This window comes from Scyliorhinus canicula, chromosome 2 (assembly GCF_902713615.1).
Source record: "Scyliorhinus canicula chromosome 2, sScyCan1.1, whole genome shotgun sequence".
Lineage (NCBI taxonomy): Eukaryota > Metazoa > Chordata > Chondrichthyes > Carcharhiniformes > Scyliorhinidae > Scyliorhinus > Scyliorhinus canicula.
This window is the reverse complement of record NC_052147.1, coordinates 280,443,106-280,587,284: the sequence shown is the minus strand read 5'-3', so window position 1 is coordinate 280,587,284 and position 144,179 is coordinate 280,443,106. Positions and strand designations below refer to the sequence as shown.

The window sequence follows — 144,179 nt, the reverse complement described above, 5'->3', positions numbered from 1 at the left end:
GTTTACTACCTTTTAAAAACTATTCTGCTTTTTTATTTTTAAGACCAAAGTGAATACCTTCAGACTTTCCCACATTATATTCCATCGGCCACTTTGCTACCCTCTTACTTTTCGTGCCTATATCTCTTTTCAGCCTTATATTACCACCAATCTTTGTATTGTCAGCAAGCAAAGAGGTCTATTTGCCTAAGTTATCAGCAAGATTATAAATTACTGAGGCACCGGGCCCGACCGAACGGCCACAGTACACCCGAAAAAATATCTCGCCAGCGTGACCGATAGACGCCGGGAGATCCCGCTCCTGGGATCCACCCGGCTCACAGTGCCTCCCGAGATCCAATGCAATCTCTCAAGACTTTGCGATATGAATCCCGCCCATTGTGGGCGGATCACTTTTTAGCAAATCTGCAGATTAAAGTGAGACAGCTACTCCCCAAAACCCTCGACTCCCCGGTCTATCAAATATCTGTCTAACTTTGCCTTGAACATATTCAATGAGCCAGCCCCCAGTGTTCTCTGGGGGTGAGAACAACCCTGAGAGAAACAAATTCTCCTCATCTCCAACTTAAACGGAAGACCCCTTATTGTTAAATGGTATCCTCTGGTTCCAGAGACATTTTGATGACCGTTGCCCACAGAAAGGGTTGCCACATTCCACTGGTTTCGATCTGAAAAGCTTTTTTTCCTGCCGGTATGACTGAAGTGATGACGAGAGGAGGCGGTGGTGTAGTGGGTATTGTCACTAGCCAAGTAATTCAAAGACCCAGGCTACTGCTCCTCGGTTCGAATCCCACCACTGCAGATGGTGAAATTTAAATTCAATAAAAATCTGGAGTTAAAAGTACAATGATGACCATGAAGCCATTGTCGATTGTCGTAAAAACCCATCTGGTTCACTAATGTCCTTTAGGGAAGGAAATCTGCCGTCCTTACCCGGTCTGGCCTACATGTGACTGCAGACCCGCACAGCGGTATGGTTGACTCTTAACTGGACTCTCACTCTTATGGAGTGAGGCACTGCAAAGGGTAAACAGGACCTCCTCTTGTGCAAGGATGAGCCTGATACAGTTTAAGGTGGTGCACAGGGTGCATATGACTCGGGCGAGAATGAGTGGGTTCTTTCAGGGGGTAGCAGATGAGCGTGAGAAGTGTGGGCGGGGGCCAGTGAATCACGCGCACATGTTTTGTGGTTTTGAAAAATTGGGAAGATTCTGGGCGGGAGTGTACGCGATTTTAGCCAGGATAGTGGAGGAGGAGGTGGACCCTTTGGTGGCGATATTTAGGGTTTCAGAGAAGCCGGAGCTCATGGAGAGGAGGAAGGCCGATGTCGTGGCCTTCGCCTCTCTGATTACATGGCGGCGAATTTTGCTGGAGTGGCGATCGGCACCGGGAGTAGCGGCTTGGTTGGGTGATCTGTACAACTTCCTGCGATTAGAGAAGATAAAGTATGAGTTAAGAGATTCAGCAGGGGAGTTTGAGAAAAGGTGGGGGATGTTTGAGGAGCTATTCGTCTCGGGGAGGGGTTGGTGGAAAATGGGGAAAATCTGTACAGACTGTATAGTTGATTGTTGGGAAGTATGTTTCCCGGGGTGTTTACTGGCTGCAACATTACATGTTCGTAATAAAATAATTTTTTTGTTCATTAAAAAAATTACACAGCACCTTTCCTGACCTCAGGGTGTCACGGAACCCTGGGCTAGTGTGTGGCTGATTCCAACTCCACTTGACCTTGAGTCGCAACACAGAAAAATGAGATTTTATCTAAAATATCATAGGTCCTTGGTTGAGCCCAATAAACTAGTCACCAGGTTTGTAACTTTAACACAAGTAACCATTTATTATGTAAAGTATTACAATTAATACAATTAAATTGACAGAAAATGTAACTATCTAATACCCCTTTCCCAACCCCCACTCCTAACTCACCCTACTCATATATGTATACACACACACACATATATACAGACAAACAACACAAGAGGGGAAAGGCTGGTGGAAAGGGCAGCACGGTAGCATTGTGGATAGCACAATCGTTTCACAGCTTCAGGGTCCCAGGTTCGATTCCAGCTTGGGTTACTGTCTGTGCGGAGTCTGCACATCCTCCCCGGGTGCTCCGGTTTCCTCCCACAGTCCAAAGATGTGCAGGTTAGGTGGATTGGCCATGATAAATTGCCCTTAGTGTCCAAAATTGCCCTTAGTGTTGGGTGGGGTTACTGGGTTATGGGGATAGGGTGGAGTTGTTGACCTTGGGTAAGGTGCTCTTTCCAAGAGCCGGTGCACACTCGATGGGCTGAATGGCCTCCTTCTGCACTGTAAATTCTATAAATATTAATAAAAATAAGAAGATAAAGGAACTTTGATGCACTGGGAAGGCTTCCAGTTAATATCTTTCTGAAGTTCAGACTTTCATTTTGGTGTGTCTTAATAATAATCAGTGGTTAGCACTGTTGCTTCACAGCTCCAGGGTCCCAGGTTCGATTCCCGGCTCGGGTCACTGTCTGTACAGAGTCTGCACGTTCTCCCCGTGTCTGCGTGGGTTTCCTCCGGGTGCTCCGGTTTCCTCCCACAGTCCAAAGATGTGCAGGTTAGGTGGATTGGCCATGCTAAATTGCCTTTCGTGTCCAAAGAAAGGTTAGGTGAGGTTACTGGGTTACGGGGAGAGGTTGGAAGCAAGGGCTTAAATGGGATGCTCTTTCCAAGGGCTGGTGCAGACTCGATGGGCCAAATGGCCTCCTTCTGCACTGTAAATTCTATAATTCTATGAACTCACTGGTTGGCAATTAACCAATAAACCAGAGTCGCTCCAAAGCTGGTTTCTGAGATCCAGTCGGCACTGAAGAGTCCGGTTTCTCCTCTCCAAACCTAGGAACACACTGTCCTGGCAATCAAGCTGTTTAAACTTGGGATCTTCTGCACCAAGGCACATCCTGATGATGCATCACACCGACCAAAAATAGTAAAATAAAAGAAATAGGAACAAAGGAAATAGACAGGGAGGACTCTTTCATGTCCAAAGCGTTTCACAATGAAGAACCTTTCACATGGAGTCACCAGGGGCTGGTTTAGCACACTGGACTAAATCGCTGGATTTTAAAGCAGACCAAGGCAGATCAGCAGCACAGTTCAATTCCCGTACCAGCCTCCCCGAACAGGCGCCGAAATGTGGCGACTAGGGGCTTTTCACAGCAACTTCATTGAATGCGACTTGTGACAATAAGCGATTTTCACTTTCACTTTCTCACTTGTTGTAACGTATGAAACATGGCTGTTAATAGGTACACAGCCAGCACCCACCAACAAATGGCCAGCTGATCTGATTCTCGATGATATGGTCAAGAGGTAAATATTGGCCAGGACACTGGGCCCATGTTCTCCTTTTTGAATAATGCCGTAGGATTTTCTTTCATATCTGCCCGAGAGGATAGGGGGGCTCGGTTTACCCACTTGGTTTAGCACACTGGGCTAAATAGCTGGCTTTTCAAGCAGACCAAGGCAGGCCAGCAGCATGGTTCAATTCCCGTACCAGCCTCCCCGAACAGGCGACTAGGGGCTTTTCACAGTAACTTCATTTGAAGCCTACTTGTGCCAATAAGCAATTTTAATGAATTTAATTTACAGCGCCTCCAACAGTGCGACATTGGAATGTCAGCCTAGAATGTGGGCTCAAGACTCTGAAGTGAGCCCTTCTAACTCAAGAGTGAGACGCGATGCTACTCTAGCCATTGCCGATACCTCTCTTTCAAAAGACAATCCCACAATTATTCTCTTCAGAAATTTGATTTTCTTAAAAGAATTCCTGATTCAAATTTTGGCAATTAAACTCACACCTTTGTGTTTACAAGCACGGCGATGATGCCCTTCCTAACACCACCAGCACTGCCCATTACCATCGGTTGTCGGGAACATGGCTATTTTTAAACGCTGCGCATCATGAGCAGCATGAATTGGGCAGCACAGTGGTTAGCACGGTGGCTTCACAGCGCCAGGGTCCCAGGTTCAATTCCCGGCTGGGTCACTGTCCGTGCGGAGTCTGCACGTTTTCCCCGTGTCTGCATGGGTTTCCTCCGGGTGCTCCGGTTTCCTCCCACAGTCCAAATATGTGCTGGTTAGGTGGATTGGCCATGCTAAATTCTCCTTAGTGTCCAAAAAAAAGGGTTAGGAGGGGTTATTGGGTTGCGGGGATAGGGCTTAAGTGGGTCGGTGCAGACTCGATGGGCCGAATGGCCTCCTTGGGCACTGTTTGTTCTCTGAGGACCTGAAGTGCACTGCCCAAAAGATTGGTGGAAGCAGATTGAAGGCAAAAAACAGGTTAAAGGGATATGGGGAAGAGGTGGGGAGGTGAATTTGAGACCAGGAAGAGATCAGCCATGATCTGATTGAATGGCGGAGCAGGCTCGAGGGGCTGAATTCCCGACCTCAGCTCCTAATTCCTATGTTCCCATAGCATAGCGATTGCATTAGGGTCAAGGTTACAATTGGGGCCAATACTGTGGGCAAATTAATTCAAATCCCATCACAGGGATTTACAGTGGGCAATGCAAATTTAACTCAATGAATTTTGGAATGGAATGAACGATCTTTTAAGATTGTCAGAAAACTCCACTGTCCTTTAGGAAGGGAAATCTGCCAGCCCTATCTGGTCCGGCCGACCACCTGCAACTCCAGACCCACAGCAACGTGGTTGACCCTCAGCTGCCTTCTGACATGGTCTAGCAAGCCCATTCGGTTCAAGGGGAATTTGGGATGGCCAACCAGTGCTGGCCTGGTCAGCGACCGCTCACATCCCATAAGACAAAATAAAGAGGGCGGCACGCGGCACAGTGGTTAGCACTGGGACTACGCTACTGAGGACCCGGGTTCGAATCCCGGCCCTGGGTCACTGTCTGTGCGGAGTTTGCACATTCTCCCCGCACCTGCGTGGGTTTTACTCCCTCAACCCAAAGATGTGCAGGGTAGGTTGATTGGCCACGCTAATTTGGCCCTAATTGGAAAAAAATAATAATTGGGTATTCTAAATTTATTTTATTAAAAAGGAGAAAAAAAATTATTTACCCAGACTCACCTACATGTGACTCCAGATCCACCCCCCTCCCCCCCCCCCCCCCCCCCCCCCCACCCCCCACTTTTTCCCCGCAGTAATGTGATTGACTGTTAACATCCTGGTGAAGTGGTTTGTAGAAAGCTCAGTTGTGTTCAAGGAGGCAGTTCAAGGACAATTAGTGACCGGCAATAAATGCTGGCCTGGTCAGCGATGCTCACAACCCATGAACGAATAAATATTAGCTTTCAAATACTGATTTATGAAAGAAGACTTGCACACGGTGGGATATGGAGATGCTGCGAGGGAGATACGGGAAGGGTGCGGAAAAAGATAGGAAAATGAGGTTGAGGTAGAAGCAAATCAGCCACGATTGAGTCAAGTATTGGAGCAGATCAGGCTCGAGGGGCTGAATGGTCTACTCCTACTGTTATGGGACGGAAAACTCCGAAGTACATCATGGAGTTCACCGGACCTACAATTGTTTATTGATTTTGGTTACAGCGAGCACAAGAACCTGCCTTTCAGGGGTTATTCAACAGATTTCTGAGGCGCCTTTAATCAAAAAACAAGCTTAATTCTACGAATTTAGTTACATTTGCATAAACACCCACAGTAAGAATTTTTTTTTTTAATAAACATTTTATTGAGGTTTTTTTGGTATTATAACAACAACACAATAAACAATGTTCATGAGACTATAAACATAGTGTAAAAGCCGCCTCCCTCCCTTACAGGTCCCATCTTTATTAACCCCTTACTCTCAGCTAAACTAACCTCCCCCCCCCCCCCCCCCCCCTCTGCTGACGATTAATTTTCCGCGAAGAAGTTGACGAACGGTTGCCACCTCCGGGTGATCCCTAACAGTGACCCTCTCAGGGCGAACTTGATTTTCTCCAAACAGAGAAAGCTAGCCATGCCCGATAGCCAGGTCTCCGACTTCAGGGGCTTTGAGTCCCTCCAAGCTAATAGTATCCGTCTCCGGGCTACCAGGGAAGCAAAGGCCAGAACGTCTGCCTCTTTCTCCTCCTGGATTCCCGGGTCTTCCGACACCCCAAAAATCAGCACCTCTGGACTCAATGCCACCCTTGTTTTTAACACCGTGGACATGACATCTGCAAACCCCTGCCAAAATCCCCCAAGGATCGGACATGTCCAGAACATGTGGACATGGTTCCCTGGTCCTCCCGCACATTTTGCACACCCGTCTTCCACCCCAAAGAATCTGCTCATCCGGGCCACTGTCATGTGAGCCCGGTGAACGACCTTAAATTGTATCAGGCTGAGACTGGCACATGTTGCGGACGCGTTGACTCTACTCAACGCATCTGCCCAAAGGCCCTCCTCTATCTCTCCTCCCAGCTCCTCCTCCCACTTGCGCTTCAGCTCCTCGGTCTGCGTCTCCTCCAACCCCATAAGTTCCTTATAAATGTCCGAGACGCTCCCTTCTCCTACTCATCCTCTGGAAACTACCCTGTCCTGAATCCCCCTTAGCGGTCGGAGCGGGAAGGTTTACGTATGAAGTCCCGCACCTGCAGATACCTGAATTTTTTTCCCCTCGCCGACCCAAACTTCTCCTCCAGCGCCCTCATACTCGGAAAGCTCCCCTCTGTGAACACATCCCCCATCCTCTCAATCCCTGCTCTGCCATATGCGGAATCCCCCATCCATACTTCCCGGGGCAAACCGGTGATTATTACAGATTGGGGACCAGACCGGTGTTCCCTCTGCTCCCACATGTCTCCTCCATTTCCCCAGACTCTCAGGGCTGCCACCACCACGGTCCTGGTGGAGTACCGTGCCGGCGGGAACGGCAGAGGTGCAGTTACCAACGCCCCCAAACTGGTGCCCTTGCATGAAGCCGCCTCCATATGCTCCCGTGCCGACCCCTCAAACACCACCCCACTTCCTCATCATGGCTATATTCGCCGCCCAGTAATACTTACTAAAATGTGGCAGCGCCAGCCCACCCTCTCCCCGACTCACCTCAAGCATTACCTTCCTTACCCGCGGGATCTTGCCCGCCCAAACAAAGCCCGAGATCACTTTGTTGACCCATTTAAAAAGGACCGCAGAGTAAGGATGGGGAGACACTGAAATACAAACAGGAATCTCGGGAGGACCGTCAACTTCACTGTCTGCTAATGACAACGGGAGTGCGTCCCATCTCTGAAAATCGTCCTTCATTTGGTCTACAAGCCGGGCCAGATTTAATTTATGCAGCCGGTCCCATTCTCGCGCCACTTGAATGCCTAGGTACCTAAAGCTTCCCCCTACTAATCTTAAAGGGAGATCCCCCAATCGCCTCTCCCGTCCCTCGCCTGGACCGCAAACATCTCACTTTTCCCCATATTTAGCTTATATCCCGAAAACAAAGACCCCATACAGCTACAGTAATCTATGTATAACCCTTAATGAATTCCCCCTTAACTGTTCCAGTTCAATAACAAGATCCCTTAAACCAAAACAACCCTTTTTACCAAAACAGCAGGTAAGTATAATCATTACGTTTCTTCTTTGGAATAACTCTTTAAAATTGAAAATAGAGAGACAGGCCAAAATACTTCCCTGTCTGAGTCTTCAGCAGCCAAATGGGAAAATGAAAGTAAAAACTCACAGAGCCACAAACCAGCTCCAAAACTCAAAACAAAAGTAAAAGCTCACACAGCCACAGCCCAGCACAATGACATCACTGAAGCCATGTGATAAGACAAAAACATTTCTTAAAGGGCCACTCCCATGAGACTATGTTCCTGTACTATGTTTCCACCACTACCTGGCATTGGTTAGGATTATATTCATTGGAGTTTAGAAGAGTGAGAGGGGATCTCATAGAAACCTATAAAATTCTGACAGCATAGATTCAGAATATTCCCGATGGTGGGGAGGTCCAGAACTAGGGGTCATAGTTTGAGGTTACGGGATAAACCTTTTAGGACTGAGGTGAGGAGAAATTTCTTCACCCAGAGTGTGGTGAATCTGTGGAATTCGCTTGCACAGAAAGTAGTTGAGGCCAAAACATTGTGTAATTTCAAGAAGGGGTTAGATACAGCTCTTGGGGCTAAAGATATCAAGGGATATGGGGGGGGGGGGGAGGGGGGGGGGGAGTCAGGGTATCGAACTTGAAGATCAGCCATGATCATAATGGACGGCAGAGCAGACTCAAAGGGTCGAATGGCCTCCTCCTGCTTCTATTTTCTGTGTTTCTAAGTTTAATGAACCTTGCAACCAATTAAATACTTTTGAAGTGCAGACCCTGTTGAAATGTCGGAAACTCAGATATTGAGCACAGCACGATCCATCAAACAGCAATGTGACGATTCTGATTTTGACTGATGGCTAATCATTGACTGGGACACCAGTAAAAACACCCGTTGCTTGGAATCAGTGTTATGGGATATTTTGGAGATCGGTGGGGGGGGGGGGGGGGGGGGGGGGGTAAACTCTGATCCCCTCTCCAGAGATGCTGTCTGGCCTGTTTGACTCTTTTGAAGTTGAACAAATTAAACTAATCAACAAATTAAACTAAATGAAAAAAATTAAAAGGGACACTTAAAGAGGCACTGCTCTGAACAAAAACAAAGATCAACTGAAACTTAAGAACATCAAATTAAAAGGATTGATCAAGCACCCCAGACCCAGTGGCGAGCACGATGGTGGCGGTGGACACCACATGCTCCCGTACCAGCCTCCCCGAACAGGCGCCGGAATGTGGCGACTAGGGGCTTTTCACAGTAACTTCATCGAAGCCTACTCGCGACAATAAGCGATTTTCATTTTCATTTTATTTCTCTCAGGCCACCCAGCCGTAAATGAATCATACAATCCCTACAGTGCAGAAGGAGGCCATTTGGCCCATTGAATCCGCACCGACCCGGCTAGAGAGCACCCCATCGGAGTCCATTCCCCTGGCCTTTGGATAATGAAGCTGTGGAAGAGGGGCAGACAGCCGGGCTACACGACCCCCTTGCAGCCCGGACCCGTCAATGGCAAGTTTTAGCAGGTTCAAGAGGAGGTCCTCCTCTTCCACCACCACCACTTCCTCCTCCTCCACCTCCACCACCACCACCACTTCCTCCTCCTCCACCTCCTGCTATTCCACGTCGTCTTCTCTCTCTTCCTCACCCCTCCCAGGTGTGCCTGACCTGTCGAACATGCTCCAGAATTTTCTGATTTTCTTTCAATGCGAAGCATGTCTGGAGGGGGGGAGGGGCAGGGAATAACTGACAGCTGGTGTGGCCAATAAAGTGGTCGCTGAGCGGCCAGCCGCCCAATGAGCAGGCGGAGGAGGCGGGACCCGGCGGGCAGGACCGGGACGGGACCGAGCCGCAGAGTAACAAACCGCGGATACAGAGTAACAAACCGCGGATACAGAGTAACAACTGAGACACAGTGAATGGGGACAAGCGGCTACAAAGTGTCCAGGTGACAATGCCACTGTTACAATGTGTCACACAAATTATGCTGGGGGTCCCGTGTGGTAGATAAGTTAACAGGCTGGCAAACACAGACCAATTCACAATGACTTTACCTCAGAAAGTTATTGAAATCAGTTTAAATACATTTGAGGGTGCAGATAGTTGTGACAGACGAGTGTTTGGTGGGGCCCGGGGTTTATGTTTATTGGGAGTTGTGCTCCTACCTGTCTCTGAGCTGTTGACCCCCGGCGCTCTCTCTCTGTGTGTGTGTCTCTGGGCCGGCCCGGCCCGCCTGCCCTTCACTCTGAGTCACTGCGACGTCGACAATAAGCTGCAGAAACGTCCAGAAAACAAAAATCCGCTGGGTCGCAGGACGCGCGCGCGCTCCCGCTCACAGCCACCCTCCCAAACTGGAGTCAGTCAGGATGCACAGGAATCTGCAAGAGTTGTGGAGCGGGCTGTCCGGAGGCCGGACTCTACCAAGTACCAGGCAATGCTGCAGGGTGTCAAGCTGAGGCCAGACTCTGCCAAGTGCCAGGCAATGCTGCAGGCTGTCAAGCTGAGGCCAGACTCTGCCAAGTGCCAGGCAATGCTGCAGGCTGTCAAGCTACTCTGCCAAGTGGCAGGCAATGCTGCAGGGTGTCAAGCTGAGGCCGGACTCTGCCAAGTGCCAGGCAATGCTGCAGGGTGTCAAGCTGCTGATTAACTCACTGCAACCTCCCCCCCCCCCCCCCCCCACCCCCGTCCCATCAGCAGCGTGATAACAAACCCATTTGTAAAGATACTTTACACTCCAATTCAAGTTTGGCATTACATAAAGCACGCACAACACATTACGAAGCACTCATTACAATTCCCGTAACAGCCTCCCCAAACAGGTGCTGGAATGTGGCGACTAGGGGCTTTTCCCAGTAACTTCATTTGAAGCCTACTTGTGACAACAAGGGATTTTCATTTCATTCCAATTGGGTTCCAATATACATTTATATTTCATGTCACAATGTTCTCTGCTGCTTACAGCTACCCCAAGGTTAAGTGCATCTTTCAGAATGTAGTCCTGGACCTTGGAATGTGTCAGTCTGCAACACTCGGTCATTGGTAGATAAGGTGGTGAAGAAGGCATATATAATAATAATCTTTATTGTCACAAGCAGGCTTACATTAACATTGCAATAGAACATACAGTGCAGGAGGAGGCCATTTGGCCCATCGAGTCTGCACCGACCCACTTAAGCCCTCACTTCCACCCTATCCCCGTAACCCAATAACCCCACCTAACTTTTTTTTGGTCACTGAGAGCAATTTAGCGTGGCCAATCCACCTAACCTGCACATCTTTGGACTGTGGGAGGAAACCAGAGCACCCGGAGGAAACCCACACAGACACGGGGAGAACATGCAGACTCCACACAGGCAGTGACCTAACGGGGAATCGAACCTGGGACCCTGGAGCTGTGAAGCCACAGTGCTATCCACTTATGCTACTGTACTGCCCAATGAAGTTACTGTGAAAAGCCCCTAGCCGCCACATTCCTACCCCTGTTCGGGCACAGGGAGCGTGAATTCAGAATGACCAAATTACCTAACAGCACGTCTTTCAGGACTTGTCGGAGGAAACCGGAGCACCCGGAGGAAACCCACGCAGACACGTGGAGAACTTGCAGACTCCGCCCGGTGACCCAAGCTGGGAATCGAGCCTGGGACTCTGGAGCTGTGAAGCAACAGTGTTATCCACTGTGCTACCAGATACCTGCCTTTATTAGCCGAGGTATAGAACCTAAGAGCCGGGAGGTTATGATGGAGCTTTATAAAACGCTTGTTCGGCCCCAAAGAATACTGTGTGGTATTGTCTGTCATTCTCATCGCCACATTACCTTCTCTTCAGCAATCAGTCACTAACGAGTATGATTGTCCACCTAAGAAACTCTGTGTTACTGGTCATGGGATCTGTGGGTCCTTGCGTGGCTGATGAGCCGGAGCCTAGAGTCGCATCTTCGACCGCACACTTGGTAGATGTTTCCGGGAGGTGTGATCGGTCCTTGGACTCCGGATTGCTGGTATTCCTTTCCCAGACTCCTTTCCTGGGCCTCCTCTTGCTGTTGAGTGACCACAAAGAATTCTGACCCTTCAATCAGGAGGTTCCTTCGAGTAGGTCTCTTCTGAGAAAGGGTCTCCCTCGTGCCATGTTGCATTTCGTGAGATAAGCCTTCAGGGTGTCATTGAAATGTTTCCTTTCTCCTCCTCTAGTTCAGGAACCTTCCCTGAGCTGGGCAAAGAAGGTTTGCTTTGGCAGTCGGCACTTTGCCATCCTCAGCGCATGCCCGACCCAGTGGAGTTGGTTTCAGATGATCATGTCCTCGATGCTGGTGCTCTTGGCTCCTTCACGGACGCTGATGTTAGTACACCTGTCCTCCCAGCTGATGCAGAGAATCCCTCTCATATAGGTTTTTAAAAAAAATTTAGTGTACCCAATTCATTTTTTCCAATTGAGGGGCAATTTAGCGTGGCCAATCCACCTACCCTGCACATCTTTGGGTTGTGGGGGGGAAAACCCATGCAAACACAGGGAGAATGTGCAAACTCCACACGGACAGTGACCCAGAGCCGGGATCGAACCTGGGACCTCGGCGCCGTGAGGCAGCAATGCTAACCACTGCGCCACCGTGCTGCCCCCTCATCCAGGGTTAATGGTAACTCTCCAAATTTCTGAACCGTGTAGACGAGTTGGGAGGAAGACCGCCTTGTGCTCGAGGATCTTGGTGCCAGCGTGGATGTCGCGGTCGTGAAAAACCCTTGTCCTTGGGCATCCGAATGAGGCGCTCGCAGGTTGGATACGATGTTGGATCTCTGCATTGGTGTCAGCCTTAGATGAGAAGTGGATTCCTAGGTAGGGGAATTGTTCCACATTTGGTCGGGTTTCTCCATGGATCTTGATGGAGAGGGGGATCGGATCTTGCCCTGGGGCAGGTTGGTAAAGTACTTGAGTTTTCTTGAGGTTGAGGCTGAGACCAATTCTTTGGTATGCCTCCGGGAAGGTGTCAAGCATGGTTTGGAGATTCTCTTCTGAGAGTGTGGAGGTGGCAATGTTATCTGCATAATGAAGCTCCACAAGCGATGTCAGTGTCGTTTACTTCTTGGATTTCAACCAGTTCAGGTTGAAAAGCTGTCCGTCCATTCAGTAGACGATGTCCATTCCACAAAGAGGCTTGTTCTTGACAAGGTGAAGGATAGAGGTGATGAAGATGGAGATGATGACACATCCCCTGCTTGACTCAAGTCTTGACCACAAAAGTCCTATTTCCATCAGTGGGGACTGTCGCCGACATCTTGTTGTGGAGGAGTCAGAGGATGTTGATGAATTTCCCTGGACAGCCGGCCTTTGGCAGGGTCTTGCATAGCACTTCCTGATAGACTGAGTCTAAAGTCTTGGTCAGATCGGTGAAGGCCATGTAGAGTGGTTGATGTTGCTCCTTGCATTTCTGTTGAAGTTTTCGAGTAGTGAAAATCATGTCCGCTGTTCCACAGTTTGGTCGGGAGCCACACTGCCTTTCTGGAAAGATTTCTTCAGAGACTGGGAGAAGGCAGCTTGCAAGGATTCGGGCAATAATCTTCCTGATGATGGAGAGTAGGTATGTTCCACAGTCCACTTGGTCTCCTTTCTGAAAGATGGTGACAATGACGGCATCCCAGAGGTCGGCACAAATTTATTTTCTGTCCCAGATTTTCAGGAACAATTGGAGATTGTTCCACACTATAGGAATGATATGATTGCGCTAGAAAGGGTGCAGAGGAGATGAAAAGGAAATAAGTAGGCTTCAAATGAAGTTACTGTGAAAAGCCCCCAGCCACCACATTCTGGCGCCTGTTCGGGGAGGCTGGTACGGGATTCACCAGGACATTAACAGGGCCGGAGGGCTTTAGCTATGAAGAGAGGCTGGATAAGGCTGTGGTTGCTATCCTTAGAACAGAGAAGGCTGAGGGGGGAACTTGATTGAGGTGTACAAAATATGAAGGACATAAATAGGGTAGATAGGGTATGTTTCCCTTTAGTAGAGGGGTCAGTTACCAGGGAGCAAAGATTTAAGGTTAGAGACAGGAGATTTGGAGGGGATTTGGGGAAAAGCTTTTTCACCCAGAGGGTGGTGGGAATCTGGAACTCGCTGCCTGAAAGGGTGGGAGATGCGGGAACCCTCACAACATTTAAGAAGCATTTAGATGAGCATTTGAAACGCCACAGCGCACAAGGCTAAGGACCAAGTGCTGGAAAATGGGATTAGAGTAGACAGGTGCTTGATGGCCAGCACAGACATGGTGGGCTGAAGGGCCTCTTTCTGAGCTCCAAAACTCTATGACTGGTTGCACTGGAAAACCAAGAAGTTTTGGGAAGACAAAAGAGCTCTTAGAAGGACTAAACAACGGTACTTGAACCCTTGGGCTTCCCTGCGTGCTGTCATGAGATAGTCTAATGTTCACTTGACCCGTCCCTGAGATAAGGGGCTTATTTTATGAAGAAAGGTTGAAGAGGTTGGGCCTATACCCATTAGAGTTCAGAACAATGAGAAGTGATCTTATTGAATCATAGAAAATCCTGAGGGGATTTGACAGGGTGGATGCCCACTCATTGGGGAGACTGGAAGCAGGGGTACGATGGTGATGAAGAGAATTGTTTTCTCAGAGGGTCATCAGTCTGTGGAACTCTCTTCCCCAGAGAGCAGTGGAGTCTGTGTCATTGATTTTATTCAAGGCTGAGGTTGAGGTGTGACCTGATAGAGGTCTACAAGATTATAAGAGCCATGGATAGAGTGGATGGTCAAGCACTCATTCACAGGGTGGAGGGGTCAGTTACCCGGGGCCATTGGTTTAAGGTCCTTGGGACAAAGTTTAGAGGAGATATGCGAGGCAGGTTTTTTCCGCAGAGGGTGGTGAGGGCCTGGAACGTGTTGCCAGGGGAGGTTGTGGAAGCAGATACATTAACAGCATTCAAAAGGCATCTTGACAAATACATGGATAGGATGGGTATAGAGGGATATTGTACGAGGAAGTGCTGAGGGTTTAATAGATCATAGAATTTACAGTGCAGAAGGAGGCCATTCGGCCCATCGAGTCTGCACCGGCTCCTGGAAAGAGCACCCTACCCAAGGTTAACACCTTCACCCTATCCCCACAACCCAGTCACCCCACCCAACACTAAGGGCAATTTTGGACACTTAAGGGCAATTTATCATGGCCAATCCACCTAACCTGCACATCTTTGGACTGTGGGAGGAAACCGGAGCACCCGAAGGAAACCCACGCAGACACGGGGAGAACGTGCAGACTCCGCACAGACAATGGCCCAAGCTGGAATCGAACCTGGGACCCTGGAGCTGTGAAGCAATTGTGCTATCCACAATGCTACCGTGCTGCCCGGGCCAAGGTTGGTATCATGACCAGTACAGGCTTGGAGGGCTGAAGGACCTGTTCCTGTGCTGTATTGTTCTTTGAGGCAGATTATTGATCGACGAGGGAGTCAAAGAGGAGCACATGAGGAAGTGGAGCTGTGACCACAGCCAGATCAAGCCATGATCTTACTGAATGGAGCAGCATGCTCAAAGGGCTGAATGGTCTGCTTCTGTTCCTGAGTCCTACATTCCTACAGCTCCTCCAACAGTGCAGCACTCCCTCAGTACTGAAGTGTCAGTTCAGATGATGGGCTGAAGTCTCTGGAGCGGGGTTATTACATGGGGTTTCACAGACTCTACACCTCAGAATCAGGACATCTAACCCAAATGGTCCGTGCTGATGTTTTCTTCATTATGTTTCATGTAATGTTGGCGTCGCTGGCTAGGACAGCATTTACTGCCCAAATTATTATCACATGGAGTGAATCGAATTGGCCAAAGACTGGCATTTATGATGCTGGGGAGCACCAGAGGAGGCCAATGTGTAACATCCACATAGCACTTCTGGCTGAAGATGGTTGCAAATGTCTCAGCCTTGCCTTTTGTGCAATGCGCGAAGCCCCCTCGTTATTGAGGATGGGGATATTTGCGGAGTCTCCTCCTCCAATTAAGTGTTTAATTGTCCACCATTCACAACTGGTTGTGGCAGGACCGAAGAGCTTAGATCTGATCTATTAGCTGTGGGATCACTAAGCTCGATCTATCGCTTGCTGCTTCCACTATTTGGCACGTAAGAGGTCCTGTCTTGTAACGTCACCAGGTTGATACCTACACATGTCCCTAGCCAAGCTGTTCCAGTACAGCTACAACACTGACATCTACTCAGCAATGTGGGAAATTGCCCAGGTGTGTCCTGTACACAAAGAGCAGTACAAATCCAATCTGGCCAATTACTGCTCCATCAGCCTACTCTCAATCTTCAGCAAAGCGATGGAAGGAGTCATCGACAGTGCTATCAAGTGGCACTTACCCAGTAATAACTCACTGACGGGCGGCATGTGGCGCAGTGGTTAGCACTGGAATTGCGGCGCTGAGGACCCGGGTTCAAATCTCGGCCCTGCGTCACTGTCCGTATGGAGTTTGCACATTCTCCTCATGTCTGTGTGGGTTTCACCCCCACAACCCAAAGATGTGCAGGTTAGGTGGATTGGCCATGTTAAATTGCCCCCCTTAATTGGAAAAAAAATAATTGCGTACTCTAAATTTATATATAAAAAAATAACTCACTGTCGCTCAGTTTGGATTCCGCCAGGGTCACTCGGTTCCAGACTTCATTACAGCCTTGGTTCAAACATGGACAAAAGAGCTGAATGCCAGAGGTGAGGTGAGAGTCACTGCACTTGACATCAAGGTAGCATTTGATCGAGTGTGGCATCAAGAAGCCCTAGGTAAACTGGAATCAATGGGAATCAGGGGGAAAACACTCTGCTGGTTGGAGTCATACCTGGCACACAGGCAGATGGGGTTGTGACTGTTGGATGTCAATCATCTCAGCTCCAGGACATCACTGCAAGAGTTCCTCAGGGTAATGGTCTAGGCCCAACCATCTTTAGCTGCTTCATCAATGACCAACGTGTATATTCCCTGTACACACACGACTGCGTGGCAAAATGTGGTTCCAACTCCATCTACAAGTTTGCTGACGATATGACCATAGTGGGTCGGATCTCGAATAACAACGAGTCAGAATACAGGAGGGAGAATAATGGAGTGGTGCAGCGACAACAATCTCTCCCTCAATGCCAGCAAAACTAAAGAGCTGGTCATTGTCTTCAGCAAGCAAAGTATTGTCCACACCCCTGTCAGCATTAATGGGACTGAGGTGGAGATGGTTAGCAGTTTCAAATTCCTAGGGGTACACATTTCCAAAAATCTGTCCTGGTCCACCCACGTCGTCGCTACCACCAAGAAAGCACAACTGCGCCTATACCTCCTCAGGAAACTAAGGAAATTCGGCATGTCCACATTAAGTCTTACCAATTTTTACAGATGCACCAGAGAAAGCATCCTATCGGGCTGCATCACAGCCTGGGGGTATGGCAACTGCTCAGCCCAAGACCGCAAGAAACTTCAGCGAGGCGTGAACACAGCCCAGTGAATCACACAAACCTGCCTCCCATCCATTGACTCTATCTACATCTCCCCCTGCCTGGGGAAAGCAGGCAGCATAATCAAAGACCCCTCCCACCCGGCTTACTCACTCTTCCAACTTCTTCCATCGGGCAGGAGATACAGAAGTCTGAGAACACGCATGAACAGACTCAAAAACAGCTTCTGCCCCGATGCTTGATCAGGTGAAGCATACAGGGGTGTAGTATTAATGAGGTCAGTTCATAAGAAGGTCTTCCCCGCTGTTACCAGACTCCTAAACAACATTAACACAATACCCCTGTATGATTCACCCGATGCCGGTGTTTATGTAGTTACATTGTGTACCTTGTGTTGCCCTATTAGGTATTTTCTTTTATTTCCTTTTCTTTTCATGTACTTAATCATCTGTTGAGCTACTCGTAGGAAAATACTTTTCACTGTACCTTGACACACGTGACAATAAACAAAATCCAATCCAGTCCTTCTCTCAATGATAAGGTGAGCAGTGTGGATGTTTGCTGAATTTTGCACAATGTTCAGCACTATTCACAACATCTCAAATACTAAAACAGTCCATGCCCATATGCAGCAAGACCTGGACAACAATCAGGCTTGGGGCACACCGCCAACAACAGATCAACTCGATCCCATTGTGCTCAGAACTCCTTTGAACTTAACTTTTCCAAAATATAAAAATTGTTGATTTTTTTTCCTATGGTCCCACTTTCTGGATCAAATAACATTTAATAACCTTCCCTTGTTTACTTATGTAACCTTTGCATGCCATAAAAGCCTTTTACTTCCTTTTGAAGTTTAACGACTGAAAAAAGCTCCCGCTGTATCTCTTAATGCAAATTTCTGAACCTATCCTATTTACTTATAAATCAATTGACCGGGCAAGTCTTATTACAAATTCATGCATCTAGCACCTTTACTCGTTTTCCCTGAACTCTTCCCGTCAAAAGGTCTCTTTTAATCTTTACCCCAGGTTAATTAAATAATTTACACACACACACACACACAGCCTTCTTTACAGAACATAATATTCCCAAAAACATTTTTAAAAATCCATTCTCACATGACCAAATGTCTTTTGAAAGCCACTATCAAATCTGACGCCACTGCCTTTTCAAGTAGGTTCTTCCAGGTCTTAAAAGGCCTTAAGTTTCCGCACTGCTTCCAAATAGGTTTCGTAATATGGAGACCAGAGGCAGGCCCAATACCCTCAAGCAAGAAGTAGCCAGGATTCTGGGTAAGTTTAATATTCATTTCTTTGAAATGAAACTACCGTATATGAGGCTTTGCAAAACAGCAGTCTATAGATCTAGGATGGGTAGGACTTGGTTGGGGGCTGCGGTTACTCTGGACCCCCCAGTCTCTTCTGCGGCCTTGCCTGTGACCATCTGTTCCATGCAATGCTCACCAGAAATTTCCAGGTATTCTGCCTCTATAGGGCAATAAGAAGTCTTACAACACCAGGTTAAAGTCCAACAGGTTTGTTTCAAACACGAGCTTTCGGAGCGCAGCTCCGAAAGCTCGTGTTTGAAACAAACCTGTTGGACTTTATCCTGGTGTTGTAAGACTTCTTACTGTGCTCATCCCAGTCCAACGCCGGCATCTCCACATCTATAGGGCAATGCAGTGAATAGAGTGTCTAATTGACACTTACAACGATATTATAATATTAATAAAGCTTGAGGAACTATTTATTTATTTAGTGTGTCCATAGTCAGAGATCCTGCCTTGAGAAACTGCAATTCATTTTCAGTTAGACACTTTACCACCTTCCAGGCCTCAACATCGATTTCAATCGTTTCAGATCACAGCCTGTTTTTCCAGACAGCGGCATGTGATTCTGCTGTTGCAATTCACACCTCCTCCAGGCCTCATGCCTTTAACTATTCAATCTGTCTTGCCTCAAGCCGATCACAGATGTTCCCTTTTGTTCTTTGCTCCCCTCCCCCGGCTCCCCGGTTATGTTTGTAACCTTTTCCAGTTCTGAAGAAGGGTCGTGGATCTGAAACATGGGCCAAGATTTTACCAGCCCACTGAGGATGGGCTGGTTTTTATAGAATTTATAGAATTTACAGTGCGGAAGGAGGCCATTCGGCCTCGAGTCTGCACCGGCTCTTGGAAACAGCACCCCACCCAAGGTCAACACCTCCACCCTATCCCCATAACCCAGTAACCCCACCCAACACTAAGGACAATTTTGGACACTAAGGGCAATTTAGCATGGCCAATCCACCCAACCTGCATATCTTTGGACTGTGGGAGGAAACCGGAGCACCCGGAGGAAACCCACGCAGACACGGGGAGGATGTGCAGACTCCGCACAGACAGTGACCCAAGCCGGAATCGAACCTGGGACCCTGGAGTTATGAAGCAATTGCGCTATCCACAATGCTACCATACTGCAGGAGAGGGGAGGGGGGGGGGGGGGGGGGAGGGTGTAGAATGACAGCGGAAGGTATCAGTGTGTATGTGGGAGGGGGGGGAGTCATGGAATATTCTTAAGGCGAAATGGCAGTGGCTTGGCTGTTCATTATTGGAGGTGGGTGGTTAATAAAGGTAATTAACTGGCCTCTTACCTGCCATTTGACAAGTCCCCATTTTACAGACATCGGAACCCCCCCGCCATGTGGTCAGTCTGCTAATACACCGAGGAACTGTAGTTCCCAGAGAGGGGGTTGCCTTCCTCTCCTGAGGCTCCATGATCCATAGAGGGGCTGCTCCCATGGCTCCGATGCCAGCGCTGGAGTGTCTACCCTCTCCAATCATCAACATGTCCAAAACATTTACCGTTCTATTGAGGGTGCCGTAACATGAAGTCATCCTCTCCTTCTCCTTGCAGTCTCAGCATTGGCCACCTCTATCAGTGGTGCTATGGTGGCTACAGAGTTGATGGCCTTCTGATTGGCCAGCAGATTGGGGAGGAGTACCACCGGCCTTAATTGGGCAGTGGGCCCAAGGCAGCCCCTTAACTGGGGGGGCACAGGTAAAATTGCCACTGCGGGTCCCATCCTCCACCCATATTGACCCGGTACCCAAGGTGTCCTAGTAAAATCATGGCCAATAACTGTTTCTTTTCACAGATGCTTTTTCCATCATTTTCCCATTTTAATTTATAGAAATGCATGAAATATATTTGATGCTGTTGCGGTAATAAACATAGTTATTATGGTAGTAGTTTTCTCAAGTACTTGTCCCTTTATGATTCTGTCTGGCTACACAGGCACAACTTGGAATCACCCCAAACATTTGTCCAAAAAGAGACTTAACTGTGCAGGTACAAAATATTGTCTATCTCAGCAAACGCTAAGCTATGAAACTGGGACACTCCTGGTATCTTATGGAACTGAGTTCATCAATTCTGCAACTCCATCTGTTTGAGCAGGTTTGTAATCTGTCACTTATGAATGCAGCTATTATCAGATCAGTGGGGGTATAGCTGCCTTGGTAATTCTGCCTCTCATCACCCCCCCCCCTCCCCGCCCACATGAGTTCCGAAGATAACTCACCCAGCTCAGTGCCGTAAAAGGAGCTACTTAAGAGGGGTCAGCCGTGCCTCGCTTTTGAGTCAGGAGGCTGTGCGTCCTCATACCACTCCACAGACCAGAGGACAAAATGTAGATTGGCAGCCCTTGTGTGGTGCTGGGGGAGAGCTGCACCACCACAGATGACACGTTTAAATAAAGGCCCCCGTCTTTCTTTTTCTTTATTCGTTCTTGGGGTGTGGGCGTTGCAGGCAAGGCCAGGATTTGTTGCCCATCCCTAATTGCCCTTGAATCGAGTGTCATTTTAAGAGTCATAGATATCATGAGAATTTACAGACAGAAGGAGTCCATTCAGCCCATCGAGTCTACACCGGCCCCTGAAAGAACACCCTACCTAAGCCCACAATACCCTATCCCCGTAACCCAGCATCCCCAGCTAACCGTTGGACACTACAGGGCAATCTATCATGGTTAATCCACCTAACCCGTACATCTTTGGACTGTGGGAGGAAACCGGAGCACCCGGAGGAAACCCACGCAGACACGGGGAGAACGTGCAGACTCCACACAGTGACCCATGTCCGTAATCAAACCCGGGTCCCTGGCACTGTGAAGCAACAGTGCTAACCACTGTGCTACCGTGTCTCCCTTCCTTTGCTGTGGATCTGGAGTCACATGTAGGCCAGACCAGGTAAGGAATGCAGATTTCCCTCCCTAAAGCACATTTGCAAACCAGATGGGTTTGTACGGTAATCAGCAATGGGATTTTTTTTTTCCTTTATAAATTCAGTATACCCAATTAATTTTTCCAATTAAGGGGCAAATTAATGTGGCCAATCCACCTAAGCTGCACATCTTTTGGGCTGTGGGGGTGAAACCCATGCAAACACAGGGAGAATGTGCAAACTCCACGTTGATGGTGATCCAGAGCCGGGATCGAACCTAGGACCTCAGCGCCATGAGGCAGCAATGCTAACCACAGTGCCACCGTGCTGCCCTGTAATCGACAATGGTTTCATGGTCACCTTTCGACTTTTAATTCCAGATATTTTATTGAATTCAAATTTCACCATCTGCTGTGGTGAGTATCGAACACGGGTCTCCAAGGCATTATCCTCGGTGTCTGGATTACCAGTCCAATGACAATACCACTATGCCACCGCCTCCCAGTCTGCCCTGTGCTGCAAGTTTCTGATGTTATGTTCAGTTCCAGGAGTTGCAGACTGGTTGAAGGCACAGGGTGAGAGAGGCTCTTGACTGGGAATGGGGAGAGATGAATAATACGTAGAATTCGCAGCATAAAAACTTGCCACTTGGCCCAACAGGTTTAAAGATTTGGGCAGCACGGTAGCATGGTGGATAGCACAATTGCTTCACAGCTCCAGGGTCCCAGGTTCGATTCCCGGCTTGGGTCACTGTCTGTGCGGAGTCTGCACGTTCTCCCCGTGTGTGCGTGGGTTTCCCCCGGGTGCTCCGGTTTCCTCCCACAGTCCAAAGATGTGCAGGTTAGGTGGATTGGTCATGCTAAAAAAAAAAGATTGCTCTGAGTGTCCAAAATTGCCCTTAGTGTTGGGTCGGGTTACTGGGTTATGGGGATAGGGTGGAGGTGTGGGATTGGGTAAGGTGCTGTTTCAAAGAGCCGGTGCAGACTCGATGGGCCGAATGGCCTCCTTCTGCACTGTAAATTCTATGAATTATTCAGTTACGAACCAAATGACTAATTGTTAAAATCTAACTTGGTTGTATAATGGGAGAACTTAATGCGAGTGTAGAAAAGATATTAAGGGATGGGGATTCTGGGAGTTTATGTTAAGTTTTGCTGCTTACAGCAACATAAAGCAGAGACCTTGAAGGCTGCCTGTGAGAAACTGTGTGAGAATGGAATGTAAGATGATAAGAAAGTATGGTATGTAAAAGCATTGAGGTCACAAAATCACAGAATTGTTACAGTACAGAAGGAGGCCATTCGGCCCATCATGTCTGCACCAGCTCTTCGCAAGAGCGTTTCACCTGGTGCCATTTTCTCGCCTTCTCCCCATAACCCTGCGCATTCTTTCCTTTCAAAAATCTACCTAATTCCCTCTTGCATCCCTCGATTGAAGCTGAGTCATTCACCTGAGGAAGTTGATTCCCCAAGATAACAGCCAGCCCAGGAAGGAGCCGGCATCTCAGGATTGTCCCGGCTGGGACTTGGACTGTTACTTTGTTATTATATTTCCTAGGGTGAGTAGGAAATAAACTATTTTTGACTCTCCTTTTCAGGACTCCTCACCGACTACAATATTGGCGATGAGGATAAAACGGCGCTACAGAGGGCAGTGCTGGCCACTCAGACAACGGCTTCTCACTCAACGCAAAGGAGTAAGGTTTGCACTGTTTCAAAAATGCCGCCATTTGGTAGACTCGATGTGTTTTGTTGAGTGTGGAAGACCGGGCTCAATACTTGGAGGGTATGCGCTATTTCTTCAGGGCAAACACAATTATTGGGGAAGATTGCCAGAAGGTGTTTCTTTTGACCACCTGTGGGTCCCTACTTGCAGCATCACAAACAGCTTAACCTACCCTCCCGCCCCAGACTCCAAGACGTTCGAGGGATTAGTGGCGTTCGTGACAAATCACTATGACCCCAAGCCGTTGGTAACAATACTGATTTAACATGGTCAAGAGACCCCGGGGGAGTCTGGTACAGAATTTTTAGCATAGTTACGCAAACTGGCGGAACACTGCAACTACGGGCCATCCCTACCCAAGATGCTACGAGATCGCCTCGTATGTGGTGTAAACATTTTGCTGGTCGAGGGCGGTGCCCGTCCAGAGCGGGACCCTCCACATAGAGAAGCCCGACAAGGATGAGTGCATGCAATTGAATTGCGTTGCCGCGCTGCGAGTTGCCCCCATCAAGATCCCTGTCCAGGTGAATGGTTACCCACTAGAAATGGAGCTGGAATAGCACAGATTAGAGACAGAAGAGCAAACTAGTGGTGGAGCCGGAAAAGGTCAACAATGCATTTGAGGCCTTCTACCTGGAGCTGTACACCCCCAGGGAGACCCCGACAACTGGCATGTCCAGTGCATCGAGGAACTACTACATCCTTGTTGTCGGGGAAGATAGGAAGCGAGGGCTGGGAGCACAGTTGGAACTGGGAGAAGTCATGGACAGCACCCACCCCATCCAGACGGGGAAGACGCGGGGACCAGACTGATTCCCGGTGATCCCGAAGGTACTGGCCCCGCTCCTGCGGGAGAAGTTCACAGAGTTGCTGGCGAGGGGCAACCTGCTGCCTACGCTAGCACAAGCCTCAATCTCGCTGATACCCAAGAAGGACAAAGAACCAACAGAATGCGGGTTCCACAAACCCATTTTGCTGCTGAATCTAGACTCAAAAACTGGCCAGGATCCTAGCCAGACAACCAGAGAGCTGCATACCAGAGGTGATGGCAGAAGACCAGACAGGCTTTGTTGAGGGTGACAGCTAACGTCGAACATCAGGTGCCTACAAAATAATGATCCCATCCGGGGAGAGAACATCTCCTTGGACGCAGAAAAGGCTTTTGACAGAGTCGAATGGAAATACCTCATAGAGGTACTGGAGTGGTTCGGGCTTGGAGCAGGGTTCACCTCCTGGGTAAAACTCCTGTACAACGCTCCTAGGGCTGTACAGAGGCACAAGGCAGGGATGCCCACTGTCCCTGCTGCTGTTTGCCCTGGCAATCGAGACACGAGCGATCGTGCTCAGAGCGGCTAAGAATTGGAAGGGGATCCGGAGAGGAGACAGGGGCCACAGAGTCTCGTTCTGTGTGGCTGACCTGCTCCTCTACATCGCAGACCAACAAAGCGGCATGGAAGGAATCTTGGTGCTTTGGAAAGAGTTTGTCGCCTTCTCGGGCTACACACTCAACCTGAGCAAAAGTGAAATCTTCCCGGGTGAACCTACAAGGGGGAGGGGCAGAGCTGGAGGGGCTGCCATTTAAACAAGTACAAAAAAATTCCGCTACCTGGGGATCCAATTCGTCCATGACTGGATTCGGATCCACAAATGGAATCTGACCAGCCTGGTGGAGGAAGTTAAAAAGGACCTGCAGAGGTGGGACACACTCCCACTCTCCCTGGCAGGGAGAGTGCAGACGATCAAGATGAATGTACTGCCCATGTTCCTCTTCCTGTTCAGGCCCATACCGATCCACATCCCCAAGGCCTTTTGCAACTCAGTAGAAAAAATTATCATGGCGCTAGTGTTGAGGGGGGGTGGAGGGTGGATAAGAACCCAAGGATCCCCCTAACAGTCCTGCAAAGAACGAGAAGCATGAGGGATCTGGCCCTCCCAAACCTGCAGTATTACCATTGGGCAGCATCAGTGGAAAGAGTAAATCGATGGATGAAGGAACCAGAAGTTGAATGGGTAAAAATGGAGGAGGGTTCCCATCCCCGCCGGCAAAACACTCTGCAAGCCCAGTGGTAATAGTCACGCTCCGGATGTGGAACCAGCTAAGACAGCACTTTGGTCTGACCGAAATGTCCATCAAGGCCCCATCTGGAACAACCACAGGTTCGCCGCAGCCAAAATGGACACCACCTTCAAAAGGTGGGGGGGGGGGGGGGGGGGGGGGGGGGACACTGACAGTTAGGGTCTTCTACACAGACAACAGATTGACAGCACTTGACGAACTGAGAGAGAAGTTCCTACTGACCGGATGAATCAAGTTAAGATACATACAAATTGGGCGGCACGGCGGCGCAGTGGTTAGCACTGGTGCCTACAGCGCTGAGAACCCGGGTTCGATCACAGCCTTGGGTCACTGTCCGTGTGGAGTTTGCACATTCTCTCCGTGTCTGCATGGGTTTCACCCCCACAACCCAAAGATGTGCAGGCTAGGAGGATTGGCCAGGCTAAATTTCCCCTTAAGTGGAAAAAAATAATAATTGGGTACTCTAAAAAAAAATTTTTTTTAACTTGCAAATGAAAAACTCCGTACGCAGGGAAACGAAGACATACCCATGGGCGCCGAAACAGTCAGTATTAGAGGAACTAATGAACACGTGACAACTTGGGGGGTTGGTGGGAACTGTGGGGACCGCATGGGCAACTACTGAGTAAGGCACGCTCCCCACCAGACGAGACAATTGAAAAATAGGAGGATGAGCTAGGGTCTGAAAGAGGGTGGGGACTCTGCAACGAAGCACTGAACAGTGTCAGCTGCACCTCCACATGCGCAAGGCTAAGCCTAATGCAGCTGAAAGTGGGACATAAATCACGACTAACCAGAACCCAGGTTCTTCCCGGAGGTGGAGGACATATGTGAACAGCGCCAGGGAGGCCCAGACAACCATGCCCACATGTTCTGGGCATGCCCCAGACTTGCCGGGTTCTGGACAGCCTTCTTCGAGGCGATGTCCAAGATTGTGGGGGATGAGGATGGAGACATGCCCGAGAGCGGCAGTCTTTGGGGTATCAGAGCAGCCAGAACTCTTTATGGGGAGGATGACGGACCCCCTGGACTTTGCCTCCCTAATTGCCCACCAAAGAATCCTGCTTGGCTGGCGAGCGGCAGCATCGCCTAAAGCTGTCGGAATTTCTCCAAGGGGGAGAAAGTCAGATTCACCATCTAGATGTGGAGGCCATTTGCCAACCTGCTCCAAGACCTGTTTGTAGCCGGCAGCCAATGTGCCAGGGTGAGGGGGGGCCCACAGAGGGACCACAGACACAAACGGAAAGAAAGAGGGGTGGGGGGGTAGGGAGGGTGAGGGAGGGAACAAGGAGACACAGAACCCAACCACGCCCCACACGGGGTGGGGGCGCCACCCCCTCCTGACTGAATGCTTGTAAATAGAAACAGCCAAATAAGAACAACTTTGCACAAAGTAACAGATGTATCACTACGCTCCCCTAATAGGTTCAGAATTGATGAACCAACGAACAAAGAAAACACACCAGATGGCAAGAAGGGGAGGGGGACCTGGGGAAGCTGGGGGAGTTAGGGTCAGGAGGCCAAGTCAAAAACTGGACACTGGTAAAATGTAAATTGTAACTGATGTGTGTAGAATTTGTGTATGCTTACTTCCATCCGTGTTATGTATAAAAAGATAAAACCCTAATAAAATCATTTTTTTTTTAAATGCAAGGTAGGCAACCTATGCAGCGGAAGCCCTATCCATAGCAGGCAAAACAATGACCCCAGTTGCCTACAGACAGCAGTCCGTCAGGTTGCTCTTGATAATAATGCAAGGCCATGGCCCGGATTTGCTGGGCTTTAATTGGCTCCAGAGGCTCCGTTTGGACTGGCGATGGATTTTCAGGATGGGCACCGGGGGATTATACAAAGTCCTGGGAAAGTACCTGAAAGTTTTCCAGGAGGGCCTGGGGAAATTGCCATGGCCAAGAGACATGTAGACCCTGAGGGCCAACCAAAGTATTTTCGGGCCCTCCCTGTTCCTTACCCATTACTGACAAAGGTAGAGAATGACTTCAACCGCTTGGAAGGCCGAGGAATCACCTACCCGATACAATTTGTAGATTGGACAGCGCCTGTAGTCCCTGTACTGAAACCGGAAAAAATGGGCTGCTTGTGCGGGGATTATAAACTAACCATAAACAAAGGTCCCTCATTTGGACAATGTGTCACCATTAATACCCATAGAGTCCCCAAGGTTGCCATTCGGAGTGTCATCGGCTTGCGCTATTTTCCAGAGAGTCATGGAGAACATCCTACAAGAACTGCCAAGTGGCGGTCTACTTGGATGACGTCCTGATCACAGGTGCCACCGAATAGGAACATCTGAGCAAGCTGGAGGAAGTCCTCCGCTGTGTGGTGACCTACCAGGGCCTACCGCTTAGGCCTAATTGAAATTGGCCATTTTAAATTAAAGAATTGGGCACTTTAAAACAGACCAGAATCGCTCCTGCACAGCCTCATGGGAATTCGGACTGGCCAAGTTCAAATACACTAACGGTCAGACAGGTTGGCAAGACATGTCCGGACCTGCCCTGTCTTTCGGACATCAAGAGATAATCGATCCGTTTAATACGCACCGAGGAAGGAGGGAGGGAGGGAGGGAGGGAAGGAAGGAAGGTGGGACGGAGGGAAGGGAGAAGGGAGGGAAGGAAGGTGATGCACCATCAATTGGACACGAGACAAAGATGAGATCCAAACAATAGGCTTTAATGCACAGGATGTGTGCCCGGCAGCAGACGTACAGAAGAATGGCCGACTGCCGGGAAGCACAGGTTCTTATATCCCGCCTTGTAGGCAGAGCTACCTACCTCTCAGCCAATCGGCTGACAGGCACATGACATACCCGGGCCAATGGGCAGTGAGTCCTCTGCACCAATAGCAGCTCACTTCTAAGGTAAAGAACAAAAGAAAATCACAAGAGTCCATCCGCAGGCAGAAGTCCACCAGTAGGTCACATCGATTCAATCAGTCGAGTGGGCGCCTTCGATGTCCTGCTTGACCTGCGCAGCGGTGCCGGCGACGTCGGAGCGGTGGTCGTCCGTGACTCCGGGAGCAACGATCTTGTTTCTGTGTCCGTACCCCTGGTCGGAGCTAGCGGGGGCCAGGCCGGGGGAGGATTCGCGTGCAGTAGCTGGACTCTTTCGACCAACGGGCCCGACTTGTGCACCCGCACGTGTTTCCGGAGCAGAATGGGCCCGGGGGTAGACAGCCAGGTCGGGAGCGGGGTCCCTGAGGAAGACTTCCTGCGAAAAACAAGAAGATGTTCGTGAGGCGTTTGGTTAGTGGCGGTACAGAGAAGTGACCGGATTGAGTGGAGGGCGTCTGGGAGGCCCTCTTGCCAGTGGGAGACTGGGAGATTTCTGGACCGTAGGGCCAGCAGGACAGTCTTCCAGACCGTACCGTTCTCCCTCTCAACCTGTCCGTTACCCCGGGGGTTGTAACTGGTCGTCCTGCTAGAGGCGATGCCCCTGCTGAGCAGGAATTGACGCAGCTCGTCACTCATAAATGAGGACCCCCGATCGCTATGAATGTATGCGGGGTAACCGAACAGGGAGAAGATGGTATGCAGGGCTTTGATGATGGTGGTTGTGGTCATGTGGGGGCAGGGGATGGCGAAAGGGAAACAGGGGTACTCATCAATCACGTTGAGGAAGTACGTGTTGTGGTTGTTGGAGGGGAGGGGACCTTTGAAGTCCATGCTGAGACGTTCAAAGGGGCGGGAAGCCTTTATCAGATGCGCTCGTTCAGGGCGGTAGAAGTGCGGCTTGCACGCCGCGCAGATGTGGCAGTCCCTGGTCACTGTCCTGACCTCCTCGATGGAGTAGGGCAGCTTGCGGGTCTTTATGAAATGGAAAAAGCGGGTGACCCCCGGGTGGCAGAGGTCCGCGTGGAGGGTTTGGAGGCGGTCCACTTGTGCGTTGGCACAGGTGCCGCGGGACAGGGCATCGGGAGGCTTGTTTAGCTTCCCAGAACGATACAAGATATCGTAGTTGTACGTGGACAACTCGATCCTCCACCGCAAGATCTTATCGTTCTTTATCTTGCCCCTCTGTGCATTATCAAACATGAAAGCCACTGACCGTGCATTAAATTGATGCACCATCAATTGGACACGAGACGAAGTTGAGATCCAAACAATAGGCTTTAATGCACAAGATGTGTGCCCGGCAGCAGACGTACAGAAGAATGGCCGACTGCTGGGATGCACGGGTTCTTATATCCCGCCTTGTAGGCGGAGCTACCTACCTCTCAGCCAATCGGCTGAGAGGCACATGACTTACCTGGGCCAATAGGCAGCGAGTCCTCTGCACCAATAGCAGCTCACTTCTAAGGTACCGTAATACCCCTAGTCATACTACCACATTAGGGAGGAAGGAAGGGACGGAGGGAATGAAGGTAGGTAGGTAGGTCGTTGGGAAGGAAGGTAGATACGCTTTCTGTTCCCCCCCCCCCCCACCCCAGGAGAAGATCGGGCACAACCGCCGGGAGCGGGAGAAGACGGAAGGGGGACCACCGGACATGTGGCCCCCTCCGCAGCAGAGCAAGGAAAGGGCAGTCAGGGTGGAGGTCGGCATCGAGCGAGGAAGTGAGACCCCGCTGAGTTGCAGTTCCCCATGGCACATGTGCCACCCCCCACCCCCACTCCCACCCCCACACCCCTGCTCCACCACCACCGCTACACTCCTCCCTAACACCACCCCCCCCCCCCCCCCCCCAGCCTAAGATGCAAACATGGTGATGGGACGGGTCCATTTGGTGTCGCCCGCCCCGACCCCAGCCACAACTCCAGGTGTCAACCAGCAACAAGAAGGACACCGACATGGACAGCAGCCATTGACCCGCATCCCAGGACACCTCAGAGCTCAGGTCCAGGGATAACATTGACTTCCTGTCACAGCTGCCTCCAACACCCTCCACCATCCCAGAGCCACTCACCTCAGCTGGGGCACTATCTGGTGAGCGCCACACACATGCTCCGTTACAGCAGGTGGAGGTAGGAACCCCCGTGATGGCGGTCAGTCGGAGGGTGGGCTGGCCCCAGGGACTAGCTGCCGTCCACATGGGTTTTGGGCTTCTGGAACGGACAGTGCCATTGTTTGTGGAGATGCAGTCACAGAGCCAGGGACTACATGAGGGGTTGTCGGTGACCATCCAGCACCTGCAGACGCAGGTGAAGGAGTCCAAACGCATGCAGGAACAGGAGGTGGGGCTGGCCATGCGGGCCACACAGGCCAACACCACATCGGCGGCAACTGCGGCGGAGGCCTTGGGGGGCGAAGGTTGCGGCTATGGATCAGCATGTCCAAGGCCTGGGGCATTCTGTGCAAGCGGGGGTTGAGGCCCAGGACAGGGCCGCCCTCTCACAGGCAACCATGTGCCAGAGCCACCTGGACATTGCAGTGGTGTTCCTGAGCCTGGCCCAGTCACAGCAGGACATAGCTGAGAGCGTGGGCGGCATCCTTCTAGACATTGGCCAACGTGGCACAGACACAGAGCGAGGTGGCCCAGTCCCAGAGAGCTATAGCGCAGTCACTGGCTGATGTTGCACAGACCCACAGGGTGGTGGCACAGTCGCATTGTGATGTGGCGCAGTCCCAGGCAGAGGTGGTCCACTCCCTGTGCTCCATGGCCGCGAGCGTGCAGACCCAGGTCAAGATGGCAGTGGGCCTCCAGGACTGGCAGCGCCAGGTAGCGGGGGAGCCTCGGGGGTTAGTTATCTCACGCTCCCATCCCCTGGAGTAGCCGAGGGGCCACTGGGCACCCCGAGGGAGGAGGAGGAGGTGGGGTCTGGGCCAGTGACTCCCACAGGGGAGGTTCCGGAAAACTGCAGAACCTCAGACTCCCCCCCCCCCCCCCCCCCCCCCCCCACTCCTGTCCCTGGCACATCACATGGGCAGCGGGCAGAACAGGGCGACACCACCCGGGACACCCGAGCAGCAGCTGGGCCCATCCAGGCCCAGTTGCCCAAGAAGATGGCCACCAAAGGGGACCCAGGTCACAGGGCGGGAAATGCAGCAGGCCGCCTCCACTCCTGCTGTACCATCTGGGGAACCACCTAGGCGTGGCATTAGGGCCCGTAAGGCCAGAAAGTTAAACACCAGTTCGGTTGGCACAGGGGCAGGACACAATACAGCGATAGGGGCTCGGTCAGAACCTGTCTATATTTGTTCACATTAAATACCTGTGCACAATGCTACAACCTGCCTCAGTGCTCTGTCAGAAGAGTGTGAGGGGTGGGCTGGTCTGGACTGGGGGGCGCGGGGGCGGTGAGGGGAATGGGTGGACGTTGGGGTGGGCTTGGCCCAGGGATTGCGGTTCAGCCAGGGCTCACTGCTTTGATGTCCTACCCTCCCACAGACATGTCCCCACCACCCCCACCCCAGGGATTCGATGGGACCATGTGATAGAATGGTCAACTCGCATGCAGGGGTCACCTGGGTGGATGGTGGAAAGGAGTCATTCGTTGTCGGATGATACGGAGCACCCGAGCTCATCGCAGAGCGGGTTGTCATCATCCTCCATCCCGGAACTTCCGATGGCGACCATGGAGGGAGTGGTCACACACACAGGGCAGCTCCGGCTCAAAGGCATTGACTTGAGCTCTTTTTAAAGTGGGGGAATTTTGACAGGAAAGTCTCATCAGAGAGGAGTTCCGCTAGCAATGAAAGAAGATGCAGGAAGATCAAGCAAAGGCCATCGAAGGAGCGGTACCACCCTTGAAAGGCTGGATGGAGAGAATTGAGAAGTGCCTGGAGGCACAGGGGTCGCAGATCCGGGAGATAGAGAGGGGGATGTCCGACCACACTGATCGAGTGGTGGCATCGGAGGCGGAGGTGGGGCTCCTGGGGGACCTTTGCAGATCACTAAGGGCAAAGTCAGAGGAGCAGGATAACTGATCCTGTGTATCATCGGCCTGCCTGACGGTGTGGAAGGCACGAGTGCCACGAGATACGTCTCAGGATGCTGGCAGGGCTGGTGGCGGAGGGGGTGCTGGACAAGGCCCCAGATATGGACACAGCGTACAGGTCCCTAAGGCAGAAGCCGAGAGTGGGGAGCCGCCGCAGCGGTGATTGTGAGGCTCCATAAGTTTGTGCAGAAGATCCCGCGGTGGACCTGGGAGAATTAGAACTGCGAATGGGAAGGGAACAGGGTCCGAATCTACCAGGGCGTTGGAGCGGAGCTGGCGACAAGACGCACTGAGTCAACAAGGTCAAAGCGGATCTTTACCGAAGGAAGATCAAGTTTGCGGTGCTGTACCCGGTGAAACTGTGAATGACGTTTTAAGACCGGCCGGGAGTATTATTTTGAAACCCCAAAGCAGGCCAATGACTTTATTAGAGACTAGAAGCTGGGGGAGAACTGAACGTTGATGGGAGATGGAGGAGGTTTGGGGGGAGGGGAGGGAGGGGGGGATGCTACTTGGCAGTGTTGGAGTAGGAGCGGGGTCATAGACAGAGAAAGGAGCCATCTTGGATAGGCCCAGTTTAGGGTGAAATTGGAAGGGGAGGATGGTGGGCAGTAGAAGGGAATGGAGGTGCAAGCCTCCAGTAAGAGTCGTAACATGGAACGTACGGGGGGGAGGGTGAACGGGTCGGTGAAGAGTCCCGGGACTGCGCACACTTGAGGAGATTGAAGGCGGGGGTGGTCTTTCTATAGGAGACGCTCCTCCGGGTGAAGGATCAGGTTAGGTTGAGAGAGGGATGGGTGGGTCAGCTATTTAACCCGGGGTTCGATTCAAAGTTGCAGCGGGGGTGGGGGGGGGGTCATCCTGTTGAGCAAAAAGATGGGGTTTATGGGTGCCAAGGAAGTGCGGGATCCAGGGGGGAGATACATGATAGTGAGCGGGGTGTTGGAGGGGACGCTGGTGATCCTAGTGAATGTATTTGCACCAAATTGGAACAACGTGGGGTTTGTGAAGGGGCTGCTGGGTGTGATTCCAGACGTGGATAAGCATCAGTTGATCATTGGGGGGGGGGGGGGGGGGGGGGGGGGGGTTTAATTGCGCGCTGGAGCCGAAGGTGAGTAGGTCGAGCCCCAAGTCAATGGGAAGGTCGAGGAAAGCGAAGGAGCTGATAGGATTTATGGAGAGGATTGGAATGGTGAATCCGCGGACATTTAGGAATCCGGAGGAGAGGGAATACTCCTTCTTCTCGCACATGTACAACAAGGTATTCTCCAGAATTGATTTTTTTGTGATGAGCCGAGAGGTGTTGGTGGGGGTGGTGGGGGAGGAGTAGGCGGGAATCATGGGGCGAAATTCTCCGACCCCCACAACGGGTGGGAGAATAGCGGGAGGGCCTTCCCAACATTTTTGCCGCCCTCCCGCTATTCTCCACCCCCCCCCCCCCCCACCGAAGTCCCGACCCGAATCGCTGCCGCCGTTTTTTTTACGGCCAGCAGCGATTCTCAGCTGTTGGATGGGCCGAAGTCCCAGCCCTTTCCGCCGTTTTTACGAACGGCAAACACACCTGGTCTTGCCGTTCGTGAAAACGGCGTCACAAACTCGCTATTAATAACCATGGCACCGATTGGCACGGCAGTACCACGGCCGTGCCAAGGGTGCCATGGACCCGCGATCGGTGGGCACCGATCGCGGGCAGCGGGCCCGATGCCCGCGCACTACTTGTCCTTCCGCCGCCCCGCAGTATCCATTCGCGGGGCGGCTGAGGGGCAACCCGGCCCGCGCATGCGCGGGTTTCGCGCAAAAACGCGATGACGTCACCCGCGCATGCGCGGGTTGGAGTCTTCCAAACTGCGCATGCGCGGCTGACGTCATATGACGCGTCAGCCGGCGCTAACTCCAGCAAGCGGGCTTAACGATTTTCGTTAAGCCCGTCTTGCCGGAGCCTACGGCGTCGGGCTGCTAGCCCCGACGGGGGACCAGAATCGGTCCCCGGTCGGGAAGGGGCGCGCTGCCGTAAAACCCGCCCGGGTTTTACGGCAGCTTTACGATTTCTCCCGTTTTGGGAGAATCTCGCCCATGATTTCTGACCATGCACCACATTGGCTGGAGATTAAATTTAACTCGAGGCAGAAGCAGAGGCCGGGATGGAGGTTCGACCAGGGGATCTTGGCAGATAAGGGGTTCTGTGACAAGGTGCGGGCGGGTGATTAAGAACTATGTGGAGCTGAACCAGAATGGGGAGGTATCGGTGGCCACATTTTGGGAGGCATTGCAGGCGGTGGTTCGGGGGGAGATTATCTCATTAAAAGTGCACAGAGATAGGGGAAGGAGGGAGGAGTATGAACGGTTAATGGATGAGATAGTCGAGGTGGACAGGGGACATTCGAGGGCCCCACCAAGGAGGGATTGGCAAAGGGAAAGCAGTTACAGGGGCAGTTTGACAGGCTGGCAATGGGAAAGGCTGTTGGGCAGCTACGGAGGGTGAGGGGGTGCAGTATGAATATGGAGAGCAGGCGAGCCCGCATGCTAGCCCACCAGCTACGGAGGCAGGCCGCGCCTAGAGAAATCCTGAGAGTGCGGACAGGGAAAGGGAGGTAGTGTCGGAGCGAGGGACGATAAATGAAGCGTTAAGGAGTACTATGAGAAATTGTACAAGGGGTGAGGAAAAGGACATGGGGCGGTTTCTGGACGGGCTGGAAATCCCATGGCTGGATGAGGAGACAGGCACTTGTGTTCTGCTCCAGTTGCGTTAGTGTGGTGCCGTGTATTTTGCTATTTGCTGGGCATGGTTCGTTCCATGCTTCCTTATTCGCCCCACCACCCCATCGCCTTGTTGTACCGTGACTGCCCTCTCCCTTCCTTTGGCTTATTTACTGCTGGCTACAAGCAGGTCTTGGAACAACTGGGTGAATGGCTCCCATGTTTGTGGAAGCCCTCCTCCGACCCCTGGATGACAAATTTAATTTTCTCCATCTGGAGAAATTCCGATAGTTTGGACAGCCAGTCTGCAGCTTTGGGTGGTGCTGCTGACCACCAGCCGAGCAGGATTCTCCGGCGGGCGATCAGGGAGGCAAAGGCAAGGGCGTCGGCCTTCCTCCCCGTGAAGAGATCCGGCTGGTCTGAAACCCCAAAGACTGCCACTCTCGGGCATGGCTCCACCCTCACCCCCACCACTTTGGACATGGCCTCGAAGAAGGCTGTCCAGGACCCAGCAAGTCTGGGGCAGGACCAGGACATGTGGGCGTGGTTGGCTGGGCTCACTTGGAACTGTTCACATCTATCCTCCACCTCCGGGAAGAACCTGCTCATTCGGGTTCTGGTCAAGTGGTCTCCATGTACCACTTTCAGCTGCATTAAGCTTAGCCTTGCGCATGTGGAGATGGAGTTGACTCTGTGCAGTTCTTTGCTCCAGAGTCCCCACCCTAGTTCAAATCCCAAGTCCTTCTCCCAGTTTTCTCTTGTCTCGTTCAGTTTGGTGTTAGCCATCCTTAGTGGTCGCCCATACATGTCGCCACAGTTCCCTTTCCCTAAGATGTCCGCGTCCAGTAGGTCCTCTATCAGCGATTGTTGTGGTGGGCATGGGTATGTCCTCGTTTCCTGCGTAAGAGGTTTTGACCTGCATGTATCTTAGTTTGCACCCCCCCACCCGTCCGTCAGCTGGAAATTCTCTGTTCGCTCCTCGAGTGTTGTCTGTCTGTTAACTGTGTAAAAGTCCCGAACTGTCAGTGTCCCCCTGTCCTGTCTCCACCGTTTGAAGGTGGCGTCCATTGTCGCTGGCATGAACCTGTGGTTGCTGCAGATGGGGGCCTTAACGGACATTTCGGTTAGTCCAAAGTGCTGTCGCAGTTGGTTCCACGACCGGAGTGTTCCTACTACCACTGGGTTCGTTGAGTGTTTATTTGGTGGAGATAGAAGTGCCGCCATGGCCAGGGCCCGGAGGGAGGCCCCTCTGCAGGAGCCCTCTTCCATAAGCACCCACTCAGCTTCTGGCCCCTGTGTCCAGCCTTTTGCCCTCTCCGCAGTTGCCGCCCAGTGGTAATTTTCCAGGTTTGGGAGGGCCAGGTCCCCCATGGTTCTCGTTCTCTGCAGTACTACTAGGTCTACAAAATTATGAGGGGCATAGACAGAGTGGATAGTCAGAGACTTTTCCCCAGGGTAGAGGGGTCAATTACTAGGGGGCATAGGTTTAAGGTGCGAGGGGCAAGGTTTAGAGGAGATGTACGAGGCAAGTTCTTTACACAGAGGGTTGTGTGTGCCTGGAACTCACTGCCGGAGGAGATGATGGAAGCAGGGACGATAGTGACGTTTAAGGGGCATCTTGACAAATACATAAATAGGATGGGAATAGAGGGATACGGACCCCGGAAGTGTAGAAGATTTTAGTTTAGACGGGAAGCATGGTCGGCGTAGGCTTGGAGGGCCGAAGGGCCTGTTCCTGTGCTGTACTTTTCTTTGTTCTTTGTACTTTGTACTATTTTTGAGATGCTTGCATTCTTCCCCCCCACTCCACACACACACACACATACAAACGCCATGACAGTTTTTTCTAGTGAGTTGATAAAGGCCTTGGGAATATAGATCGGTATGGATCTGAACAGGAAGAGGAACCAGGGCAGTATGTTCATCTTGTTCGTCTGCACCCTCCCTGCCGGGAGAGTGGGAGTGTGTCCCACCTCTGCAAGTCCTTTTTAACTTCCTCCATCAGGCTGGTCAGATTCCATTTGTGGATCCGTGACTAGTCTTTGACGATTGGGATCCTAGGGAGCGGAATCTGTGTTGGGCCTGTTTAAATGGCAATTCTTCCAGCTCTGCCTCTCCCCCTTGCGGGTTCACTGGGCAGATCTCGCTTTTGCTCAGGTTGAGTTTGTAGCCCGAGAAGGTGCCAAACTCTTTCAAGAGCGCTATGATTCCTTCCATGCTACTTCGCGGGTCTGCCATGTAGAGGAGCAGGTCATCCCCTTCCAATTCTTTTGTCACCCTGAGTGCGATCGCTAGTGGTTCAATTGCCAGAGCAAACAGCAGCGGGGACAGTGGGCATCCCTTGCCTCGTGCCTCTGTGCAGCTGGAAGTACTTAGAGCTGGTGATATTTTTCCGTATGCTCGTTGGAGAGCGTTTGTACAGGAGTTTCACCCAGTCGATGACTCCGCTCCAAGCTGGAACCGCTCCAGCACCTCTATGAGGTACTTCCATTCGACTCTGTCAAAGGCCTTTTCTCTATCACCTCAGGGTTCTCTCTCTGGATGGACTCATTATCACATTCAGCAGGCATCTGGTGTTCGATGTTAGTTGTCTACCCTTCTGGTCTTCTGCTACGACCTCTTGTACGCAAGTCCTCCAGCGTCTTGGCTAGGATCTTGGCCAGTATTTTCGCATCTGCGTTTAGCAGTGGCAGTGTGCCCCTCGCCAGCCGAGTCTGTGACCATCTCTCGCAGGTGTGGGGTCGGTGCCGTCACAAACGTTTTGTACAAGTCCGCCGGGAAACCGCCTGGTCCTGGCGCCCTTCCCCACCTGTGTGGTGAATGTAATATATATATATATATATGATCATTCACATTGTCTTTGTAGCGCAGTAGCGCTATCCTACCACTAGGGGAGTAGCTCTGGGAGTACTCAGGAACTTGTACTGGCTCCACCCTTGGCTCAGCCCATGACTCCTCCCCCTAGTGCAAGCTGTATAAATAGCCTTGTCCAGAGTCAGTCTGAGTTCACTAAGAGTTCATCAACGGGTAACAGGCTGGCTCTGAAGTAAGTGGATTAAAGCCTAGATTCATATCGGAAACACGTGTCTGGTGAATTGATGGTTCCATCAACCTGCATATAGTTATTTTTTTTAAATTTAGAGTACCCAATTAATTTTTCCAATTAAGGGGCAATTTAGGTGGACAATCCACCTAACCTGCACGTCTTTGTGTTGTGGGGTGAGACCCATGCAGACACGGGGAGAATGTGCAAACCTCCACACGGACAGTGACCCAGGGCCGGGATCGAACCTAGGATCTCGGCGCCATGAGACAGCAGTGCTAGCCACTGTGCCACCGTGCTGCCCCTTCGTGTAGTTAATACTCTCCATGACTCCTCCCAGTTCTAGCGGTGTGTGTGTGTGTGGGGGGGGGGGGGCAGCCTCGCTCTGGCGAGGCCCGAGCTTCGCCGCCTCGTGCACAGCCGGCTCGGCTGTTTGTTTCCCCTGGCTTTACCCACTCCTAGTTTCCCACGGCCTCTGGAATGGCTGTTGTTTGGCATTTTCCCCTTGTAATGTTGCTGGTAAGGGAGAGAGGGGATGTTTTTCCTTGGTGTTAGCGGGCTATTCGGGTGCAAGAGTCTGTTTTTCAGGTTCGTGGGAGGAGAACCACCTCAGCACATCCCCATCATCAAAAATCGGAATTTTGCAGTTTGAACTGAGGCAGAGCAAACTTAAAAACGCAGGGCCTGCAGGATTGAAAGAGCTGTTAGCGAAGTATGGGCTGGAGCAGGGGGAAATGTTTAGATACATCCAGGTTCGAGATTTTGCCAGAAACGAGATACAGAGCTTCCCGGTGGAGCCGGCCTCCACATTGCTGGAGGAGGACGACAGGGGGACTGGAGAAGGGGGTATTGTCAGCGGTTTACGGAGCTATTTTGGAAGGGTAGAAGGCACCGCTGGAAGGGATCAAGGAAAAGTGGGAGGAAGAGTTGGGAGAGGATATGGAGGAGGGGTTCTGGTGTGAGGTGCTCCGGAGAGTGAATGCCTCCACCTCGTGCGCGAGACTGGGGCTGATACAGCTGAAGGTGGTGTACAGAGCGCACCTCACGAGGGCGAGGATGAGCCGATTCTTTGAAGGAGTAGAATATGTGTGTGAATGTTGGGGGGGGGGGGGGGGGGGGCGCAAGTCACGTACATACGTTCTGGGCCTGTCCAAAACTGGAGGATTACTGGAGGAGGTTTTTAGGATAATCTCTAAAGTGGTGCACGTGAAACTGGACCCGGGCCCCCGGGAGGCCATATTCGGGGTGTCGGACCAGCCAGGGTTGGAAACGGGTGCGGAGGCAGATGTAGCCTTTGCCTCGTCGATTACCGAAGGCGGATCCTGTTGGGATAGAGAGCAGCCTCTCCACCCTGTGCCCTGACGTGGCGGTGGGGATGGGACCTGTTGGAATTCTTGACTCTTGAGACGGTTAAGTCTGAACTGAGGGGAAGGACTGGAGGGTTATCTACAATTCATGGGCGTTATTCATTATGCACTTTCAAGAACTGTATAACATCGAACATTAGTTTGGGGGGGGGGGTGGTTGGGGGGCTGTGTGTATTCAATGTGTAGACTATGGGTGATTCTGATTCCTTTTTGTCATTTGTTATGTAACATGCGAGCTAATGTTTGGGGGTTTGGTGGGAGGATGGGATTGTTGTTATTGATATGGGGACAGACATATTCATAGAACAGTTACAGCACAGAACAGGCCCTTCGGCCCTCGATGTTGTGCCGAGCAATGATCACCCTACTCAAACCCACGTATCCCCCTATACCCGTAACCCAACAACCCCCCCTTAGCCTTACTTTAGGACACTACGGGCAATTTAGCATGGCCAATCCACCTAACCCGACATCTTTGGACTGTGGGAGGAAACCGGAGCACCCGGAGGAACCCCACGCACACCCGGGGAGGACGTGCAGACTCCGCACAGACAGTGACCCAGCCGGCAAACCGAACCTGGGACCCTGGAGCTGTGAAGCATTTCTGCTAACCACCATGCTACCGTGCTGCCCCGATTCGTTGCTGATCATTGTTTATTGGTGGTGGGTGCAAATTTGGGAGAAAATGTGAAAAAGGAGGAGAATAAAATATTTTTTTTTAAACTCAGGGCCATGTTCCAAGGTGAAGGTGAGAAACAAAGAAATCATCCTCGGTGTGAAGAGAGTAACATTTTCCTACAATCCAACACCAATCGAAACTCAGAACTGTTTCAGGAAGAGAGACCATTAAAACGCAAATTGCTGTATGTTGAACTCAGGCTGCCACAGACAAGACGCACCCAAACCGCTGGAAATACACAAAATGTGAAGTATTTCAAGGCAACGCTGCCCAGCTGCAAATGACACAGGCAGTGTCAAGAAAGTCTTCAGCAGAGGACACAGCCTGAAGGCTGCTTTCGATTTGATTTAGATTTAGATTTAATGTCATGTGTGCCCGAGGTACAGTGAAAAGTATTGTTCTGCGTACAGTCCAGACAGATCATTCCATACATGAAAAAACATAGGACATTCATAAATACACAATGTAAATACACAGCCACAGACATCGGCTGAAGCATACAGAGTGTAGTGCTACTCAGTAGAGAAGATGTGTGGAGATATCAGTTCAGTCCTTAAGAGGGTCATTCAGGAGTATGGTGACAGTGGGGAAGAAACTGTTTTTGAAACTGTTCGTGCGCGATCTCAGATCTCCTGCCCGATGGAAGAAGTTGGAAGAGTGAGTAAGCCGGGTGGGAGGGGTCTTTGATTATGCTGCCTGCTTTCCCGAGGCAGCGGGAGGTGTTGATGGAGTCAATAGATGGGAGGCAGGTTCGTGTGATGGACTGGGCTGTGTTCACGACTCTCTGTAGTTTCTTTTAGGGCAGCATGGTAGCACAGTGGTTAGCACTGTGGCTTCACAGCGCCAGGGCCCCAAGGTTCGATTCCCCGTTGGGTCACTGTCTGCAGAGTCTGTACGTTCTCCCCGTGTCTGCGTGGGTTTCCTCCCACAGTCCAAAGATGTGCAGCTTAGTTGGATTGGCTGTGCTAAATTGCCCTTAGTGTCCAAAAGGTCAGGTGGGGTTATTCGGTTATGGGGCTGGGTGGAAGTAAGGGCTTAAGTGGGTCGGTGCAGACTCGATGGGTCGAATGGTCTCCTTCTGCACTGTATGTTCTATGTTCTTACAGTCTTGAGCGAGCAGTTGCCACCAGGCCGTGATGCACCAGACGGATGCTTTCAATGGTGCGTCTGTAAAATTGGTAAGAGTCAATGTAGACATGCCGAATTTCCTTAGTTTCCGGAGGTAGTATAGGCGCTTTTGTGCTTTCTTCATGTCAGACTTGACTTGTCTAAAATTGATCAGTGCTGGCTGTATTTAATAGTTTGTGTTTTTTTCTAAATTGCCACATTGTTATTCCAAATCCACATTATGACTGCAGGAAGACGGCCCCAACAGGGCTGCCCAGGTCTATATTCTGCAGTTTATCTTGTTGCCTCTTCTTAATGAGGTACATACCGACATTCTTCCAGTCATCTGGTACAACTATACATCAAAAGGATTGCAGGCTAGAATCTTTACCCTGCCCTCCCTCATTCATGGTCCAGTGCTGTTGTGCTTTCTTGGTGGTAACGTTGACGTGGATGGACCAGGACAGATGATTGGTGATGTGCACCCCTAGGAATTTCTCCACCTCGGCCCCGTTGATGCTGACAGGGGTGTGTACAGTCCTTTGCTTCCTTAAGTAAATGACCAGCTCCTTAGTTTTACTGACGTTGAGGGAGAAATTGTTGTCGCTACACCACTCCACTAGATTCTCTATCTCCCTCCTATATTCTGACTCATCTTTGTTTGAGATCCGACCCACTACGGTTGTGTCATCTGCAAACTTTTGATGGAGTTGGAGCGAAATCTTGCCACAGTCGTGTGTGTACAGGGAGTACAGTAGGGGGTTAAGTATGCAGCCTTGCGGGACCCGGGTATTGAGGACTAGCATGGAAGAGGTGTTGTTTATTCTTACGATTGTGGTCTATGTGTCAGGAAGTCAAGGATCCAGCCAAGTCCTAGGTTTTGGAGTTTTACTATGTGCTCGGCTGGGATTATGGTGCTGAGTGTGGAGCTATAGTCAATGAAAGTCAGACGTAGAAGTCCTTATTGTGGAGATGCTCCAAGGATGAGCGTAGGGCCAAGGCGATGGCATCTGCTGTGGACCTTTTGTGGTGGTATGCGAATCCAGTAGATCAAGCCATTTTGGGAGTATGGAGTTGATGTGTCTCATTACCAACCTCTCAAAGCATAGATGTGAATGAAGGCCACCAGACGGTAGCTGTTGAGGCACGTTGCCTGGTTTTTCTTTGGCACCGGTATGATGGTGGCCTTCCTGAAGCAGGTGGGAACCTCGGAACGGAGCAGGGAGAGGTTGAAGATTTCCACAATCACACCCGCTAATTAGTCCGCACAGGATCTGAGCGCGCAGCAAGGGACTCCGTCAGGACCTGTTGCTTTCCGAGGATTCACTTTCAAGAAGGCCAATCTGACTTTTGAAGCTGTGATGGTAAATGTGGCTGTGTCCGAGGCTGCTGGGGCAGTTGACAACGGTTTGATGGTTTCCTGCTAGAAATGAGCATAGAATGCATTAAGTTCGTCGGGGAGGTGTGCGCTGTCGTCGGAGATCCTACTCGATTTTGAAGCCCGTTATATTGTTGAGGCCTTGCCACAATCAATGAGAATCCATGTCATCGATCATTTCGGACTTTGTATGGGCGGGGAAGGTGTTGAGGGTCAGGAGGACCCTGCTACAGAGGTAGAGGCAGAAGAAGGGGGACCTGAAGTTTGCGAACCTGCTTCATTATTATTGGGCGGCGAATGTGGGCAAGGTGCAGCGGTGGTGGGAAGGAGAAGGGGTAGAGTGGGTTAGGATGGAGGAGGAATCTTGTAAGGTGTCTAGTTTGAGGGCTATTGCGACGCCAGCATTGTCAATGGCTCCGAGTAGGTATTCAGGGAGCCCGGTGGTGCAGTCCACAGTGAAGATATGGAATCAGTTGAGGAGACATTTTAGGATGGAAGGGATGTCTGTGTTAATGCCATCATGTGAGAATCATGGGTTTGAGCCAGGCGGGATAGTGTATGCAGGAGGTGGGGGGAAGTGGAGCTGGTCAAGGTGAGGGATCTGTATTGGAGGAAGGGTTCGCCAGTCTGGAGGAGCTAAGGGAGAGGGTGGAGCTGCAGAGGGGGAGGAGTTCAGGTATCTGCAGGTTAGAGTTTTTGCGCAAAAGGTCTGAAGGGGGTTCCCTAGGTACACCCTGCTGGAGTGACTGCTGCTTCTGGATATGGGAAGGGAGGGAAGAATTGGGGATACATATAAGTGGCTGGGGGAACTGGCAGGCGAGTGTGGTGAAGATCAAGGAGAAATGGGAAGCGGATTTGGGAGGGGAAATCAATTGGAGGGTATGGAGTGAGGCACTGCGTAGGGTAAACAGGACCTCCTTTATGCAAGGATGAGCCTGATACAGTTAAGGTGGTGAACAGGGTGCATATGACTCGGGCGATAATGAGTGGGTTCTTTCAGGGGGTAGCAGATGAGTGTGGTCAGTGAATCACACGCACATGTTTGGGGTTGTGAAAAATTGGGAAGATTCTAGGCTGGAGTGTTCGCGGTCTTAGCCAGGATAGTGGAGGAGGGAGTGGACCGGACCCTTTGGTGGCGATATTTGGGGTTTCAGAGAAGCCGGAGCTCATGGAGAGAGGAAGGCCGATGTAGTGGCCTTCGCCTGATTGAACGGGTGACGAATTTTACTGGAGGGCGGTCGGCACCGGGGGGGTTAGCGGCATGGTTGGGTGACCTGTATGACTTCCTGCAGTTGGAGAAGATATAGTATGAATAAGGGCTCTGCAGGGGGTTTGATAAAGATGGGGGATGTTTGTGACGTGTTGAGGAGCTGTTCATCGTGGGGAAAAAATCCGCAGACTGTGTAGTTGATTGTTGGGAATTATGTATCCTGGGGTGTTTATTTGCTGTAACCTGTTTTGATACGTTTGTAATAAAATACATTTTACTAAAATGAGAATTCATGTCATTCGTCTGTGACCTCTAGCTTAGTCTGGTATTGTCTCTTGCCGTCCCTGGCTTTGCGGAGGTCGTACCTAGATTTCTTGCATAGGTCAGGGCCGCCTGTCTTGAACGCCTAAGACCTGACTTTCAGTAGGGAGTGAACCTCCCAGTTAAACCATGGTATCCGGTTGGGGAACGCATGTACTACCTTCTTTGGCACGCAATCTTCTACACACTTACTGATGATGCCTGTGATGGTAGTGGCATACTCATTTAGGTTTGCCACTGAGCTCTTGAATATGGACCAGTCCACTGACTCCGAGCAGTCGCGTAGGAGCTCTTCCGTTGCCTCGGACCAGCATTTGTACCTCGGTACACGTGACAATAAACAAAACCAAATCCAAATCCCTCTCTCTTTTGGGATAACGTGTCGTTTGATTCATTAAACCAACTCTACTAGAAACCTAACATCAAATCGAAATCCGTAACAATTGCAACATTCTCGACATCTGACCACATTCAAGAAACCAGCTGACCTAAATCAGCTGGTTTAAAATCTACTCGTCAAGGACAGTCAAAGGACACTGTGGTTAGCATTGTTGCTTCACGGCACCAGGGTCCCAGGTTTTGATTCCGGCTTGGGTCACTGTCTGTGCGGAGTCTGCACGTTTTCCCTGTGTCTGCGTGGGTTTCCTCCGGGTTGCTTCGGTTTCCTCCCACAAGTCCCGAAAGCCATGCCGTTAGGTGCATTAGACATTCTGAATTCTCCCTCTGTGTACCCGAACAGGTGCCGGAATGTGGTGACTAGGGGCTTTTCCCAGTAACTTCATTGCAGTGTTAATGTAAGCCTACTTGGGGACAATAAAGATTATTACTATTATTAATCGTGTATTCTTTTGCCTTTTTGTACTGGTCTCAATACCCCTAATTTCTAATAATTATTTCCTAAGATATATGTGTGTCCGAATGTTTGATATTGCCTTTTTATTAATTTTTCTTGGATAACGATTAATAAATTTGTCCTTTCTTTGACTTAATAATTCTTGTTTGATTGTCTCCTTATGCTCCCAGCGTAAAATATTCTGATTTGGAAAGGGCATACCTGCGTGAAAAATAAACTTAAACCTTTGTTGTGACCAACGAAGGCGGTTGAATAGAGGGGAACCAGTTTACCCCTTCTCACCTGGTCATACCAAAGGTGTTGTTACTGAGCCATCTGACACTGTTGAAAATAAGAACAGACAATGCTAGAAGCGAATCAGGTAGCAACTGTGGAGATGGGGAAACAGGTGTTAATGTTTCAGGAATAACCTTTTGCCCAAAGCCTCTTGTTAAAAAGAGTGAAAACATTTTTTGATGTGTTGCTTTAATGAATGGATGCATGCGTACTTTTCCATGAATGACTGACATATTACGAATAAATCAATTACTTTATGTAAAAATGATTTTATTACAATGATAAAAGACAGACATGATTATAACAATGCATAATAGAAGACTCTTGTCCCCAAGGGATCAGGAAATAATTATTGCTTGGCTTGATTTTAAGCTGAATGGTACAGAGGTACCTTTTTGCTTCATAGAAAACTTTAAGTCAATCTCGGGGAAGTTGATTTATTTCCCAGTGCTATTACTAAATAAAAACATTACCAATTGCAGTGATCCATGGTTTTTTCTTTCTGTGAACTTTCTTTTCTCCTTCTGATGCCCTCAATTGCAACTCGAGAGAGAGATGCTTGGTAAACAAAGGCTTTAATTAGCAGAGAACCAGACACCTACCGAGCAAGTGTGCTCACTGCACATGGCCCACTGAACGTTACCTTATATATGGCTCCCTGGGGGGGGGGGGGGGGGGGGGGGGGGGTGGAGCCAGAGGCGGAGTCCCCCAGGGTTCCAAACCCGGTCTTAAAGGGATCATTACATTAAAGGTGCAGTAATCATTCATCACACTCCTCCCAAAGGCACTGCCTGCTGATTGGGCCTGTAATTCCAGAGGCCCCAAATGTTTTACTCACATGGAAGCCTTTGCAGTGATTGTCAACTGGCAAGTCAATCGCAAGGTTCTTCAGAGCTGAGCTTTACCCTGCCCCGACCGATGGGCACATTTCTGATCGAGAATCAGAAAGGTCACCCTGATTTGGATCGGCGCAGGCTGGGAGGGCCGAAGGGCCTGTTCCTGTGCTGTAATTTTCTTTGTTCTTTGAATCATTCCACTCTAATTCTTTGTGGAGTGATTTGTTTAAACGAGTTAGGACTGCTTTTTAATTTGTTTTGTGCACGGTGGTTCGTGCCTGGTGCCTTAAAGGGGCATGAGGACTGTCGGATTGCACGTGATCGTCCAGTTTAGAGACAACATTGATACCTTGATCAATTTGGCCAATCTGGTGTCACTGAGGTTAGTTGCGGAACACCTACTGATGCAGCACAAAGTGAACCAGGTGACTTCTGGTCTTCTCCGCGCCCAGCTCTACTCACGGTTTTACCCAGCAGAGCCTTTGAATATAGTCCTAGACAGCACCATTTTAACAAGTATAGTATCACTATTACCTCTATTTTTAAATAAATAATACAAGAAAAATGCTCATGTGGAAACCACATGATGGAAAACATAAACACAAGGGAAACTAATCAGTTTATTAACCCGTGCTAATTTAATCTTTGGAACAAGGGTTTCAGGTATCTAATATTCCTCACGGTCAAGTTCGGCGCTGTCATGCCAACCTCTTCATAATCTTTCTCCAAGGCTGCCAAATCATCACGGGCCTCTGAGAACTCCCCTTCCTCCATCCCCTCACCTACGTACCAATGCACAAAGGCACGCTTGGCGTACATCAGATCAAACTGTGATTGAGACGAGCCCGGCTTGAGCGATGGCCGTGCTATTGCTCAGCATACACACAGCACGTAGCACCTTGGCCAAGTCCCCACCAGGCACCACAGTGGGAGGCTGGTAGTTGATGCCAACCTTGAAACCGGTTGGACACCAGTCAACAATCTAATGGAGCGTTGGTCTTAATGCTGGCAATGGCAGAATTGACATCTTTTGGCACCACATCACCACGATAAAGCATACTTACAGCCATGTACTTGCCGCTGCGAGGGTCACATTTGACCATTTGGTTGGCTGGCTCAAAGCAGGCACTGGTGAGCTGAGCCACTGAGAGCTGCTCATGATAAGCCTTCTCAGCTGAGATAATTGGTGCATAGGCAATCAAGGGAAAGTGGATGCGTGGATATGGAACTAAATTGGTCTGGAATTCTATCAGATCAACATTCAAAGCACCTTCAAATCGAAGGGAGCACGTAATGCAGGACACAACCTGGGCGAGAAAGCCGGTTCAGGTTGGTGTAGGTTGGACGCTCAATATCCAAGTTTCTGCGGCAGATATCATAAAGGGCTTCATTGTCTGCTATGAAGCAGCAGTCAGAATGCTCAAGGGTGGTGTGGGTAGTGAGGATGGCATTATAGGGTTCGACCACAGCAGTTGAGATTTGAGGAGCTGGATAGATGGTAAATTCAAACTTGGTTTTCTTGCCGTAGTCAACAGTGAGACACTGCATCAAAAGGGATGTAAAACCAGAACCGGTGCCTCCACCAAAGCTGTGGAATATGAGGAAACCCTGGAGTCCTGTGCAATCATCAGCCTGTGAAAATAGGATATATGCCAAATTAGCTAACTGTACTTTTACGTTCAGAATCAAAATGTTAGACAATTTTAAGTGTAAAGATAAGCATCTTGCTTAATTTCTTCTATTAGATAATGTTCTTAAAGAAGGAAGTAAATGTCAGGGGGAGAGGTCTATAGACAATATTCCCTCAATTTTGAAAGGAAGAATGTGTGTTGTTTCTCGTGTCTTAATAAAGCTCGTAGTGTCAAATGTGGAGAAGATGCTTTATTGTGAATTTGTTCTCTCTTCAGAGCTTAACTTACGGCTACCTCAAATGCTGCCTGCTCGTGTGTCTGTGTCCTGCTACGAGTTCTGCCTTCCGTGAAGTGTGTCCTCACTTCCTGTCCCGGTGTATTTATAGCTCCCCCATGCTCCCTCTAGTGCTTGCTCAGTGAGGTCAGCACGGTAGCATGGTGGTTAGCATAAATGCTTCACAGCTCCAGGGTCCTAGGTTCGATTCCCGGCTGGGTCACTGTCTGTGCGGAGTCTGCACGTCCTCCCCGTGTGTGCATGGGTTTCCTCCGGGTGCTCCGGTTTCCTCCCACAGTCCAAAGATGTGTGGGTTAGGTGGATTGGCCATGCTAAATTGCCCGTAGTGTCTTAATAAGTAAGGTTAAGGGGGGGTTGTTGGGTTACGGGTATAGGGTGGATACGTGGGTTTGAGTAGGGTAATAGTTACTCGGCACAACATCAAGGGCCGAAGGGCCTGTTCTGTGCTGTACTGTTCTATGTTCTAGTTGTATTGCATCTAGTCAGATCTACGATCACCACATCCCCCCTTTTCTCTTTACATATTTTCTGTACATCATTAAAGAAAATTGTACAAAACAGTTGCTTATGATATGTGTATCTGTACAAGTGATGGTGCTATTGCATAATTTACAAAGCCAATTTATATTTATGAGTTCAGTCAATAAAAACATTTATGAGTCCATACTTGATGAATTTGTTCAGAGTTTTTTTTCTTTTGTTGTTGTTGACGTGGTGATATTGATATTGCAACTCCGTTATGAATGTTGTTGGTGTTCCTTGTTATGTTAGGTAACCAATACGTGATCCCGAGGTGTTTGCATGGCCGAACCACTGATGTTGACTGACATGGACTTTTTTCTGTGCTTGTGGTATCGATTTATTATCTCATCCGCCTTGGATGCTGGTGTGCTTGCTTGTTCTGGAGCAGATGTGAGTTTGTGCGATTCGTTGTCATCCCATGGCATGTTTGTAGTCTGTCATTGTTTTGCAGTGTGCTGTGGCATTGTCCTTCATGTGCAGAGTTGTACCATTGTGTACAAGTCGTTGTTTCATTGCTGTTGTTTCTGTCGTTCCTGTCTTTGTTGTTTTCGTTGCCGTTCTTGTTGCTGTTTTGTCGTTTCTTTGTTGTTGTCGCTATCTTTGTTCCTGTCTTTGTTGTTTTCGTTGCCGTTCTTGTTGCTGTTTGTGTCGTTTCTGTCTTTGTTGTTGTCGCTATCTTTGTTCCTGTCTTTGTTGTTTTCGTTGCCGTTCTTGTTGCTGTTTTTGTCGTTTCTGTCTTTGTTGTTGTCGCTATCTTTGTTATGCTTCTTGTTGGTTTTGTTGTTCTTGTAGTTTTTGTCATTGTTGTTGTAGTTTTCGTTGGTGCTGTTGTTGTTCTTGTTTCTGCAGTGCTTCTTGCAATTTTTGTTCTTGTCGCGCTTCATGTTGCTTTTGTTCTTGCTGTTGTTGTTCTCGTTTCTGCAGTCCTTCTTGCTATTTGTTGTTGTCTTGTCGCGCTTTATGTTGCTTTTGTTCTTGCTGTTGTTGTTTCTCGTTTCTGCTGTGCTTCTTTTGGCTTTTGCTTTTCTTGTTATGCTCAATGAGTGTCCCGTGTGGATAATTTGAGTCATTGAACGTTTCGTCTCGAGAATGGTGAGAATGATCTGATGTTGCATCGATGCTGGTGACATCAGTCATTTGTGGAGGATTTGATTCCTCACCTTTGCTTTCTTGGTGCTCCTCTTCTGGAGTCAAATCTTCTCGATTTCATTTGATGCGGTCTCTCTGGATTCTTGGCGCTCCTCTTCCGGAGTCAAAATGTTCATGATTACAATTGACGTGGTGTCTCTGGACTCTTGGCGCTCCTCTTCCGGAGTCAAAACCTTCACGATTACAATTGACGTGGTGTCTCTGGACTCTTGGCGCTCCTCTTCTGGAGTCAAAATCTGCATGATTTCACTTGACGTGGTCTCTCTGGACTCTTGGCGCTCCTCTTCTGGAGTCAAATCTTCATGGTTTCCGTTGATGTTGTCTCACTGGACTCTTGGTGCTCCTCTTCTGGAGTCAAAATCTGCATGGTTTCTTTTGGCGTGGTCTCACTGGACTCTTGGTGCTCCTCTTCTGGAGTAAAAAGCTGCATGGTTTCTTTTGGCGTTGTCTCTCTGGACTGTTGGGTGGCCCGACTCTGTGCTTCTGTACAGACAAGCTGAGAACTGTCAGTCTCGCTGTGATCCTGTACGTCGAGTGTGATCACCTTGTCACTGTTTTCGCATGCAGTGGGTAGATGTACGTTGTCTTTTTCTTGTTCATGTGAGCTTGGTAGACTTTCATAGTCTGCTTGTGGTTGCTCAGATACAGCGGGTTTACCTTCATGGTCTTGTTCATGCATGGTGTTCGCCAGGGAGTGTTTGCTTGCTTCCCTTTTGGGGTATTTCATCACTCGCACTGTGGAGCCTGTCATCGCTCGCTCTGTGGAGTCTTTCTGTGCTCTCTGTGTGGCATCGTCTTCCGTCTTGGGTATTGCTGTCATCCAATGTATCGACGATCTGCCATGGCATCATGGTGTTGGATTCATCTACCACGAGTAGATTCGTGTTGAGCTTTGCGACCGTGTCGCTGATGCTGTGATGAGCATATCCGAATAACTCAGCCATGTCTGAGTAGTATTCTTTGAAAACCAAATCATCTTGGTTGGATTCATCTACCACGAGTTGATTCGTGTTGAACTTTGCGACCGTGTCGCTGATGCTGTGATTAGCATATCCGAATAACTCAGCCATGTCTGAGTAGTAATCTTCGAAAAACAAATCACCTTTTGTTGTTTCGGAATCTTTTGTTCTCTTCACTTTGGGTGGTGCAGACTGCTTTTTCCAGGGTGTTGTGCGAGTTATTTTTAACTGCTGGTTTAAGTTCAGGCGTTTTTCTGTGTTCTGAGGCAAGAAAATATGGTTTTCCCACTTTAAGTATCTTGTTTTCAATTTTCGGGCATTTCCCTTTTAAGTAGGCGTGGTCCGGTTGCTCAGACGTCATGACGCTCGTGACGTCATGCGTAGGAATGAATTGCGCATGCGCAAATCAGTCTTCCTGCACTGTGCGGCTTTGTGTCCACTGCGCATGCGCGGCTTGCGCATGCGCATAACGATCTGCGACCAAAACTTTTTGAGACTGCGCATGCGCATAACGATCGGCAACGCAAACTTTTTTAAACTGCGCATGCGCGGCTGGCGCATGCGCAGAACGATAAACGGATGGTTGGAACTGCACATGCGCGGCTTCCGGTTCCTGCGCATGCGCAGACGCAGTTTGTAGTTCTTTGTTTGCCCGAGACTGCAAAATGTGGTCGGACGCCATTTTATCACGGATTTCAGCGTTTTTTTCTTTCTGAAAGTTGTGAGTTACCTTTTCTTTTCGATCTGGACTGGATTTCAGCGTTTTGGCTTTGTGAAAAATTCATGTTATTCCTTCTTTTTGATCTGTACTTTCCACTCGCGATTTGTTGTTCTTTTAGTGAATTTTTAAGTTTTGCATCACTCAGTCTCTGTGCAGTTTGGCCTCTGAGCATGCCTTGCTGTTCAAATTTCTTACAGTACTCTTCAAATTTGTTTAGTATTGTTTGTAAGCTGTTGCGGTCTTCATCTTTTGAGTATTTAAATCCATTATATACTTTCCTAGCTTCATGCCCTGCGATGAGCATTGCTATTTTAATTTTGTCTCTGGCTGCCGCTACATCATTAGCTATGATATAAATATCGAACATTTGTTTAAACATTTTCCAGACATTTCTTACATTGCCAGTCGTGTCCAGCTGAGGTGGGTGTGCATGCCACATCCTCCAATCATTCCAATCAGCGATGTCTTCCCAAGTCGAATGTCCAGTGAGAGATTTCCATGCCATTTTGTTCTTTCTGTATCTGCAGCTGAGTTGTTCTGTAGTAAGCGTCTGAAGCCACTCGTGGTACCATGTGTTGTTCCTCGTGTCTTAATAAAGCTCGTAGTCTCAAATGTGGAGAAGATGCTTTATTGTGAATTTGTTCTCTCTTCAGAGCTTAACTTACGGCTACCTCAAATGCTGCCTGCTTGTGTGTCTGTGTCCTGTTACGAGTTCTGCCTTCCGTGAAGTGTGTCCTCACTTCCTGTCCCGGTGTATTTATAGCTCCCCCATGCTCCCTCTAGTGCTTGCTCAGTTGTATTGCATCTAGTCAGATCTACGATCACCACAGAATGTCCTTGCCATTATATAGTATCTTTCTCCACCTCAGAGCATCTCAGGTTTTAGTCAATTAGGTATTCTTTGAAGGTTAGTCACCGTTGTGATGTGGGGAACACAGCAGCCAATTTGTGCACTGCAAGGGGAGGAATCCTACGGCGAGTAACTCACCTCCTGAATCCTCAAAGCCTGTCCACCAACTACAAGGCACAAGTCAGGAGTGTGATGGAATATTCTCCACTTGCCTGGATGAGTGCAACTCCAACAACACTCAAGAAGCTCAACACCATCCAGGACAAAGCAGCCCCGCTTGATTGCTCCCCCTTCCACAAACATTCAAACCATCTACCACTGGCAAACAGTGACAGTCTTGTGTACCATCTACAAGATGCACGGCAGTAAGTCACCAGGCTTCCTTAGACAACACCTTCCAAACCCATGACCTCTACCATCTAGAAGGACAAGAGTAACAGATAGCTGCCAACCCCACCACCTGGAGGTTCCCCTCCAAGTCACTCACCACCCTGACTTGGAAATATATCGCGGTTCCTTCACTGTCGCTGGGGAAACATCCTGGAACTCCCTCCCTAATAGCACAGTGTGTGTACCTACACCTCAAGGACTGCATCGGTTCAAGAAGGCAGCTCACCGCCACCTTCTGAAGGGCAACTAGGGATGGGCAATAAATGCTGGCCTCACCAGCGAGAACCACATTCCGTAAATTAATTTTTTTAAAGCTCCCAGAAATGACAATCACACAATGACCAAACCATTTGCTTTTTTTGAAGATATGTTTGTTCTATTCTAGATAGTCAGGTAGTGAAGGTAGAACTGGAGCCTAATCTTCACACACTTTTACTTATCGGTTTTTACTTGCAGACAGACACATTACAAACATGCACCTCCAAAAACAAGATTTTCAATCTGCTCCTATAAAAGTGAATCCCCAGCTAATGCTTATCACCTGACTACAGTTAAGCACTTAATTAATACACAATTAACAATATTAGTTAATGGATAAATATTGTCCAGGACACTGGTCATACTTTCCTGCACTTCTTAAAAAGAGTGACTATGGAATATTCAGAAGAACATCAGGTCCTCAGTTTAACGTATCATCTGCCAAACAACACCTCTGACAATGCAACACTCCATCAATACTGTGCTGAAGTGTCAGTACTCAGGTTTTTGGAGTGGGAATTGAATCCATGACCTGCTAACCCAGTGGTGAGAGCACTATCACAAGCCAAGACTGACAGCTTACACTGCCATCTCTGAAAATATTTGTGATTGAGGTGGTTCTTCAATTTCCAATGGAGACCAACTGTTTTAAGTACTTGCTCAGCTGACATCAACTACATGACCATGAATCTCATAGACTGGTAGCCTTACCTGACCTGGATATCAATCAGGAATCAGCCAAGCTGAATGCAATCAGTGAGTTCATATATTATTTTTAAAAATAGAGTACCCAATTAATTTTTTCCAATTAAGGGGCAAATTAGCGTGGCCAATCCACGTGCATTGGCTAGGATAAGCTGGCAAAGAATACTTAAGAGTGGATAAGCAATGGCAGACATTTAAAGAACACATGGATGAATTTCAACAATTGTACAACCCTGTCTGGCACAAAAGTAAGACGGGGAAGGTGGCTCAACCATGACTAACGAGGGAAATCAGGGATAGTGTTCAAGCCAAAGAGGAGTGTAATTGAAAATACAGAAAAATGTGTCATTTGAAACATGGAAGTCTGGCAATGTCTGGTCTGAGAGGATACAGGGAAAGATCCCATAAAAGGTTAATAGCAGCTGCAAAGAGCAGGATGATAAAATGCAGATTCTTGCTCACAAGCAGGTTTAGCAAACACACAGGATCCTTGTGGTAAACTAAAACAATGGCTCACACCTTCATTGAAAGTAACTATCTCAGGAAGCATCTGGAAAAGCATGGATGAGAGTTTCAATTGAATTAAGTGATGAATGTTTAAAGCAGGCAGGTCTTTCAAGTCATAACCAAGTTAAATTTTAGCATACAGCTAAAAGCAAAGTTTCACACCTTAATTGAAATAAACTCTCTTAGTAAACAGCTGGAAAGGATGGATGATGCTCAGTCGAATTTGGTGTCAATTCTAAGTGTAAAATTCTACTAACATCAAGTTTATTAAAAGAAAATTGGAGACGACCTGTCTACGAGACACATAATTTAAAGTCAAAATCAAAGGCGAAGTTATGAGCTGGGGACAATTGGAAAATTAAACGATTCGAAATCACAGAAATAAAAGTAACACCTATTGAAACCAAAGCATTGTTTAATCAGATCTGAGAGGAGACGACATGCCCAAAATGAATAATTAGTTGTATTAAAATGTTTACATCAAAGATACTTTTAAACTATCAAAGTGAAAGAAGCTCATTTACAATAAAGTCGTTAAAACTTAATAACTCTTCGAAAGAGAATATAAACCCGAAGAAAGGGGACAGCCAGCAGAGCCAGCTCTCACAGCTCGGTACATGGGAAGGATAGGACACAGCAACCGAGTTCACCAGCGAATACATCTCAAGGAGACCAGATTTTAAAGAAGATTGATTGTCAAGGTGGGCCTGAAGGTCCCTTCAACCAAAAGGAAGGATCCAGAAGCAAGATCTTTTTACCTTTCTGTTAAGAAAGTGTTTACAGCTTTAAAAAAAAATTATAATAATAAAATAACTTACTTAACCTGAAAAAGTGTTTTTTTTCCTAAAGTCTACTTTACTTACTTAGCAACGCAGGACCCAGGACTAAGGGGTAAGTAGGTAAAATTCTTTGGTGAAGGTATGGGTTATACCGGGGGATAACTTGAAAATATAGTTTGACCTGAATAGCACCCACCGAAGCCTGCATCGGAGTCAGGGAGTGAGAATCTCTGTTCACCATTTAGAATATCGACCCTTTTTTTGGTAAAGGGGGAATTCTAAGAATAGTGGTGAGTTTTACCTTCAGGAGGCATAAAAATTGGCCAGAAGCAAGCCTGAGGACTGGGAGAAATGTAAAATTCAGTAGAGGAGGACAAAGTTTAATTCTGAAGGGGAAAATAGAATACGAGAGTAAGCTTGCAGAAAACATAAAAACTGACTGCAAAAGCTTCTACAGATATGTGAAGAGAAAAAGACTGGTGAAGATAAATGTAGGTCCCTTACAGTTAGAATCAGGTGAATTCATAATGGGCAACAAAGAGATGGCAGACCCGTTGAATAATTACTTTGGACCTGTCTTCACTAAGGAGGACCACAATAACCTTCCGGAAATACCAGGGGACAGAGGGTCTAGCATGAAGGAAGTACAAAAGGAAATTCTTATTAGTCAGGAAATTGTATTGGAGAAATTAATGGGATTAAAATCCGATAACTCCCCAGGGCCTGATGCTCTGCATCCCAGAGTTCTTAAGGAAGTGGTCCTAGAAATAGTGGACGCATTGGTGATCATTTTCCAGCATTCTATAGACTCTGGAAGAGTTCCAATGGATTGGAGAGTAGCTAATGGAACCCCACTTTTTAAAAAAGGAGAGAGAAAATGGGGAATTATAGACTGGTTAGTCGAACACCAGTGGGGAAAATGCTGGAGTCAATTATTAAGGATGAAATAACTGAGCATTTGGAAAGTGGGGACAGGATCGGTTCAAGTCAGCATGGATTCACATGGGAAATCATGCTTGACAAATCTTGAATGAAATGAAATGAAAATCGCTTATTGTCACAAGTAGGCTTCAAATAAAGTTACTGTGAAGAGCCCCTAGAAATAATGGATGGAAATCTTGTGGAGTTTTTTGAGGATATGACCAGTAGAGTGGACAAGGGTGAACCAGTGCTTGCTGTGTATCTGGACTTTCAATAGGCTTCTGACAAGGTCCCACGCAAGAGATTAGTGAGCAAAATTAAAGCTCATGGTCTTGGGGGTAATGGGGCTTGTTTAGCACAGTGGGCTAAACAGTTGGCTTGTAATGCAGAACAATGCCAGCAGCGCGGGTTCAATTCCCGTACCAGCCTCCCCAAACAGGCGCCAGAATGTATCGACTAGGGGCTTTTCACAGTAACTTCATTGAAGCCGACTTGTGACAATAAGCGATTATTATTATGTATCGACATGGATAGGGAACTAGTTGGCAGACAGGAAGCAGAGAGTGGGAATAAACAGGTCCTTTTCAGAGTGGCAGGAAGTGACTAGTGAGGTATTGCAGAGTTCAGTGCAGGGACCCCAGGTGTTCATAATATATATTCATGATTTGTCCAAAGGACTTGCAGGCAATGGGCGCGATCTTTCGGCCACGCTGCACCAGAAAAGCATGATTTGTCTGAAGGAATTGCAGGCAATGGGCGCGATCTACCGGCCACGCTGCGCCAGAAAAGCATCTCACTGCGGCGCAATGTGGCCAGTGAAAGCTGGGAGACCCGGCTCCCGGGAACACCCGGCTCGCAACGCCTTGAGATTCCATGCAATTTCGCGAGACGTTGCAAGGAGATACCCGCCTATCACTTTTTGGCAAATCTGCATATTAGGGCAGTAAGCCTTACTCTAATGTGCAGACTTCCAAGGTACCTGATGCTTTGGGATTCAATCCCTTCATCTCGGGGACCTCGGGTGAGCGCAGTTTGGTGCTGGTCTCCACATATGGGAACCAGATGGAACGGCACAGCGCTCATGGGGGTCCCCAAGGGAATTGAGGCCCTCAGCTGCATGCTCTTTAGGCAGGATGGTGTCCTGGCACTGCTGGGTACCTTGGCAGTGCCATCTGAGTGCCATCCTGACACTGCCAATGTACCCAGGTGGTGCTGGCAGGGCACTGCCATGGTGCCAGGTTGGCATTTTATATGTGTGTGTGTGATCAGGCCGGGGTTGCTGGGGGACCCTCCTATGTTGTGTTTGGGCTGGGGGGAGGTCAGGGATTTTTTTTTGTGGGCCTCAAAGATCGGGATGCCATTGGAGCTCCCCGTTGTAAAAAACGAGTAGTGTTGAGTAGACACGTGTTTGTCGGCACTGCAAGTACCGGGAAACACGAGGCTAAACGCGCTCGCTAGGTAACTTTGTTCCCTTTTGGGAAGATCGTGCTCAATATCTCCAAATTTGCAGACCACACTAAGCTGGGTAGCGGTGTGTGCTGTGAGCAGGGTGCAAAGAGGCTGCAGGGTGTCTTGGACAGGCTGGCTGAGTGGGCAAATACTTGGCAAGTGCAATATGATGTGGGTAAATGTGAGGTTACCCACTTTGTGGCAAAAACAGGAAGGCGGATTATTATCTGAATGGTAGCTGTTTAGGAATAGAGGAAGTGCAACGAGACCTGGGTGTCTTAGTGGAACAGGGGCTGGTTTAGCACAGTGGGCTAAATAGCTGGCTTACAATGCAGAACAATGCCAACTGCGCGGGTTCAATTACCGTAGCGGCCTCCCGAACAGATATCGGAATGTGGCGACTCGGGGCTTCATTGAAGCCGACTTGTGACAATAAGCAATTATTATTATTATGCTGAAGGTTGGCATGCAGGTACAGCAGGTGGTGAAGACAGCTAATGGCATGCTGGCCTTCCGAGCAAGAGGATTTGAGTATAGGAGATGGGGATGTCTTGCTGCAGTTATACAGGGCCTTGATGAGGCCACACCTTGAGTATTGTGTGCAGCTTTTGTCTACTTTGAGGAAGGACATTCTTGCTATTGAGGGTGTCCAGAGAAGGCTGACCTGACTAATTCCTGGGATGGCAGGACTGACATATAAAGAAAAACTGGATCAACTGGGCTTGTGCTCACTGGAGTTTAGAAGAATGAGAGGGGATTTCATAGAAACATATAAAATCCTGATGGGACTGGACAGGCAAGATGCGGGAAGAATGTTCCCGATGTTGGGGATGTCCAAAGCTAGAGGTCACAGCCTAAGAATTAGGGGTAAGGTATTCAGCACTGAGATGAGGAAGAACATCTTCTCTCAGTGAGTTGTGAACTTGTGGAATTCTCTACCACAGAAAGCTGTTGGGTCCTGTTCGTTGGATATATTCAAGAGGGAGCTGGACGTGACCCTTGCAGCTAAAGGGATTAAGGGGTGTGGAGAGAAAGCAGGAGTCGGATAATGAACTTGCATGCTCAGCCATGATATTTAATGGTGGGGCAGACTCGAAGGGCCGAATGACCTACTCCTGCACCTATTTTCTATGTTTCTAAGTGATTAGCTATAATGGCTTTGGGATGTCCTGAGGTCATGAAAGGCTCTGTAGAAATACAAGGTCCTTCATTCTCATAACCATTATAGAGTTTAAATTATTTCACAAAATGATGGAGTTAGTTAGTTACTCAGTTGAACCTTTGCACAATGCAATGGCAGCTGACATTCACACTAAAACATTTTAACAAATGTCTCCATTCTCTTGCCTCCTATCAGACTACTACAAACAGCAGCCTGACTGAGAAGCCTAAATCAGTACTGTCAGGATCAGAGTCCATGACAACACCATGGGCTGGTTCACATACCAATGTGTCCTTCTTCCCGAAGAAGCTTCTTCACCTCTGCTCTCTCTTCTCCCTCACCCAGTGTGGCAGAGAACTTGCCTCTCGAGGGGAAGGAATGCTCCAAGGCCATTTCATTTAATTAATCTAGCGAGGTTGAACTGGAAGGTTTGGGCCTCTGAATTCCACTTTAAAAATCTCTTACCAGTTTGCGTATTCTGTCCAGAGCCAGATCAATGATCTCTCTGCCGATGGTGTAGTGCCCACGAGCATAGTTGTTGGCAGCATCTTCCTTCCCAGTGATGAGCTGCTCTGGATGGAATAGTTGGCGATAGGTGCCAGTACGGACCTCATCTGGAAAGCAGAGTGATAGGTTTTCAGGAGCCAGCTTATCGCCCAGTATATGCTCGCCCAAAGGCAAAGCCTAAAGTCCAGTATAAGTGGAAGGAAGCAAAATACCTAAAGTTGTGAGTGCTACTATCACTGTCATTAAGTAGAGGACTCTCACCTTATTTGACCTGACATTCACCCAGCTCTAAACTCCTGGGCCAGAAAGTTTAAAGACTACAAGGGCAGGACATAGGCTTAACTTCGGGGAATTCAAACCTAATCCGTGACAGATGAGAAAACAACCTTCTATTGGACCGGCATATTTTGATAATTTTCCAGTTTTTTGTACATGTGCGTGATCCTGAACAGACCTTTTGTGGTAGAGACCATCTTTGGATCATAAGGACATAAGGAGTGGCATTGGCCATTTGTCATTCGAACCTGATCCATCATTTCGAAAAATCATGGCCTTAACAGCATTTTTTGGTCTGTCCCTCATAACCCTTGGCACCCTTGTCAATCAAAAATCTGTCTAAACCAGCTTTGAATGTATTCAATGTCTCAAGCTTCATTGCTCTCTGGGAACGAGAGTTCCAAAGACGAATGACACTTTGAGAGAAGAAATTCTCTCTCTCTCTCTCCCCCCCCCCCAAATCTCCAGGTTTAATGGGAGACCTCTAATCTTTAAACTGCTCCCCCAGTTGTAAATTCCACAACATCCTCTCAGCGACGTCCTCAAGCCACCTTAGAACCTTGTATATTTCGGTAAGATCACCTCTCATTCTTTTAAACTTCAATGACTATAGGCCCAACCTGCTCAACCTTTCCTCAGAATACAACCCCTTCATCCAAGGAACAAGTCTAATGTACTTTCTCTGAACTGCTTCCAATGCAAGTATATTCATCCATAAATACTGCAGGTGCGGTCTCTCCGATGTCCTATAAAGTTGTAGCATGGCTTCCCTACTTTATACTCCTACCACCTTGCAATAAAGTCTGAGATATAGGTAAGCTGTGTCCCCAATATTTTGCCTATTTGTTCCAATTTATTATGATGCTCAACAGTTTTTTAAAATAAATTAAAACTTGAAGACATGGATTGGGATTCTGAATATTGAAGGATAAGGGATATTTAGGACAAGCGAGGAAAAGGTGGTGACATAGAATCGCTACAATGCAGAAGGAGGTCATTTGGCCCATCAAGTCTGCACCGACCCTCTGAAACAGCACCCTACACAAGGTCACTTCCCCAGCTTATCCCAATAACCCCGTAACCTAACCTACACATCCTTGGACGCTAAGGGGCAATTTAGCATGGCCAATCCCCCTAACCTGCACATCTTTAGACTGTGAGAGGAAACCGGCGCAGACACGGGGAGAATGTACAAACTCCACAGTCACCCAAGGCTGGAATTGAACCCGGACTCCTGGCTCTGTGAGGCAGCAGTGCTAACCACTGTGCCACCATGTCGTGGAGGAGTGGCTCTGTAAGTTTATGACGATACTAGAACAACAGAGAGAGATGAGCTAATTTCAGAAAGCCAGGATATATAAATGGTTTGGGTATAGATGAGAAATAGTAACGGCAAGGAGTGACTTTTGAGAGTTATGAACAGGGCCCCTAACAGTAACCACATGGCAGGGTGTAGCATAAAGGAAGAAATAATTGGAGCTTGTCTGAAAGATACGGTGTTAATCATGGGCATTTTAATTTACATATAGACCTGAAAATGCAGGTGGACAGAGGAAGCCAAGATAAGGATTACTGAAGGATTCACTGAATGTTTTTGGTTTCTTAGAACAGCATGTTCTGAAGCCAGGCAGACAGCAGCCTACTACACCTGGTATTGTGAAATGAGATAGGAGTAATTAATGGTCTCATAGTGAAGGCGCCGCGAGGTAGTAATGACCATAATATGATAGAATTTTACATTTAGTTTGAGGCTGTGACCATGTTTTTAAACTTTAATAAGGGCAATTATGAGGGTGTGAAAGCTGAGCTGGCTAAAGTGATTTGACAAATTATGTTAAAGGATAGGTCAATAGAGATACAGTGTCAAACATTTACATGCATGGAAAATAGAAGCAGGAGGAGGCCATTCAGCCCTTCGAGCCTGCACCGCCATTCATTATGATCATGGCTGATCATCAAGTTCAATACCCTGATCCCACCTTCCCCCCCATTTCCCTTGATTCCTTTAGCCCCAAGAGCGATATCTAATTCCTTCTTGAAATGACACAACATTTTGGCCTCAACTACTTTCTGTGGGAGTGAATTCCCCAGATCCACCAGTCTCTGGGTGAAGAAATTTCTCCTCACCTCAGTCCGAAAAGGTTTATCCCTTATCCTCAAACTATGACCCCTAGTTCTGGACACCCCCACCATCGGGAACATTCTTTCTGAATCTACCCTGTCTAATCCTGTTAGAATTTTATACATTTCTATGAAATCCCCTCTCACTCTTCTAAACTCCAATGAATATAATCCAAACCGTCTTAGTCTCTCCTCATATGACAGTCCCGCCATCCCAGGAATCAGCCTGGTAAACCTTCGCTGCACTCCCTCCATAGCAAGAACATCCTTCCTCACTAGCTTAAGGACACCAAAACTGAACACAATACTCCAGGTTTGGCCTCACCAATGCCCTATGCAATTGCAGTAAAACATCCCTATTCCAATACTCAAATGCCAACATACCATTTGCCTTCTTTACTGCCTGCTGTACCTGTGCACTTACTTCCAGCGACTGATGCACGAGGGCTCCAAGGTCTCGCTGAGTATCCACCTCTCTCAATTTTCATCCATTCAAATAATAATCTGCCTTCCTATTTTTGCTACCAAAGCGGATATCCTCAAATTTTTACTCATTATACGGCATCTGCCATGCATATTTGAGGGGATATTTCAGAATGCGCAGAACAGATATGTTCCAGTGAATAAGAAAAAGTCCAACCATCCATGGTTAACTAGAAAGGTTAAAGAGAGGATCAAACTTGAAGAAAAAGCAGATCGTTGAGCAAAGACAAGTGGAAGGGCAGAAGATTAGATGGAATATAGAACGGTTGACTAAACGATGAATAAGGAGAGAAAATCAGAGCATGATAGAAAGCTAGCCAGAAATATAGGAAGATAGTACGAGTTTCTCTAAGTAGTTAAAAACGAAATGAGTTAAGAAAGTGAGCGGTGGTGCTATATTAAGTGAATCTGGAGAATTGATAATGGAAAATAAGGAGATGGCAGATGAGTTGAACAGATATTTTGTATCGGCCTTCGGGAGAAGAATGCACCAGGACAGCCTCCTCGAGGCTCAGGAGCTGTTCAAACAGCGTGCTGGGGTTCAAGAAATAAAATTAACAGGGACAGCACAGGAAAGCGGTGAGCTGATTGGTTGGTGAGTAACTGATATTAGGGACTGTATAAATAGCTGTAGCTGAAAGAACTGAAAAAGAGCGGAGAAAATAAAGAAGTAGTGACTCAGAATGCAGAAACAGGAAATCAAAGAGCTAATTGGGTAAGTACAGCTGTAAATTCTCTAATAACAAGGTGCAGAGAAGAAGGAGTATGAGCGAGAGCTGACGAGAGTTTGAAAGAGTGAGAGAGGAGAAAGATAAATATAAACACCGTTTCAGAAAGTGGTGTGGGACCAAACAAAGTAGCTAATTGGTGAGTAGGTCCAGGTGAGTTTTTCAATCTTTTAATCAAATTCATCCCTTAAAATTTTGTTGGGACTAAAAATAATAAATAAATAAAAAGGAGTATTATAATATGTGGCAGTCGGTATTAGGGGTATTAGTCGGTATTAGGGGTATTACGGTACTCAGATTGAGGCTGTAAGACCATTGGTGTGGGAGGTACCTGAGACAGCAAGATCATTGGTGAAGCCTGCCTGCTGGCTCCACCCAGTAAGGCGGACTGTAAGAATCAGTGTCTCCCCAGCTGCTGCATTCTGTACCTGCGCTGCTGGGGGAAACATCTAGTCCAATAAAGCCTTCAATTGTCGTCCAATCTGGCTTCTGGAGTCATTGATCGAGCATCATAATAGTAATAGTGTATTGTCACAAGTAGACTTCAATGAAGTTACTATGAAAAGTCCCTAGTCGCAATATTCCGGTACCTGTTCGGGGAGGTTGGTACGGGAATTGAACCCATGCTGCTGCCTTGTTCTGCATTACAAGCCAGCTGCTAAGCCCACTGTGCTAAACCAGTATAGATTAGTACCGTAAAATCACAATAGAAGTCTCAAGTAAGAAACAACGGGCTGGGTTCTCCCAAAATGGGGCTATATCCCCACGCCGGTATAAAAACTCCCGAGTTTCCTCCAACAAATACAAGCCGATTCACTTACCTTCAGGGGGCTAGCAGGGATCCGGAGTGCTTCACGCAGCTTTCGCTTCGGATACGGGCCCCCGCACATCCGGTTTCAAGTCCGTGCATGCGCATGGTGGCAGCCTCCAGCGGCCACACTGAGTGCCATGGTGGTCTTGGACCGCAGAGGCAGCTCCATAATGTAGGGACCCCCTGACTGGCCACGTGCACTTGCATCAGACTGGCCTGATCTGTGGCCCAGCCCATAAGGTGCCCGATCCCCCAATACACAACCAGGGTGGCCTCGGGCTGAGTCCGCAGCCACCACGCGACCATCCTGATCGACAATACCATATTACTTCCACGCCGTCGGGAGCTCAGCCGGTTGGGAGCGGAGGATTGCTGGGCGGGCCTCTGGTAATGGCCTCCCAGCTGCTCAGAGTAATTCACGAATCTGCGGGGCCTGGAGAATCGCCGGATCAGCGCCAGGCCTGATTTCATCGTGAAACTTGATTCTCCGGCCCCATGCCAAACGCGATTTTGGCGCGGGGCTGCAGAGAATCCAGCCCAAGGTTCCGAGCTAACATAAATATGGCCCCTAGCTAACGTCATTTTTCTTTTCAGGGAGTAACTAGCTTAGATAACAAGGACATCATGGCAGGAGACCTCAGACCCATTCTCGTGGACAATGTGGGAAATGAGGGACACTTCCAGCGTCCCTGGTGACCATGTCTGCAGAAGGTGTGTCCAAATGCAGCTTCTAGCTAACTGGATTTCGGAGCTGGAGCTGTGGGCAGGCTACTGTGGAGCATCCGCGACGCTCAGGTGGTCGTGGAAAGCTCGTTTAGCGAGGTGGTCACACCGAGGTGAGAATTGTACAGGTAGCAAGGTAATGGGTGACCATCAGGAACAGTAAAAGACTCAGGTAGGCAGTGCCGGAGTCCCCTGTGGTCAGCGCCGGCCCTAGAGTTGCTGGCGCCCCGGGCAAGCTGAACTTCGGCGCCCTTGGGGGGGGGGGGGGGGGGGCGGAGTGAGCCGGGGGGGGGGGGGGGGGGGGGCGGAGTGACCACCGGCGAGCCTGGATCCATCCGCCATGTTTGTGCGGGGCGGCCTGAGGGAGGGCGGCCACGGCGCATGCGCTGGTTGGCACCGGCCCAACTGGGACCCGAGTCTTTTACGCGGCGCCCCTAGCACATGGCGCCCCGGGCGACTGTCCGAGTTGCCGGTACCTTGAGCCGGCCCTGCCTGTGGTAATCCTCCCCATCAAACATATACCATTTTGGGTACTGTTGAGGGGGAGTGGCCTCTCAGGGGAAGGCAGCAGCAGCCAAATCTACAGCACCGTGGGTGGCTCTGCTGCTCAGATGAAAAATGAAAATGAAAATCGCTTATTGTCAAGAGTAGGCTTCAATGAAGTTACTGTGAAAAGCCCCTAATCGCCACATTCCGGCGCCTGTCCGGGGAGGCTGGTACGGGAATTGAACCGTGCTGCTGGCCTGCTTTAAAAGCCAGTGATTTAGCCCAGTGTGCTAAACCAGCCCCTTGGGTGCCCAGATGGGTGGGAGAAAAGTGGCAGGGCTATACTGATGGGGATTCGATAGTTAGGGGCTTAGACAGACGCTTCTGTGTCCGCAAACGTGAATCAAGGATGTTGCCTGCTAGGTGCCAGGGTTCGGGAAGTCATGGAGTGGCTTCAGGGCATTCTAAATTGGGAAGGTGAACAGCCAGTGATCGGGGTACACATTGGTACAAACTATGTCGGTAAACTAAGGGATGAGGAACTGAAAGCTGAGTACAGCAAGTTAGGAGATAAACTAAAATGCAGGACCTCAAATGTAGTAATCTCAGGATTACTACCAGTTCCACGCGCTGGAGAGCAGGAATACGAGGATCCTCACTGTCTTCAGGTGATGTCCCGGAGGACTGGAGAATAGCCAATGTTGTTCCTTTGTTTAATAAGGGTAGCAAGGGTAATCCAGGGAGCTACAGGCCGGTGAGCCTTACGTCAGTGGTAGGGAAAGACAGTATCTACTCCCATTTGGAAGCAACTGGACGTATAAGCAAGAGGCAGCACGGTTTTGTGAAAGGGAGGTCGTGTCTCACTAATTTGATAGAGTTTGTCGAGGAGGTCACAAAGATGATTGATGAAGGTAGGGCAGCGGATGTTGTCCGTATGGACTTCAGTAAGGCCTTTGGCAAGGTCCCTCATGGCAGACTGGTACAAAAGTTGAAGTCACACGGGATCAGAGGTGAGTTGGCAAGATGGATACAGAACTGGTTAGGTCATAGAAGGCAGAGAGTAGCAATGGGAGGGTGCTTTTCTAGTGGTGGTCCGCAGGGATCAGTACTGGGAACTTTGCTGTTCATAGTATATATAAATGATTTGGAGGAAAATGTAACTGGTCTGATTAGTAAGTTTGCGGACGACACAAAGTTTGGTGGAATTGCGGATAGCGATGAGGACTGTCAGAGGATTTACATCGTTTGGAGACTTGGGCGGAGAGATGGCAGATGGAGTTTAATCCGGACAAATGTGAAGTAATGCATTTTGGAAGGTCTAATACTGGTAGGGAATATACAGTGAATGGTAGAACCCTCAAGAGTATTGACAGTCAGAGAGATCTAGGTATACAGGTCCACAGGTCACTGAAAGGGGCAACACAGGTGGAGAATGTAATCAAGAAGGCATACGGCATGCTTGCCCTCATTGGCCGGGGCATTGGGTACAAAAATTGGCAAGTCATGTTGCAGCTGTATAGAACCTTAGTGAAATGAAGAATGAAATGAAATGAAAATCGCTTATTGTCACAAGTCGGCTTCAGATGAAGTTACTGTGAAAAGCCCCTAGTCGCCACATTCCGGCACCTGTTCGGGGAGGCTGGTACGGGAATTGAGCCTTGCTGCTGGCCTGCCTTGGTCTGCTTTCAAAGCCAGCAATTTGGCCATATGCTAAACTAGCCCCTCACTGGCCTTCGTTAGGACACACTTGGAGTATAGTGTTCAATTCTGGTCGCCACACTACCAGAAGGATGTGGAGCCAAGAGAGGGTGCAGAAGAGATTTACCAGGGTGTTGCCTGGAATGGAGGGCATTAGCTATGAGGAGAGGTTGAATAGGTTTAGAGGAGATGTACGAGGCAGGCTTTTTACACAGAGGGTAGTGGGTGCCTGGAGCTCGCTGCCGGAGGAGGTGGTGGAAGCAGGGACGACAGTGACGATTAAGGGGTATCTTGACAAATACATGTATAGGATGGGAATAGAGGGTTATGGACCCCAGAAGTGCAGAAGATTTTAGTTTAGACGGGCAGCATAGTCAGCGCAGGCTTGGAGGGCCAAAGGGCCTGTTCCTGTGCTGTACCTTTCTTTGACCTTTGTTTGATCAGATGAATGTGAGGCAGGAGATGGTGTAGCCGGGAGGGATTCAGTTCCTTGTGGGACTGCGACTGGTTCTGGGGCAGGTGGGTCTGTATAAACCGGAAGGGTTGCACCCAGGCAGAGCTGGGACCAATGTCCTTGCGGGGCTTCTGCTAGTTCTGTTAGGGAGTATTTAAACTAGTGTGGCGGTAGAACTTGAGCTGGTGATGTAGAAGATGTAACGACTTACTTGAAATTACAGGAGAAGCAAAGTTGTAAAAGTGTCCAGTAAGGGAAAATGGTGGTGTTACACTGTTTATACTTCAATACAAAGAGTATCGCAAACAAGGTAGATGAATTAACAGCACAGGTAGACACATGGCAGCAGGATATCATTGCTATCGCGGAAACCCGGCTAAAGGAGGGACAAAATTGGCAACTCAATATCCCTGGATACAGAGTTTTCAGGCAGGACAAAGGGGGAGATAAAAAATGAGGGGGAGTAGCACTAATGGTTAAGGAAACAATTCCAGTTGCAAGAAGGGATGGTATACTAAACGGGTCAACAATGAAGCATTATGGGTTGAACTTTGAAATAAAAAAGGGACAGTCACACTACGAGGAGAATACTACAGGCCCTCAAACAGTGAAAGGGAGATAGAAGAGCAAATATGAAGGCAAATTTCTGCCTGTAAGAACAAAGGGGTAATAATAGTGGGAGACTTTAACTATTCCAGTGTCAACTGGGAATCAAATAATATAAGGGGAACCGAGGAAGAAACATTCATGCAGTGTCTCCAGGAAATTTTCAACCAATTAGTGACAAACCCAATGAGAGGAGATGTCATTCTGGGCCTAGTCTTGGGGAACGAAGAATGGCAAGTGGGTGAAGTGACAGTTGGCGACCATACCGGGGATGGTGATCACAATTCAGTTAGATTCAGTATTACCATGGAAACGGACAGAGGTAAAGCAGGAGTAAAAAAGTTTTGAACTGGGGGGGGCAAGGCACATTTTGTAGAAATAAGAAGGGACTTGGCTGAGGTGGACTGGCCAGCATTGCTAGAGGATAACTCCATGGAAAACCAGTGGGAAGCACTAAAAGGAGAGATCCCAAATGTACAAGGAGACATATATACTGCCAAATCTAGACCCCCCCGGTTGTCTATAGGAATACAGGGGAAGATCAAACAGAAAAAGAAAGTATATCAAAGGCACATAGCCTAGACCAGGCATTGTCAAACTCCGGGGCGCGACCCGCAGGCGGGTGTCGGGAAGATCGCGGAGCCGTCCGTCGCGGCGCTCCCGATCTGCAAATCTGCACGCAACAGCCGCCGGCTGTTAAAAACGCCGACTGCAAGCGGCCTTCGAAATGGCTGTGAACATGTAAACAAAATGCGGCCGCAATGTGCATGCGTGCCAGATCATCGCCGTGCATCCGCAAAATTATGCACAGGCGCGCCGATGATCGGGCACACATGCGGAGTGCGGACGCTTTTTTATTAACGGTCGCATCTTTTTGTTTTACATGTTCAGGGAAGTTTTATTCATTTATTTTATTCATTTTTATTTTTTTTCATTTATTTTATTCATTTTATTTTTATTTTGTTTCACAAGTTCGGGGGGGGGGTTTATTTGATAAAATTTTACTGGAAAAAAATGCAGAACTTTGGACAGATGGAGACTCCATATTTTCCGATACTGGAAGGCTTCACCTTCATCCAACAGGTTCCATTGGAGCAGATTGCACGAGGGCCAAAAGGACCCAAAACCATTTCCTCCATTTTTATCAGCAGCAAACAAGGTAAGAGAAAGTGGTGGGTTGCGCAGGTCAGCCGGCGTGGGTCCCGAAGGTCGGCCGACGCGGTTCGTTAAGGTCAGCCGGGTTGGGTCCAGAAGGTTGACCGGTTGGCAAAAATGGTCCCCGGAAATAAAGTTTGAAGAACACTGGCCTAGACAGGTATAGAAAGTGCAGGGACAAAGTCAAAAAGGAAATAAGAAAATCAAAGCGAGGACATGAAAAATGATTAGCAGGTAAAGTTAAAGAAAACCCAAAGATGTTTTACCAATATATCAATGGTAAAAGATTAGTTCAGGAAAAAGTGGGAGATGAAGAGAGGAAGTACTTGAAGGATTGAAATCCTTGAAAGTTGATAAGTCGCCAGGACCAGTGGATTGTTTCCAAGGCTACTGAAATGAATGAAATGAAATGAAAATCGCTTATTGTCACAAGTAGGCTTCAATGAAGTTGCTGTGAAAAGCACATAGTCGCCACATTCCGGCGCCTGTTCAGGGAGGCTGGTACGGGAATTGAACCGTGCTGCTGGCCTTGTTCTGCTTTACAAGCCAGCTGTTTAGCCCACTGAGCTAAACCCGCACTGCTGGCCTTGTTCTGCTTTACAAGCCAGCTGTTTAGCTCACTGTGCTAAACCAGCCTGAAGGAGGTCAGGGATGAGATAGTAGATGCTTTGAGGATGATTTTCCAATCCTCACTAGACACATGGAAGGTACCGAAGGACTGGAGAAATGTAAACATGGGACCATTGTTTAAAAAGGAATCAAAGGAAATCCTGAACAATTATAGGCTAGTTAGTCTTATGTCAGTAGTGGGCAAATTAGTAGACTCAATCCTTTTTTTTAAAATTTAGAGTATCCAATAATTTTTTTCCCAATTAAGGGGTAATTTAGCATGGCCAATCCACCTAACCAGCACATCTTTGGGTGGTGGGGGCGAAACCCACGCAGACACGGGGAGAATGTGCAAACTCCAGACAGTGACCCAGGGCCGGGATTCGAACCCGGGTGCTCAGCGCCGTAAGCAGCAATGCTAACCATTGTGCCACGTGCCGCCCCATAGACTCAATCCTGAGATATAGGATTAACTGTCACATCGAAAGCCATGGACTAGTCAGGAATAGTCAGCATGGATTTGTTCAAAGAAGATCTTGCCTCACAAATTTGATCGAATACTTTCAGGAAATGACAAGAAGGGTTGATGAAGGTAGTGCAGTGGATGTGGTGTACATGGATTTTAGCGTTTGACAAAGTCCCACAAGGCAGATTGGTTGAGAAAGTGAAAGCCCCACAGAAACAGTGAAATGTGGCAAACTGATAAAAAGTTGGCTTAGTAACAAGAAAGAAAGGGTAATGGCCGATGGCTGCCTTTGCAATTGGAAAGTTGTTTCAAGTGGTGTTCCACAGAGCTCGGTGCTGGCCCCTTACTGTTTATGTTATATATATATATATATATATATATTTTTTTTTACACGTGACAATAAACAAATCCAATCCAAGGGCCAGGGTTTAATTCTGGCCTCCGGTGACTGTGTGGAGTTTCCTCCGGGTGCTCCGATTTCCTCCCAGTTCAAAGATGGTTGGGTGGTTGGCCATGATAAATTGCCCCTTTATGTCCAAAAATGCACAGGTTATGTGGGGTTATAGGGATAGGGTGGAGAAGGGGTCCTCGTTAGAGTGCACTTCCAGATGGTTGTTGCAGTCTCGATGGGCTGAATGGCCTCCTTCTGCACTGTAAGACTGTATGTGGAGAGGATGTCCCCTCTTGTGGGATAGATTCTTGATAAGCAAAAGGGTGATAAGTTATCGGGGGTAGGCAGGATGCAGATTTGAGGTTACTATCAGATCGGTAAAATGGCTGAGCAGGCTCAAGGGGTTGAATGGTCTACTCCTGCTCCTTGTTCATATAAAATTAAAGAGACGTTGAAGGACCAGTTTCTATTGACTTACCAATCACAGTTGGCTCTAAGTCAATGAACATAGCTCGTGGGACAAGTTTTCCAGCACCAGTCTCGCTAAAGAAGGTGTTGTAGGAGTTATCTGCAGCTCCGTAAGTCCAGTCCCTGGGAATAATACCATCAGGCCGGATGCCATGTTCCAAACAGTACAGCTCCCAGCAGGCATTGCCTATCTGCACACCAGCCTGGCCAATATGGATGGAAATACATTCATGCTGTGGGACAGAAAGCACAAAAATTAATATAAATATAAAAATTAAAACTAACTAATTGAATGAAGTTTGTATTCCAAAAACATATTGAATCTCTAATGTAAGAAACATATCCCGGTACTTCACTATAAAATTCGATCATGGGATAGAAAATGGGATGTGGGCATCAGTGGCTGGGCCGGCATTTGTTGCCCATCTCTAATTTCCCCTGAACTGAGTGTTTCGCTCGGCCATTTCACAGGGAGGTTAGGAATCAACCACACTGCTGTGAGTCTGGAGTCACGCGTAGACCAGACCGGGTAAGGAGGGCAGATTCCCTTCCCTAAAGGACATCATGAATGAATGAAATGAAATGAAATGAAAATCGCTTATTGTCACGAGTAGGCTTCAATGAAGTTACTGTGAAAAGCCCCTAGTCGCCACATTCCGGCGCCTGTCCGGGGAGGCTGGTACGGGAATCGAACCGTGCTGCTGGCCTGCTTGGTCTGCTTTAAAAGCCAGCGATTTAGCCTTGTGAGCTAAACCAGCCCCTCAGTGAGCTAAACCAGCCACATCAGTGAGCCAGATGGGTTTTTAAAACAATCGGTCAACGTTACAGAGGCTAACTTTATATTCCAGGGGCTGGATTCTCCGCCCCGCTGCGCCACATTTCTGTTTCACCCCGCCAGCGGGATGCTCTGTTACGCCGGCTGGTCCATGGGGTTTCCCATTGTGGGGCAGCCCCACGCCATCGGGACACCCCGGGCTGCCGGCAAAACTGAGCAACCCGCTGGCGGAGAATCCAGCCCCCGATGTTTTAATTTAATTCAAATTCCACTTGCTACTGTGATGGGATTTAAACCGTGTGCCCAGGGCCTCTCGGGCTGGGAGTCTAGATGACTGTTCAGGACATTACCACTATACTACCATATCCCACTCCACGGGGGCACTTTTCAGTCCGGGTTAACAGCGAGAACGGCAATGTGGGTGCAAAATACCCACCTCTCGGATGGCGTAACAAGAATCCTGCTGCGCAAGGTCAGGCACCTCATTCAAATACATTAGTATCTTATTAGCGAGCCCTCCCACCAGGACTTTCCCCCTCATCGGTCGCCGGCATGACATCACTCCAGCGCTATTTACAACAGCTCTATAAAAACGAGAACCTGGAGACCTCACCTCCAAAGGGGATACTGGAGGTGAGCGCTCAGGTCGCCATCACTCTCCAGGGTGCCAATTACAGAGGGGACACCGGAGAGGACGCGGGGGACCCAGAGAAGTGCAACTCGGGTGGGGGATTTTCCGTCTCCCCATGTCGGGGATGGGGTCGCTTGCAGGCCTTAACAGCCCTTGGTGGGTGTGAGCCTCGTGGCTGGTCTGCAGACATTGCCTCCTTTGTTCCCCATGCTGGGCTTGTGGCAATATCACCACTGAGGGATTGCCGTTCTAGAGTGGCAGCTGGAAAGTGGGTGGGAGCAGGTGAATCCAGAAGGACTGCACAGGGGGCGACTGTGAAGTCCCTGGGTGGGTCCCCTGAGATGCCAAGCTGCACGGGCAGAGTTGGGAACTCTGACTCGGAGTGGTTTCCATCGTCATGAGGGCTGAAGACCCTTACACATTGGGGAGGACGAATGCAGTCAGAATGAACCCCCACACTCAGGCTACACTGAGATGGGCTACTGTGGTGAAAGAGGCTATCGTGTGAGAGGGGAGTGAGGCTCAATGGAAAGGCACTCACATAGGGGATGCATGTAGATTGAGAGGGGTGTGGGTCAGGGCATTGTCAGGACTCATCGTTCACCTTCGGGAGAACCATGGAGCCAATGGAGCTGGCAATTCTTTTGATTGCGATTGAGCAGCATCAATTACATCAACGTGCTGCTGCACATGGGCAGGAACGGCGCCCTGCAGAGGAAGAGGAGGCAGGACTCGTTGATCTTCCAGTAGCAGGGTCACAGATGGCGGAGCCTCAGTTTCTGGCCACGAGTACTCCGCCATAGAATTTCCTACTTCCAGATGTCAGAGGTCTAGTGCCAGAGAAGACTGCATCTGTCCCGGGGACAGTGGATCACCTGTGCCAGGTGATGCAAGAGTTGGCACCACATGGACTAGGAGGTCACCCATTGCCTGCGGCCTTGAAAGTCACTGCCTCTCTGAACTTCTGTACCAGTGACTCGTTTCAGGCCTGCATGGGTGACCTGTGTGAATCTCCCAATCAGCCGTGGGCATGAGCGGAGGTCACAGATGTGCTATTTGCGAGGACCCAAATGTACAGCAACTTGGATCGGGTCCAGGTGAGCCACGATTCCTGGGCCATGGGCTTTGCCCACATAGTAGGCATGCCCCAGGTGCAAGGTATCATCGACTGCACCCATGTGGCTCTGCACTCCACATGGCATGGTGGGACACCATTTGTGAGCTGCAAGGGATCCATTCCCTCAATGTCCAGATCGTCTGTGACCACGCGATACTCCCAGGGTACGTCCTTGATAGTTACATCTCGGGTGCTCAAAGAGCCCAGCCATCTTTTAGGGAGAGCAGTAGCTGGATGGCTCCCTGGCAACAAAGGAAGTAGCTGATGATGCCAATGCGGTGGCCACAAACACCCGCTGAGACTCGCTACAGTGAGGCACAGGTCGAACAGACGATTGGACTGCTCAAGATGCGGATCTGGTGTCTGGACCATTTGAGGGGAGCCCTCTAATACAGCTCCCTGAGGGTGTCCCACATCATAGTGATATACTGCATTCTGAACAACCTGGCTCTGCAGCAGGGCGAGCAGTTGGACCAGGAGATGGAAGACCACCACATCTCGGAGGAGGAGGAAAGTGGCGAGGGGAAACCCACCGAGGATGATGGTCAGTTCCTATCACAACCCAAAGGTGTGCAGGGTAGGTGGACTGGCCGCTCTAAATTGCCCCTTATTTGGATTTTTTTTTAAATGGCAGTGTGCCAGGCGCTGATTGAGAATGATGATGATTTGCAGTGAGAACAGAGCTCTGCTCCTCTTATCCTCTGCGAAATGTCTGACTCTTGTCTGGCAGAGGGCTGAACACGACCTGCCAATAAACGGGCCTACCTCGGGACACAGAGAGGCTGAATATAACATCTCAGCTGTTACTGCCTCCTCCAAGGTCAGGAGTCCTGGTGTTTTTCTCCACTTATTGACGAGATGGACAGACTCTCAACACATGTTCAGCCCTTGGCACCCTTATAACTAGAGAATACTGGCAGACATGAGAAGCCTGAGCACTGATGTTGGGGGGTACGAAGGTGAACCTCCCATGGATGGGGGATTGCGGGGGGTGCTGGCAGAGGCACGGCTTCACTGTGTAGTTAGTGTGGGAGAGACATAGTGCTGCCAAGCTCGCTATTACAATGGTGACTTACCTCTACTAGTGCCTAGGTGCATCCGTGCTCACTAGGTGCCTATCGTTTCTTACTCTTCCTCATCCTCCCGCTACATCTAGGCATATCCTCAGGATCCAAAGCTGAGGTGGAGGCGGCTTGCTGACTTCCACACCCTGTTGCCCGAGATGACATTGGTGGGTGTCCCCTGGGGGACCTGGATCTTGAGGGTCCGGGCCTACTTTCGGGCTGCATGGTGTTGCAGTGATGCTCTCCTTGGTGTGCGGGGCTGGAGGTGTGCCGCTCACAGGGAAGGGAGGTGCCAAATGGGCTGGATGCCCCCAGGGCTGCGCTCCTGCTGATCCCTATTCCCTTAGGGTGCCCAAGGGACCCTGGGCTCATCCATGGGATTGAGACAGCTGGAGTGAGATCCAAATCCCCGGCGTCCTCTGGCTCTGACGCTTGTGGATTCCCACTAGTGCCTGCACCATTGCGGATGCCACCCTCGCAGTATTGGCCTGATTGCATAGGAGTGGGACATTCCTTCTTCTGCCTGCTGTGGCGCTTCAGCTGTGGGGTGCTCACCAGTGAGTGACCCAGAAGCCTGCCTACTAGTTATCCCAGTGAAGTGTGAGTATCTGCACTGGTGGAGGGTGCAGGTGACAGTTGTGATGCTCCATGATGTCTCCCACGGAACTGCTTAGATCTGTGATCTCCAGAGGGCGCGAGGATGGTCTGCGTTGGTCGAATGATTGACCTGCAAAGGAACGGCGATGGCATTAGTGCATCACAGGGGTAGGCTGATGGAAGAAAGTTAACTCACAGGAGGCTTGCACCATGGCTGGATGTGTCCAGGGTTCTCACTTTGGTCTGGTGCCCCCACCTCACATCTGTATAGGTGCCGTTCTGCTCCTCGCCAGCCGTCTCAAGAGCTCCATCCTCAAAGTGCGTTAGGGTTCTCAGGTCGGGCATGACTCTGGCAGGCCATGCCCACTCACGCCAGTTGTGCTTGAGCTTGTCCTACAATGAGACAGATGGGGAGTGTAGGCAAGAGTACTGCCAGGTCAGATGGTGATGAAGTCTGACATACGTGGGAGGTGAGTGAGAGCAGGGAGTTGAGATTATCCACTGGGGAGAACCATGAGGAGTTGCAGGAGGGTGGGGGGGGGGGGGGGGGGGGGGGGGGGAACCCATGAGGTGGCTGGGAGAGAGATCACCCTGGAGGTGTGATGAGTGTATGAAGGGGTGCAGCAGGAGACATGAGGAAGCAGACAAACCCTGGCTGCACAAAGAAGGCAAACAATCTTCTTGCGGCACTCTAGCCCTGTCCTCTTATGGAGCGAGCTGGCACTCACTATTGTAGCCACAGCCTCCAAGGTGGGGTTGGTGACCTTGCTTGCTTGCTGGACGTCTGGCCGATCGCAGGATGTCTTGCCTCTGCTCGACGCCATCCACAAGTTTGGTGAAGGCTCCTACCGTGAAACGTGGTGGACTTCCTGGCGGCTATCCCCCCGACTGGATTGGAACAAGTATTGTGGAGATGTTTGAAAGGAGCGCCCCACTGATTACAGAGATTAGGTTTTCCCAGGGCAAATGTATTAGAGGCAAGTCACCACGAGCACAGCGTGAATCACGTGGAAAAAAGAATTGTTAAAGAGGCTGAATATCGGGTGATTTTTCTCGCCATCGGCGGCATTCTCCTCAGTTTTCTCGCCGGAATCGACATCCCTCCATTCAATGGCCATGCCCCACTCCCATTTTTCCCAGCCAAGAACTCAAGGAGCCCACTGGTAGTGGCCACTCTGAGGACATGGAATCAACTCAGGCACCATTTCCATCTGGGTGCAATGTCCACTATGGCCCCCATTTTCAGAAACCATAAATTCACCTCGGCAACAGTAGACGCCTCCATTAAAAGGTGGAGACAGGTCGAAGGGGTACTGATAGTAGGGGACCTAAACATAGACATCAGAGTAGTGGACCTGGGGGAACTAACGGACAAGCTCAAGCTCCCGAAAGGAAACAAGCTCCAGTACATGCAATTAAGGAACTTCCTTCGCAATGAGATCGCAAGGTTCCCCCAGCAACCTAGACACACCTAACTGGACAGTCTTCTGACATTGGACGAACTAGGGGACAGTAGCTGCAACAACATGTACAGACAACTACTAGAGGAGGTAAGGGCACCGCAGGATGAGTAACGGTACAAGTGGGAGGAAGAGCTATGCACGGAGATAGGGGGAGCACTCTGGATCAAAGCACAGCATAAGGCGAACTCCACCTCCTTGTGCGCAGGGCTGAGCCTAAAGCAGATAAAGGTAGTGAACAGGGTGCACTTAGAACATAGAACATAGAACGATACAGCGCAGTACAGGCCCTCCGGCCCACAATGTTGCACCGACATGGGAAGTCAAAAACTAAAGGCCATCTAACCTACACTATGCCATTATCATCCATATGCTTATCCAATAAACTTTTAAATGCCCTCAATGTTGGCGAGTTCACTACTGTTGCAGGTAGGGCATTCTACGGCCTCACCACTCTTTACGTAAAAAACCCACTTCTGACCTCTGTCCTATATCTATTACCCCTCAATTTAAGGCTATTTCCCCTCGTGCTAGCCAACTCCATCCGCGGGAGAAGGCTCTCACTGTCCACCCTATCTAACCCTCTGATCATTTTGTATGCCTCTATTAAGTCACCTCTTAACCTTCTTCTCTCTAACGAAAACAACTTCAAGTCCATCAGCCTTTCCTCATAAGATTTTCCCTCCATACCAGGCAACATCCTGGTAAATCTCCTCTGCACCCGTTCCAAAGCTTCCACGTCCTTCCTATAATGAGGCGACCAGAACTGTATGCAATACTCCAAATGCGGCCGTACCAGAGTTTTGTATAGCTGCAACATGACCTCATGGCTCCGGAACTTAATCCCTCTACCAATAAAGGCCAACATACCATAGGCCTTCTTCACAACCCTATCAACCTGGGTGGCAACTTTCAGGGATCTATGTACATGGACACCGAGATCCCTCTGCTCATCCACACTACCAAGAATTTTACCATTAGCCAAATATTCCGCATTCCTGTTATTCTTTCCAAAGTGAATCACCTCACACTTCTCTACATTAAACTCCATTTGCCACCTCTCAGCCCAGCTCTGCAGCTTATCTATGTCCCTCTGTAACCTGCAACATCCTTCCACACTGTCTACAACTCCACCGACTTTAGTGTCGTCTGCAAATTTACTCACCCAACCTTCTGAGCCCTCCTCTAGGTCATTTATAAAAATGACAAACAGCAACGGCCCCAGAACAGATCCTTGTGGTACGCCACTTGTAACTGAACTCCATTCTGAACATTTGCCATCAACCACCACACTCTGTCTTCTTTCAACTAGCCAATTTCTGATCCACATCTCTAAATCACCCTCAATCCCCAGCCTCCGTATTTTCTGCAATAGCCGACCGTGGGGAACCTTATCAAACGCTTTACTGAAATCCACCTCCTTGTGCGCAGGACTGAGCCTAAAGCAGATAAAGGTAGTGAACAGGGTGCACTTGACTGGAACACGTATGAACTGGTTCTTCCAGGAGGTGGAGGACAAATGTCAATGGTGTCAGGGACGACTGGCCAACCGTACCCACATGTTCTGGTCTTGTCCCAGACTTATCGGGTACTGGATCTCCTTTTTCGAAAGTTGTGGGGGTGGGGATGGAGTCGTGCCATTAGGGTCGGCCTTCGGGGTATCATAACAGCCAGAGCTCTTTACGAGGTGAGGGGCAGACGCCCTAGCCGTTGCCTCCTTGACCACCCACTGGAGACTCCTGCTCGGCTGGAGATCAGCAGCGCCATCCAAGGCCGCAGATTGGCTGTCCACCTTAGCAGAATTCCTCAAATTGGAAAAAATAAAATTCACCATCAGAGGAAGGCTTCTGCATCACATGGGAAAAATGTAATAATAATAATCGCTTATTGTCATAAGTAGGCTTAAATGAAGTTACTGTGAAAAGCCCCCAGTCGCCACATTCCGGCGCCTGTTTGGGGAGGCAGGTAAGGGAATTGAACCGTGCAGCTGGCATTGTTCTGCATTATAAGCCAGCGGTTTAGCCCACTGTGCTAAACCAACCTGTTCGAGGACCTGTTCGTGACCAACAACCAATAAAGGAGGGGGTGGGAGCAGGGGGACCAAAATAGACAAAGGAAGAAGGGATTGGGGAGGGGGGGGGGGGGGAATAGGAGAAGGGAGGAGAGAAGACACTACCCAGAGTACAGGGGAAGCAGAGCAGAGGAACCAAAGGGTACCGACGCAAAGAGAGCCCATGGGTGCGGCCACAGCAACAAAAACATTATACGCCTGGGAGGCCGCAAATACGCCCCTGGTATGTTTGTGGGAACCAATTACTGGCGACCCAATGTTACCAGATCTCGTAACTGTATATATGTTTCCCATGTATTCACACCTCATTATTCTGCCTTCCCTTTCATCGTTTTATTTTTTGTTTGTACATTTTATTATTTTTCCTTTTTGCAAGGTTGTCACCATCAAATGCATAAACCAATAAAAATATTTAGTTTTAGAAAGTTCCTGCCAACGTGGACAACTTCACATTTTCCCACTGTTGGAACCCCAATGGAGGTCCCGAAATCAGGACAATATGATTTCCCATCACCACCCCAGAATATGAACTTTCCCCTTTAAGGGGGGCAGGACTTCCCGTTTAAGGGGCAGGGCTTCCCCTTTACAAGGAGAGCTCTAGTTGTATAAAAACTCCGGCCTAGGTGCAGGTCTGGCAAGGAGACCCAAAGGGGAATGGAGGAGAATTAGAGTTGCACTGAAATAAATCTTCTTCGTAATTTCTACTATCGTAAATGCGTTCTACTTAGTGCGGATTCAACATTGGCGATGAGGATTTAGTGGAGCTGCCATCAACACCAATTGCCACGCATCAGGTCCACCTCATCTAGGCTTCAGGAGGCCCCACTACTAATCGCCGAAATGCCACACATAGGACATCTGGAACCTTTTAATGCAGGTACAGAAGATTGGGGACAATATGTAGAACGCATGAACTATTTTTTTCGAACAAATGTGATTATCAGCAATGAAAGACAAACTGTGATATTACTAACGATTTTTGGAGGGCCCACCTACAGCGTGATTAAGAGGCTGACTCGTCCGGACCCTCCAGATACCTGGTCGTTCGCCACCCTGGTAGCCCTAGTGGGGGAGCATTTCGACCTGAAACCACCGCTCATCGTACACCGTTTCCGGTTCCACACAGCTGCTCAGACCCTGGGCGAGTCGGTGAGTGACTTCCTGGCCCGCAAGCAAGCGCCAATCACACGTGGCTGGAACTGAAGAGACAGCTCCCCCCACCCCCCGACAACGGGACACCCACCAGAAGTACACGGGCTGCCGGGAATGTTGCCGGACGTTCTCCCGACCAGGAGGAACTGGAGTACAACCACCAGCCAGTGGGGACCAAAACAAGCTGCAGAAACCAGGGAAACAGGAGGCCCCACGAAGATCTGCGTCGACCCGCTTAGGGCTACCGCCCCCACATGACAGGGCTGACTATGTGGAACGCCACGACAGCACCTACCACTGTGCAGCCACAGCAAGGGTGGCGTCCATCCGGATCTCCCTGCAAATTAATGGACACTCAATCTGCCTGGAACTCGACACTGGGACAGCAGTGTCGGTAGTCAGTCGCTGTACGTTCGACCGCATCCGGTCTGGCCTTCTATCACTGACCCTGTCGGACACCAGAGCGAGGCTGGCCACTTATACAGGCGAACCACTGACAATAGTGGGCCCTTCAACTGCTCTGGTCGATTATGGTCAACAATCTGCAAACCTTCCTCTGGCGGTGGTCTACGGGAGCGGTCCGAGCTTGTTTTGGGGGGGGAGGGGGGTGACTGGTAACGCCACCTGTGGTTAGAATGCAGCGGTGTGCCGCTTGCACCCACATGGCCCTGAAGGGGTTCTGACAGGGTTTCCTTCAGTTTTCCAGGAAGGCTTGGGCACCATAAACGGGATTGTGGCCCAAATAAGTTTGGACTCAATGGCTCAACTGTGTTATTTCTGCTCCCGGCCTGTCCCGTACACCTTACAACCCAAGGTGGACGCTGAATTGGACCGGATGGAGAATCTGGGCATCATATGCCTGGTGCAGTTCTCCAACTGGGCGGCCCCGGTTGTCCCGGGCATGAAACTGGATGCATCAGTACGTTTGTTTTGCGACTATAAGATGACGGTCAACCATGTGCCTCAACTGGACCGTTATCCGGTCCCTAGGATCTTTACACAAAGCTCAGCTGAGGTCGCACTTTTACAAAACCCGACATGAGTCATGCTTACCTCCATTTGGTCATGGCCCCTGAGTCCAGACGCTTCGTAACCGTGAACACACAGAGGGGGCTACATGAATACACCCGCATGCCCTTTGGGGTTTCTCTGCGTGTGCAGTATTCCAGCACATAATGCAGAATATCCTGCGAGGCCTACTTTGCGTGGCAATCTATCTAGACGATGTCCTGATCATGGGCTTGTCCAACCAGGAGCACCTACAAAACCTGGCTGAGGTGCCGAGGCATTTTGAGGAAGTCGCCGTTCTCCTGTTGGGAGAAATGTGTCTTCAAAGCTGCAAATATAATGTACCTCCGCTACCGCATAGACCGTCATGCCTTACACCCAGTGGAAGAAGGTACAGGCAATTCTGTAGGCTCCCGTACCAGGTGGCCCAACAGGACTCCGATCATTCCTGTGCCTGGTGAATTACTATGGTTCCTCCCAAACCCGGCCACGACTTTAGCACCCTCCACAGTCTGTTAAAGAAGGGACAACATTTGGAGTGGGCCCAAGAGCAGCAGGCGGCTTTTGTCATGGTGAGCCAAGAACTCTCCTCAAGACTGCCACCCACTATGATCCATCCCATCCACTCCTGTTGACCTGCGACGCTTCTTCATGTGACATTGGGGCTGTGCTGGCCTACAACACGGACGATGGATTCGAAAGTCCCTTTGCCTTCGCTTCAAGGACGCTGGCCAATGCGGAAAAGTGATATGCTCAGATTCAGAAGAAGGGTTTGGCTGTTGTGTTCGGGGTCATGAAATTTCATCAATATATCTATGGGCATCGTTTCAACTTTCTCACAAACCACAAGCCCCTCCTCGGGCTCTTCGAGAAAGAGCAAGCAATTATCCCCCCTCTCCATTGCTCCGCCTGCATCCAGCGATGGGCATTACTGCTCACAGCATATGACTATGTTTTGGAGTACCACTCCGGGACCAAGATTCCCCATGCTGACATGTTAAGCCGTCTGCCCCTGCCGACCAGGCCACCCACACCAGTGGGGGAGGACCCGAAAGTGGATGCAGCCCGCTCCTGATGGACATCCACAATGGACACCCAGGTATGTCCAAGATGAAAATGTTCGCTCAAAGCCAAGTTTGGTGGTCCGACATCGATGCAGACATTGAGCAGGAGGCCCAGTGCTGCCTCCAGTGTCAGGCACATCAGAAGTTGCCTCCTGCAGCCTCACTCCACCCGTGGGAATCGCCTGGTCGTCTGTGGTCTCACGTCCATATAGACTTTGCGGGCCCCTGTCAGGGGGCAATATTCCTCATCTTCATTGATGCCCACTCCAGGCGACGATAGTCCGAGCCACAATGGAGAAATTCCGGCACATTTTCAGCACGCATAGCATACCTGAGGTGCTGGTATCAGACAATGGTACAGTGTTTACAAGTGCAGAATTTGAGTATTCATGTCCACCAATGGGATCTGTCATATGAGGACCGCCCCATACCACCCAGCTTCGAATGGGTTGGCCGAGCGAGCGGTGCAAACTTTTTAAGCTTGGAATGTAAAAGTAAACATAGGAATCCTGGGAGAGCCGCTTGGCAAGGTTCTTATTCTGTTACCCGCCAACCCCGCATGCCACGACGGGCATCGTGCCAGCTGAGATGTTGATGGTTGCCGCCTCCACACCTGTTTGAGTCTCCTCTCTCCGGATATCTGTGGGAAAAACCACGTCGCTCAGGACCTAATTGAGGGGGACACAGGCTGCCGGAGGCCACTATACGGGTTCGCCCTGGGAGACACGGTACTCGTCTGGAACTTTAGCAACGTGGCCGCTTGGACCCCGGGCGTGGTGTTTGCGAAAACGGGCCTGGTTTCTTACCAAGTACAGACACAGGGCCGCTAGTTTAATCGCCACATGGACCATCTCCAAAACCACATGCTGGAAACGCCAGCTGCACCGGCCAGATTTCATCGCAGCCCCATTACCTCTGCCGCTCCTGTCGCCACATGTTGTCAAGGATCCAGAGGTCATTTTGAGAAATGCTGGATGAAGAACCGCCTAGCTCCGACTCGGAAACCGAGATGGACATTCTGCCACCACCGGAGGTGCCCGTGCCGATTCTCGTGACCGCACCAGCAATGCCGCTGCCGCCTAGACACTTGTTACGTAATCGCCACTCCCCGGTCCAATATACGCCTCCTGACGCCTCAAGGACTGTGTCTGAATGACGTCCACAGGCGAAACGGTCAAAAGGCCTGGCGCACTTGTCCATGGATGTTGCCCCGGACTTGGTGGGTGGAAGGACTGTTATAATGACAATGAAGATCCTGGGAACAGGAAATACGATTTCCCATGACCTCCCCGGGATATGAACTTCCCCTTTAAGGGGTGGGGCTCCCCTCTGAAAGTTAAACCTCAGCTGTATAAAAACCCCAGCCACGGTGCTGGTCGGGGAAGGAGACCTTGAGGGGAGTGGAGGAGTATTAAAATTGTATTAAAATCGTGGGGGTGGCATGATGGAACAGTGGTTAGCACTGCTGCCTACGACGCTGAGGACCCGGGATTGATCCTGGCCCCGGGTCACTGTGTGGAGTTTGCACGTTCTCTCCATGTCTGCGTGGGTTCCACCCGCACAACCCAAAGATAGGTGGATTGGCCATACTAAATTGCCCCTTATTTGGAAAAAAATATTTGGGTACTCTAAATTTATTTTTTTTGAAAGAAATCGTTCATGCGTTCTACTTTTCGTGGATTCAACTATATTCCTCTGCAATTTCTTTGTATTGTCCTACAATTTGCTTTTCTACTGATATTTGCATCATTAGCAAATTTGGCTACAATACAGTCTGTCCCTTATAATGGACAGTCTGTCCATTATCCAAGTCATTGATAATAGATCGTAAATAGTTGAAGTCCCACCACTGAGCCATGTGGCATTCCACTTGTTCGCCAATCTGAGAATGATGCCTTTATCCCAACTCTCAGTTTCCTACTTGGAAGTCAATCCTTTATCCATGCTAAAATATCATTCCTTAGATCAACAGTGGAGGCAGTGGCGCAGTGATATTAGAACATAGAACATACGATGCAGAAGGAGGCCATTTGGCCCATCGAGTCTGCACCGACCCACTTAAGCCCTCACTTCTACCCTATCCCCCGAACCCAATAACCCCTCCTGACCTTTTTTGGACACTAAGGGGCAATTTATCACGGCCAATCCACCTAACCTGCACATCTTTGGGCTGTGGGAGGAAACCGGAGCACCCGGAGGAAACCCACGCAGACACGGGGAGAACGTGCAGACTCCGCACAGACAGTGACCCGAGCCGGGAATCGAACCTGGGACCCTGGAGCTGTGAAGCCACAGTGCTAACCACTGTGCTGCCGTGCCGCCCACTTTTTAGAGGCAGGGGTAGAGGGGTATTGGACTAGTAATCCAGAGACCCATGACAATGCTCTCGATCTTGGCTTTGAATCTCACCACAGCAGATGGTGGAATTTGAATTCAATACAAATCTGGAATTAAAAGTCGAATGACCATGAACCATTGTCAATTTTTGTAAAAAAAAAAGTTTCACTAATGCCCTTAGGGAAGGAATTCTGCCGCACTTTCATGTAACTCCCGATCTGCAACAATTAGGGGTGGTCAATAAATGCTGGATGGACTGACATCCCCTGAATGAATATTTTAAGAAACACCAACCATGATTTTGTGCAGTAATTTTTTGTGGCACCAATTGGATGCCTTTTGGGAATTTTCAACTCCCGTTTTTAGGATGCAAGAATGGCAGTGGTAAATCCTGCATGAGTCCTAAAACACCGGTGGGATCTCCCCAATCCATTTCAATTAGAGCCCGCCCCTCTAGAGTGACATTGTGGCACCCGCCACAAGCGGTTCGCAATTCCACCCTTCATTCCCCCTTATTCAACCTGTTTGGTATATCATCGAAGAACTCTAAGAAAATCAGACATCAAATGATTTTCCTATCTCAAAACTATGATTGTGTAATGATTTTACAAATGTCCCACTACTACTTCCTTAATGGATTCTAGAATTTTTAAATGACAGATGTTAGACTAACTGGTCCATAGTTTCCTGCTTTTTGTCTCACTTCTTCCTTGAATAGTAGTGTTATATTTGCTGTTTTCCAAACTGCTGGAACCTTTCCAGGATTAAGGAAATTTTGGAAGATTACAACCAATGCATCCACTATCCTTGCAGCCAGAGAAGTTGTGGTATATTATAGTACATCCATCCTTGTACATGAATCACAGAAAGTTAGGGATCGCTTCCGGACCCGTCGCCTTCCGAGGGTTCACTTTCAGGAAAGCCGATCTAACTTTGGAAGCTGTGATGGTGGGTATGGGTGTGTTATGGGTTGCTGGGGCATTCGACAGCGGATGGTTGGTTTCCTTCTCGAACCGAGTATAGAATGCATGGAGTTCTTTGGGGAAGGGTGCGCTGCTGCTGGAGATACTGCTTGGCTTCGCTTTGTAGCCCATTATGTTGTTTAGGCCTTGCCACAACCGCCGAGAGTCTGTAACACAAGTCTGTGACTCTAGCTTGATCTGATATTCTCTTTTGGCATCTCGGATGGCTTTGCGGAGGTCGTACCTGGATTTCTTGTATAGGTCAGGGTTGTCTGACTTGAACGCCTCAGACCTGTCCTTCAGTAGGGAGTCAATCTCGCGATTGAGCCATGGTTTCCGGTTGGGGAACGTATGAGTTCCCAGTAGGGGCTGGTTCAGCACAGGGCTAAATAGCTGGCTTTTAAAGCAGATCAAGGCAGGCCAGCAGCACGGTTCAATTCCCGTACCAGCCTCCCCGAACAGGCGCCGGAATGTGGCGACTAGGGGCTTTTCACAGTAACTTCATTCCAAGCCTACTTGTGACAATAAGCGGTTTTCATTTCATTTTCATGTACTGCTTTCTATGGCACACAGTCGTCCACACATTTGCTGATGAAGTCTGTGACAGTGGTGGCATACTCATTTAAGTTGGTCGCTGAGTTCTTAAATATGGACCAGTCCACTGTCTCTAAGCAGTCACGTAAGAGCTCTTCTGTTTCCTCGGACCAGCACTACAGGACCTTCTGAGCAGGATTCTCCCGCTTGTGTTTCTGCTTGTATGCCGAGAGAAGTAGTACCGTTTTATGGTCTGATTTCCCAAAGTGCGGTCGGAGGATGGAACAATAGGCGCCCTTGATGTTTGAGTAGTAGTGGTCAAGAGTGTTGTCGCCCCTGGTGGGACAGGAGATGTGCTGGTGGAATTTTGGCAGCACACTCTTGAGGTTGGCCTTATTGACGTCCCCGGCCATGATGAACAAGGCCTCCAGGTGTTCTGTTTCGTAGTTGTGAGGTGAGGTGTTAATGAGATCAGTCTATAAGCGGGTCATTTAGCAGTCTGGTAACGGCGGGGAAGAAGCTGTTTTTGAGTCTGTTCGTGCATGTTCTCTGACTTTTGTAGCTCCTGTCCGTGGAAGAAGTTGGAAGAGTGAGCAAACCGGGTGGGAGGGGTCACTGATTATGCTGCCTGCTTTCCCCAGGCAGCGGGAGGTGCAGATGGGGTCAATGGATGGGAGGCAGGTTTGTGTGATGGACTGGGCTGCGTTCATGACTCTCTGAAGTTTCTTGCGGTCTTGGGCTGAGCAGTTGCCATACCAGGCTGTGATGCAGCCCGATAGGATGCTTTCTATAGTGCATCTGTAAAGGTTGGTAAGAGTTAATGTGGACATGCTGAATTTCCTTAGTTTCCTGAGGTAGTATAGGCGCTTTTGTGCTTTCTTCATGTCAGACTTGACTTGTCTAAAATTGATCTGTGCTGGCTGTATTTAATAGTTTGTGTTTTTTTCTAAATTGCCACATTGTTATTCCAAATCCACATTATGACTGCAGGAAGACGGCCCAACAGGGCTGCCCAGGTCTATATTCTGCAGTTTATCTTGTTGCCTCTTCTTAATGAGGTACATACTGACATTCTTCCAGTCATCTGGTACAACTATACATCAAAAGGATTGCAGGCTAGAATCTTTGCCCTGCCCTCCCTCATTCATGGTCCAGTGCTCTCTCTGTCTTGAATTCCACCCACTTCATTTTCTTATCTGTAGTGACTTTATGTCACCACTCAGCTTCTTTCTCTCGTATCTTCCCAATCAAAACTGGAGGGACAATGAAATTTTCTTGTTCCCGGCAAAACAGAATCAATTCCCAATATAGAGCTGTGAATTGTTTTCAAGTCGCATCACTGGCCGACGACCATTGTTTGGAGCAGAAGGATTGTGGGTGGTGATGGGAAAGTATTTGGGGAGGGGGTGATGGGGTAGTTTGGAGAAGGGGTGATGGGGTAGTATTTGTGGGGGGTAATGGGGAAGTATTTGGGGAGGGGGTGATGGGGTAGTATTTGTGGGGGGTAATGGGGCAGTATTTGGGGAGGGGGTGATGGGGCAGTATTTGGGGAAAGGGAAATAGGGTTATGGAAAAGTTTTTGGGGGGCTGATGGGGCAGTATATGGGAGGGTGATGGGGCAGTATTTTGGGGAGGGGGTGATGGGGCAGTATTTGGGGAGGGGGTGATGGGGTGTATTTGGGGAGGGGGTGATGGGGTGTATTTGGGGAGGAGGTGATGGGGTGTATTTGGGGAGGGGGTGATGGGGCAGTATTTGGGGAGGGGGTGATGGGGTGTATTTGGGGAGGGGGTGATGGGGTGTATTTGGGGAGGGGTGATGGGGTGTATTTGGGGAGGGGGTGATGGGGCAGTATTTGGGGAGGGGGTGATGGGGCCGTATTTAGGGAGGGGGTGATGGGGTGTATTTGGGGAGGGGGTGCTGGGGCAGTATTTAGGGAGGGGGTGATGGGGCAGTATTTGGGGAGGGGGTGATGGGGCAGTATTTGGGGAGGGGGTGATGAGGTGTATTTGGGGAGGGGGTGATGGGGCAGTATTTGGGGAGGGGGTGATGGAGCAGTATTTGGGAAGGGGGTGATGGGGCAGTATTTGGGGAGGGGGTGATGGGGTAGTATTTGGGGAGGGGGTGATGGGGTGTATTTGGGGAGGGGGTGATGTGGCAGTATTTGGGGAGGGGGTGATGGGGCAGTATTTGGGGAGGGGGTGATGGGGTGTATTTGGGGAGGGGGTGATGGGGTGTATTTGGGGAGGGGGTGATGGGGCAGTATTTGGGGAGGGGGTGATGGGTAGTATTTAAGGGGTGATGGGGCAGTATTTGGGGAGGGGGTGATGGGGTGTATTTGGGGAGGGGGTGATGGGGTGTATTTGGGGAGGGGGTGATGGGGCAGTATTTGGGGAGGGGGTGATGGGTAGTATTTAGGGGGTGATGGGGTAGCATTTGGGATGGGGTGATGGGTAGTATTTGGGGGGTGATGGGGAAGTATTTGGGATGAGGTGATGGGTAGTATTTGGGGGGTGATGAGGCAGTATTTGGGGAGGGGGTGATGAGGCAGTATTTGGGGAGGGGGTGATGAGGCAGTATTTGGGGAGGGAGTGATGGGTAGTATTTAGGGGGTGATGGGGTGTATTTGGGATGGGGTGATGGGTAGTATTTACGGGGTGATGGGGAGGTATTTGCAATGCGGTAATGAGGAAACATTTCGGGGTGATGGGGTAGTATTTAAGAAGGGGTGATGGCGTAGAATTGTGGGGTGATGGGGTGTATTTGGGAAGGGGGTGATGGGGTAGTATTTGGGGGTGATGTGGGCGGCACGGTGGCGCAATGTTTAGCACTAGCACTAGGGGCTGGTTTAGCTCACTTGGCTAAATCGCTGGCTTTTAAAGCAGACCAAGCAGGCCAGCAGCACGGTTCGATTCCCGTACCAGCCTCCCCGAACGGGCGCCGGAATGTGGCGACTAGGGGCTTTTCACAGTAACTTCATTGAAGCCTACTCGTAACAATAAGCGATTTTCATTTCATTTTCATTTTTCACTACTGCCTCCTGAAATGAAGAACTTGTCGTATGAGGAATGTTTGAGAATCTGCACTCGTTGGAGTTTAGAACGATGAGAGGGCATCTCATTGAAACTTACAAGATACTGCGAGGCCTGGATAGAGTGGACGTGGAGAGGATGTTTCCACTTGTAGGAAAAACTAGAAACAGAGGACACCATCTCACATGAAAAGGACAATCCTTTAAAACAGAGATGAGGAGGAATTTCTTCAGCCAGAGGGTGGTAAATCTGTGGAACTCTTTGCCGCAGAAGGCAGTGGAGGCCACTTCACTGCGTGCCTTTAAGACAGGGATAGATAAGTTCTTGATTAATAAGGGGATCAGGGGTTATGGGGAGAAGGCAGGAGAATGGGGATGAGAAAATATCAGCCATGGTTGAATGGCGGAGGAGACTTGATGGACCGAGTGGCCGAATTCTGCTCCTATCTCTTTTGATCTTATGGCGCCGAGGTCCCAGGTTTGATCCCGGCCCCGGGTCACTGTCCGTGTGGAGTCTGCACATTCTCCGTGTGTTTGCGTTTGTTTCGCCCCCACAACCCAAAGGTGTGCAGGGTAGGTGGATTGGCTACGCTAAATTGCCCCTTAATTGGAAAAAACGAATTGGGTCCTCTAAAGTTATGAAAAAAAAGTTTGGGGGGGGCGTGATGCGGAGGTATTTGCAAGGGGGTAATGAGGAAACATTACAGTATTTGGGGTGAGGTTAGGGGTCAGTATTTCGAGTGGATGTCAATAATTGAGGTGAGGGTTAGTTTTAGAGTGGAGGTAGTGGTCCGTATTTGGGGTGGGGGGGTCAGTATTTGGGGTGGGGGATCAGTATTTGGGGTGGAGTTGTCAGTATTTCGGGTAGGGGTAAGGGGCCAGTATATGGGGTGGGGTCAGTATTTGGGGGGGGTCAGTATTTAGGGTGGGGGTCAGTATTTGTGGGGGTCAGTATTTCGGGTGGGGGGTCAGTATTTAGGGTGGGGGTCAGTATTTGCGGTAGGGGTCAGTATTTGGTGTGGGCAGGGTCAGTACGTGGGGTGGGTGCCAGTATTTGGGGTGGGTGTTAGTATTTGGGGTGGTGCATCATTATTTGGGGTGGGGTCAGTATTTGGGTGGGTGGCAGTATTTGGGGTGGGGGTCAGTATTTGGGGTGGGTGTCAGTAATTGGGGTAGTGGTCAATATTTGGGGTGGGGTCAGTATTTGTGTGTGGTGGCAGTATTTGTGCTGGGGTCAGTATTTAGTGGGGGTCAGTATCTGGCGTAGGGGGGGTCAGTATTTGGGGGAGGGGTCCGTATTTCAGGTGGGGGTCAGTATTTAGGGTGGGGGTCAGTATTTGCAGTACGGGTCAGTATTTGGGGTGAGGTCAGTATTTGGGGTGGGAGGTTAGTATTTGGGGTGGGGGGCAGTATTTGGGTTGGGGGACAATATTTGGGGTGGGGGTCAGTATTTGGGGTAGGGACCAGTATTTGGGCCCGGGTCAGTCTTTGGGATGGGGGGTCAGTATCTGAAGTGGGTAGGGTCAGTATTAGGGTGGGGGTCAGTATTTGGGTTGGGGGACAATATTTGGGGTGGGGATCAGTATTTGGGGTGGGGGTCAGTATTTGGGGTAGGGACCAGTATTTGGGCCCGGGGCAGTCTTTGGGATGGGGGGTCAGTATTTGAGGTGGGTAGGGTCAGTATTAGGGTGGGGGTCAGTATTTGAGGTGGGGGTCAATATTTGGGGTGGGGGTCAGGATTTGGGGTGTGGGGGTCAGTAGTTGGGGTGTGGGGTCAGTATTTAGGGTAGGGGTTGGTATTTGGAGGGTGCGAGTCAGTATTTGGGGTGGAGGTCAGGCTGGTTTAGCTCACTCAGCTAAATCGCTGGCTTTTAAAGCAAACCAAGCAGGCCAGCAGCACGGTTCGATTCCCGTACCAGCCTCCCCGGACAGGAGCCGGAATGTGGCAACTAGGGGCTTTTCACAGTAACTTCATTGAAGCCTACTCGTGACAATAAGCAATTTTCATTTCATTTTCATTTAGGGTGAGGGGTCAGTATTTGGGGTGGGGGGTCAGTATTTGGGTTGAGGGTTCAGTATTTGGGGTGGGAGTCAGTATTCGGGGTGTGGGGGTCAGTATTTAGGGTGAGGGGTCCGTATTTAGGGTGAGTGATCAGTATTTGGGGTGGGGGGTCAGGATTTGGGTTGAGGTCAGTATTTGGGGTGAGGGGTCAGTATTTGGGATGGGGGGATCAGTATTTGGGGAGGGAGTCAGAGTCGGTATTTAGAATATACAGTACAGAACGAGCCCATTCGGCCCATCGAGTCTGCACCAACCCACTTAAGCCTCACTTCCACCCTATCTCCGTAACCCAAAAACCTCTCCCAACCTATTTGGATACTAAGGGGAATTTAGAATGGCCAATCCACCGACCCTGGAATTCTTTGGACTGTGGGAGGAAACCGGAGCACCCGGAAGAAATTCACGCAGACACGGGGAGAACGTGCAGACTCCGCACAGACGGTGACCCAGCGGGGAATCGAACCTGGGACCCTGGCGCTGTGAAGCCACAGTGCTATCCACTTGTGCTACGTGCTGCCCCATTTGGGGTGGGGGGGGTCAGTATTTGGGGTGAGGGGTTAGTATTTGGGGTGGGGACCAGTATTTGGGGTGGGGATCAGTATTTGGGGTGGGGGTCGGTATTTGAGGTGGGGATCAGTATTTGGGGTGGGGGTCAGTATTTGGGGTGTGGGGGGCAGTATTTAGGGTGGGGGTCAGTATTTAGCTTGGGCGTCAGTATTTATCACCATTTTGAGGTGGGTAGGGTCAGTATTTAGGGTGGGGGTCAGTATTTGGGGTGTGGGGGTCAGTATTTAGGGTGGGGGTCAGTATTTGGGGTGGGGGTCAGTATTTGGGGTGGGGACCAGTATTTGGGGTGTGGGGGTCAGTATTTGGGGTGTGGAGGTCAGTATTTGGGGTGGGGACCAGTATTTGGGGTGTGGGGGTCAGTATTTGGGGTGTGGGGGTCAGTATTTGGGGTGTGGGGGTCAGTATTTAGGGTGGGGGGTCAGTATTTGGGGTGGTAATTGCCCCCCCCCCCCAACCCAACTGCTCTGTGCTAAAATATCCCCGCAGGGAAAGTAAACAAAACATATTTCTTATATTAAAAGCAAATCCACTTGGTGCGCGGAACCTTATTTCACACATTCACCCATACCATGTTTCACCCGGACGCCCCGATCGAGGAACCTTCTGGAACTGCGTTCCCGCCAAAAGCTTCACCACCCCCTCTCTGCGCATGCGTGATCCTTCAAGCGCGCATGCCCGTCTGGCCAACAGTGGCATTGACTACGCATGCGCATTGTAGTCCGCTACGCATGGGCCTGAGCGCTGGGCGGGGGGAGGGGACTGACCACGCATGCGCCTCTGTCCTGAGGCAGGTAGCTGACCCACCCAAATCAAATCAAAATATTTTGGGGGTGCTGGAGGTCTGAGAATACAAAGTTTTGAAAAAACTCTTACAACACCAGGTTAAAGTCCAACAGGTTTGTTTCAAACACTCGCGTTCGGAGCACTGCACCTTCCTCAGGTGAATTAACATACCTCTTCATTCACCTGAGGAAGGAGCAGTGCTCCGAAAGCTAGTGTTTGAAACAAACATGTTGGACTTTAACCTAGTGTTGTCAGACTTCTCACTGGCGGCATTAGGGAGTGATTGCAGCTACTTGAGGCTCCTTTGATAGCGCCGACCACTGCCACCGAGAAAGGCGTGGGCGGCAGATTCATGCGAACACCTGCAAATTCCCCTCACACACCAACCTGATTTTGAAATGCATCAACATTCATTCACTGTCGGGGCAGCACGGTGGCCTAGTGGTTAGCACAACCGCCTCACGGCGCTGAGGTCCCAGGTTCGATCCCGGCTCTGGGTCACTGTCCGTATGGAGTTTGCACATTCTCCCCGTGACTGCGTGGGTTTCGCCCCCACAACCCAAAAATGTGCAGAGTAGGTGGATTGGCCTCGCTAAATTGCCCCTTAATTGGAAAAAATAATTGGCTAATCTAAATTTTAAAACAAAAAAAAAACATTCATTCACTGTCATGGGATCAAAATCCTTGAATTCTTTCCCTAACAGCAGTGTGGGTGTTATCTACACCACATAATAATAGAACTGCAGGGGTTGAAGAAGGCGACTCACCACCACCTTCTCAAGGGCTCTTTGGGATGGGCAACAAATTCCAGCGACGCCACATCCAATGAAAGAATTTAAAAAACAGATGAGCTATTTTTCTCCAGATGCTCCCTGACCTCAGAGTCACGGAATTGTGGCAGTGTAGGAGGTCACTTAGCCCAATGTCACATACATCCACAAAAGGTCTTTATTCATTTATAATAATAATCTTTTAGTGTCACAAGTAGGCTTGCATTAACACTGCAATGAGGTTACTGTCAAAAGCCCCAGTCGCTGTGTTGTTACGTTACTTACTTAAGCCGCTACTTGGTGTAGGCGTTGCTGAAGGATACTTCAGACCTTGAGGTAAGTTGAACGTATTTATTGAGCGATTAACAAAGCTCCTAAATGAGTACTACACTCTACTGATCTGACTCGAGTATACTGTGTTACGTCTTGCTCTCTAGGTTTCTGCCGGTGGAAGGGGCAGGGCCTGTGTTGCCTTGTCCTTTTTATAGTGGTCGTGTGGTGCCCTCTTGTGGTGATGCCACCGCTGGGTGTTCTGATTACCGATTGATTGTGTCTTGTTCTGATGACCCATTGGTTACATGTCTGCATATCATTACAGTCGCCACATTCCGGCGCCTGTTCAGGTACACAGAGGGAGAATTCAGTGTATCCAATTCACCTAACAAGCACGCAGATGTGTGAGGCACATTTTTTACAGAGGGTGGTAAAAAGATGGAATGCATTTCCTGGGGAGGTGGTGGGAGCAGGTACGATAGCGGCATTTATCGATATCGGGCAAGAGATACAAAAGTCTGAGAACACGCACGAACAGACTCAAAAACATTTTCTTCCCCGCTGTTACCAGACTCCTAAACGACCCTCTTATGGACTGACCTCATTAACACTACACCCCTCTATGCTTCACCCAATGCCGGTGTTATGTACCTTGCATTGCCCTATTATGTATTTTCTTTAATTTTATTTTCATGCACTTAATGATCTTTTGAGCTGCTCGCAGAAAAATACTTTTCACTGTACCTCGGTACATGTGACTATAAAAAAATCAAATCCATTGCAGGGGCATCTAGAATAAGGTCGGAATGGAAGGATATGGACTCCGTAAGTGCATACAGTTTTAGTTTAAGCAGGTACCATAGTCGGCGCAGGCTTGGAAGGCCAGAGGGCCTGTTCCTGTGCGGTTTTAGGGGTGGGGGGTTCTTCGTCTTTCGGGACTTGTGAGAGGAAACCGGAGCACCCGGAGGAAACCCACGCAGACACGGAGAGAATGTTCAGACTCCACAGTGATCCAAGCTGGGAATCCAACCTGGGACCCTAGCGCAACAGTGCTATCTACTGGGCTACTGTGCCGCCCTGTGGGCATCATTGGTTCAGGCAGCATTAATTGCCCATCCCTAGTTGCTCTTGGTGGTGAGTTGCCTACTTGAACCGCTGCAGTCCTTGAGGTGTTGTTACATCCACAGTGCTGTTTGGGAGGATGTTGCCCCAGCGACAGTGATGGAACAGCGATATATTTCCAAGTCAGAGTGATGACTTGGAGGAGAACCTCCAGGTGGTGGGGTTCCCAGCTATCTGCTGCTCTTGTTCTTCTAGATGGTAGTGTTCATGGGTTTGGAAGGTGGTGTCTAAGGAACTTTGGTGAGATCCTGCAGTGCATCTTGTAGATGGTACACACGGCTGCCACTGGTCATTGGTTGTGAAGTGTTTGAATGTTTGTGGAAGGGGAACGATCAAGTGGGCTGCTTTGTCCTGAATGGTGTCGAGTTGCTTGAGTGTTGTTGGAGCTGCACTCATCCAGGCCAGTGGAGAGTATTCTATTACACTCCTGACTTGTGCCTTGTAGATGGTGGACAGGCTTTGGGGGTCTGGAGGTGAGTTACTCGCCGTAGGACTCCGAACTTTTGATCTGCCCTGGAAGCCACAGTATTAATATGACTAGACCAGCTCAGTTTCTGATCAATGGTAACCCCCAGGATGTTGATTGTGGGTAATGCCATTGAATGTCAAGGAAGGTGGTTAGATCCTCTCTTGTAGATGGTCGTTGCCTGGCACTTGTGTGGTGGAAATGTAACTTGCCACTTGTCAGGCCAAGCCTGGATATTGTCCAGGTCTTGCTGCATTTCGACATGGACTGCTTGGACATCATCAACATTGGCACCAAATTCTTACGAAAATCTCTGTTGCAGTCAATGGCATTCAAGTTCAAACCTTGCTCCAGAGATTTCAGGACAAAAGTCTAGGCTGGCATTTTACCGGCACTGAGGGTGCATTACATTGTTGGAAGTGCGGTCTTCTTTTTTTGTATAAATTTAGAGTATCCAATTTTCTTTCCAATTAAGGATCAATTTTGCATGGCAGCATAAGAACATAAGACCGAGGAGCAGGAGTAGGCCATCTGGCGCCTCGAGCCTGCTCCGCCATTCAATGAGATCATGGCTGATCTTTTGTGGACGCAGCTCCACTTTCCCGCCCGACCATGATAACCCTTAATCCCATTATTCTTCAAAAAACTATCTATCTTTATCTTAAAAACATTTAATGAAGGAGCCTCAACTGCTTCACTGGGCAAGGAATTCCATAGATTCACACCCCTTTGGGTGAAGAAGTTCCTCCTAAACTCAGTCCTAAATCTACTTCCCCTTATTTTGGGGCTATGCCCCCTAGTTCTGCTTTCACCCGCCAGTGGAAACAACCTGCCCGCATCTATCCCATCTATTCCCTTAATGATTTTATGTTTCTATAACATCCCATGCATCCTTCTAAATTCCAACGAGTACAGTCCCAGTCTACTCAACCTCTCCTCGTAATCCAACCCCCTCAACTCTGGGATTAACCTAGTGAATCTCCTCTGCACACCCTCCAGCACCAGTACGTACTTTCTCAGGTAAGGAGACCAAAACTGAACACAATACTCCAGGTGTTGCCTCACTAATATCTTATAGAATTGCAGCATAACCTCCCTAGTCTTAAACTCCATCCCTCTAGCAATGAAGGACAAAACTCCATTTGCCTTCTTAATCACCTGTTGCACCTGTAAACCAACTTTTTGCGACTCATGCACCAGCACACCCAGGTCTCTCTGCATAGCAGCATGTTTTAATATTTTATCGTTTAAATAATACCTTTTGCTGTTATTCCTACCAAAATGGATAACCTCACATTTGTCAACATTGTATTCCATCTGCCAGAGTATCCAAATCCCTCTGCAGACTTCCGGTATCCTCTGCACTTTTTGCTTTACATGGTATTGTAGCACAGTCGTTAGCACTGTTGATTCACAGAGCCAATGTCCCAGGTTCGATTCCCATCTTGAGTCACTGTCTGTGTGGACTGTGCACGTTCTCCCTCTGTCTGCGTGGATTTCCTCCGGGTGCTCCGAGTTCCCTCCCACGAGGGAGGTGTTAGGTAATTTGGACATTCGGAATTCACCCTCTGTGTACCCGAGCAGGCGTTGGAATGTGGCGACTAGGGGCTTTTCACAGTAAGTTAATTGCAGTGTTAATGTAAGCCTACATATGACAATAAAGATTATTATTACCCTGCACATCTATGGGTTGTGTGGGTGAAACACACGCAGACACAGGGAGAATGTGGAAACTCCACACAGACAGTGACCCAGGGTCGGGATCGAACCAGGGTCCTTGGCGCTGTGAGGCAGCAGTGCTGACCAATGCATCACCGTGCTGCCCTAAGAAGTGTCTTTCGGAAGAGATATTAAACTAAGACCCCCATCTGCTATTAGGTGGCTGTAAAATAACACTATTTCATTGAGCAGGGGCCCTACTTCGTGGCCATATTTATGCCCTAAACAATATAACTTATAAGAGCCTCTGTGGAGAACCTTGCGTATACAGTTTTCTATTATCATAACCAAAAAGATTGTTTATGACAGCTAATGTGCAAAGATTGGCTGCCTCATTTCTGACATTACAACAGTGAAAACACTTCAAAAGTACATTGCTAATTCTAAACCACTTTACAACATGCCAAAATCATGAAATGTACTCTACAAATGTGAGTCTTTCAATCATGTGGAATTGTACCACAGTAGAGGTTATGGGTAGTGTGCTTGGGGGGAGGGGGGATTGGGTGATGACACAAGCTGTGGGATGCTGCAGGTCAGAAGTACTCAAAGGCCCACATGACCTCGGCCAGCACGAAAATAGGGCCCAAGTTACCCAGGACTGTTGGGACAAAAGATAAAATAAGGTTACTGCTACTGTTATTTTAAAGGAACTGATTGTCCAACACTGACCAAACAGTGCAAAGTATTGTCACCGAGCTCTCAGATAAAGGTATACTGGTAGATCCACACCATAGATCTACAGAGGTGGTCCTGAACAAAACATATCATGTTGATGAAGGTCGTGCTCATGGACCTCAGGATGGCTGGAAGCTGCTGTCAGTCGAGAAATTTGTGCCATGCCTGGTAAATGGAATGCCCAGTAAATCCATCTTTATTGTGTACTATTTAACGGGTAATGTTTTGACTGCATTTTTACCCATCCCTAATTGCCCTAGAACAGAGTGGCTTGCTGAGCCATTTCAAAGGGCAGCTGAGAGTCAACCATGTTGCTGTGGGTCTGGAGTCACGTTAATAGTAAATCTTTATTGTCACAAGTAGGCCTACATTAACACTGCAATGAAGTTATTGTGAAAAGCCCCTAGTCGCCACATTCCGGCGCCTGTTTGGGTCCACGGGAGGGAGAATTCTGAAAGCCCAAATTCCATAACAGCACGTCTTTCGGGACTTGTGAGAAGAAATCAGGAGCACCCGGAGGAAATCCACGCAGAACGCGCAGACTCCAGTGACCCAAGCGAGGAATTGAACCTGGAGCTGTGAAGCAACAGTGCTACCCACTGTGTTATCATGCTGCCACATGTAGGCCAGACCTGGTAAGGACAGATTCCCTTCCCTAAGCGACATTGGTGAACGACATGGGTTTTTATGACAATCAAGAATGGCTTTATGGTCACCTTTCAGACATTTAATTCCAGATTTTTATTGTATTCAAATTTCACCCACCTGCCATGGCAAGCGTCAAACCCAGGGCCCCAGAGCATGACCCTGGGTCACTGGATCAATAGTCCAGCAAAAATACCACCACCTCTGCTTACAGCACCAGAGGCCATTCAGTCGATTGGTGTTCATATGAGCTCTTTGCCAACTATGCTCTGGGGGGGGGGGGGGGGGGGACACAGGGACAGAAAAAGGGTCAGTTTGTGCCTTAAGAACTTGATTACATCCCCAAACTGGATGTAATCATCTTACCGCCAAATATGAACTTCTACGGTACATTAAAGGAATCTGGAACACTAACTTCAATCTTGACTCAGCCCGATTTACATGGGAAAGAATCAGCTAGTGGGAATCCTGTTGGTGTGGATATTCCCTGCTTTTAATACTGATTTCAATTCAGGATAGAACAATGTTCATTACTGAACACCTTTCCTCTTATGTCGCCAAACGCTGCCGTAATAATCTCAAGTTTGCCATTTGGCTATGGTCAAGACAAGCGAGTCAATAGGATACTTGGAAATGTGATTACTGCAGATTCATCTTGTTCAGTAAGGCGTTTGATAAAGTTTCCCATGGCAGGTTGATGGTAAAAGTTAAGTCGTATGGGGTTCAGGGTGTACTAGCTAGATGGATAAAGAACTGGCTGGGCAACAGGAGCCAGAGAGTAGTGGTGGGAGTGTCTCAAAATGGAGGAAGGTGACTAGTGGTGTTCCACAGGGATCCATGCTCGGACCACTGTAGTTTGTGATCTACATAAATGATCTGGACGAAGGTATAGGTGGTCTGATGAGCAAGTTTGCAGATGATGCTAAGATTGGTGGAGTTGCAGATAGCGAGGAGGACTGTCAGAGAATACAGCAAAATTATAGATAGATTGGAGAGTTGGGCAGAGAAATGGCAGATGGAGTTCAATCCAGGCAAATGAGAGGTGATGCATTTTGGAAGATCTAATTCAAGAGCGGACTATATGGTCAATGGAAGAGTCCTGGGGAAAATTGATGTAGAGAGATCTGAGAGTTCAGGTCCATAGTATGCAATGGCAACGCAGGTCTACAAGAGTGGTCAAGAAGGCATACAGCATGCTTGCCTTCATTGGACGGGGTATTGAGTACAAGAGTCGGTAGGTCATGTTACAGTTGTATAGGACTTTGGTTAGGCCACATTTGGAATACTGTGTGCAGTTCTGGTCGCCACATTACCAGAAGGATGTGGATGCTTTAGAGAGGGTGCAGAGGAGGTTCACCAGGATGTTGCCTGGTATGGAGGGTGCTAGCTATGAAGAAAGGTTGAGTAGATTAGGATTGTTTTTGTTGGAAAGACAGAGGTTGAGGGGGGACCTGATTGAGGTCTACAAAATTATGAGAGGTATGGACAGGGTGGATAGCAACCAGCTTTTTCCAAGAGTTAATTACAAGGGGTCACAATTTCAAGGTGAGGGGGAGAAAGTTTAAGGGAGATGTGCATGGAAAGTTTTTTTACGCAGAGGGCAGTGGTTGCCTGGAACACTTTGCCAGCAGAGGTGGTAGAGGCAGGCACGATAGCATCATTTAAGATGCATCTGGACAGATATATGAACGGGCGGGGAACAGAGGGAAGTAGATCCTTGGAAAATAGGCAACAGGTTTAGATAAAGGATCTGGATCGGCACAGGCTGGGAGGGCCGAAGGGACTGTTCCTGTGCTGTAATTTTCTTTGTTCAGAACAGTGTACCCTTTTCTCTTCCAAGGTACTTGGTGGCAATTTCCTCAGCTACAGGACAAAGTTTTCAATTCTGGCCCAGTATAAATGCAGATTCTGTAGGTATGTATTTAACACAGTGTACGCAATGGAAGCCCAAGAGGTAAACAGTAAATCACACTGAACTTTTATATAAGCCCAAGTTTATTGAAACATTTTGTTCTAAACATTACAAATCTTATAATTGGTTATTTCTCCCGATATTTTAAACTGGAAACTGTGCCATTTTGGCATAACTGTATCATTTTAATAGCATTGCACTCTAGATTGGAGTGGTCAATTGGAATCTTCTGTAATGCTTACAGCTTGGTTAGTGTGCACCTACCTATTGTTTTACTCGTGATGCAGGATATCATTAAATACAGGCATAATTCCTTCCATTCCAACTCTGCAAAACAATTTATTTTGGATTAATTCTGATGTTTGCTGGTTACTGTTAGGCCAAATGTGCTCACCTCGCAGCAGGGTCAGTTGTGGTGAGCCCAAATGCAAAGGTGGTTTCACATGCACAATGGAGCCAAAAGGAGGCAGATACTACCTACATTGGCGATGGCTTGACAGTGTAAAAATAAAGAGAAGCAATGAGATTGAAAATTTCTACATTCACATTTTAAGACATGCATTGGCAGGTCAGAAGTCCCATGGTGGGTTAAGAGTTCAAATTGTTCGCATGGCATTGTTCGACTTTTTGAACGTATAATGGTAAATGGATTATACAACAAAATGTAGTTACATTTATAACATACCTATTAGTCAAATCATTATACCAAAATGAGCTTTTACCAGTTGCTCACCAAGTTCTAGATTTTATTTATTATTGCAAACAAGTAAATATTCAGCAAACGTACTACAAAAGTAATACAATGTGAGCAAGAACAGCACAACTTCCACTTGGGGAGATAAAAGTACAAGATCATATGACTTCCTCTTAGGACACCTTGCACCCGACCAGCAAATTGATCACAACCAACCATCAGGAATGTTAGGAATGCTTCAGTTTACCTAATATTCTTCTTCTTCACCTTGATCCTCAACACTATCTGCACCAACCTCTTCGTAATCTTTCTCTAAAGCTGCCATGTCTTCACGGGCCTCTGAGAACTCCCCTTCCTCCATCCCCTCACCCACATACCAATGCACAAAGGCGCGCTTGGCATACATCAGGTCAAACTTGTGATCAAGGCGAGCCCAGGCTTCAGCGATGGCCGTAGTGTTGCTCAGCATACACACAGCACGCTGCACCTTGGCCAGGTCACCTCCAGGCACCACAGTGGGAGGCTGGTAGTTGATGCCTACTTTGAAACCAGTTGGACACCAGTCCACAAACTGGATGCTGCGTTTGGTCTTAATGGTGGCAATGGCAGCATTGACATCCTTTGGCACCACATCACCACGGTAGAGCAGACAGCAAGCCATGTACTTACCATGGCGAGGGTCACACTTGACCATCTGGTTTGCTGGCTCAAAGCAGGAATTGGTGATTTCAGCCACTGATAGTTGCTCATGGTAAGCTTTCTCAGAGGAGGTTACAGGGGCATAGGTAGCCAGAGGGAAGTGGATACGAGGATAGGGAACTAAATTGGTCTGGAACTCTGTCAGATCAACATTCAAAGCACCATCAAAACGAAGGGATACTGTAATGGAGGACACAATCTGACCAATCAGCCGGTTCAAATTTGTGTATGTTGGGCGCTCAATGTCCAGGTTTCTGCGGCAGATATCATAGATGGCTTCATTGTCTACCATGAAGGCGCAGTCTGAGTGTTCCAGTGTGGTGTGGGTGGTCAGGATGGAGTTGTAGGGTTCCACTACAGCTGTGGAGATCTGGGGAGCCGGGTAGATAGCAAATTCAAGCTTGGACTTCTTGCCGTAGTCGACGGAGAGACGTTCCATCAGGAGGGAGGTGAAACCGGAGCCGGTGCCTCCACCAAAGCTGTGGAAAATGAGGAAACCCTGGAGTCCTGTGCACTGGTCAGCCTATGAAGAAAAGGGTGTGGGAAGGGCGGAAACAAATAGGTTAGAATTTGGCCAGAGTCCAGAAGGATGAAAATCTAAAATTTCTCCAATGAAAAGATGATTTCATTCTTCAATTACTTTAACTTTGAGACACCAAGTCCTGGAATCATTCTAGCCACTCTGCTCTGAACCAACTTATACCCTTTTGAAGGTACAATATAACAAAATTACCCCAAACATTTCAAATATAGCCATAGCAATAATGTAGGAAAAAAATCAGATCTTACTAGACGTTCTAGTACTTGGTGAATGAGCAATAACCACAATGCAAATCCTTATCCAGCTGATACAGTGTTTCTTTATGCTCCATGTTCCACTCTGCATCTTCACTTGCACATCACAAACATTTGATCCATTCATCTGCTTAATTAGTCCTGGTCTCATTGAATGCCATCAGTATCCCATGATAGTCTTCTGGTCATAGCTGGGCACCATCAGCAAGTACAATACTATATGATATAACTTCCTCTATCATTTATGAACAGAATGATCATCAGGCAAAGCAGAAAATGCCAATTTGAGTTCTAGAATACTATGTTAATATTCCTTATTTGATCCAATAGATTTTTTTTGCAAATGCCTGTTCGGGACCTGGGATATTTTAAAACAAACCCTTTGTGTATTACCAGGTGCCAATTCAATGATCTACACCTTCAAACCACCCAACACAGGGTACCTTAAGAGCTGTGGATTGATGATTACCAGCAGCTAGTTGGGAAACTATAAGAAGGCATTTCACTTGTGACTCTTAACACGCATCAAGGAGATGTGATCTTTTAGTTATCCACTCCCTGGTGAGGATTGATACACGGGTTTTCAGATGTGAAGGGGAATCTCTGAAGCCACCATTGCAGCCGAATGCACCATCACGTCCTCTAATAAAACATATGAAAATAGATCATGAGAGTAATGTGGTGATTCAATAAAATGTAAACACTGACAGTTTAGATTGTTAAAGTATTGCACAAATTACTGTTTGTTTCTCCCTTGGTTAATGGATCATAATATAAAGAGTCTTACTAGTTTGCGGAGCTTGTCAAGGACCAAATCGATCAGCTCCTTGCCGATGGTGTAGTGCCCACGAGCGTAGTTGTTGGCCGCATCTTCCTTCCCGGTGATGAGCTGCTCGGGGTGGAACAGCTGCCGATAGGTACCACCTCGAATCTCATCTGGAATACAGAATAGCAGCAAGCTTATTTTCCCTCTTCCACGTACACCAAGACAAAGGATACATTGCTGAAAAACTAATTTATACAAAACAGCTCTATAAATGGAGAGTTATAAATGCATTCTTGCACTGGGCTTACCAATCACAGTTGGCTCCAAATCGACAAAGACAGCTCGTGGGACGTGTTTCCCTGCTCCAGTCTCACTGAAGAAGGTGTTGAAGGAGTCATCACCACCTCCAATGGTCTTATCACTGGGCATCTGCCCATCAGGCTGGATGCCATGTTCCAAACAGTACAGCTCCCAGCAGGCATTGCCCATCTGGACACCGGCTTGGCCAACATGGATGGAGATACACTCACGCTGCGAGACACAAACACAAGTCACACCAAATTAGAAAAAAACGACACTCACTAGTGATGACAGACAAAAAAAACATGTTGGCTCCTTATTTTTGGTTCCATATGATTAGCCAGGGCATTCATACACATACAAACTTAACTAGGTAATGCAAATCTAAACTTGCTAAGATTTCCATACACAGATCAATGGCACCTATGATGGTGGGGGTGGCGGCACGCTGCACAGTGGTTAGCACTGCTGCCGCTGCCTACGGCGCTGAGGACCCGGATTTGAATCCTGGCCCTGGGTCACTGTCCATGTGGAGTTTGCACATTCTCGTGTCTGCGTGGGTTTCACCCCAACACAAAGATATGCAGGTTAGGTGAATTGGGACGCTAAATTGCCCCTTAATTAGAAAAAGAATAATTGAGTACTCTAAATTTATTGAAAAAGAAAAAATAATGGTGGTGGGAAATGTCCACTTATAAAAGGTACATTAGGTTGGGTTTCACAGAATGGTTACAGGACAGGCCATTTAGCACATCTTTGCTGGTTTTCTGAAAGAGCACCCGATTAATCCAACTGCCCCACCCTTTCCCCATAGTTGTATTCCTTGCAGGTGCTTCTGCTTTACACCGGATGTATGCATATACACAGTTACACATGTTAAAAATCAGTGCAGTTCCTGTCGGGATCATTCCACCCCATGTTAGGATGTATGATCCAGTCAAATGTTTCCCTATTATCCAATGCTATCCACACTTTAGGATGTCAGGGATGAAGAGGAGACTTACCAGAATGATATCAGGGTTAAAGATTAGTCATGTGGAGAGACTGGCGAGCTGAAATTATGCTACTTAAGAGTAGAGAAGGTTAAGGGGAGATTTCATAAGTGTTCAAAATTATCAGGGGCTTTGATAAAGAGTCAATTCAGCAAACAACCATCTGTACCATCTAAAAAAGTAACCACTGAATTAGGAACATCACTAGACAGTTCCAACACCAGTCATTTTAGCTATATTACTGCAGACAAGAGACTATAAAGTGGCCATTCTGCTCCATATTACTCACCACTGCCGCATAAGCCACCCAGTCTAATGCCACCTCACAAAGCTTTTAATATTTCTCTTTTGCAAACAAATGCTAAATTCCCTGAAATAATTTGTGAACTGCGCTTCAGAGAAGGGGAGGTATGGTGTAGTGGTAATGTTACAGTAGTAAACAAGACCAGCCTGGTTCACACCATAGGAGCGATGGAATTTAAATTCAATTAACAAATCAAGAATTGAAAGCTAGTCTCAGTAATGGTGACAATGAAACTATAATTTTGTTGTAGAAACCCATCTGGCTCACAAATGCCCTTTTAGGAAAGGAAATCTGCCAATCTTACGTGGTCTGGCCTACATGCGACTCCAGACATACAGCAATGTGTTCACACTTAACTACACTCTGAAATGGCCGAGCAAGCCACTCAGTTCAAGGGCAATTAGGGATGGGTAACAAATGCTGGTGCACAAATCCCATGAAGATAATCACATTCTAACCATTGTATTAAAAAATGTTAACGTCCACATCATAGCCCATCTTGAAATGAAATGAAAATTGCTTGTCACAAGTAGGCTTCAAATGAAGTTACTGTGAAAAGCCCCGAGTCGCCACATTCCAGCACCTGTTCAGGGAGGCTGGTACGGGAATTGAACCGTGTTGCTGGCCTGCTCTCAAAGCCAGCAATTTAGCCCTGCGCTGATCTTAAAATGTTACCCTCATTGGGCATGATGCAAGATGCAATATATGAACTCTTAAACTTTGAAGATTGTCTCATAACCTTTCCAGCTCATGAAAAAAGCCCCAACATCTCACAAAGCTATCCTCCCATTAAAACCCTAACATCGGAATAAACCTGCCCCATCTTTTCCATATCCTTCAGATAAATGAGGTACACAAAACCTAATACTTAAAACTGCAATCTAATTGAACCCATCCATTACCTGTAAACACATTAGTCTACACTAGTTTGAAAATGTCTTGCGGATGTGACGCCATACCGAGACCCATCTGCCTGCTCAGGCAGATGTAAAACGGTCCCATGACACTACTTTGGAGAGCAGGAGAGCTGTCCCCATTGCCCAGGACAATATTTATCATTTAATCAACAGGGATTATCTGGTCATCATCAACATTGTTGAATGTGGAAGCTTTGAGCAAAAATTAGCTGCTGCATTTCCGACATTACAAGTGACTACACCCTTCATTGGACATAAAGCACTTTATGCCTGGCAATTGTGAGAAGTGCAACATAATTTTCAAGCCAAGTCTTTCATTTTTGTGTTTAAACTCTCCATGGCCTCACTCTTCCCCATCTCCATTCCTCAGAATCTTGTGCACCTGCCCCTTCCTTCATCCCACCATTGGCAAGTGTATCAGTACTACACCCCAGAACTCTAAATCTATCTTTCTGCTTTAAACCTCCTCTCAACATTCATTTTTAGCTCGGTGTCCATTTATTTATACTTCTGCAAAACAAGTGGGATTTTATTTCTACAATAAAGTTGGAACAAATTGCAAAGCGTATCAATTTTGATGATATTTTCTTTTAAAATATGCTTACAGCACAAAATTTACCACTTTTGTTACAAGGAATACTGCAAGACAGAAGTTAGTTCCATGCCATTACGTATACTGGATCAGAACAGAACCAAAAGCAGCAGGGTGGCACAGTGGTTAGCACTGCTGCCTACATCACTGAGGACCCGTCTTCGATCCCGACCCCGGTCACTGTCCATGTGGAGTTTTAACAATCTCCCGTGTGTTTCAGCCCCACAACCCAAGATTTTTTTTTCCTCTCCTACTTTTTCCTGAGTTACAAAACCAGGGCTCGGAGTGTGGACAGGGGCGAACCCCTAATCCAGCTCCTTGTCTGCTCAAAAAAACAATTCTAATTGAATCCAATTTGATCCCACAACCCAAAGATGTGCAGGTTTTATTAAAACAGTAAACAAATATTAAAGGCCAAACCATACAAACACTAATTTTGTGTTGAAGAAATAGGATACCCTCCCCGCAGTACCAACACCCGGGGGGGGGGGGGGGGGAATACCATGCTAAATAATTGCCCCTTAATTAAAAAAACTGAATCCTGTTACATGGAAATAGATAGGGCAAATAAATTGTCCTAATATAGCTCACCATTGTACACAACAGATAGTGGCCACTCAGACAGGAACAATCAGAACATAATTAGAAACATTTGGCATGGTTTAAAATGTGGAATTTGCTGATTGCATGTGCAGAGGCTTCACTGACGCCAAACATAAGCAGAGTTGCCAAATACCAAACAGATTACACATTCAGCAAACTATTTCCACATGTTTCCCAATCAGATCCTGACCCAGGAGAGCATCATGTTCAACCGTTTTCATTCGAATTTAGTTGAAAAATGTCCCTCTAAGTTTAGCAGTTAATCAAACACGATACAGTCTGTATTTTGCAGAAACTGGATATAATTTCTGCTTTCAAAACTAAAGCCTCACATAGATGTAAAACATTCTCAAAAACACTACTTTAACATTTTATTAAGCAATTAACACTCAAAATTCACAATTGCAATATCCTGTCACCCAGTCTTCAGATTTATGCCCTTGAAAGTGCAATGATACAAAACAATGACCTGGAGAATTAATTTGAGACTGTCAGCAGGAGCAGAAGAGGGTCAGGCACATTAAATCAGACCTTCCCAGAACCCTGCACGAGCAACTGGATCAGTTATTAGAGCATGGTTCCAGAAGACTGCATGCATGCAACCAGAATAAAACACCACAATAAAGGCCCCCCAATATATAGGGAACATCAAAATGATTGAGGGGCTTTGGAGAGAACAAATCCCAATCTGTGCTCCACTCTTTCAAATGCTGTCGATACAATCTATTCCCTGGCTGTGAGCATACGGAGTGAGCAATTCGTCAATGTTTCCCCTTGCGGGAGAGACAAGAACAGGGGCGCGGAGTTCAAGAAAAATAAGACAGATCCCAGCTAAAATGGAGCCGAGAAGAAATGTTTTCTTTTGAGGGTCATGAATCTTTGGAACAGTCTTCTAAAGGGCTGCACCACTGTAGAATCAGAGGCTGTTAATATGGTAGTTTGTATTCATTTTCAGTTGATTTTCGTACTGAACCACAAGCATAATAACAACACATTTGAACCAAAGGGCTTGTCTCGATGTTGAACTTTTATGCTGGGAGAACTCGGGGGATTGGATTTGTTTACTGTCACGTGTACCGAGGTCCAGAGAGAAGTATTTTTCTGCAAACAGCTCATCAGATCATTAGGAGGAACTTCTTCACCCAAAGGGTTGTGAATCTATGGAATTCCTTGCCCAGTGAAGCAGTTGAGGCTCCTTCATTAAATATTTTTACGGTAAAGATAGATAGTTTTTTGGGGAATAAAGGGATTAAGAGTTATGGTGTTCGGGCCGGAAAGTGGAGCCGAGTGCACAAAAGATCAGCCATGATCTCATTGAATGGTGGAGCAGGCTCTAGGGGCCAGATGGCCTACTCCTGCTCCTAGTTCTTATGTTCTAAGTACATGGGAAAAAAAGAAAATACATAATAGGGCAACACAAGGTATAAAATGTAACTACATAAGCACCTGCATCAGGTGAAGCATAAAGGGGTGTAGTATTAATCAGGTCAGTCCATAAGAGAGTCATTTAGGAGTCTGGTAACAGCTTGGAAGAAGCTGTTTTTGAATCTGTTCGTGCATGTCCTCAGACGTCTGTATCTCCTGTAGAAGCCAGGTTGTAGTAATGTTCTCAGATCAAATAATCTGCCCCATCCCCTTCCTCTCTAACCTATCCATCCAATCTATAGAACTCAATCTATAGAAGGGGAGATGGTGGCAGTGGTAATGTTGCTGGACTCCAAATGAAGGACCAGGCTGAGGGATATGGGTTCAAATCCCACCATGGCAGCTCATGGAATTTAGAGTTGGGGAAGCACAGTAGTCAGCCCTGCTGTCTCACAGCACCAGGTTCAATTCCGACATTTGGTGACCGTGCATGGAGCTTGCATGCTCTCCTGATGTCGGTGTGGGTTTCCTCCCAGTCTGAAGATGTGCAGGTTAGGTGCACTGGCCATGATAAATTGCCCCTTAGTGTCCAAGGATGTGAAGGTTAGGTGGGGTTATGGGAATAGGGCAGGGGAGTGGTCCTAGGTGCTCTTTTAGGAGGGTCGATGCAGACTTGATGGCCTCCTTCTATGGTTCTAACCCTACCATATTTCAACACCACAGCCTGGCTTCCTTCGGTGCTTTGTCAACTCTACCTTATGTCAGTTGTCCATGTTGCAACAACTCTCAACACGCCTTCCTCACTCCAATATATTAATCACTTACACTACACAAAAAAGCTTCAACATGCTTCTTAAAAATGTAATGGTTTACGCCAGATTAAAAGAGACAGCTGCCAGATCAAATTAAGACAAATACTAGCTAACAATGATCATGACAGCAAATTAAAAAGACACAGAGCATCTGCAGGTGACAGCAAAATCTAAGAATTTTTTTTATTTATTTTTTTTAAAAGCAGAACAAAGCTAGTGCCATAAAAGGGTGTCCAGTTTTGCTCCAGTCCTTTTACACTTTACTGCTGGAGACACGCTTCACTTCTTGAGGCTCACCTGGCCCGAGTCAGGAAGGTCAGGTGAGACAGGGGGTTTAAGAATTTTTGTGCAGTTATGTCAGTATGGAGTGGTAATCCACCTCTGATTGCCACTAAGCTATCGCCCATGTCATCAATTAAGAGTTGCATTGCAATTTACATTTCCCACTTACCAGTCACATGGAATGAAGGGCCTTCATTTATCCAGCTAAAACTGTCTAGTCTCAATAGAGCCAAATTAGTATTTAACCTGCAATCTAACTTGCCCATCAGCCCTGTGCACACAAGCCTCATGGACCGCTAATCTTTCATGCTTAATTGCCCTGGTGTTTAAATCCCTCTTGTGGCCTCACTAACCTAATCCAACCCTACAACTGCCTTACCCCAAATGGCAACTGCTTCTCTGACACAGCCACCAACCTTCATCATCCATTATGGTACCCTTGCATGGATAAGTTATGTGGAAAGATTGGAGAGGCTTAAATTGTTTTCCTTGGAATAGGGAAACATAATAATGGTATTAAAAATTAGGTGGGAAATTGACAAGAGTATATACAGAGAGAAGTTAATTTCACAGGCAAGCAGGTTAGTGGCCACAGATTTAAAATAATTGGCCAAAAGAACTAAAAGAAATGAGAAATAGCCTCAAGAGGATTAAGATTTGTGGTACGCAACCTGAGAGAGTGTTGGGAGGCAGATTCCAATGAAAATCCTAAAGACAGCAAAGTATCTGAACAAAAACTATTTATTTGCAAGGTTATTGGGGGGGATCAAACTAAATTGGAGAACTAAAATAAAAGCTGAATATTGCAGATACTGGAAATCTGAAATAAAAAAGAAAATTCTGGAAATACTCAGGAGGCATCTGTGGAGAGAGAAACAGAGTTAATGTTTTAAGTCAAAACGTGGCTCTATACCATCGAAAGACAGGAGGGGCAAAAAGAAAGGTCTGCGACAGGGTACAGCGCAGAAGAGAATGGTGATGGTGCAGCAGAGACAATAAAGTATTAGCGTGTAAATGGACAGGCGCCGGAATGTGGCGACTAGGGGCTTTTCACAGTAACTTCATTGAAGCCTACTCGTGACAATAAGCGATTTTCATTTCATTTCATTTCAAATGCCAAAATTTAAACTAACACATGACAAATTAACAGAAATCATGGTTTGAAGGTGTTCAATTCGGCATAGAGTCCAGAAGGCTGTAAAGTGCCTCATCGGAAGAGCAGCTGAGGCTGGGCTTTTGAACTTATTCAGGGCAGAGTTTGGATCAATATTTGATAGATGAGAATTAAGGTCTCGGTGGGGCAGGAAGGAAATGAGACCACAGCCATGATATTAAATGCAAATTACTGCAGATGCTGGAACCTGAAACAATAATGGAAATTACTGGACAATCTGAGCCGGTCTGACAGCGCGGCACAGCAGTTAGCACTGCTGCCTCACAGCTCCAGGAACCCAGGTTCAATTCCGGTCTCAGGTGACTGTGTGGAATTTGCACACTCTGCGTGGGTTCCATCCCACAAGTCCAAATATGTGCAGGTTAGGTGGATTGGCTATACTAAATTGCCCCTTAAGTGTCCAATGATTAGTTGGGGTTACCAGGCTACGGGTGGAGGCATGTGGGCCAACCAGGGTGCTCTTGAGGGGGGCCAGCGTAGACCTCAATGGGCCTCCTTCTCCACTGTAAATTCCACAACATCTGTGGGAAGGGAGAGACGGGTGCTGACGTTTCAAGTCTGGGTGACTCACTGTCTCAGCTTGGCCAAAAAAAAAAGTCAGCCATGATCTGACAGAATGACTTGGGTGGGCCAAATGGCCTCCTCCCAAGTCCTGCAACCTCGATCTGGGTGGGAGGTGAGAGGGGTGAGAGCCCCTTTCCCCAGGGACGTGCAAGCACATGGGCCCCAACAGGAAGAGGAAGCAATGGGGCAACTCGTCAGGGGGCGGGGCTCTGACCTGGCGCATGCGCAATGGCAAACTAACCCCACCCGCGCCCCGGCTGCTCGCGCCTGCGTACCGGCGCCCTCCTCACGGGCGAACGCCGCCATTTTGTTGGCGGGTTGCGGGAAGAAGGGCGGGGGGAGGGGGCGAATAAATTACCCCTCGAAAATAATCGCCTTTCTTTACAAACTGGGTCGTGATTTAATCGACATCCATCCGATTGCGGGCTTCACCCGCCCAGGCCGGGATAGTTTCCACCCGGGTAACGGGGTAAGGTGATAAAAAATAAAAAGCGGGGAGCCGCTAGTCAGGGTATTAAGGAAAAAAACACAATCTAGCTGTAAGGAAACTTGATTTCAGGAGCACCGAAGCAGTTTGAAAGGAGCCGCAAAGGGATGGGGATACCACACGTACCATTTTCTCGTCTTCGGCTGGCGCGCTTTGCTGTGGAATGAACAACAGGACTCCGCAGTTGTCAGTGCGCCTGCGCGAAGGTGGGGCCAGGCGTCATCGCGTCATCGGGAGCGTGCCGCGTCATCGGGACACAAGCCCATTCAGCCCATCCAGACTGCACCAGCCCCCTGCAAAGGGCTGCCTGTACCCAGGCCCATCCTGCACAGCCCTGGACAATAAAAAAAAGGGCCAATTCGGCACGGCCAATACAACTAGGTTTGGGCTGTGGGAGGAAACCAGAGCACCCCGGAGGAAACCCACGTAGACACGGGGAGAACGTGCAGACTCCGTTGCAGACAGTCACCACGCACAGGCCGGAATCGAACCCGGGTCCCTGCCGCTGTGAGGCAGCAGTGCTGACCACCGTGTATACCGTGTAATAATGAGGGACCCGAGTAATACGCTGGGGAATCCCTCTGGGAAGTTTCCACTTAAGGGTTCACCCGGCAATTTCCCTGGTCAGACCCTCCCTCCTTCTCCGGGTTCCAATCCAACCCACTGATCACCCACAAGACCAGTCTAATCCACCCCCCCCCCCCTCCTCAACTCTGGTCCGGTCGACCCACCCCCCTCTCTGGTACATTTCCCCCTCCCCCTCCCCAGTCTGAGTCCCTAGTGCTGTGAAAAGGGGCTGTTTCTTACCTCTCTGTGCCCCAGTTACTGTTCACCGATGTAGCCGGGGCCACGCTCCACTGCTCCTGTCTCGCCAAGCCTGAGTGAGGTAGGATGTGCGAGATAAGGGCTTTAGATCCCAGTGTGGGTAGGTCCATCGAGAGTGGCAATCAGCCGGAGTTTGTCGCTCTAAGGAAGTTACCAGCCAGAGATCTGCACGTGCTCAACAGATCAGGCAGCATGGTGGGGAGGTCAGACAGAGCCAGCATTCTGGTGCCAGGCGCGGTGCAGTGGGTAGCTCTCTTGTCTCTGAGTTGCAAGGTTCAGGGTCCATGGGCTTGCATAGGGGTTAAGAGCAGGCCTGAACCTGCTGTGCCATTCAATAAGGTCATTGCAAATCTGATTATGGTCAACCTCACTTTCCTATCTATCACCCCCCTCCCCATACCTTCCAACTCCCTCGCCCATCAAGAATCTTGATACTCTCAGAAAAATAAAAGCTCATGGGCATTCAAGGGGAATTGGAAAGTTGGATACAAAATTGGTTCAGCAAAGGAAGCTAAGGGTAATTGGCGGTGGGTGTTTTGGTGACAGGAATGTTATTTCCAGTGGGGTCCCACAGGGCTCAGTACTCGGGTCCCTTGCATTTCTTGGTATATACCAGTGATTTTGGGCAGCATGGTGGTGCAGTGGTTAATAATAATCTTTATCACTGCCACAAGTAGGCTTGCATCAACAGTGCAATGAAGTTACTGGGAAAATCCTCTCATCGCCACACTCCGGCGCTTGTTCGGGTACACTGAGGGAGAATTCGGAATGTCCAATTCACCTAACAGCACGTCTTTCGAGACTTGTGGGAGTAAACAGGAGCATCCGGAGGAACGTGCAGACTCCGCACAGACAGTGAGCCAAGCCGGGAATTGATCCTGGGTCCCTGGCATTGCACTGCTGCCTCACAGCACTGAGGACTCCGGTTCGATCCCGGCCCTGGGTCACTGTCCATGTGGAGTTTGCACATTCTTCCCGTGTCTGCGTGGGTCTCACCCCCACGGTAGCAATGCACGGTAGCATTGTTGATAGCACAATTGCTTCACAGCTCCAGGGTCCCAGGTTCGATTCCGACTTGGGTCACTGTCTGTGCGGAGTCTGCACATCCTCCCCGTGTGTGCGTGGGTTTCCTCCGGGTGCTCCGGTTTCCTCCCACAGTCCAAAGATGTGCAGGTTAGGTGGATTGGCCATGATAAATTGCCCTTAGTGTCCAAAAATTGCCCTTAGTGTTGGGTGAGGTTACTGGGTTATGGGGATAGGGTGGAAGTGTTGACCTTGGGTAGGGTGCTCTTTCCAAGAGCCGGTGCAGACGCGATGAGCCGAATGGCCTCCTTCTGCACTGTAAATTCTATGTAAAAACCCAAAGATGTGCAGGATAGGCGAATTGGCCGTGCTAAATTACCCTTTAATTGGGGGGGAAAAAGAATTGTGTACTCTAAATTTATTTTTAAAATAATAAATATACCAATGATTTCAATGTCCGCAGCATGATTAAGAGGTTTGCAGATAATTCAACTGCCTGGATGATTGATAGTGAGGATGAATGCTGCAGTCAGCAGGAAATTATTAATGAATGGGTCAGGTGGGCAGAGAAATGGCAAATAGAATTCAGTTCAGTGCAGTTTGAGGGGAATGGATTTCAGAATGGCAAACAAGGAAAGGCATTGTTTAATCGATGACAGAAAAGGGAGACAGGAACCGCTGGCTACGCAAGTTCCATTTCCAGTGCTCCTGGGGGGTGCCTGGAGAAGCAGGATTAGGGTCTGGGTGTAGGGCCTGAGTACGGGGTCTGGGCCTGATCTTGGCGTGAGGCGCTACGTCTGGCATCATGGCTTGAATTTCATATCAGGGTCTGAATCTAATGTGAGGGATTGAATTTGGTGTGAGGGCCTGGGTCTGCCTCAATAAATCAGCAATGCAAGGAATACACAGAATCCTAAAAGGTTTGAAGTAACCTCCAATTTGGGTTAAAGGAATGATAATCGGAATATCTTCTAAATGGCCAGATGCTCGTAGCTGTGATTGATCAGTCAGATTAAGTAAAAATAAAAATAATTTAAAGCTAATGGGCAGGTACAATGTTTTACCTTTTATCATCAGGGGGCTGGGTTATAACTGGAGCCCCTGCATTCAATTCTTGCCTTGGTGCTGTGCAGATCCATCAGGATGATACCGGGGATAAATGGGTTAAATTATGTGGAAAGGTTGCATAGACTTGGCCTGTAGACCCTTGCGTAGAGGCGATTAAGACGTGACCTAATTGAGACACTTAAGATGATTAAAGGATGTGGTTGAGAGAAACTATTTCCTCTAATTGATGGAGGGCGTGGAGGGGAGGGGGATTAACCTTAATACTACAACCAGGCCATTCAGGAATTATGTCAGGAAGCACTTCCTCATAGAACGAGTCGTTTAAACCTAGAACCCCTCCTCCAAAAATGCCATTGAGGCTGGGGTCAATGAAAATGTCCAAACTGATCGATTTTTGTTGTACAGGGGTATTTGGGGCAAATAGAAACAAAGGCCAGTAAATGGAATTAAGATGAAGATCTGCCGTGATCTGACCGAATGACAGAACTAACCCAAGGGGCTGAATGGCCTCTTCCTGTTTGGGGCAATAAAACGGACACAACAGCTGGTGAAAATAGACAATGTTTTATTGTAATCGTTATAGCTGCATATATCTCAACTATTCCACTGATACAATCCATAATGTTATTTTTTCTGAGAAGTAAGGGATGATCGATTGTTGCTTTGAAATAGTTTGAAAGTAGTTACAAGTACTTTTGCACAACCAATGAACTGGAATTCTGTGTTATTAGAAGAAAGAGAGGTATCTGCAAACGCTGAAGATCTGAAGTACAAACATGTCGAACATTACCAGCAATGAAAAAAGACAAGTTAAGCGGCAGGATCCTTCTCCAGATTTGCTAACCTTTCTTTCTAGCTGACGAGGTACCTGCAGTCTATTTTTAGCTCCCATTTTGTGCCTATCCTCTTGTTAAAAATGCCTATGGTCAAGGTTATTTCCAATTGAATCACACCAACTTGCTGATCCCAAATATTATGGATGCAGGGCTACTTTTGTGGGTCTAATATTCCTCACCTTCTTCTGCCTCTCCTTCACCTTCAATGCTGTCAGTGCCAACCTCTTCGTAATCTTTCTCCAAAGCTGCCATGTCTTCACGGGCCTCTGAGAACTCCCCTTCCTCCATCCCCTCACCCACATACCAATGCACAAAGGCGCGCTTGGCGTACATCAGGTCAAACTTGTGATCGAGGCGAGCCCAGGCTTCAGCGATGGCCGTAGTGTTGCTCAGCATACACACAGCACGCTGCACCTTGGCCAGGTCACCTCCAGGCACCACAGTGGGAGGCTGGTAGTTGATGCCCACTTTGAAACCAGTTGGACACCAGTCCACAAACTGGATGGTGCGTTTGGTCTTGATGGTGGCAATGGCAGCATTGACATCCTTTGGCACCACATCACCACGGTAGAGCAGACAGCAAGCCATGTACTTACCATGGCGAGGGTCACACTTGACCATCTGGTTAGCTGGCTCAAAGCAGGCATTGGTGATTTCAGACACTGATAGTTGCTCATGGTAAGCTTTCTCAGCTGAGATCACAGGGGCATAGGTAGCCAGAGGGAAGTGGATACGTGGATAGGGAACCAAATTGGTCTGGAACTCTGTCAGATCAACATTCAAAGCACCATCAAAGCGAAGGGAGGCCGTAATGGAGGACACAATCTGACCAATCAGCCGGTTCAAATTGGTGTATGTTGGGCGCTCAATGTCCAGGTTTCTGCGGCAGATATCATAGATGGCTTCATTGTCTACCATGAAGGCGCAGTCCGAGTGTTCCAGTGTGGTGTGGGTGGTCAGGATGGAGTTGTAGGGTTCCACTACAGCTGTGGAGATCTGGGGAGCCGGGTAGATGGAAAACTCGAGCTTGGACTTCTTGCCGTAGTCGACGGAGAGACGTTCCATCAGGAGGGAGGTGAAACCGGAGCCGGTGCCTCCACCAAAGCTGTGGAAAATGAGGAAACCCTGGAGTCCTGTGCACTGGTCAGCCTGTGAAAACAGCACATAAGCTTTATACAGAATCACTGCAGCAGAACAAGACAGCAAGCTGCCTCCAATAGGGCAATTCACCCTTAAATCAAAGGATAAGCAGGCCATTAGAATAATATCCAGTATAAGCAACTTGGTTATAAAGATAGCTGAAAAGACAAGGCCACAATACTTTCGAGAAGTGTTTGACTTTGGGTGACCTGATTGAGGTTTTTAAGATGATGGCAGTGGTGGATAGTGTTCAAATAATGGCGATTGATTTGATGTACTTCTGAGGCTGTATAAGGCTCTGGTCAGATCCCATTTGGAGTATTGTGAGCAGTTTTGGGCCCCGTATCTAAGGAAGGATGTGCTGGCCTTGGAATGGGTCCAGAGGAGGTTCACAAGAATGATCCCTAGAATGAAGAGCTTGTCGTATGAGGAACGGTTGAGGACTCTGGGTCTGTACTTGTTGGAGTTTAGAAGGATGAGAGGGGGATCTTATTGAAACTTACAGGATATTGCGAGGCCTGGATAGAGTGGATGTGGAGAGGATGTTTCCACTTGTCGGAAAAACGAGAAGCAGAGGACACCATCTCAGACTGAAGGGACGATCCTTTAAAATGGAGATGAGGAGGAATTTCTTCAGCCAGAGGGTGGTGAATCTGTGGAACTCTTTGCCGCAGAAGGCTGTGGAGGCCAATTCACTGAGTGTCTTTAAGACAGATAGATAGGTTCTTAATTAATGAGATGTGTGGTTATGGGGAGAAGGCAGGAGAATGGGGATGAGAAAAATATCAGCCATGATTGAATGGTGGAACAGACTCGATGGGCCGAGTGGCCTAATTCTGCTCCTATGTCTTATGGTCTTAAGGAAGTCATTGGCAACAGGTCTGGAGGGAAGTGGAGAATGATTTTTATTCTGAGAGCTGTCAGGATCTGGGACGTTCTACATGAAAAAAGGTATTGGAAGCTGATTTTATAAATGATTTTAAAAGGGAGCTCGACGGGACTTGGTTGGGTGCAGTTCCAATCACATTCAAAAAGCTTGACACCATCCAGGACAAAGCAGCCTGTTTGATTGGTACCCCATCCTTCATCTTGAACATCTTTCTCCACACAGTGGTGTGTGCCATCTAAAAGATGCACTGCAGCAACTCACTAAGGCTCCCTCAACAGCATCTTCTAAATCCGTGACTTCTACCCCCCCAGCAAAGCAAGGACAACAGATCCATCGGCAAGTTCCTCTTCAAGTTACATTCCATCCTGACTGTAGGGGCGGCATGGTGACACAATGGTTAGCACTGCAGCCTCACAGCGCCAGGGACCTGGGTTCAATTCCAGCCTCGGGTCACTGTCTGTGCGGAGTTTGCACTTTCTCCCCGTGTGTGTGTGGGTTTCCTCCGGGTGCTCCGGTTTCCTCCCACAGTCCAAAGATGTGCAGGTTAGGTGGATTGGCCATGATAAATTACCCTTTAGTGTCCAAAAGGTTATTTGGAGTTACTGGGGGCTGGATTCTATGCCCCGCCGCCCCACATTTCTGCCGCAACCCGCCGGCGGGATTCTGCGTTACCCCGGACGGTCAATGGGGTTTCCCATTGTGGGGCAGCCCCACGGCATCGGGAAACCCCTGGGCGCCGGCAAAACGGAAAATCCCGCCGGCGGAGAATCCCGCCCTGAGTTACCGGGATAGGGTGGAGGCATTGGATTAAGTGGGGTGCTCTTTCTAAGGACCGGTGTAGACGCGATGGGCCGAATGGCCTCCTGCACTGTAAATCCTATAGTTCTGACTTGGAACTATATTGCTGTTCCTTTCTCCCTTTCTAACAGCACTGTGGGTGTACCTACGCCACGTGGACTGCAGTTACTTGAGAAGGCAGCTCACCACCACCTTCTCATGGGCAATTAGGAATGAGCAATACATGCTGGCCTAGCCAGCCACACCCACATCCCATGAATGATTAGAAAAAAGGTGACTCACAGGCAAAGATGTAGACATACCTTAGCTAAGATGTTGGCTAAAACTGGAGCTCGTAATCCCAGGCCAACATTCATTGCCAGTATTCAGGGAGTGCGGTACCTCCTGAGCTGCTGTCTTTTGAGTGAGATCTTAAACCAATGGCCTCATCCTCCTTTTTGGATGCACATTAAAGATCACGAGCAGATTTGATGTGCTGGGACAGTATTTATCCCTCAATCAACATTACAAAAATAAATGGATGATTTGACCATTTCTCTCACTGCTGTTTGTACGTGTTTGCAGCATGTAAATTGGCTGCTGTGTCCGCCAACATTACAGTATGGACCGCTTCAATAAATGCTTAACTGGCTGGGAAGGAGGTCCAGAAATGCAAGTCCTTTTTCTTTATAATTCACAAGCCCATAACCGTTAGCTTAATACTTACCAATTTGCGAAGTCTGTCCAGAACTAAGTCAATCAGCTCCTTGCCGATGGTGTAGTGCCCTCGAGCGTAGTTGTTGGCCGCATCTTCCTTCCCGGTGATGAGTTGCTCGGGGTGGAACAGCTGCCGATAGGTACCAGTACGGACCTCGTCTAGAATACATTTATCATGAAAGGTTTTGATTGCTTGTCCAAGAATATACACACTGACCCATGTGGGCATATCCGCCTCTTCAACTTAACTTTACATAGATAGAATTGACAGTGCAGAAGGAAGCCATTCAGCCCATCGAGTCTGCACCGGTCCTTGGAAAGAGCACCCTACATAAGCCCACATCTCGACCCCATCCCCGTAACACCACCTTACCATTTTGGACATTAAGGGCAATTTAGCATGGCCAATCCACCTGACACCTGCATCTTTGGACTGTGGGAGGAAACCGGAGCACCCGGAGGAAACCCACGCAGACATGGGAAGAACGTGCAGACTCCGCACAGACAGTGACCCAAGCCGGGATTCGAACCTGGCACCCCGGTGCTGTAAAGCAACTGTGCTAACCACTGTGCTACCGTGCTGCCCTCTAAAGCCTGTTAAAGGGCAAAGGGACCAAAGTAGAGGAAATAAAAACAGAAAATGCTGGGAGCACTCAGCGGGTCTGACAGTATCTGTGAAAAGAAACACAGAGCTAACGTATCAGGTCTGGAATTGGAGGAGGCTAGTGGCGGCCTCTGGGCAGGGTGGCACCCTGGCACTGCTGATGCCATCTGGTTGTCAGCCTGGCACAGCCAAGATTCCCAGGTGACACTGCCATGGTGCCATACTAGCAGTGCCAAGGTGGCATTTTGATCGGGTAGGGGGTAACCCTGCTCTTCTGAGGTGACAGGAATCATGTTGAGATTAACCATCATGGGCAGCATGGCAGCACAGTGGTTAGCACTGTTGCTTCACAGCTCCAGGGTCCCGGGTTCGATTCCCGGCTTGGGTCACTGTCTGTGCGGAGTCTGCACGTTCCCCCCGTGTCTGCGTGGGTTTCCTCCGGGTGCTCCGGTTTCCTCCCACAAGTCCCGAAGGACATGACATTAGGTAAATTGGACATTCTGAATTCTCCCTCAGTGTTACCGAACAGGTGCCGGAATGTGGCGACTAGGGGATTTTCACAGTGACTTCATTGCAGTGTTAATGTAAGCCTACTTGTGACACCAATAAAGATTATTATTATAAAGAGGAACTATTTCCCCTGGTAGAGGAAGTTTAGAATGGGGGCACCAGGCCATTCAGGGGTAATGCAAGGAAACACCTCTTCACACAAAGAGGGGTAGACTTCTGGAACTCTCTCACTTCCCAAAAAGCTGAGACTGGGAGTCAATTAAAAAATTGTAAAGCCAAGATGGATAGATTTTTTTCTTAGACGAGTAATTCAAGGGTTATGGAAACATGGTGGTTATAAATGAGGGTGACATGTGGCGCTGTGGTTAGCACTGTGCGGCGCTGAGGTCCCAGGTTTGATCCCGGCCCCCGGTCACTGTCTGTGTGGAGTTTGCACATTCTCCCCGTGTCTGCATGGGTTTCATCCCCACAACCCAAAGATGTGTAGCTGAGGTGGATTGGTCACTCTAAATTGCCCCTTAATTGAAAAAATAAAGAAATAATTGGACATTCTAAATTTAAAAGAAAATGGTGGTTATAAATGGATTTATGATACATCTCACCTATCATCTAATTGAAATGGTGGAAAAGGCTCCAGGGGCTAACTGGCCGTCTCTTGTGCCTTCAGAAGATCACAGAATTGAAAATATACATAAATGAGAAGGATAGTGTTGCTGAGTGAGAGATTCTGACTTTTTGAGAAACATAGCCTCACGGTCCTTTGACTTACCAATCACAGTCGGCTCCAAATCGACAAAGACAGCTCGCGGGACGTGTTTCCCTGCTCCAGTCTCACTGAAGAAGGTGTTGAAGGAGTCATCACCACCTCCAATGGTCTTATCACTGGGCATCTGCCCATCAGGCTGGATACCATGTTCCAAACAGTACAGCTCCCAGCAGGCATTGCCCATCTGGACACCGGCTTGGCCAACATGGATGGAGATACACTCACGCTGCGGGAGAGAAATGAGCAATTACTATTACATAGAGTTAGATAGCATAGGGTCTGTGCTGGTCTTTATCCTCCATGTGTGCCTCCTTCAACCTTGCTTCATTTCATTCTATCCGCATACATCTATTGCACCTCCTCCCCCCCCCCCCCCCCCCCCCCCCTTCATTATGAGTTCTGCAATTCTCAATTTCAGGCATAATATGAAATTAATAAAAGGTCTGCGGGGGGGCTAATTTCAATACCAGACTAAGCTGGGAACCCAAGCATTCGATCATCTTGTCTTACTTTTAAAACATAAAAGAGCAGCCTTATTATTTTTGTAATGATCTCCAATTAGCATTATTGGTTGGCCAATTGGAGTATGAGCTCCCTCAATGATAGCTCATTGAGGGGGCCCATATAAGCACCTGTGTAGGCTTTGTGATCCAGTCTTAAGTTGACTGGAATGCTAGCAGCACTGTTGGAGCGGCTCTTGTATATAGTTATTGGCGTGGTGACGGGACTCCTGCCTCCTGTGGATTATTACAATTTTATTCATTTACAGGACGTGGGCGTCACTGATTAGGCCAGCATTTATTGCCCATCCCTAATTGCCCTTTAGAAGGTGGTTATGTGTTGCTTTTATTTTAGCACATTCTGATCTCTTAATGTGCCACTATCCGCACCTTCTTAGTCATTATCTCTACCATTTACATTCCCTTTGTCTTTGTTCAGTCCCCACTTATCGCTGGCCCTCTATCCAGTCCCATAAATCTGATCTTATTTCCAGTTCTCTCAGACTCGAGTCACCCAGACTCGAACCGTTAGCTCCCTTCTCTCTCCACAGATGTTGCCAGGCCTACTTCGATTGTCTAGTATTAGGGTGGCACGGTGGCGCAGTGGTTAGCACCGCTGCCTCACGGCGCCGAGGACCCGGGTTCGATCCCGGCTATGGGTAACTGTCCGTGTGGAGTTTGCACATTCTGCCCGTGTCTGCTTGGGTCTCACCCCCACGACCCAAAAATGTGCAGGCTAGGTGGATTGGCCCCGCTAAATTGCCCCTTCATTGGAAAAAACAGAAGTGAGCACTTTAAAATAAAAAAAAGAGATTGTCCAGTATGTTCTGCTTTTGCTTAAAATATTTCCCTGGGTGGAGCACACTTGAATTCAGTTGACATTCTCATATCTGTGGCCAGTATGAAAACACCGAGACGGGCGAATAGAAACGGCTTGCTGACAGACAAGATCGGAAGCCCAAAGTCAAATTTCTCAGTAAATTCTCGGAAAGTAAATTGCAGACCACATTTTTTTGAGCCTCCGCTATTTCTAATAACCTCCCCTTTCAGCTCACGTTCCCCGAGGAGCAAGCACCTTTTTCAAGCCACCTGCTTTATCCCATGTATTCGTGTACCGTTTATTTGCACAGTGGTGTACTTCTGTTGACCCACAGGGGGCATCAGGTCCAATCCCCACCCTATCCGTGGGAAGCCCGTTCCAGCTCCATGTGGCTAACCGCAGCACTGACCGAAGGCAGGTAGAACCCATTGCCCTGGCTGACTGACATTGAACGCACTTTGCCAATACAAGAATATTGAAATTGTATTGCGGCATCTCGGAGGGGAACAAGCTGTATGAGGGGATGTTGAATTCTACTGCACTATCTGGAATCTTTCAGTTGGCTTGGGTCACTGTGAAAAATGAAAATCGCTTATTGTCACGAGTAGGCTTCAAATGAAGTTACTGTGAAAATCCCCCCTAGTCGCCACATTCCGGCGCCTGTCCGGGGAGGCTGGTACGGGAATCGAACCGTGCTACTGGCCTGCTTGGTCTGCTTTAAAAGCCAGCGATTTAGCCCAGTGAGCTAAACCAGTGTCTGTGTGGAGTCTGCACCTTCTCCCCGTGTCTGCGAAGGTTTCCTCCGGGTGCTCCGGTTTCCTCCCACACATCCCAAAAGACGTGCTGTTAGATGAATTGGACATTCTGAATTCTCCCTCTGTGTACCCGAACAGGCGCCGGAATGTGGCGACTGGGGGCTGTTCACAGTAACCTCACTGCAATGTTAATGTAAACCTACTTGTGACAATAATAAAGATTATTATTTATTTTGAAGTTCAAGTTGAAATGTTTTGTGACGTACTTTTACAAATTGTATGAATAAAATATAATTTTGGGGAATAAAAATCACATTATTCCTGGATTCTTCCAGTGCTGCAAACCTTTTGTTCTCCAACCCAATGCAGAGATCCAGACAGAACATATCATTGAAGGGAGACAGAAACACAGATGACTGGCACTAATTGGCTAGCCCTCTCAAAGATCGGTCTTATACAAAAAAGAGAAGGCCTCATAGGGACCATTAAAACCATGAACATGTTTGATGGAATATATGATGAGAGAATGTTTCCACTTGGGACTGAATCCACAATCTGGGGCTCAGGTTTCGGGTTGAGCTGAGCTGAACTCCTTAATTCACTGTGCGCTTCATTCCTGTTAATGTGTGAGTGAATAAAGCAATTTTAGTCATTAATAAAGCAAATGCGGAATTCAGGAGAAACTCCTTCAGCTGGAGAGTGGGGAGAATATGGAATTCACTGTCATAGGGAGTGTTTGACGCACATTACACGGATACATTTGAAGGAAGGGAAAAGGTGAGACTAAATAATAGAATATGTTGATAGTGAGAGAGGAAGCGGTGAATCATAGAATCTACAGTGCAGAAGGAGGCCATTCGGCCCATCAAGTCTGCACCAGCCCCTGGAATGAGCACCCCCAATTAAGACCACACCTCCACCCTATTCCCGTAACCTTTTTGGACACACAGGGGCAATTTAGCATGGCCAATCCACCTAACCTGCACATCTTTGGACTGTGGGAGGAAACCGGAACACCGCGGGAAACCCACGCAGACACGGGGAGAATGTGCAGACTCTGCACAGACAGTGACCCAAGCTGGGAATCAAACCTGGGACCCTGGCACTGTGAAGCAACAGTGCTAACCACTGTGCTACCGTGTCGCCCCGAAGGGGAAGGAGACTTGGTTGGAACATAAAGCAGTATGGACTAGATGGGCCGAATGGTCTGGTTCTGGACCTCTACATTTTGTGCAACTAAGGGGGTGGCGGGGAGTGAACATTCAGCTCACTGAAGTCCTTACTCTTCAGTTCTGTACCCCTCCCACAGGTGAAGCGCCCGATCATTTGCACCCAAACGTGGCATCTCTGATTTCATGATTGCACTGCCGCAGTGTCAGGTACCCGGGGGACCACCAGCCTATTACTCGACAAGAGAATCCGTCTTGTTCCTTTCTAAAACCTCTTGAAGCAAGATAACTCAGACAGTGAGTTCCCAGACAGCAAGGCTGCCGAGGCAGCAAAAATCAGCAAACATCACCAGTTGTACTGGAATCCTCCCCCACTCCCACCCTAGCCCCCATTTACCCCAATTCCCTGTCAATTGGCAGCCTCTCACAACAAGGCAGGCCGAGAGATTATGTTGCGGTGCAAGATCCATCAATAGCTCAATACCATTCTCCTCCCACACCACCCTCTTGCACAGAAACTCGCTGCACGCATTAAGAATTCTCATCTCCCCGCTCCCTGGCTCCCTACAAGAGCCATAGAATCCCTACAGCGCAGAGGGAGGCCATTCGGCACATCAAATCTGCATATCTTTAAACAATAAGGGGCAATTTAGCACGGCCAATCCACCTAACCTGCACATCTTCGGACTGTGGGAGGAAACCGGAGCAGCCGGAGGAAACCCATGCAGACACGGGGAGAACGTGCAGACTCTGCACAGACAGTCCCTTGTGTTAAGCAGTGTGTCTATTTCCACATTTCTCCCAATTCCGGCCTCTTGTCCACCCCACCCCCAACAGCGATCATTGGCGGCTGTGCCTTCAGTGAGCCCACCATCGGCTTCAGTGGAACTCTCTCCCTAAACCCCCCACCCCCGTCTGTCTCCCTCTCTCTTTACCTTTCCATTCTTTGACCGAGTTTTATTTTCGGTCGCATGCCAAAATCTCTCTTGTGTTCAACTGTTGTCCGATTAATGCCCCTAATTAAGAGCCTGAGTGGTTGTTTTGGTAACGTTTTTCAAAAGGCTTTGCCTTATGAATGCGAATTGGTGCACAGTATGCATCAAGTCAGAATTAAAGCCAGCAAGCTCACCATTGTTACAGCTCTCCTATATCGCACAACCTTCAGGAATCGTCGAAGAAGATATTTTGAGCGGGCTGGAATCTGCCTGGATTTTATAGCAGGGCAGAGACAAAGGACTGTGTGAAAAGAAGCTCAGTGGGAGTTTGTTGGTAGCAACCAGCGGAGAGAGATCCGATTGTTTACGCAGTTAGCTTTCTCCAGGAGCCTGAGAGCTCAGGTTACTCGCTTGGTCACCAAAGCAACAAGAGACAGGCTACCGGAGTGAGCGACCTCTTGATAACAAGGAACTAAACACAACGGTGTTTGGAAACACCCTGGAATTGGCCAAACAGCGTTACTTTACCCTGCCCCCGAGCAAACAGCTCAAGCATGTATATTTTCAGCTCGAATTCCCCGGTGTTTTTGGGGCAGCACGGTGGCGTAGTGGGTTAGCACTGCTGCCTCACAGGGCAGCACGGTGGCCTAGTGGTTAGCACAGCTGCCTCACGGCGCTGAGGACCCAGGTTCGATCCCGGCTCTGGGTCACTGTCCGTGTGGAGTTTGCACATTCTCCCCGTGTCTGCGTGGGTTTCGCCCCCACAACCCAAAAAAAAAATGTGCAGAGTAGGTGGATTGGCCATGCTAAATTGCCCCCTAAAAATTGGAAAAAAAATAATTGGGTAATCTAAGCACTGCTGCCTCACGGCGCTGAGGTCCCAGGTTTGATCCCGGCTCTGTCCGTGTGGAGTTTGCACATTCTCCCCGTGTCTGCGTGGGTTTCGCCCCCGACAACCCAAAGATGTGCAGGCTCGGCGGATTGGCCACGCTAAATTGCCCCTTAATTGGAAAAAATGAATTGGGTACTCTAAATTTATCCAAAAAAAATCTTTTTTTTATTTGTTCATGGGATGTGGGCGTCGCTGGGTCAGCATTTATTGCTCATTTTCGAGGGCATTTAAGAGTCAACCAGGGCAGCACGGTGGCACAGTGGGTTAGCCCTGCTGCCTCACGGCACCGAGGTCCCAGGTTTGATCCCGGCTCTGGGTCACTGTCCGTGTGGAGTTTACACATTCTCCCCGTGTTTGCGTGGGTTTCACCCCCACAACCCAAAGATGTGCAGGCTAGGTGGATTGGCCACGCTAAATTGCCCCTTAATTGGAAAAAATGAATTGGGTACTCTAAATGTATCAAAAAAAATTAACAGTCAACCACAATGCTGTGTGTCTGGAGTCACGTATAGACCAGACGAGGTAAGGACGACAGATTTCCTTCCCTGAACTTCGACAAGTATTTCATGGTCGTCATTAGACTTTTAATTCTGGATTTTAAAAAATTGAATTCAGTGAGCTCCAGGACATCACTGCTGGAGTTCCTCAGGGTAGTGTCTAAAGCCCAACCATCTTCAGCTGCTTCATCAACAACCTCCCATCATAAGGTCAGAAGTGAATCTATGAAGTGGGGATGTTTGCGGATGACTGCACAATGTTCAGCGACTTGATCGGGTTTTTCAAGGAAGATTTTAAAAATTCATTTACGGGTTGTGGGCGTCGCTGGTTAGGCCAGTATTCACTGCCCATCCCTAGTTGCCCTTCAGAAGATGGTGCTGAGCTGCCTTCTTGAATCGCTGCAGTCCTTCAGGTGTAGGTACACCCACTGTGCTGTTAGGGATGAAGTTCCAGGATGTTGCCCCAGCGACAGTGAAGGAACGGCGATATATTTCCAAGTCAGGGTGGTGAGTGACTTGAAGGGGAACCTCCAGGTGGTGGGGTTCCCAGGTATCTGCTGTTCTTGTCCTTCTAGATAGTAGTGGTTGTTGGTTTGAAAGGTGCTGCCGAAGGATCCTTCATGACTCCTCGGATAATGAAGCAGTCCATGTACAAATGCAGCAAGACCTGGACAATACCCAGGCTTGGGCTGACAAGTGGCAAATTACATTCGTGCCACACAAGTGCCAGGGAATGGCCATCTCCTACAATAGAGGATCTTTTTTTTATTTTATTTTTTGAAATAATTTTTATTAAGGTTTTCACAAAATATAAACAACAAAACAATATTAACAAGACAACCATGGTAGAAACCCAAGAACAACAACCATCCAACTACAAAAGAACTACTAAAACAAGAAAAGCAAACAACAAAAAGGAAAGAGATAACACCCGCCACATCCAGCAAACCCATGTACACAATTCTCCCTCCCACCAAACCAAATCCCCTCCCCCGGGTTGCTGCTGCTGCCGGCCTATTTCCCTACCGTTCCGCCAGGAAGTCCAGGAAAGGCTGCCACCGCCTAAAGAACCCCTGTACTGATCCCCTCAGGGCAAATTTCACCTTCTCCAATTTAATGAACCCCGCCATATCATTGATCCAGGCCTCCACGCTTGGGGGCCTCGCATCCTTCCATTGAAGAAAGATCCTCCGCCGGGCTACTAGGGACGCAAAGGCCAGAACACCGGCCTCTTTCGCCTCCTGCACTCCTGGCTCCACTGCAACCCCAAAACTTGCGAGTCCCCAGCCTGGCTTGACCCTGGATCCCACCACCCTTAACACCGTCCTTGCTACCCACTTCCAAAACTCCCCCAGCGCTGGGCATGCCCAAAACATATGGGCATGGTTCGCTGGGCTCCCCGAGCACTTAGCACACCTGTCTTCGCCCCCGAAAAACCTACTCATCCTCGTCCCAGTCATGTGGGCCATGTGCAGTACTTTGAACTGTATGAGGCTAAGCATCGCACAGGAAGAGGAGGAATTCACCCTTTCCAGGGCATCCGCCCACGTCCCCTCCTCAATTTCCTCACCCAGCTCCTCTTCCCATTTACCCATCAGCTCCTCCACCGAAGCCTCTTCTACCTCCTGCATTACGCGGTATACGTCCAAAATCCTCCCTCCTCCAACCCACACCCCCGAGAGCACCCTGTCCCGTACCCGACGTGGGGGCAACAGAGGGAACCCCTCCACCTGCTGTCTGGCAAACGCCCTAACCTGCATGTACCTAAACATGTTCCCCGGGGGGAGCCCAGACTTCCCCTCTAACTCCCCCAGGCTCACGAACCTCCCATCCACAAACAGGTCCCTCAACCTCCTAACCCCTGCCCTGTGCCAGCCCAGAAATCCACCATCAATGCTCCCTGGAACAAACCGGTGGTTCCCCTGTATCGGGGACTCCATCGAGCCCCCCACCTCCCCCCATGCCGTCTCCATTGCCCCCAAATTTTGAGGGTATCCACCACCACCGGGCTCGTGGTATACCTCGTTGGAGGGAGCGGCAACGGCACCGTTACCAGCGCCTCCAGGCTCGTGTCCACACAGGACGCCATCTCCATCCTCTTCCATGCTGCCCCTTCCCCGTCCATTACCGACTTACGCACCATCGCTGCGTTGGCAGCCCAATAGTACCCACAGAGGTTGGGCAGCGCCAGCTCCCCCCTATCCCTGCCCCGCTCCAAGAACACCCTTCTCACCCTCGGAGTCCCATGCGCCCATACAAATCGCGTAATACTCCTGTTAAATCTCCTAAAAAAAGGCCTTCGGGATAAGGATGGGAAGGCACTGGAACAGGAACAAAAATCTCGGGAGCACCGTCATCTTAACGGACTGCATCCTACCCGCCAGCGACAGCGGTAACATATCCCACTTTTTGAACTCCTCCTCCATTTGCTCCACCAACCTTGTAAGGTTGAGCTTATGCAGAGCCCCCCAGCTCCTAGCCACCTGGACTCCCAGGTACCTAAAGCTCCACCCTGCCTGCTTCAGTGGGAGCCTACCAATCCCCTGCTCCTGATCCCCCGGGTGCACCACGAACAGCTCGCTCTTACCCAGGTTGAGCTTATACCCAGAAAAGCCCCCAAATTCGCTGAGAATCCTCATCACCTCCGGCATCCCCCCCACCGGGTCCGCCACATACAGCAACAGGTCGTCCGCATACAGCGACACTCGATGCTCCTCCCCACCCCGCACCGGGCCCCTCCAGTTCCCTGACTCCCTCAACGCCATGGCCAGGGGCTCAATTGCCAACGCAAAAAGCAAGGGGTACAGGGGACACCCCTGTCTCATCCCCCGGTGCAGCCGAAAGTACTCCGACCTCCTCCTATTCGTGGCTACACTCGCCATCGGGGCCTCATAAAGCAACCTCACCCACCGGATAAACCCCTCCCCAAACCCAAACCTTTCCAACACCTCCCACAGATACCCCCACTCAACCCTATCAAAGGCCTTCTCCGCGTCTAATGTCACCACTATCTCCGCCTCCCATTCCACAGCCGGCATCATAATGACATTCAGAAGCCTTCGTATGTTGGTATTCAACTGCCTTCCCTTTACAAACCCCGTCTAGTCCTCGTGAATGACCCCCGGCACACAATCCTCTATTCTTGTAGCTAAGATCTTTGCCAACAGCTTGGCGTCTACATTTAGCAGCGAGATCGGCCTATATGACCCACACTGCAGAGGGTCCTTGTCCCACTTAAGGATCAAGGAAATCAGCGCCCGTGACATAGTTGGGGACAAAGCCCCCCCCTCCCTTGCCTCGTTAAAGGTCCGAACCAACAGGGGGCCCAACAGGTCCGCATATGGATGGAAACCCATCCGACCCCGCGCCTTCCCCGGCTGCATGCTCCCTATCCCTTTAACCAGCTCCTCCAGCTCAATCGGCGCCCCCCAGTCCCTCCACCTGCCCCTCCTCCACCTTCGGAAATCGCAGCTTGTCCAAGAAGCGCCCCCTTCCCCCCCCCCCCCCCCCCCCCACCCCTCCACCGGGGGTTCAGACCGGTACAATTCCCCATAAAAGTGCCTAAAGACCCCATTAACATCTACCCCCCTCCGCACCACCTTCCCATCTCTATCCTTCACTCCCCCAATCTCCCTGGCCGCGTCCCGCTTTCGGAGCTGGTGTGCCAGCATCCTACTCGCCTTCTCCCCGTATTCATACACCGCCCCCTGTGCTTTCCTCCACTGAGCTTCCGCCTTTCTGGTGGTCAGTAGATCGAACCTGGCCTGAAGGCTACGCCGCTCCCCGAGCAATCCCTCCTCCGGAGCCTCCGTATATCACCTGTCCACGCTCACCATCTCCCCCACCAATCTCTCCCTCTCCCTCTGCTCTCCCTATGGGTTCAGATGGAAATCAACTCCCCTCTAATCACCCGCCTTCAATGCCTCCCAGACCGTCCCCACTCAGACCTCCCCGTTATCATTGGCCTCAAGGTACCTCTCGATACACCCCCGAACCCTCCCAGCCACCTCCTCGTCTGCCAGCAGCCCCACCTCCAAGCGCCAGAGCGGACGCTGGTCCCTCTCCTCCCCCAGCCCGAGGTCCACCCAGTGCGGGGCATGATCCGAAATGACTATGGCGGAGTATTCAGCATTCTCCACCCTCGAAACCAGCCCCTTGCTCAGGACAAAAAAAATCAATCCTGGAATAGGCCTTATGCATGTGGGAGAAAAATGAGTACTCCCTGGCCCTTGGCCTCGCAAACCTCCAGGGATCCACCCCTCCCATCTGATCCATAAACCCCCTCAACACCTTAGCCGCCGCCGGCCTCCTACCCGTCCGGGACTTGGATCGATCCAATGGGGGATCCAGCACCGTGTTGAAGTCCCCCCCCCCATGATCAGGCCCCCAGCCTCCAGGTCCGGAATGCGGCCCAACATGCGGCGCATAAACCCCGCATCGTCCCAGTTTGGGGCGTAAACATTCACCAGCACCACCCGCTCCCCCTGCAGCTTGCCACTCACCATCACATACCTCCCGCCACTGTCAGCCACCACATTTAATGCCTCAAATGACACCTCTTTCCCACTAGGATCGCCACCCCCCGATTCTTCTCATCCAGCCCTGAATGAAATACTTGGCCCACCCATCCCTTCCTCAGTCGAACCTGGTCCGGCACCTTCAGGTGTGTCTCCTGGAGCATGGCCACGTCCGCCTTCAGCCCCTTCAGGCGCGAAAACATCCGGGCCCGCTTGACCGGCCCGTTCAGCCCCCTCACATTCCAGGTTATCAGCCGGATCAGAGGGCTCCCTGCCCCCCTCCCCTGCCGACTAGCCATAACCCTTCCCCTGCCCGCCCCAGGCCAGCGCCCCTCGCTCGGCCTGTTCCCCGCGGCGGCTACTCCCCTCCCCCCCAGCACCCCCTGCATATTCCACCTCATTCCTGGCCATTTCAGCAGCAACCCGGTACCCCCCCCTCGGGCTAGGACTCCTCCTAGCCGCGCCCCCCCCCCCCCCCCCCTCCATAGCACTCCCGTGAGCCAGGTAACTTCTGCTGACCCTGGCCACTCCCGCCACACCTCTGACCCCTCCCCACGTGGGGCTACTCCTCCTCCTCCGTGCCCATCAACAGGCCCCCCCCCCCGCTCTTGCGCGGCAAAATAACAACCAGCAAAGGCCCGTGCTTCTCAGCCCCGACCCCGCCCCCATGTAGCCCTCTAAGATGGACACCAGTCTACAAAATGGAGAACCGCAAAGAATACAGGGAAAAACAGCCATAGTAAGGACACACAGCTTGCAGAAGCATTTAGCATTTTGCACGTACAAAACCGGTTTCAAGGCAGTTGCAGAGACTCAGCCAAAGGTGCAAATAGGAAAGCGATCTGCATACTAATGAGGTGATACCGGCCCAGTCCCAGATACAATAGAAACATTTTAAGTATCAATCGATACTTTTCTTTTGCTACCCAGCCAGGATGGCGCCAGAGAAACCAGAACAATGACCCCTAGGAACCGCCCCAGCCATCGAGAAACGACCCCAGGATAGGGAAGTTCAAAACGTATCGATCGGGAAAGACGCAATCGATGAGGGAACCGCCCCAAGGGGGCCTGGACCTCCTGGGACCTATAAAAAGAAGGTCCCCCACATGATTCGGTCTGTTGCTTCCTGACTCCGGCTTAGGCTGTTGCTTCCTGACTCCGGCCTAGGCTGTTGCATCCTGACTCCGGCCTCCAACTCCAGATCCTGTCTTTCATCACCGGCCGTTGAGCATCAGCCATCTATCAGTAAGTGCCAAAACAACGATCGCAACGTGACCCAGGCATTGCTTATACTCTTGCCGACTATTAGTGAACAGAAGGTGCAGACCAAGAACGGGACAAAGGCCTTGCCCCCCTGACCTTGCCTGTTCCTTTCTAGATAAGTATTTAGTCGTTTAATAGTAGGAATAAGTATTAGTCTTTTAGCGTGTGCATGAGTATTTATTATATTTGTTATAATAAACACTAATTGTTTGGACTTACTGATCGGTGTTTAGATTTATTGCTTTGAACTTGACCTTGATAACTTGTGACGGTGTCTCTTACGGCACCTGCACCTGGCGACTCCAGAGCATAGATACAGATACAGAGCCAAACCAGTGTTAAGCACATGTCCTTTATTGGAGGCGTGTTAATCACACTAACAGTAGAACGAGCAACACCCATCATCCCGCAGCGCGGGAAACCAGAGGAAAGCCCACGCTTTCGCCCTGCCCAACCCCGCCTCCTCTAGGGCAACTCCCATTGCCGGTCCCCACCACCAGCTCCCCGCACTCCCAGTTTACCTCCCTGCCCGAACCCGTCCACCAGACCCATACAAAAAGACATAAAGTCATCGCCCCACCCACCCTAAAGCCAACACACATCCTGCATGAAACAGAGAACCCCCCCTCCAAAAAAAAAATTAGACACAGTTGCATTTACATACAAAACCCCCATCCCCGACCCTCAGTTTGAGTCCAATTTCTCGTCCTGCACAAATGCCCACGCCTCCTCCGGGGACTCAAAATAATGGTGACGGTCCTTGTAGATGACCCACAGATGCGCCGGCTGCAACATTGCAAACTTCACACTCTGTCTGTGGAGCACCACCTTCGTCTGGTTGTACCTGGCCCTCCGCTTAGCCACCTCCGCACTCCAGTCCTGGTAGATCCGCACCACCATGTTCTCCCACTTGCTGCTCCGCTCCTTCTTGGCCCACCGAAGCACGCACTCCTGGTCAACGAACCGGTGGAACCGCACCAGCACCGCCCGCAGCGGCTCATTTGGCTTGGGCCTCCTAGCCAGAATTCTGTGGGCCCCCTCCAGCTCCAGGGGCCCCTGGAAGGACCCAACTCCCATCAGCGAGTTCAGCAAAACGACCACATAGGCCGCCAGGTCCGACCCCTCCAGCCCCTCCGTGAGGCCCAGGATCCGTAAATTTTTCCGCCTCGACCGGTTGTCCAGCTCCTCGAACCGCTCCTGCCACTTTTTATGGAGCACCTCGTGCATCTCCACCTTCCCCGCGACGGCCACGGCCTCATCCTCCCTTTCGGAGGCTTGCTGCTGCAGCTCCCGGATCGCGGCCCCCTGGGCTGTCTGAGTCTCCAGCAGATTATCGGTGGTAGCCTTCAGCGACTCCAGCAGCTCCACCTTAAGCTCCTGGAAGCAGCGCAGCAGAGTCTCCTGCTGCTCCTGCGCCCACTGCCTCCACTCCTCGAGGGCTCCGCCGGCCGCCATTTTGTTTCCCTTCCCCCGCTTTTCCAGAGGCGCTGCCACCGCTTTTCTGCTCACCCCACTCCTGGTCCGGACCATAGAACCCTGGGGATCTACTGCAGACCCCTTCCCACATCGGGAATCGTCGAAAAAGTTCCGTTGGGGGCCCTGAAAAGAGCCCCAAAGTCCGTTTCTAGCGGGAGCTACCGAACGTGCGGCTTAGCTCTGCATAGCCGCAACCGGAAGTCTACAATAGAGAGATTTAAACTTGGTAATTTGGTGCAGTGAGATAATTCGGTGCAGAGTGTGAGGAGGTGCTTTTTAACCCTGGTAAGTGACTGGTAAGTAGTCTCTCTTTTTCTTTTCATTGTCTAATTTATTTATTTTTATTTTGAAATTCTAGTTGTTTAAGTTTACCAAGGGTTTAAGACATGGCAGGAGATCCCAGACCCGTGTCATGCTCCTCGTGTGCGATGTGGGAGCTCAGGGACACGTCCACTGTCCCTGGCTCCTTCACGTGCAAGAAGTGTGTTCAGTTGCAGCTCTTGTTAGACCGCTTGACGGCTCTGGAGCTGCGGATGGACTCACTTTGGAGCATCCGCGATGCTGAGGAGGTCGTGGATAGCACGTTTAGCGAGTTGGTCACACCGCAGGTGAAGGTTACTGAGGGAGATAGAAAATGGGTGACCAAAAGAAAGAGCAAGAGTAGGAAGGCAGTGCAGGTGTCCCCTGCGGTCATCTCCCTGCAAAACAGATATACCGCTTTGGATACTGTTGAGGGAGATGGCTCACCAGGGGAAGGCAGCAGCAGCCAGGTTCATGGCACCGTGGCTGGCTCTGCTGCACAGCAGGGCAGGAAGAAAAATGGCAGGGCTATAGTGATAGGGGACTCGATCGTAAGGGGAATAGACAGGCGGTTCTGTGGACGCAATCGAGACTCCAGGATGGTATGTTGCCTCCCTGGTGCAAGGGTCAAGGATGTCTCGGAGCGGCTGCAGGACATTCTGGGGGGGGGGGAGGGTGAACAGCCAGCTGTCGTGGTGCACATAGGCACCAACGATATAGGTAAAAAACGGGATGAGGTCCTACAAGCGGAATTCAGGGAGTTAGGAGTTAAACTAAAAAGTAGGACCTCAAAGGTAGTAATCTCAGGATTGCTACCAGTGCCACGAGCTAGTCAGAGTAGGAATGTCAGGATAGATAGGATGAATGCGTGGCTCGAGAGATGGTGCAAGAGGGAGGGATTCAAATTCCTGGGGCATTGGGATCGGTTCTGGGGGAGGTGGGACCAGTACAAACCGGACGGTCTGCACTTGGGCAGGACTGGAACCGATGTCCTAGGGGGGGTGTTTTCTAGAGCTGTTGGGGAGGGTTTAAACTAATGTGGCAGGGGGATGGGAACCAATGCTGGAAGTTGGAAGGTAGTAAAACAGGGACAGAAACAAAAGGAAGTAAGGGGAAAAGTGCAAGGCAGAGAAGACATAGTCAGAAATCCATAAGGGCGACAGTACAAGGTACAGTGACTGAGGGGAGCACAGTGAATAGGCCCAGTAATAACAAAAGGAATAAAACTGGAGATGTTAAGATTCAAAACAGAGGTAAAAAAACCAACATAAGTGTACTTTACCTGAATGCTCGTAGTATTCGGAATAAAGTAAATGAGTTGGTGGCACAAATCATCGTAAATGACTATGATTTAGTGGCCATTACTGAAACATGGTTAAAGGATGGTCACGACTGGGAGTTAAATATCCGAGGGTATCAAACTATTCGGAAGGACAGAGTGGATGGTAAGGGAGGTGGTGTTGCTCTGTTATTTAAGGATGACATCCGGGCAATAGTAAGGGATGACATCGGTGCTATGGAGGATAAGGTTGAATCCATTTGGGTGGAAATCAGGAATAGTAAGGTGAAAAAGTCACTGATAGGAGTAGTCTATCGGCCACCAAATAGTAACGATATGGTGGGGCAGGCAATAAACAAAGAAATAACTGATGCATGTAGAAATGGTACAGCAGTTATCATGGGGGATTTTAATCTACATGTCAATTGGTTTAACCAGGTCGGTCAAGGCAACCGTGAGGAGGAGTTTATAGAATGTATCCGCGATAGTTTCCTAGAACAGTATGTAATGGAACCTACGAGGGAACAAGCGGTCCTAGATCTTGTCCTGTGTAATGAGACAGGATTGATTCATGATCTCATAGCTAGGGATCCTCTCGGAAGGAGCGATCACAATATGGTGGAATTTAAAATACAGATGGAGGGTGAGAAAGTAAAATCAAATACTAGTGTTTTGTGTTTAAACAAAGGAGATTACAAGGGGATGAGAGAAGAACTAGCTAAGGTAGACTGGGAGCTAAGACTTTATGGTGGAACAGTTGAGGAACAGTGGAGAACCTTCCAAGCGATTTTTCACAGTGCTCAGCAAAGGTTTATACCAACAAAAAGGAAGGACGGAAGAAAGAGGGAAAATCGACCGTGGATATCTAAGGAAATAAGGGAGAGTATCAAATTGAAGGAAAAAGCATATAAAGTGGCAAAGATTGCTGGGAGATTAGAGGGCTGGGAAATCTTTAGGGGGCAACAGAAAGCTACTAAAAAAGCTATAAAGAAGAGTAAGATAGAGTATGAGAGTAAACTTGCTCAGAATATAAAAACAGACAGTAAAAGTTTTTACAAATATATAAGACAAAAAAGAGTGGCTAAGGTAAATATTGGTCCTTTAGAGGATGAGAAGGGAGTTTTAATAATGGGAAATGAGGAAATGGCTGAGGAACTGAACAGGTTTTTTGGGTCGGTCTTCACAGTGGAAGACACAAATAACATGCCAGCGACTGATAGAAATGAGGCTATGACAGGTGAGGACCTTGAGAGGATTGTTATCACTAAGGAGGGAGTGATGGGCAAGCTAATGGGGCTAAAGGTAGACAAGTCTCCTGGCCCTGATGGAATGCATCCCAGAGTGCTAAAAGAGATGGCTAGGGAAATTGCAGATGCACTAGTGATAATTTACCGAAATTCACTAGACTCTGGGATGGTCCCGGTGGATTGGAAATTAGCAAACGTGACGCCACTGTTTAAAAAAGGAGGTAGGCAGAAAGCAGGAAATTATAGGCCAGTGAGTTTAACTTCGGTAATAGGGAAGATGCTGGAATCTATCATCAAGGAAGAAATTGCGAGGCATCTGGATAGAAATTGTCCCATTGGGCAGACGCAGCATGGGTTCGTTAAAGGCAGGTCATGCCTAACTAATTTAGTGGAATTTTTTGAGGACATTACCAGTGCAGTAGATAACGGGGAGCCGATGGATGTGGTATATCTGGATTTCCAGAAAGCCTTTGACAAGGTGCCACACAAAAGGTTGATGCATAAGATAAAGATGCATGGCATTAAGGGTAAAGTAGTAGCATGGATAGAAGATTGGTTAATTAATAGAAAGCAAAGAGTTGGGATAAATGGGTGTTTCTCTGGTTGGCAATCAGTAGCTAGTGGTGTCCCTCAGGGATCCGTGTTGGGCCCACAATTGTTCACAATTTACATTGATGATTTGGAGTTGGGGACCAAGGGCAATGTGTCCAAGTTTGCAGATGACACTAAGATGAGTGGTAAAGCGAAAAGTGCAGAGGATACTGGAAGTCTGCAGAGGGATTTGGATAGGTTAAGTGAATGGGCTCGGGTCTGGCAGATGGAATACAATGTTGATAAATGTGAGGTTATCCATTTTGGTAGGAATAACAGAAAACGGGATTATTATTTAAACGATAAAATATTAAAGCATGCCGCTGTTCAGAGAGACTTGGGTGTGCTAGTGCATGAGTCACAGAAGGTTGGTTTACAAGTGCAACAGGTGATTAAGAAGGCAAATGGAATTTTGTCCTTCATTGCTAGAGGGATGGAGTTTAAGACTAGGGAGGTTATGTTGCAACTGTATAAGGTGTTAGTGCGGCCACACCTGGAGTATTGTGTTCAGTTTTGGTCTCCTTACTTGAGAAAGGACGTACTGGCACTGGAGGGTGTGCAGAGGAGATTCACTAGGTTAATCCCAGAGCTGAAGGGGTTGGATTATGAGGAGAGGTTGAGTAGACTGGGACTGTACTCGTTGGAATTTAGAAGGATGAGGGGGGATCTTATAGAAACATTTAAAATTATGAAGGGAATAGATAGGATAGATGCGGGCAGGTTGTTTCCACTGGCGGGTGACAGCAGAACTAGGGGGCATAGCCTCAAAATAAGGGGAAGTAGATTTAGGACTGAGTTTAGGAGGAACTTCTTCACCCAAAGGGTTGTGAATCTATGGAATTCCTTGCCCAGTGAAGCAGTTGAGGCTCCTTCATTACATGTTTTTAAGGTAAAGATAGATAGTTTTTTGAAGAATAAAGGGATTAAGGGTTATGGTGTTCGGGCCGGAAAGTGGAGCTGAGTCCACAAAAGATCAGCCATGATCTAATTGAATGGCGGAGCAGGCTCGAGGGGCCAGATGGCCGACTCCTGCTCCTAGTTCTTATGTTCTTATGTTCTATGGCATTACCATCCCTGAATGAAATGAAAATCGCTTATTGTCACAAGTAAGCTTCAAATGAAGTTACTGTGAAAAGCCCCTAGTCGCCACATTCCGGTGCCTGTTCGGGGAGGCTGGTACGGGAATTGAACCATGCTGCTGGCCTGCCTTGGTCTGCTTTCAAAGCCAGCGATTTAGCCCTGTGCTAAACAGCCCCCACAATCAACATCCTGGGAGTTACCGTTGCTCAGAAACTGAACTGGACTAGTTTCATGAGAATGTCGCTTTAAGAAATGTTTGGCTGCTCATATTACTGCAGTGATGTCAAAGTGTGGCTGGGGCTGGGCGGTCTGTCAGCTTTTTACTTTTGTTTTAGGCTGTTTGCTGCAGGGTGTGTTTTAGTTTCATTTTCAGCGTTGGAGCGGAAGCCAGACAGAGCAGGTGCACTGTTGATCTCTCTGCCATGAAAAGACTATCTCTTGATCGTCTGGTGAATTCAGAATTATAAATGTTCTCAGTAGTGAATGTAAACCTGATGCGCTTCTGTTAAAAGGTGTTTCTTTTGTCTTCTGGATGTTGTTTGGGAAGTTATTAGGGAATACTTAGTGTTGTATTCTTTGGGGGCTGTATTTGAATTGATGGTTGCTAAGATGTTCACTGTATGTTTTAAAAAGGTGAACTTGAGTTCATAGAATAAACATTGTTTTGCTTTAAAAAATACTTTTCCATTTCTGCTGTACCACACCTGTAGAGTGGGTCATGTGCTCCCCATACCACAATCTATTAAAATTTGTGGGTCAGGTGAACTCCATGATACACTTTGGGGTTCTCTAAACCCTGACCCATAACATTAGCCACATTAATACTGTGGCTACCAGGGCAGGTCAAAGACTAGGAATCCTACGGCAGGTAACTCACCTCCTGACCCCCCCCCCCCTCCCCCCTCAAATCCTGTCCACCATCTACAAGGCACAAGTCAGGAGTGTAATGGAACACTCTCCACTTGCCTGGATGAGTGCAGCTCCAACAACACTCAAGAAGCTCAACACCTCCCAGACAAAGCAGCCCCACTTGATTGCTCCCCCTTCCACAAACATTCAATCCCTCCATCACCGATAAACAGTGGCAGCCGTGTGTACCATCTACAAGATGCACTGCAGTAACTCAACTAGGATCCTTAGACAGCATCTCCAAACCCACGACCATTACCATCTAGAAGGACAAGAGCAGCAGATACCTGGGAACCCCACCACCTCCAAGTCACTCACCACCCTGACTTGGAAATATATCGCTGTTCCTTCATGTCGCTGGACACTCCCTGGAACTCCCTCCCTAACAGCACAGTAGATGTACCTACATCTGAAGGACTGCAGCAGTTCAAGAAGGCAACTCACCACCATCTTCTGAAGGGCAACTAGGGATGGGCAATAAATGCTGGCCTAGCCAGCGACTATGAATGAATTTTAAAAACCTTCCTTGAAAAACCCAATCAAGTTCGTGAAACACGACCTCTCCTTCACAAAACCATGTTGCCTCTCGCTAATATGTCCACTTATTTCCAAGTGGGAGTAAACCGCCTCAAAGAATCCTCTCCAATAATTTCCCTACCACTGACGTAAGGCTCACTGGCCTGTAATTACCTGGATTATCCTTGCTACCCTTCTTAAACAAAGGAAAAACATTGGCTATTTTCCAATCTGCTGGGACCTCCCCTGTGGCCAGTGAGGATACAAAGATTTCCCTCAAGGCCCCAGCACTTCCTCGCTTTATATACAATATTCACTGTATATATTCAATGTGAGTCACACAGCCCGAGGCGGTTCTATGCAATTCCTCTCCTCTCAATTCATTCTGACGAAGAGGTCTGAGACAGTGACCTTCCCCCATCGCTCCTCTGCGGCGTCTGCCCCAAGCTTTAGTGTGTCCCTCAGCACCAGACCCTCTCAGAGGTCCAGAGAGGCCAGGGTCACTGAAAGCCTTTGAGCGCCCCCAGTCACAATAAAAAGATGAAGATCCATGAAAACAAAATAGGGCACCCAAAAAAAATAGTGAGACATAATTTGATTTTTAAAATTTAACAAATGATTTTTAGCCTTTTTCTGTGCAAACGTACTAATTATTGAGGAAATAATCTAGCTGTCGTGCGATATCACCGTTGGTGTGAAACATGGCGAGACCATTGTCCCGGGTGGCAAGGTGATAGTTTACCTGCTTCAAAGTGTGTCCCCCTCGCCGCTAACAAGGGGGAGCTGCTTTTAAACGCTCCCTCACTACTCACTCCCGGTCAACGCACAAGCATGGCGACGCCGATCTGGCCAGGCTTCTCGGTGCACTGGACGTAAGACAGGACACCCTGTTCACCCGAGGGGGTCGGAGGACCAGCATCCGAGCCAGCAATGCTGCCTGGGAGGCAGCGGCAGCGGCTGTCAGTGCAGGCAGCATGACCAGGAGGATCAGCGTCCAATGTCGGAAGAAGACAAACGACCTCCACTGGAGTTGCAAAGCTAAGTTACCCCCACCTGGCATCAATTCTGTCTGCCACCCCTCAAATTCCCAACCCCATCCCCCGCCATCCCCACAAATCACCGGCTGACACCTCGCACCCTCCCCACAACTGGTCTTCCTGCTTTTTCCTCATCATCCCCAGGCACCCACCAGCACAACCCCTTAATGCCTAGTTGCGGTGCAGTGGAAAAGCTGGAGCACGACATCCACATCTTGAGCGGTGGTGCCCAAGGCGTGGTTCACCATGCCTGAAGGCCTCGGCATCGTGTCCCAGACGCAGATGGACATTGCCGAGGCATCGCAGAATGTGGCCCAGTCACTGAGGGCTGTGTCCCAGACGCAGATGGACATTGCTGAGGCATCGCAGAATGTGGCCCAGTCACTGAGGGATGTGTCCCAGACGCAGATGGACATTGCCGAGGCATCGCAGAATGTGGCCCAGTCACTGAGGGATGTGTCCGAGACGCAGATGGACATTGCCGAGGCATCGCAGAATGTGGCCCAGTCACTGAGGGATGTGTCCGAGACGCAGATGGACATTGCCGAGGCATCGCAGAATGTGGCCCAGTCACTGAGGGATGTGTCCGAGACGCAGATGGACATTGCCGAGGCATCACAGAATGTGGCCCAGTCACTGAGGAGTACTGATGAGGGCGCCGACACCATGGTATAGACAATGGAGAGGCGCTAGATAGGCGTGGAGCTGGATAAAGCAGAGGCTCCTGGAGCTCACTCCAGCTGCCACTCTCTCCCATGGAGACCCCCAGGGCCCCACTGGCACCATCAGGGAGGAGGAAGCACTGGAGGCCAACCTGGGTGCCTGCCATCAGAGAGACGGCGGCCAAATCCCCCCCCCCCCTCCTGACACCGGCGCATCTCAAGGGCAGCGGGCAGAACAGGGTCCTTTCAACTCCAGCCCTCCAGAGGACGTCCGCCAAGGGCAGCAAAGGCCACAGGGCACGGAAAGCAGCAGGCTGCCTCGGCCCCTGATGTGCATCCTGGGTACACACCTAGATGTAGCAGCAGACCACAAAAGATAAAGAAGAGAGAGGATCATTGAGTTGGCACCGGCAGCCGGGAGGGGAGGGTGGGGGGGGGGGGGGGATCACTATCTGTAGCTCGGGGGAATGGAAATGTCCAATGTTCACAATTTAAAAATGTTACACCTGATAAATGTGACGCCTCTGTCACGTTAATCTTCCCAGTGGGCTGGCCAGCACCCCCACCCCCTTTTGCTCCCTCACCTCCCACCCTCTGGGCACAGTGGTCCAAGATTAAACGCCCCCAGTGCAGACGCCATTCAGAGGGTGGGTGTGACGCGCTGTCAGCAGAGAGTCAGGAGTCAGAGTTTCGTAGAACGTAGAAACTGAGGAGCACCAGAGCTCAGCTCACGAGTGATCATCACTCTCCTGCCTTGTATATTGACCCACTGACAGTGCCAACATACGCCCATCACCCTGGGGTGATGTTACACAGACCCTGGGAGGGTGGAACAGGGAAATCAGTGGCGGGAGGGGTGGGGGAGAAGGAGGGGAATGAGGGGGGAAGGAGGGGATTGGAGGGAGGAGGTGAGCCGATGGACAAAGCTTCGTCCTATGAGAAGCGGGTGAGGTTGGCAATGATGCTCAATGACAGCACGTGTGGCAACGTGAGCCTTGTTGTATCGGGTCTCCACCTTGGTCTCCAGCCTCCGCATTGGCGTCATCAGACAGGACCTCAGTGGGTACCCTTTATCCCCCAAGAGCCAACCCATCATCCAGGAGTGGGCCTTAAAGATGGTGGGGATCTCCAGTGTCCCAGGATCTAGCTGTCATGCACGCTCCCTGGGAAGAGTGCACACATGTGCATGATCTGGAGATGGTGGTCGCACACGAGTTGAACGTTCAGGTAATAGAACCCCTTCCTGTTAATGAATTGCACTCCATGATCCCCCAGTCCGTGCAGGGTCATCATACATTCTCTCTTTCCTTGCTTCAGGCCACAGAAGTAAAAGAGGAGGCAGCAAACAAACACACACCCTCCAGGCATTAAAAATGTAACAGTCAGCAATACAATAAAGTCACCAGCAATCTGCAAAAGCATTTCTTCAATGCCCTGTCAGGTTGCTCGTTCAGATCAAGCCACCTATCTCTCTCCCTCCTGTAGCTCCAGTCGGCTCCTTAGCAAGGGAAAAATCACACCGAAGAGACGGCGGCAAAAAAACACACAGCCCTCAGGTATTTGCAGCTACCAGCAGGAGTTAGCAGCAAACACAACCTATAACACCACTTGAGAATATTTTGATTATTAAATGTTCAATAGTAACAAAGATTTGAAAATCAAATGCGTAATATTCCACATATCACATGAACCATTAAACAACAAAGAAACATCACTGTTCCATATTGGTACCAATACAAAGCTATATCAGCTCATTTTCACAAAAAACAAACAAACACAGGGTATCACCCCTCACGGGTTCCTCAACAGATACGGAGGATAAGCCTGAGAATGTGTTATCATGTCCGGAACTTTGTCATAGAAATGATCTGTCCATCAATGTGTTACTTGTTCCATGTATCAGAGCCATTCTCCATCCAGGAGCCCCAGCTGTGCAGGTCCCTCCCACACGGCCCAATCTCCCTTTGACGGCAGGGCAGCACGGCGGTGCAGTGGTTAGCACTGTTGCCTCACAGCGCCGAGGTCCCAGGTTCGATCCCGGCTCTGGGTCACTGTCTGTGTGGAATTTGCACATTCTACCCGTGTCTCCGTGGGTTACGCCCCCACAACCCAAATATGTGCAGGTTAGGTGGACTGGCCACGCTAAATTGCCCCTTGATTGGAAAAAATTAATTGGATAATCTAAATTTATTTAACAGAATGCCGAGTGGATGAACTATCTCGGTCACCTCCAGAGGTCCCCAGGGTCACAGATGTCAGTGTTCGGCCAATACGATTCACCCCATGTGCTATCAAGATGGAGGAGGGAGGTGGAAGAGGCAGAGACTGGAAGCACCGCCGGGTCTGGAGGAGATCCTGGAATGCATCAGGGAAGGCACTGGAACGGGACAGGTTCCCGATGGACAAAGGTTTGTGGCAGCACAAGCCCCTCAATTGCGGGAGATGTTCAATGACTCCCTGCAGGGGTGGGGGGCCCTGCCGCCCACGCTGGCACAGGCCTCGATTGCACTGATCCCAAAGACCCGGCCGAGTGTGGGTCCTACAGACCCATCTCACTCCTGAACAATGACGCTAAAGTCCTGGCGAAAGCTCTGGCGAGGCGACTGGAGAGTTTCTGTCAGAAGTAATCGCGGAGGATCTGACGGGTTTGTCAAGGGCAGGCAGCTGTCGGCAAACATCAGACTCCTGCTGAACGTGGTCATGACTCCACCCGGGGAGGAGACACCAGAAGGTGATCATCACCCTGGACACAGAAGAGGCCTTTGACAGAGTAGAATGGGAGTATCTCATGGAGGTACTGGAATAATTTGGGTCTGGGCCAGTGCCCACCTCATGGGTGAAACTGCTCTCCAGCGCTCCCATGGCGAGTGTAAGGACAAATACCAACAGCTTTGGCTATTACCGGCTGCACAGAGGCACGAGGCAGGGATCCCCGTTGTCCCGCTGCTGTTTGCTCTGGCGGTTGTGCTCAGATTAGCGGAGTGGTAGAGATGCATTCAGAGAGGCAAAAAGAGGCACAGAATCTCTCTCTATGCCAGGCATTGTCAAAATCGGGGGCGCGACCCGTGGGCGGGTGTCGGGAGGATCGCGGAGCCATCCGTCGCGGCGCTCCCGATAGCGCAAACCCGCGCGCAACAGCCGCAGCAGCTTTTAACTATGCCGGCTGCGTGCGGCCTTCAGAATGGCCACAAACATATTTTTAAAATGCGGCCGCATTGCGCAGGCGTGCCCGATCATCGGTGCGCATGCACTGTGCTGCCGCATTTTTTAATATGGTAAAATGCCGTTCGCAGTCAGCATAGTTAAAAGCCGATGCTGCTCGCTCTGCCCGGTTCGGAAGTGCTCAGTTATTCTGAACGAAGCTAAGGCCGAGTTTTCCCCCCGGCGACTAGCACCATCGGACTCACCCGCAGAGATCCAGCGGCTTGGCCTCCACCTCGGAACTTGCCTGTATCTACAGCGCGTTCTTCCTGCACGGCGGCAAGGTCTCTGTCACCAAAGACAAACTCAATGCCCTGTCATTTTGTCAGCAACAAACAAGGTAAGAAAAAATGGTGGGTCGCGGAGGTCGGTCGGCATGGGTTGCAAAGGTCGGCTGGCGTGGGCCACGAAGGTCGGCCGGCGTGGGCCACGAAGGTCGGCCGGCGTGGGCCACGAAGGTCGGCCAGCGTGGGCTGCGAAGGTCGGCCAGCGTGGGCCACGAAGGTCGGCCAGCGTGGGCCACGAAGGTCGGCTGGCGTGGGCCACGAAGGTCGGCCGGCGTGGGCCACGAAGGTCGGCCAGCGTGGGCCACGAAGGTCGGCTGGCGTGGGTCCCATAGGCTGGCCAGTCGGTAAAAATATCCCTGGAAAAAAAGTTTGAAAAACGCTGCTCAATGTGGATGACCTGCTCCTCTACGTCTCAAACCCACTAGCCAGCATGGGTAAGATAATGGAACTCCTGAAGGAGTTCGGAGCCTTCTTGGGATACAAACCAAACCTGAACGAAAGCGAAATCTTCCCAAGGGGAGGGGGAGGGATGAATATCAAGAGGGGTGGAGGGGGGATATTTTGGGGAGGAGGTAGCACCCATGTCCCTACAAACAGAAAGTGAAATGTTTGTGCTACACCTGGGGTGCGGGTGCTCACAAGCAGCACTACAGTAACACGGCCAGACAAAGGACAAAACCTCCATGCCAGATTTGATCTCCTTTTCTGCTTCTTTCTGGGGAGCTGTACTCTGTGTTCATCCACCTCCTCAGTTTACGGCGGGGCAATTCTTTACTATATTTTTACTACATTTGTTACGACAAGTGTGTATTTTAATCGTATTTCTTTTTTTAAAAAATAATCTTTATTCAAGTTTTCTAAGAACAATAACAAATTTTTCCCGCAAATTAAAACATACATATCATGCTTCCACACCGAGCAGAACTCACCCCCCCCAAAATAAATAGTAACAAATAGCAAATGGTTATACAAAAAAAGAACAGAAAGAAAAGAACAGAACGAACCCACCGCTGCAAAATCGAACCTCCCGACCATCCCCAAACCCCCCCCCCCCTCC

The 144,179-nt window shown here is 49.1% G+C and overlaps 3 protein-coding genes and 1 pseudogene across 6 annotated transcripts in view; all 4 read right to left on the bottom strand.

Annotated features, from left to right (window-relative positions):
• Positions 1 to 9,919, bottom strand: part of dnajb2 (DnaJ heat shock protein family (Hsp40) member B2) — a 72,089-nt gene extending 62,170 nt beyond the window's left edge. For 2 of the 4 annotated variants that reach the window (XR_005459825.1, XM_038790143.1), the window contains exon 1: positions 9,681 to 9,919. The gene's annotated coding sequence lies outside the window, so the exon portion shown is untranslated. The remainder of the gene's footprint in view (positions 1 to 9,680) is intronic. The other 2 variants (XM_038790144.1, XM_038790145.1) reach the window with 2 other exon arrangements.
• Positions 9,920 to 46,225: 36,306 nt separating this feature from the next.
• Positions 46,226 to 90,992, bottom strand: LOC119962188 (annotated as a pseudogene).
• A 7,761-nt stretch (positions 90,993 to 98,753) lies between these two features.
• Positions 98,754 to 110,257, bottom strand: LOC119962187 (tubulin alpha-1D chain-like). Its single transcript, XM_038790141.1, has 4 exons — positions 110,161 to 110,257; positions 101,951 to 102,173; positions 101,664 to 101,812; positions 98,754 to 100,604 (listed from the first exon to the last, which is right to left on the bottom strand). The coding sequence occupies exons 1-4, from the start codon at positions 110,161 to 110,163 to the stop codon at positions 99,630 to 99,632; spliced, it is 1,350 nt and encodes a 449-aa protein (XP_038646069.1). The 5' UTR covers positions 110,164 to 110,257; the 3' UTR covers positions 98,754 to 99,629.
• A 3,238-nt stretch (positions 110,258 to 113,495) lies between these two features.
• On the bottom strand, positions 113,496 to 123,838 carry LOC119962186 (tubulin alpha-1D chain). The gene is made up of 4 exons (XM_038790140.1): positions 123,563 to 123,838; positions 119,193 to 119,415; positions 117,320 to 117,468; positions 113,496 to 114,935 (listed from the first exon to the last, which is right to left on the bottom strand). Exons 1-4 carry the CDS (start codon positions 123,563 to 123,565, stop codon positions 113,952 to 113,954), a joined length of 1,359 nt encoding a protein of 452 aa, XP_038646068.1. The 5' UTR covers positions 123,566 to 123,838; the 3' UTR covers positions 113,496 to 113,951.
• Positions 123,839 to 144,179: the final 20,341 nt, after the last annotated feature.

Excerpts from the sequence above, each read along its gene's own strand:
- LOC119962187 (XM_038790141.1), bottom strand. Across the intron at positions 101,813-101,950 it reads TTTGGAGCCAACTGTGATTG|ATGAGATTCGAGGTGGTACC; the intron begins GTAAGCCCAGTG and ends TCTGTATTCCAG. Across the intron at positions 100,605-101,663 it reads TTGACAAGCTCCGCAAACTA|GCTGACCAGTGCACAGGACT; the intron begins GTAAGACTCTTT and ends TTTTCTTCATAG.
- LOC119962186 (XM_038790140.1), bottom strand. Across the intron at positions 117,469-119,192 it reads TTTGGAGCCGACTGTGATTG|ACGAGGTCCGTACTGGTACC; the intron begins GTAAGTCAAAGG and ends AATGTATTCTAG. Across the intron at positions 114,936-117,319 it reads TGGACAGACTTCGCAAATTG|GCTGACCAGTGCACAGGACT; the intron begins GTAAGTATTAAG and ends CTGTTTTCACAG.